The sequence below is a fragment of the Anolis sagrei genome, chromosome 3, assembly GCF_037176765.1.
Source record: "Anolis sagrei isolate rAnoSag1 chromosome 3, rAnoSag1.mat, whole genome shotgun sequence".
Taxonomy (NCBI): domain Eukaryota; kingdom Metazoa; phylum Chordata; class Lepidosauria; order Squamata; family Dactyloidae; genus Anolis; species Anolis sagrei.
The window spans coordinates 70,451,614-70,584,004 of NC_090023.1; the positions used below are offsets into that span (position 1 = coordinate 70,451,614).

General features: G+C 40.0%; 2 protein-coding genes across 3 annotated transcripts; both read right to left on the bottom strand.

Annotated features, from left to right (window-relative positions):
• Positions 1 to 19,225: 19,225 nt before the first annotated feature.
• Positions 19,226 to 27,764, bottom strand: KCNE1 (potassium voltage-gated channel subfamily E regulatory subunit 1). Its single transcript, XM_060766908.2, has 2 exons — positions 27,654 to 27,764; positions 19,226 to 21,663 (listed from the first exon to the last, which is right to left on the bottom strand). The coding sequence occupies exon 2, from the start codon at positions 21,597 to 21,599 to the stop codon at positions 21,216 to 21,218; it is 384 nt and encodes a 127-aa protein (XP_060622891.1). The 5' UTR covers positions 21,600 to 21,663; positions 27,654 to 27,764; the 3' UTR covers positions 19,226 to 21,215.
• A 44,825-nt stretch (positions 27,765 to 72,589) lies between these two features.
• Positions 72,590 to 113,802, bottom strand: RCAN1 (regulator of calcineurin 1). Of its 2 annotated transcripts, none has more exons than XM_060770370.2 (4): positions 113,271 to 113,802; positions 78,909 to 79,082; positions 76,020 to 76,179; positions 72,590 to 74,148 (listed from the first exon to the last, which is right to left on the bottom strand). In XM_060770370.2, exons 1-4 carry the CDS (start codon positions 113,514 to 113,516, stop codon positions 73,976 to 73,978), a joined length of 753 nt encoding a protein of 250 aa, XP_060626353.2. In that variant the 5' UTR covers positions 113,517 to 113,802; the 3' UTR covers positions 72,590 to 73,975. The 2 variants fall into 2 exon arrangements, with proteins under 2 accessions (XP_060626353.2, XP_060626354.2); XM_060770371.2 differs by lacking the exon at positions 113,271 to 113,802 and adding an exon at positions 81,632 to 82,079.
• Positions 113,803 to 132,391: the final 18,589 nt, after the last annotated feature.

Below are 132,391 nucleotides of genomic sequence, written 5' to 3' on the forward strand. Positions count from 1 at the left end.
TTTTAGGACCTCATTGCATTATCTTTGAGAAGTGTCCTAGAACGCTTCCAGGACGCTTCCTCGGCGGAACCCATCATATGATGCAAGACTACTTCCTATGGGACTCTGTAAAGGAAGTGCCCTGGCCTCATCTTAGGACACTGCCCAGAGAATCATTAGATAGAATGAGGGAAGCTGGGCGGCTACTCTTTCACCTATGTGATAATGATTTCCTCACACTGCGCCATAGATTTGCCATGCTCCCTGGTGAACCCTCCCACTGTTGCCTGGCTTTAGGACTTCAGTGTGATGAGTTCCAGTCCCCATAGTATTTTTTCAACTAAGTGCCTTTTCTGAAGCCAGCTTGCTGTGGGATCAGACATGGGTCTATTTTTTCCGTAATTCTATGCAAAATAAGTCTCTCCAGAACTTTGTAGAGGTGGCACAACAGGGAGATTGGTCTGTAGCTTTTTGGGTCATTACGGTCTTTGCCTGGCTTCAGGATGGCGATGACTCTTGCTTTCCTCCAGATTTTGGGGATCTGACAGGATGCAGTGCAGTTGTTCATCAGCTCCAGCAGCCAGCACCTTGCTTTTGGACCAAAGTTCTTGATCACCTCAGCAAGCAAGAGTCCAAAAGTGGCAGACTCAAACCCAGAACCTCAACCAGTGGCTGATACCAAATGAGAGACTCCCCCCTGGGCATACAGAGGACTGGGCGACTTGGAAGGCGCTGAACAGACTGTTCTCTCGCACCACAAGATGCAGAGCCAACCTTCAGAAATGGGGCTACAAAGTGGAAGTGGAATCCTCGACATGTGGAATCCTCGACATGCGAGTGTGGAGAGGAGCAAACCACTGAACACCTGCTGCAATGCAACCTGAGCCCTGCCACATGCACAATGGAGGACCTTCTTGCAGCAACACCAGAAGCACTCCAAGTGGCCAGATACTGGTCAAAGGACATTTAATCAACTACTAAACTTACAAATTTTGTATTTTGTCTGTTTGTTTGCTTTGTTCTGTTAGAAATGTAATATAATTGACTGGTTGCCCTGACACGACAAATAAATAAATAAATAAATAAATAACCAAGTGCCAAATTTGTATCATACTTCAGTATTCCGTCTTCCTCCTACAAGCTGTTCTGAGATCTCTAGAAAAGTTCTCACCATTCTTGTGTTTTTACACTGCCAAACCAAGGCATTTTTGTTCTGTTCTGACCTGTCAGACTGGGAGGTCTTTTTAATTGATTGAACCCTTGCTCCCAGGCAATGTCTAACTGCTACGCTGTGAATTATTACATTGTTAATTCTTTACTTTGTTTATAATTTGTTGGAAGCCTCCCAACAATGTGAGTACAATGTGAGGTTTAAGTGTCCTTAAATAAATAGATGGGGAAACCAGTACTATATTAAGCTGCTTTCTACATTCTGAACTAAATCAGCCACATGGAACCAGACAGGACCAGCCCAAATTATTTGGTGCCTGAGGAAAATGACAAAATGGTGCCCTGCTGCATTTCATATACCCCAGCCAACTGGGCTGGTAGTTGAATCCTATTCCAGCAGTGTGTGTAGCATCCTGAGCAGGCAGCACATTCAGTAGATCAGGACAAAGGGTATGGCACCACAGCATTGCTAAACAAATTGTTACTGGGTATGTGCTTTCTAATTCAAATGGTTCATAAGTAAAAGCTTTGGATAGAGCAAAAGTGATTTTATGAAACAGGAAGTAAAGAGGTACAGATACATTTACACACGTTAGTTTGAATCCTGTTGGTGTCTTCTGTATGTGTAAGCTCCCCTACAGAAGCAATTAGGCATTTTTGTCTGATGTGGAATTGCCATAATCAGTACAAGTTATAGAAATTGAATTATTTTGTGGGGGCATCATGAATGGATGCCTTTGCACATGTTCAAGCATTCTGCATGGCTGTGTGTTGTGTGAATATTTATGTGCATTACACAATGTGTTGTGCAATGTTGCAATTCATTAACAGGTCAGTGTTGTGCAATTGCCTCATAATTCTGTGAGCATTAATTCATAGTTTGTTGGATCTCAGTCATTGCAGCCTAGATTAGTCAGTGTAGTGTCTAATCAAAATCCGTGTTCTCGACACAGTGATGAATTTATATGTATCTATTTGTCTCCACTGTGTCTGTAGGATTTGGTGTCCATTTAGACGTACAACCGTTCATTAAAAAATACCTTATGTGGCACACGTACCTACAAGTAAAGGAAATGCATGAGGAAGGAGGCTCAAGTGGTTTTTGATTACTGCTCCTATTTCCCCAGAATCTGCTACCTGAGGCCTAATGTTGAGGCCAACCCTAAGCCTAGATGTCAAGTCTTCTTTCCATTCTATCCACTCAGCCTGTAACAAGAGACTGCTGATAATACTCATACCAGAACCCTGCAACAATGATGGAACACTACTGACAACAGAAGGTCATCTGAAGGTACTGCTTGATTTTGTTACCCAAAATGTTTGCAAAATTTGCAGAAGATGCCTTAATTATCTTGACTTAGTCCAATCAAAAGAAGAAGAAAAATTATATGCTCTAAAATCTAGACATTCAGCAGAATTCAGACATTTGGGATAGATATTGAAGAACATGTGCATAGGGAAACATTTGTGGCATAGGAAGAGTGCCAAAGATTTCTTGGGAGAAATCAGAACTTGGAAAGTCAGCTCTAGTTAGAATTTGGATGGCAGAACATCAACAAGACACCACCTATATTTCAAAGGAAGGAACTCGTAAAATCATCTCTGAATATTCTTTGCCTAAGAAAACCCTATGAAATTCATGGGGAGATAGCAGGTTAATAAACTACTTGAAAGCACATACACACTCTGAAAATTCCAGAGGAGAAAACTTTTTCTCAATTCCCAGATGTTAGAGTTCTGCCATGTGACTCTCTAAGATAAAATAAGCCAGCCAGATGTTGTGGTCCTTTAGATGCCTACCCCTTCTCTTTCTAAACCTGCTGGGCAGGGAGGAAAAACAAGAAGATGCTTTGCCAAGTGCCTGCTTGAGTTTAGCCTATGTTTGGCTTGAAGGGTTACAAGTCACCCAGGTCTCTCCAGAGATCCCTCATTTTGATCATCTCAAGCTTTAAAAAAACAAATGGAACATGAGATGGAAGGATACTCTGACCATGTTATCACAAAACACCAGTCCAAGATTGAGTGTGACATCAACAGGCCTTGCAGACCTAAGAGACATATAATACATCTCTTGGCACCTGGTAGTTCGCTTTTCAAACAAGACCATTAGCCATGCTGGTTGGAGCTTCTGGGAGCTAACACCCCAAAACAACTGCAAAGTTAAATGTTACCATTCTATGGTAACATAGCAGAAGAATAGAAGTCTTGTTTCCTAAAAAATTAAAGGAGTCCATTGGTTGGTTAGAAGCAGCAACAGTTAACATGGGAAGGACATAGTTTGTCAGCTTGCACAAAGTTTGGATATATCTGACATTCTACATCAGTGGTTCTCAACCTGTGGGTCCCCAGGTTTTTTGGCTTAGAACTCCCAGAAACCCCAGCCAGTTTACCATCTGTGAGGATTTCTGGGAGCTGAAGGCCAAAACATCTGGCAGCACACAGGTTGAGAACCAGCATTCTACATGTTCAGCCAAAATATTCTACAGGACTGAAGTCTGGATGGAAATTATATGCCTCCCCCAGATATTTCATTACAAGGCTCAGTGGCCTAACCACCACAACCAAAGCTGAGAAATGCTGGGAGTTGCAATCCAACATCTGGTGGGCTACAGGATTCCCACCACTGATTGATGGGGTAACATGTGGTTTCCATTAGAAACATCTGGGTCTCCTTTGAGAAGCTGACTAGAAAGTTAATAAATGACAAAGGAACATATAAAAGGGGAAGGAAAAAAGAAGTGTTATGGTACTTTAAGACTAAAAATAATAACTTTATTTTTGTATCCCGCCACCATCTCCTCAAAGGGACTCGAGGTGGCTTACACATAGCACAAAGTACCTAAAAACAGAACATAAAATGAAAAAAAATTAAAATACAATTTAAAACACATGGACATATAAACAACAACTAACATTCAATTTAAAATAGTGTTCATCTTTCAAAGATTAACCAGTTTACTTCAGCAAAAAGTTTTGTGAACTGCAATCCACTTCTTCAGATATACTGAACACAGTGTATCTGAAGGATACAGATACACTGTTCTCCCTCATAGACAAACATATATATTGTCTATGAGAGAGAATAAAATACAAAAGAAATGAAAAAAGTTCTAGCATAGTGATCCGGTGACAAGTACAGCTCTTAACAAAGATCATTAAAGGTTGTTAAAAAGAAATTGGTGGACTATAAAGAACCAAACATATATTTCTCCTTCAGTAGACTAGGCTTTTACAGGTGGTAGAACTGCTGAGTAAGAAATCATTGTTTTGCTGAGTAATTTAAACAGGTCTTGGTAATTGTTGTTTATGAGCTCATTGGTCACTCCATTAATTATTAGGTTCTTCTGTATGTGATAATGAGGTATGTCAGATAACAATAATTGATCAGCTTAAACCTGTCATGCTTATCTTCATACCTCATATTTTATATTCTGGCATAAGACCAACTTTTTAAAATATGCCCAGGGGCACTTGGAATAATGAAGCTATAATTGAAATGGAGGTAAGTTTGCTCTTTCAACTGGCTGCTTCCTTGTGTCCCATATTAGATAGCATTGCACACTAAAGTTCTAATGCTCTGTCAAATAAAATTGCAGTCCAGATAATGATATATTCATTTATTTTAAAATTCTTCCATTGTTTCATAGAGGTTAAGAGAGTACATATGAAATCGAGTGCCTAACCACATGTGAGGCCAAGTAAGGCCAACAACTGTGGTTCTGTATTTGAACTATGGATGTGTTATTGACAGCCAGTTTAACTAACATGAAACTGAAGTTTCTTTTCAAAGAGTAGAGGCTCTTTGCATCACAAGTTTTAAAATGCGCAGTGTTAGCTTTGCAATCAAAACTATCATTTTTGTGTGTTGGAGACTAAAGGGATATATCAGAAGGATATTCAACTGATTATGTGTTCAGAGGTGAAAAACTTCACATATTGCAAAACATGGAATGTGATAAATATGAATCGGTGGAAATCAAAGCACTGTAAAACAAGAAATAGTCCCTCCGAGCTGCCTCAAGTCCTTCTGGGAGAGGGGGCGGGGTATAAATAAAACATATTATTTTTATAACTGTGGCAATACTTGAGGTGAGTAAGCAAAAGCGGACAGGAATGGGACTTTTTCAGTCAGATGATTACACAGGTTTTTGCTCAGGAAATGAAAATGTAAGGACAATTGGGGAGGGGGGAAATGTTGCAAAAGCAGTCAATAATAATAATAATAATAATAATAATAATAATAATAATAATAATAATTTATTTTAGACTTCTCACTCTCAGGGGAAGTCTAAAAGGACTCAGGGTGGTTTACACATAAAAAGGCAAACATTCAATGCCTCAAAATAGGTCAGACACATCAAAATAATGGAAATAACAACAGAAAGTTTACAACAAAGGAACCAAGTATCAAAATAAAATAAAAACAAGAACAATCCATTAAGACATAAAAACTAAAACATAAGTAAACATTACAATGTAAACCCTAAAACAAATGATAAGACATTGCATTAAAATGACTGACAATGGTGCTTCAGTTAAGATGTATCATAACAGCCATCTAATACATGTAGGTTAGCCAGCAGTCCTAGTCCTCCTCTTCTCCATACTCTAAAGTGCATAGGGTATGTTTTTAGAAATTTCTTAAAGGAGAGGAGGGTGGGAGCTCTTTTTATTTCTTTAGAGAGGGAGTTCTAGAGATGGGGAGCAATTACAGAGAAGGCCCCCTCTCTTGTTCTCATCTGAGCTTGTGACGGGGGTGGGACTGAGAGGAGGGCCTCCTTTGTAGATTGCCGTGCACGGGATGGTCTATACAGGGAGTTGTGATCAGACAAATAGCCTGGATTCTAATTGTTTGGGGCTTTATGCAACCAGCACTTTGTATTTAACCTGGAAGCGGACTGGCAATGAGTGGAGCTGTTGCAGCAGTCATCCTTTCACGATACAGTGCTCCAGTTAGCAATCTAGCAATCTAGCTGCAATAATTGCAGCTTCATGCAGAGAGCGTTGCAGTAATCCAATCAGATGTGACTAAGGCGTGGACTACCATGGCCAGATCTGGCGTCTTGAGGTATGGGTTCAGCTGGCTCACAAGTTTTAGCTGTCCAAAGCTGCTCCTGGCCACCGCCGATACCTGGGATTCCAGGGTCAACGATGAGTCCAGGATCACCCCCAGACTACAGAACTGTGTTTTCAGGGGGGATGCGATTCCATTCAACACAGGCTGTAATTCCATGGCCTGATCCGCCTTCTGACTGATAGGGAGGACCTATCTTGTCTGGATTTAATTAAAACTTGTTAGCCCTCATCCAGGCACCGGTTTAGAGGCAGGACAGCATCCTTGGCATTCGGTGGAAAGGAGTAATAGACTAGGTGTCCACTGCATAAATTTGACACTGAACTCTAAAACTTCGGATGATCTCTCCCAGCAGTTTCATGTAAATGTTAAACAGCATGGGGGACAGAATTGAACCCTGAGGGGGCCCACAGGCCACTGGCTAGGGAGTCGAACAGCAATCCCCCAGCTCTACCTTCTGGGTCTGACCCTCCAGAAAGGACTGGAGCCACTGTAAAACAGTGCTCCCAAACCCCAGCCCACTGAAATGGCCCAGGAGGATATCATGGTTGATGGTATTGAAAGCCGCTGAGAGGTCCAGGAGAACCATCAGGGACACACTCCCCCCTGTCTAGCTCTCTTCGTAGATCATCCACCAAGGCAACCAGTGCTGTCTCTGTCCCATAGCCAGGCCTGAAACCAGATTATGATGGATCCAGATAAACAGTTTCATCCAAGAATCTTTGGAGTTATGAGGCCACCACATTCTCCAGAACCTTGCCCATAAAGGGGAGAATTGAAACTGGTCTATAGTTGTTGAGTGGGATCCAGTGCCTTGAAAGTACTTGGTTTTGTGCCTTGAGACAAAGAGGCATTCACCAGCACCTTCACCCACTCTGCCAACCCCTGGCTAATTTTATAAACCAGGATGGGCTAGGGTCTAGAGCAGTGGTTTCCAACCTTTTTTTTTTTTTACCAGGGACTACTTGACCAGAGACCCCTTTGACCAGGGACCACTCTCCAAAAAGGTTACAAATCAGTTTTTGGTCAACTTTAAATTCATTCTCATTATTTAGGGTGCTGATTCAAAAAATTGCATTGGATAGACCACATCAACTCTAGTTTCTGATATAGAACATATGTCATCAAGTAGTTGCCATCAACTCATCCACAGTAAGCCATATTTAATAATCTAGAGCTGATGTGGTCTACCCAAGGGATTGGGACCAGTCAGTGACAGAGAAATAGTGGCAGGCGGCATGAAAGGAGCGGAAAGTAAATGAATAAAAGTAAAACTAATAAAGAGGAATGAGGGTCACAGACCAGATTTTTATTCTTGGGGCCCACTGGTGATTCACGGCCCACAAGTTAAGAACCACTGGTCTAGGGAGCAGATATGGGGAGAAAACCTCAAGGCAGATAAAAAAATGTTGTACAGCCCCAAATGTCAAAATACGTGTATGTTTTAAAGCTAACTAGAAAATGATACATGTACCACTTATCAGACTACTATTGAAATTTATCTCTGTTGTACCTTCATTTGCACAAAAGCCATTAGTTAGCATCCTCTTATTCTAGATAGGGTCAGCTCTTCCAGCATGTCACTGAGATAAGCAAGGAATAACTTGGTTATCTGAAGATGAAGCAACAAAAATAGCTGGTGGTATAGCAGAACTAATTATGATTATATATTTCAAAATACCTACAATGATTATGGAGGAGGAGGAAGATGGGGAGAAGGAGAAGAATAGAAGAAGCAGGAGGAGTGGAGGTGAAAAGGAGGAAGAACCAACCATAACAGATGGAAAAACAGTCAGTATTTTTCAACTCTTCAGCTCAATGGTGTGCAATTTTGGGATTTGTAGATTGGTGAGGCACCAGCATTCTTTGGCAGAGAAGGCTTAAAATTTTGTAAAACTATATGATTTTATACCTTTGAGCCAGGATAGTTAAAGTGGATTCATTCTATAGCATAGATAAACCCCCAAGTTTTATTTTCCATTTCTGAAAGTTTTGGTGTTCTAACACTTTTGTTTTTAAAGAAGGAATTTTAAGCAGACAGCAACTGTAATGTGCACCTTTTTTGGCCAAATTACAAATAATGCACTTTTTTGTTGCTGCACATTTGGCAACAAAACCTTTTTTTATTTCAGAGTTTTGAAAATTGAAGTGCGCATTATATTTGATGGCGCATTAGACCCAAGTATCTGCTGTCACATGCTGGTATGACATGTGGGATAGCATACTAGAACAATATATGAGGACAGATTGATTGACAATTAATATGGCAAGAAATCCAATGACATTGCTTGCCAGTTCCTGGTTTCCTCCCAGTATTATAATGAATTACAGATTAATACATGGAAAGATGGGAATAGACATGCTCACACTTTCAATTCAAGATTAAGGTCACTATATGAATGAAACTAACACAGTTTGCACTGTAGATTTTCCACCTAGAAAGCCTACTTCAGTGATTCTTAAGCTATCTGATCAGAAAATCCAGCAGTTCTCTCGTCTCTTCCCTCCCCACCCCCCAACGTGCCGGGCACCAGCACAATATTTGTCCCATTAACTAAAACTCTTTCTTTGCCTCCTGGATGTTCATCACAGAGAAACAAGTCAACAGCTGGCACACTGACACTGTTCAACAGACCACAGCTTTGAATAGCACATCCCCAGGTGAAGCTTGCTCTATCCCTGAATAGTCACCCAGGAAGGACATCCTATTCTTCCTGTTTCTTTGGTTCAAACTAGGAAGTGTCAGGTATTTGGGAAGTCATCATACATGTCTGGTGGACTTTTTCAGGTTAGTTTGATTCTATGCACACAGAGCTTAACTGAGCCTTAATACCCCAATATAACCATATTTTCTTAGATATAGGCCCTATGATTCATTACTTTTAAATATGTAGATTAATCAGGTTTGTCACCTTGGCACATCAGTACTTCCATACTTCCTCATGGAAATTTACCTGTTTATTCGGCGTACTTCTTTGTGTAAAACCATAGCATTTTTTACTTATTGAAAAAAGGGGAATATGATAATTGCTATGTGCAATGTGAAAAACCTAACATTATTACTAAAGTTACTATGTATTATCAAAAGGCTTTCATGGCTGGAATCACTGGATTGTTGTAGATTTTTCAAGCTATATGGCCATGTTCTAGAAGCATTCTCTCCTGACGTTTCACCTGTATCTATGGCAAACATCCTCAGAGGTTGTGAGGTCTGTTGGAAACTAGGAAAATTGGATTTATATATCTGTGGAATGTCCAGGGTGGGAGAAAGAACTCTTGTCTGTTGGAGCTAGGTGTGAATGTTTCAATTGGCTACCTTGATTATTTATTTATTTATTTATTTATTTATTTACCACATTTGTATACCGCCTTTCTCAGCCCAGAGGTGACTCAGCATTTGATGGCCTGACAGTCTGGAGTTCCCCTGTTCTTTATTTGCTGTTATAATTTTAGAGTTTTTAATACTGGTAGCCAGATTTTGTTCATTTTTGTCATTTCTCCCTTTTTGTTGTAGTTGTCCACATGCTTGTGGATTTCAATGCCTTCTCTGTGTAGCCAGACATGGTAGTTGTAAGAGTGGTCCAATATTTCTGTGTTCTCAAATAATATGCTGTGTCCAGGTTGGTTCATCAGGTGCTCTGCTATGGCTGACTTTTCTAACTGAAGTAGCCTGCAGTGCCTTTTATGTTCTTTGATTCGTGTTTGGGCATTGCGGCATTTAGTGGTCCCTCTGTAGACTTGTCCACAGCTGCATGGTATACGGTAGACTCCTGCAAAGGTGAGAGGATGGAATCAAGCAAGTAAATGAAGAGACTTATTATAGTAGTGAATAACTAAAATACTAACTGGACGTTTCAGACATAGAAGTAAGCCACTGTATGCATGATCTTCTGTGAGATCAAGATTTCTTTCACCAGACTGAAATTAGCAGTGTGCTAACTCCCAAAACATGGTCCTTTACCATTTCCTAAATCTAATAAATAAATAAGTAAACTTTATTTTAACCTACTCAGGACAGCTTCCAAAAAACAAAGATGGCAAACAATCAATGCTGTACGCTATGATGAAGATAGCAATAAAACAAAAACAAGCAAACAGTTAAAACAAACAGTTAAAAAAAAGATAAATTAAGCTATATAATACAAATGGGGGTTGATGTCCCTCTCCCACACAATTCTAGGAAAGCTGTCTGTGGTTTCCCAGCTGCCAGCTTCCTCTTAAGATGTTAATGTAGTTAATACATCTAAGATTTAGCTACAAATATTTTAAATGGCCCAGTAAGATATTAACGTGTCAAGGCTGCTGTTATATAGAAGTTTGTATGTTGAACCTTTTGCACATGCCACCCACTACTAAACTATATTGTATATTGAGCAGATATCTCCATTCTTATATAGGGGTTTCTTTGAATAAATTGCCCAGAGGGGCTTGATTGAGCTTGGGACACTAGCATATCTCTTTTTCCCTATCCAGATGAGTTTCACCTGAATTAGGGCAGAGAGGATTGGCCTGAAATTTGCACTGCAAAGCCTTTACCACTGAAATGGGAGCTTTTTGCAATGCAGTTTGCAGGTGAGAAGAGGTGAGATTGATACTGATCAAGTCTTGAAGAAGAGACAAAGGAGTTACTACTACCCTCCAAGGCTTGACCCATAGGTCAAATGTTTATCAAATAAAGCTATAACTCTGTATTTAAAGGGTTGAGGCAATTATTTTATACTACAAATGGTTTTTCAGATGCTTTTGGGATACATTGTTTTTGTTACTGTGTAGATGTAGAAGATCGGAATGTGTTTTAAAAATACAAATTTCAAAGGTTTAACTGTCCACTGGTTTTGAAAATATATATATATTCTAGCATTTTTGTATCCTGTAAAGAGATACTTTCTGTTTGATATGCATTTTAGTACTCCAAACATCATTTTTACTATAGTGTAGTTGATGTTTTATCATGGCTTTGCAAACTTCTGCCTGCTGGAAGGACTGGAGCTATTGCAAATCAAATCCCCAATTCCCAAAATACACAGACTCTCCAAAGGAGTCTTCGGAGTTTTGGGTCCAACGTATTTTAGAGACTGCATCTCCATCTATGAACTGCCGTGGGCTCTGAGATCGGCCAGGGAGGCCCTTCTCTCGGTCCCACCACCGTCCCAAGTACAGTTGGTGGGTACAAGAGAGAGAGGGGTCCTTCTCGGTGGAATGTCCTCCCTAGAGAGATTAGGTTAGACCCCACTATCCAAGCTTTTCAGTCTAGTCTAAAAACATGGGTTTTTAAATGGGTCTTTGACCTTCAGTAGATTTTAATAGTTAGGCTTGAGGACTTAGTAATTGCTTCACTCTGGCACCTTGACTCGTTAATTGAAGACAGCCAGTTTTACCCACAGGCACTACTGCGTTTTATGAATTTTAAATTTTTATTATGTGATGTTTTATGCATTTTTGCCATTGCAATCTTATATTGTTATTGTTTTTATGCTTATGTATTGTTTATTTTATGTGCAGTACTCCCGAGTGCTTTTGTGAGCCGCCCTGAGTCCCTTTGAGGAGATGGTATAAATAAAGTTTATGATTAAAGTTTATTATTAAAAGAATAACATGGTTAATTATGTCAAAAGTGACTAATGTGAGAGACACCAGGAAAAATGAGCAGAACCAGAGTCACATTCTTTTGGCTTTTCTGACACAAATCAACCACTAGGACAAGAAAAAATTTATCTTGCAAAAAAGAGAGGCCTATCTATATTAAAATGGTCCAAGACAACCTGATAAACAGCACAGCTGTTAAATTGTGCTTCCTGAAGAAGCGCTTCATGTGGCCCTTGCATGCAAAAGGGAAGGTGCGCTTGGCAGCTCGTGTGTCCTCCCTTCTTCCCCCTTCATACCCTGGGAACGAGACCCTGTCCCCATCAGATGGGAGAAAGGGCAGCAACGTGCGGCAATGCGCGTTGCCCCACCACCCTTTCCTCCATCATACAGGTAGTCTCCCCTCTTTGGAGGGATGATGCCTCCACTCCAGTTGTGGGCAGGCCTTCCACCAGAAGTCCAGTGGCATCACTGGACTGGCAGGGATGTGTCTTTTGACATTTCCCAAGCCCCATGTGTTTAGATCATTTAGCACATCTAAATCCATCTGCAACCATTTCCCTATTGAATCTCACACCTAGTGGATAAGCACCAATCTCTGTTTGTCAACAGTAAATAAATCCCATTGGTATAAATCAACTGCAATACCTGACAAGAATGATGAATCATTGTGACTCCACCTATCCTACCTCCCTTCCCTGCTGCATCACCATGTACCCATGCAGGGAAAGTGTTACCACAGAAGGACCGACTGGGTCATCCACCCAGGTTGCATGCCATAAACCAGGCTGCCGTCTTCTTTCTTAAAATTAGGCTTTATTGTAAACATGCTTCACCCCACCATCTCTTCCCATATTTTGTGTGACATCATGCATATGTTTCTTATTTGGGTCATGGATCTAGGATCAGGCAACCAGTCTCTCTCAGGCATTGGTAATACATATATGGAGTACTCAAGAGGTGTAGTGCTGAGTAGCACTACATGGGGTGCAAGTTTCCTCACCCCTGATGGCTGAGCAACACTGGGAAGAGGTAAGGCTGGTCCCTCATGTGCATTGTCAAGGACTCTGTCTGCGATATGGAGATTCAGAGTCATCAATCACAACAAGTTGGTTGAGGCCTGGATTCAGACCCATTTGCCCACCAACCCTATCTACAGTTGTAACCAAATAAAGTTGTGCCATAGTTCTATCCAGTAAAATGTCTGAGTATGATTGGTGTTCTCTGAGCAGAGTGTACTTCACCACTGTACACATAATCTTCCAGCCAGCATGGTTATTGGTTGGGGACCAAGCTAAACTATTTTCTGCCTTCAGAGCTGAAGATGGACCTGTAATCTATCTAGTGCAACATTTATTTTTTATTTATTAACTTTATTTCCATCCTACCTTTTTCCTGAAACAGGGATTCCAGCAGGCTAACAACAAATATGACACAATACATATTTAAGCTAATAATAATTATGACACAACCTTTGTTAACTTCAGGTTGAAGATCCTTAACTAAACATTTGCCTTCATATTTACTCAGCTGGAAAATGGATTCAAGCATGCAATTTGATTGACAAATGGTTTCCTGGTTTGGAGTAAAGTTAAGTCTGGGCTTGCTTAGTCAAATCTGTCGATTTGCATATTTAGCATCAGGTAAAAACAAGGATTAAAATAGATATTGATGTCATTTTAAATGTCGCTTAATTATATCTTGCCACTGTTCAATAATTGGAACTCTTGGGTGGTAGATGTAGCCGAGGTAAAACTAAACCATCATTTCATCTACACACTAGGTCAAAATGTATGCAGCCTTCCTTGATGAAGACGCCACAGGGAAATAGAGTTGGGTGTTATCAGCATCCTATTGGTGAGCGAATGGTGGGGTGGGGGTGAGTGGAGGGGTGACAAGTGGGGGGTGGCAAGCAAGGGGTAGGCAAACAAGTAAGTGGGGTCGGTGAGTGGGGGTGGCAAGCAAGAGAGGGGTCAGTTAATAGCTCATGTGCCAAGAGAGAGGGAGCTGTGCTCCTTCTGAAATTCTTGCCATAGAAAGCAAACTGTAGTAATTTGAGCTTTGGAGACCAGAGTTTGAATTCTTCTTCAGCCATGGAAACCCACTGGATGACCTTGAGCAAACTGCATTATTTCTGCCTCAGGGGAAGGGAAAAGAAAATATCATCTGAATAAATCTTGCTGGGAAACTCTGTGATAGGTTTACCTTCAGTCAGAAATGACTGAAGGTAGACAACAATAGTAACACTACAAAGAAAATATAGGTGTAATTATTTGGAGGTTATATCAATATGTATCAACGGATGATGCGTTTTCAAGGAGTTTCTGGGAAGGTACTTTGCAAACATGTAATGCTTAAGACAGCCATCTTATCTCTTGTTTATGGGTGATTCAAGGATGTTGAAAAGCCTTACTCATAAGCAAGATAATGATTTCATCTGTGGCAAAGAAACAGCCATTGAGATGTTCTGGCCTGTCAATGTCATAATTGGTTAATTATATCCATCTCATGTGTGGCTAGTCTCATCTATAAAACTGAATATAGTTTTTGCTTGTTTGTTTATAAAGTTGGAAATACGTTTCTGAAGTAGTTTTTCTTTGTGCAACTTTCATTTTTGTATGCTTTCTCTAACACAGGTGGCCAAGCAAGTGCTCAAGGTGGCAAAAGTTATCAATGTGGAAGGAAATACAAGCTAAAACACAACACCCTTGCTACTCCAGCTCCACTGGCTGCCTATTAGCTTCCGAGCACAATTCAAAGTGCTGGCATTGGCCTAAAACCGCTAATGGTTTTGGCCCAGTTTACCTGTTCGAACGTATCTCCTGCTACAAACCACCTAGGATCTTAAGATCATCCAGGGAGGCCCTGCTTGCTGTCGCCCTGCCATCGCAATCGCGGTTGTTGGGGACAAGAGACAGAGCCTTCTCTGTGGTGGCCCCTCCCAAGTGAAGTCAGATCTGCTCCTTCCCTCCTGACCTTCTGGAAAAGGGTGAAATCCTGGCTGTGGGATTAGGCCTTTGCGGACTACACTGACGTGATGGTACAGCTATGGTTTAATGGACTCAGATGGACTGTGTGTAGGGTGATGATTTAATTCTGGTGATTGTTCTAATGTTTTACTGTTTTTCTAATGTTTTATACTATTTTTTACCTAAGATGTATATTTATGCTTTTGTTGTCAGCCGCCTTGAGTCCCTCTGCGGAAATCGAGATAGGACGGGATATAAATGTCTGAAATAAATAAATAAATAAATAAAACAAGCTGCAGGAGATAACTTTTACCTGAGTCTAGTGGGAAGGTCAAGAATCTGCCTACTCCTTCCCTGTGAAACACATGTAGTTCCCATCCCATTCCTTTAGACTGCAGAAATCAATAATTCCTTGCTGTTTTACAGCTAATCTGTTTGAATGTCTCTTTCAGCACTTTCTGATTTTCTGTGTTTCCAAACAGGCAGAGCTAACATCAACACTCCACAATCTTTTAAGTGCAAGAATGAACAAACTCTGTGTTAGGCTGTTTATTACACAGTCATAAATATGCAAACATACTCACTCCCCTTAGGGACTTTTCAATTGTCTAGGCACATTACTTTCATTACCTTATTTTGCATGTAAAACATCATACATTCATTACATTACACTGCAAGTACATAAGTACGCAAGAACTACCGTTTTATATCTTCTGCATTTTCTTAGCTGGTGAAACTACCTTTATGCCTAGAGGAACAAAGCATACAATCATCATAATTATAATCCTACTTTTTTCTCATAAATAATATTGAGGTGTCCGAATCTGTTTATGGAGGAACATGCAGTCATGCAAGGGAGATACTATCCTTGGGCACTAGTATACCTAGCAGCATCCATTAGAAGTAGAATGGGATATAAGTCTTTAGCATATCTAACTGGCTTGAGAGCAAAGATTCTCTCTTACTACCATGGGTTGTTTTTCTAGCATGGCCTTTATCAGCCAAAAACAGAGTTATTGGTATTAAGACTGCCATGGACAGCTGACTTCATTTGTGCATTTTATCTAATCGGATTGTACATGTTCGCTATTCCTCATTTTCATCAACATTGCTCTCTTCCAACCAAGATGATGTTATAATTTTGTCTGCCATCTGATTGTCTTTGGTTCATTATATGTGGTTAACTCATGGTTTCTATCTTCCCATTATAGGTTACTTCTTTTCTTCCCATCATCTTATCATTATTTAAAGTTAGGTTAATATTTATGCCAATAACTAGCTAATGCTTATACTCTCAGTAATCCGCACATACTCCACAATACACAAAGTTCTTAAATTGCACAGATTATGTCCCCAAACCTGTATCACCTTCCTCTGTGTTGAGTAAATTGCTTTTGCACTTTGAATTTAAGTGTAAAAGTAGATTTTTTGCAGTAACTGAAGCAAGTTGATGACAAAGGGAGAATGTGGGAGGAGAGAGGAACTGGGACATTTTAAAATCAGATGAAAAATGAGATGATTAGTTTGACCTTCCTAAACTGGACTGGTTGGATATTATTTTATTTTATACTCTTAAATTGTCTATTTATTGCTCTATTATGGAATTAGAAATGCTAATTAACTTTTCATAGAATCATAGAGTTGGAAGAGACCTCATTGGCCATCAGTCCAACCCCCTGCCAAGAAGCAGGAAAGTTGCATTCAACACACCCCTGACAGATGGCCATCCAGTCTCTGTTTAAAAGCCTCCAAAGAAGGAGCCTCCACCACAGAGTTCCACTGCTGAGTGGCTCTCACAGTCAGGAAGTTCTTCCTAATGTTCAGATGGAATCTCCTTTCTTGTAGTTGAAAGCCATGGTTCTGTGTCCTAGTCTCCAGGGCAGCAGAAAACAAGCTTGTTCCCTCCTCCCTATGACTTCCTCTCACGTATTTATATATGGCTACCATGTCTCCTCTCAGCCTTCTCTTCTTCAAGCTAAACATGCCCAGCTCTTTAAGCTGCTCCTCAAAGGGCTTGTTCTCCAGACCCTTGATCATTTTAGTCGCCCTCCTCTGGACACATTCCAGCTTGTCAATATCTCTCTTCAATTGTGGTGCCCAGAATTGGACACAATATTCCAGGTGTGGTCTAACCAAGGCAGAATAGAGGGGTAGCATGACTTACCTGGATCTAGACACTAGATCCAACTGTCCTATGTGACATATTAAATTATGCCTTACTTATCCATTTTCTCACATAACATTATGAATAATATAGTGTTCGGTAAATACACACACAGCTGCATATTAATGTAGTATTAGTAGTATTATCATAGTTATCCAAGTATTACTTGTAACAACCAAAAGATCTACAACTGATTGAATGACTCATTGCAAATTTCACCTTCTGATCATATGTGTAATTCTAGAGGTTAGCATTAATTGGCAAGTTTTAACTCTAAACTCAATGCTTAGCTGTAGTGTTAACCCTTTGCAGAAATATTGGACTCTTTTACCCTGCTACAATAACACATTCTACAAGGCCAATGCACACTTGACCAGTAATGAATACTCTCATAATGTAAGTATGTAAAGTTCACTATGTCTTTAAGGTTTCCGTTTCAAAAAGCAATGTCATCCACATCCTATGCTTCACTTCCTGTTACCAGAGATGATACATAAGGAACTTTTGTTGTTGATCAAGAGGACTTGCTCTTAGTTCTTCATGCGACCGCTAGATGGTGCCCGTGCAAAACTAAACTCCACAACAGGGAGAAATTTGTGTTTGTATATCTCACATGTACACAATATTTTACATTTTCAGAGGGAGGATATTCATTCATTTTACTTTGAATATATCACTCATGCAAATATGTATTATGTATTAGCTGACATTTCATATGTATTCCTTATTTAAATTATTTTTGTTGTCATTCACAAAAACTGCGAGAAGATACAATGGCTAAAGGTAAAGGTAAAGGTAATCCCCTGACATTAAGTCCAGTGATGTCTGACTCTAGGGTGTGGTGCTCATCTCCATTTCTAAGCCGAAGAGCCAGCGTTGTCCATAGACACCTCCAAGGTCATGTGGTCGGCATGACTGCATGGAGCGCCGTTACCTTCCCGCCGGAGCGGTACCTATTGATCTACTCACATTTGCATGTTTTCGAACTGCTAGGTTGGCAGAAGCTAGGGCTACTGCGCCACCAGGGGCTACAGTTGCACTTTTTCTAGGATTGGACTGTCCATTTTCTCATTACCCCCAATCCTCATTTTCACCATAAAGAGGCAAACACAGAGTCCTGGGCAGAATAACAAGTTATCAGGATAATAAGGAGGGTTGCCAATTATTGGAATTACGGTGGGAGGATAGAAATGAACAACACAATAGGTTCCTTCTGCTTCTTTGATAATTGCCAGAATTGATTTCTTTTAATGAACCTATGCTACACTATTGTAACAGTTCAGTCCTAGTTTAACGGTCATGGTTCTGTTCAGAGGAATCTGAGACTTATAATTTGGTTAAGTATTTAGAATTCTTTGCAAATCAAAATCTTTTGCTATTTTCAAATTTGCAGGATTCCATAGATATAAATTCTGTTCTTTTGCAAATAACATGCCTTATAACATTGCCATTTTTGTGAGTAACAACTAGCATTTACAACTAATATTATAGAGAGTTAAAATATTTCCATGGGACATTATTCAAATGTTTAGGCTATGGTCTCATTTATTTGAAATAAAAGTACTAAGTGTTGTATCAGGGAGCAAACACACAAAAATATGTAATCAGCAACAAGTCACAAGGGGTTGGGTGTGTGTTATGTTTGTGTGGATTACTAAGAATTATACATTGGATAGAGCCCTCAGTGGCACAATGAGTTAAATCCTTGTGCTGGCAGGACTGCTGACATCAAGGTCAGCGGTTCGAATCCGGGGAATGGGGTGAGCTTCTGTCTGTCAGCTCCAGCATCCCATGTGGGGGCATGAGAGAAGCCTCCCACTGGATAGTAAAACATCCAGGCATCCCCTGGGCAACATCCTTGCAATTCTCTCACACCAGAAGCGACTTGCAGTTTCTCACGTTGCACCTAACAAGGAAAAAAGCTGTCAAATAATTTTCCAAGCTCTAGCGTCTCTTACATATCATGACATTGGTATGTACACTAGAAGCACATCTCAAATGCCCATTGTAAGAGGGAGTCATATACTGAAATCCATGGAAGGGGAAGTTTTTTTTAATATGGAGAAGACACCATCTAACTGTCAAAGTGCTGTAAGTGTTGAAGAAGGAATCAGGAAATTTAAAAAAGCATTTCGGAAATATGTCTAAAGGTTTGTTCTCTTGGCAATCTGGCTTTCTTACTGAATAAAGTCAAATGAGGAATTAAGAGACAATAGCCAAGATAGCATTGTTGGGATGGAGAATTATATAGATAGAGCAAAGACACCACACTTCTGTGATCAACGTTTTATTTTTTTTTATTTTAAAAAATTCACACACCATTAAGGAAGAACTATATTCAGAAGGCATACAACCTGGACTTATGGTTTATGTAGGAGTGTTTAACCAGCTACGCTCCACAATTTAATATGCAGTTTGGAAGAATATCATAAAAAACATTTACCTGCTGATTTGTGCTGTTAAAGAGACAAACAATGATTTAACCACCTTTTTTCTGGTTAATTTATAATCTTTTGATATATTCCCTTCTCACTTCCTTAAAAATGAGCTGGTTGCATACTTCTCAATAGAGGATACTTTACAAGTGATGGATTTCCATTATTTTTCTTAAAAAATTATAGACACATTTTATTGCAACTAGAAATTATAGACACCTAAAATTGAAATAATTCATACTGAAGGGAAACTCCACTATTTCAAAAGAGGAACTGTGAATGAATAATAAGAATTGTGTGTGATGTCTGAAAAGTAACTGGAAAGATTTGTTTTAAAGTGCTTTTTGGTGCAATTTACATTCTATGGATTTCATAGAAAATTTGCAATTGATTGTAATGGGTGTGGACCACATGATTTCTTTAGCAGATTTAACATTGCCATATATATCCTTTCATTTCAAATACAATGCCTTTTGAAGATCACAACCATAAGCTAATAAATAGGATACCATACAACTGGGATGCAAAACTTAGATATTTGCATGAGATAGTTATGATTGTTGTATACTCCATTGACATCATTAGATCAAAGGGAGTGTCACTGAATAGCAACAGTGCTTTGTTATTGTATTGTGCCTTCAAGTCATTTCCAACTACGGTGCTTTGTTGTTGTATTGTGCCTTCAAGTCATTTCCAATGTATGGTGACCCCAAGGCAATCACTTTTGTGACCCTCCCCACCACGATTCTGGCCATAAGCTTGAAGATATGTTAAGTTGTATGACAAAGACTTTTCTGAAACAGTAGGAACAAAGCATTAAAGCATAAATAACGAGAAAGAAATACAGTATTCTCAAACATATTTTAACACATACTTTCACTTGTTCTACAGTGTATTTATTATGATCCTTCATAATAATATTATGCCCCTTCACAGTATTCACATATGCCTGTGTTTTCCACCTTTGCATTCCATGAAACCTGCTTTGAAGCTGCATAGCCATTCATGATTCCTTCCCTACTAATCTCAACCAAACCATCAATTTGAAGTGGTTAAAGTCTAGCAAATTTAGATGACTTCTTGTATACAAGGAAAATATGTGACCAACATTGCAGTAAGCTGACTTGGTCTTCCTTTATCCTTGTTTACAGTTGGTTAGATGAAGATACCTAAACTATGTGAGATCAAAACAAACATCTCTGGTCTGTTACGTTCACTGGAGCAATTGACTGCTATCACAGTGATTCCTCAATGTTATTAAGGATCAGTCTGTGAACTGAGGTTTGGTTTATATTTTCCCCAAATTTATCTGGAAGAAACCATGGCAGATTTTATCTTACAGATGTCTATGGCAGTAGATGCTAGTTGATCCTTTAGCTAGAAACAATAGCAATGTTGCAGAACAATTGTTCACAATACATTGGAGGCAAGCCTTCATTATGCCAGTAAGTGTATTTCCTTCATTAAACTAGGGCACCTCCCCAGTTGGTGCCCTCAAGACGTCTTGGACTATAACTCTTATCATCTCCAACATAAATGGATGATCATGCATTCAGGGAGTACATAATGACTACTAGTGTTCTGTCATTTTTCTTTTGATGATGATAGTCGAAGATCTTCTCTCTTTCTCTTTTGGAGCTTTCTGAAGATTCGGCATGACGCCCACAAAATTAATTCTTCTATACCTGGGACGTTGTCCTCTTCCACCGAGTGCGTAGCTTCGGGAGGGATGCATATGGACTGGTAAGGGAGGAAAGGGACACCCGCCTAGCCAGCCAGATCAGCCAGATCAGCCAGATCAACCCTGGCTATCAATGTCGCAGCCAAAATTAATTGCTGATTTACGGTGAAGACGTTGCTTCTGGAAGGTGACTGCTTGGTTGCTCCACTGCATGCTGGTTTTTCAATACACAACATGACTTATAGTTTTCTACCACTTTGGCTTGAAGGTTAGCTTGATCTTTCTTGCCCCAACTGTCTGTGGCAATGTACACATTGTATGGATCATGCGAATGTTCAAGCTTTTTGGAACGGATATAGCTTAGCATGACTCCAAATGTGAAGAATCCAAAGAAGCAGAACAACAAGAGTATGAACACTACTTCCAGGTGGTCACTGGTTGCTGTGACTGGTGCAGGCGTGGGGTGGTTTGTTTTAGCTACAAAGTCTTCCAGCAGTTTTGAAAGGAGCAAGTTCAGTGCTGTATTGTTGGACGGCACTGCCATTGTTCTGTCAGGAATACTACAGCGTCTTTTAATTCTGATGTATCGAGTGGTATGAGAGAAAGAGCTGAAAAAACAAAACATAAAACAGTTATATTTAAATCATAATCACATTGATTTCTATTCCAGAATTAGATGTTTTGAATTGATGGATATATGTGTATATGTATATAAATAACCTATTAATTTTAATGATGGAATTTGTAAAAACTGAAATACTATGCATATATACTAATGGCTAAACCTGTATCTTATAGCACTGCTTGTAAGGTTATCTGATATGAGCCACCAGTAATTATTTTTATCCCTAGGTATCAGGAACAACACCTGTTTGTCTTCAAGTTGACTCTGTTATTGGGTTTTCTTGGTATGATTTATTCAGAGGAGGTTTTCCATTACCATCCTATTTAACTGAGTGTGAGTTGATCATGGTCAGTGGATGGTCTCATGAACTCTTATTCAATTGAACCAGTATACCCTCTGTTCTCTTGCTCACTTGTGTTTTTTTTTTTTGAGGGATAGGTGTGTCATGTCAGTAAATAGCATTCACCCAGTAGCCTCTGAAAGATAGAGGTTCCTTCACACAATACAATGGTAGTTCTATCGCTCTACTCTAACTCCCATGGTTCTGTCCTATAGAAGCCATGGACTTGCAGTTTAAGGCGAAGCATTGAGAGTCCTCAGCCAGCATGTTCCAATGCCTCACCAGACTACAAACCCTATGGGATGGAACCATGGCAGGGCAGTTGAAGTGGAACCATAGTACTATAATTGCGTAGTGTAAAAGCACCCTAAGAATATAGCCTCTAGCCCAGCGCTTCACAAACTATCTGATGTGAAGAACTAGTAATTATTGTGTACAAACAGCAGTATCATAATTGTGCTCATAGGCTACAATTGCTTCTTTCTTTTCTGGACACCTACCTGGGACAGGCAGCCAATGGCCCAGAGACTGGTGCTGTTGCAGGTAGCATTGTCTTATAACATACCCTTGTTAGCTAAATTCTGTTTGGGTTGTTGTAGATTTTCAGGCTATATGGCTATGTTGGAGAAGCATTCTCTCTTGATGTTTTGCCTGCATCTATGACAGGCATCCTAAGAGGTTGAGAGACCTCATAACCTCTGAGGATACCTGTCATAGATGCATGCGAAACATCAGGAGAGAATGCTTCTAGAACATGGCCATATAGCCCGAAAAACCTACAACAACCCAGTGATTCCGGCCATGAAAGCCTTCGACAATACATTAAATTCTGATTTTTTTAAACTTGTGTATGCACATGAAGTTGCCATGTATGGAGTAAAGATTATTGGCAGATTTGAGCAGAGCAGACTCAAGGCATTTTGCTGATGGGTGGAAAATAAAAAATAGTTTTGCTACCCTACCAAATCAAGGTGTATACTCCCAAACTAGACAAGTTATTTTGGCACAAGAGGCAAGCATTCTCTCCATTTCAAGCAGTAAAATACATTCATATCTTATTTGTTTATGACACCATCAATCTAGTGTCTTCTTCTGATAGTAGCAGTAGCTGTGCATCTTGTTCTAGATATCAATTCTGATCCAAGGACTAGCCTTTATATCTGATTTTTTTAATGCAAAAAAGGGAATGTAATCAATAGACATAGCAAATGGATTTGTACTTTTTCCAGAGGTGCTTCTGACAATCTCTTGGCACCATATAGGGATGGAATAGGTACTGATTCAGAAACACAAGCCTTCTCTTAATTGCCTCCTTTCCTTCTCTTTGATTTTTGTCATTATTTTGACTGATAAACAGAGAGGGAAGAAGGTATTTTGAAGGCATTCGAGGGATATGCCTATAACATAATGAAGTTTTTGCCCGCACAGAACTGCTCTCCTGTGTACTATGGCTATCATAATTTATTGTATGACTGGAAAGTATGTTATTCCACCCTTGAGCACAATGTAGACCTAGATGTTTCTCAAATATAATGCCATTTGTTGTCATTAAATGGCACCATTGGATACTGACCAGTCTTAGCAGTTCCATTGAGCACATTTCAACTTTTCTTGTGATCTGGTCTAAAGTCTGAGGACCTCAGAATTCATTTAGGAATGGATATCTTTTGGAAAATCACATTGGGAAGATTAGAAGTCACCTTGTTCTTGCTAGATTTTCTTTGCTGGATTTTTCTGTGCAAAAAATCCCCACTGTTTAATCTACCAAAATATGCTCACAGGTAATACCATACAAGGATTTTTTTTATACAGGGTTCTTAGGAAGTTGCCTATTTAGCCAGTATTGCACCACCTGACATCTGACAGGAAGTAGCAACCAATAGTGAAAGGACCAAGGCAGTGACATCTCTGGCCCATCCCCTGTTCGGATATCAGCCAGCATGCCAATGACTTAAATCAAGAAATAGTTTTCTAAGATCTACAGAGACACTTGCTGGAACACCTCAGCAAGCGAGACTCCAAAAGTGGTAGGCTAAAACCCAGAACCTCAACCAATGGCTGATACCAAATAAGAGACTCTCTCCTGGACACAAACATTAGGAATGCACTGAACAGACTGCGCTCTGACACCATGAGATGCAGAGCCAACCTTCAGAAATGGGGCTGCTACATGCACAATGGAGGACCTTCTTATAACAACACCAGAGGCACTCCAAGTGGCCAGCTACTGGTCAAGGAACATTTAATAGAATGCCAAGTTTGCAAACTTTGTGGGGTTTAAAAACATAATACAATACAACTGTTTGGTTCGCTCCTGATATGATAAATAAATAGGAAGTTGCCAGGGGCATGACTTTCCTTTTAAAATGCAGCATGTTGACTTCATAAATCTTGTTTCCATGTGAGAGTGTTTCTCCTACAGCAATTATGGCACAAATGCACACTGAAAGTGGCTATGGGACTGCATGTGGCCCACAGGTCATGTGTTGGCAACCTCTGTTTTAAAGCATCAGATGATTAATAGTGTGAAGCATCTCTGGATGAGTGCATGCCTTGCAACTATTTGAACCAAATATTTACAAGCCTTCAAGATATATTTATGGGCCATTTGGAAACTCTATGAATTGAAATTTGCCATGATAAACATTCTGCATGCCTTCTACCTCTGAAAATTAGGATGGAAAGGGAATCAAACATATGAGGCACTGCAACACACAGCCGACTGACACCATGCACCAAGGTAAGCTTTCCAAGAAATTGAGAGGGGTTTTATTTTGATTTACCCTGGGACCTTTCAAATGCTCCCAAGAGATCTTGCGTATTCTTATTATGTGTCCATTATTGCTTCCTCATGCATCTATTATTTTGTCTTTAAGCTGTGATGTCACTAGAGGAGTGCAGTGAGTGTGTGCCAAGTGACACTATCAGAAGGAGTGACACTAACATAACATTTTGTGCAGTGTTTCGGCAGAATTTTTTTTTTATAAAAACCACCACTGTAGTAAGATATAAATGCAAAAACATTTTTGTAAACAGCTTACGTATACTGTATCAACATACCCACATCACTAAAACTTTATGCTAATTTACTTTTTTGGACCTTCTAATATGCTTGCACTCTGTTCAAAGGTGTTATTATTACCCAATTGCAATGACATGGTTTCACCTGCATGTGCAACAAACACATGCTGTTGTTTTAATTGCTGATGTATTTTTAATTTTGTCAAACTTGCTGGGTTTTTAGCTATGATACTGTGGTATGGGGTGGAATGGGGAAAGATTCATGTGGATGACACCAATCCTAGAAATTTCACTGAATCTAGGGAACTCTTCACATGTGCAGCTGGAATTGCCATAGATTGTGGCGATTCCAGTGGTGCATGTCTGGGGGCATGGGGAAGTTGCAGTGTATTGTGTAATGGGAGCTGGCAGGCTCTGTCATAAAGGGAAAAGTGAATTAGCTCTTGCCAATGATTTCGCCCTCATCTAATGAGGTCGTAAGTATTCTGATCTTGCAAAAACACCTCCCACATGGGACTAAATTAACAAAATTAAACAGAACTGTGGAACTTTTGCAGAAATGTTTGAGAATGATGCAAGACGGAATGATGCATTGAAGGATTTTAATGTTTGTATTCTGTTTGTAAGCTGCCTTGTGTTGCGGAGAAAGGCGGGACAGAAAGATCTTAAATAAATAAATGAGAAACATTTGCAATCAAGCTCAGTATTGCCTCTTCTGAAGGGTCCTATCTATCTCTGCACTGTGAGTTTTTCAGTTTCAGGAACTTTTGGAACCTTTTCACACCGTTCTATATCCCAGAATATCAAGGCAGAAAATCCCACAATATCTGCTTTGAACTGGAATATATGGCAGCGTGGACTCAGATAACCCAGTTCAAAGCAGATACTGTGGGATTTTCTGCCTTGATATTCTGGGATATAGGGCTGTGTGGAAGGTCCCTTATTCAGCCTTAGATTGTTCAAAAGTGTGAGACTGTTGAAGGAGTCAAATTTCCAGAAATCTGACCAGCTGTGAGGACCAGACCTTTTATCCTCAGGGGGAGAGGGAGTAACTATGTTCCTGGTCATTTAAAACAGAGGTAGGGAATGCTCAGCTCTTTAGGTGTTGCTTGGCTGCAACTCCCATCAGTTAGAATGCCATTGGAGGGACTGATGGCAGCTGCAGTCCCACTGTCTGTGGGGATATGTTTCTCATTGTTGGTTGAAAATTATGTCAACTCTAGCCTCTATTATCCTAAATCTAAAGATGGAAAAGGATGCATATTTCAGTTAGGGTGAAAAGTGTAATAATGGAGAGCTTTGTTTGGCTAATATATAGTGTGAAAAATGGCTTTTAGTCAATATTTTTTCTGGGCTGAGGAAATATGGTTGAATAATTGGGTTAAGTTCCAGAACATTGCAAAATATGTTCCCTATGCACACTAAAGTGCCTTTCAGTTCAGGATTCAGAGTCACATCATATACTCCAATGGTTCTCAACCTGTGGGTCCTCAGATGTTTTAGCCTTCAAATCCCAGAAACCCTAACAGCTGGCAAACTAGTTGGGATTTCTGGTAGCCTTTGCACTGTTTTTAAAAAAATTAAATCATAGATTATATTGGAGAAAATGCAGCATTTTACTTGATCAGAAGTTTTATTATAGTTATATCAAATTATGAATATGTTCTTTTCAAGGGTAGAATGTGGAGACAACATGAAGAAATGTGCAGATCAAATGTTCATTTTATTCTGTTTCAAGGACACTATTGGCATCGGTTTCGAATGTGTAGCATTTATACTAGCAGCTAACCAAAGAGCAATCCTGCTTCTACATCTAACTAGCTGCTCTATCATTGCTCCTTCTTAATAAAGTCTGATAATTGTAACACCACATTCTACTCTTATTTCAAAGTTGCATACACTTGTGAAAGTAATACACCTTCATAGAAATTAACTGCAAGGACCAGCTTTCCAAGCAATCTGAAGTCGTGACAGTGGATTTTGGTGTGATATTCCCTCCTCATATCTTAGGTATGGCAAATGAAAAGTATCTTTGTCTTGAGTGATATATAGATGCATATGCCTATCACTAAAACTGGAAAAAAGATTATTAATGTTAATTTCCTTTTTAATTTCTTCTTTTAAGACATTGTTTATTTCCAGACAGATCTAGAGTACCTTTGAGAGGGATTATTTCACTGATTGAAATTACTCTTAAGAAATGTTTGCCTGTGTCATTCTAATTCCTATGTAAATGTTTATAGCGGCAGAAGTTCTTCTCGCAAGGTTACTTTCATACCAAGAAAACATGGAAATGGTGATCATTATCTGCACTGTCACTGTTGTGAAAACTGTATGTAACTTTGAATTGTGCTCACATTTTAAAACTTTCTATCCACTTGTTACAAGTACTGCAATTCTTTGAAACAAGCATCCTTCCTACTCTTTCCACTTCAGATTAAAAAAGATAAACTTCAGAGAAAGAGAGAGATGAAGGTGCCAGATCAGATGCCGGGCGAATGCACCTGATCCACTCCCAGGTATAATGGAACAGAAGGGTACGCAGTGGCAGGAGCTCACCTCCTCTAACAAAAAAGGCAGACAAGCAAACAGGAATAAACATGCAAACTCACCCAGCAATGTGAAGGAGGGAGCCTGTAACCTAGATGCAGTGAATCAGGCTCGCACTCTGAGCTTGGCTGGGAAGAAACCTGAAGTCTGGGCGTTAGGGAGCAGCATCACACTGTGGCTCCTGGGTTGGGAGGGACTTCTCCTGTGTGCATGAGTAGCCAGCCTTATGCTGTGAGCACACAGGGGAGGGAACCTATGAGCTGCCGGGAAGGAAGGTTTACATAGAGGAAGGTGGCACAGATTTCCAGGCTATCAGGCAATGAAGACTAATAAAGACATGTTCCCCACACAATGGGAAATGCATGACTTTATATGCAATGCTGAACAGTTCTGAGATTAAGACTGGAACGTACTTAGTCCTAATCTTTTTTTTATTCTGGTTTTAAACCACTTCATTGGATGTGTTGCAATAGCAGATTCCCAGATTAGTTTAGTATTTACACCTTATTTTATTTTTTCTGGTTATTTAATATTTAATGTTTATTTTACTTAAGTGATATTTGTCTCTACTGTTCTAATGTAGCACAAATCCTATGTAAAATCATACTATGTATTTTTGACATTAATATTGAAATCTGAAATATATACAGAAAGTCTTCACTTTCAAGTGCTAAAATACAATAAACATTTCACATTCATAGTGGTCAGGGTCACAGGGCACCCATGAAAGTGAAGAACATGGATTTAGAGACTGTTGTTTTTTAAAACTGAGAGAACCCCTCTCTAGGAATATCTAGATCCCCAGCATGGCTCCAGTGGAAGTTGACCATAACTTGCACTGGAGAACCCATTGATTCCTAGAGATAACGTTTTAATAAAATCTGCAAACAATCAAATCGGCAAAGATGAAACCCACAAATGTGGAGGGCTGTACCTGTGGGCTAGTACATAGAAAGGACTATTAGACAAAGTAGATTTGTAAGCTGCCTTGAGTCCCCTCTGGGGTTGAGAAAGTCGGGGTAGAAATGAAGCAAGTAAATAAATAAATAATAAAATTAATCACCTAAGGTTCTTGTGGGTTTTTTCGGGCTATAGGGCCATGTTCTAGAGGCATTTCTCCTGATGTTTCGCTTCTAGAACATGGCCCTATAGCCCGAAAAAACCCACAAGAACCTAGTGATTCCAGCCATGAAAGCCTTCGACAATACATTAATCACCTAATTTGGTCACATAGGTTTAAGTATGAAGTGTCTATTTTCTTCTCTGCAGAAAATAATAAGAGCCAATGTGAGTTAACAGGCCATTTGTTAGGGAGTTGAACCAAATAAATTCTGGCAGTTCTTACCCTTCTGCCCATAGCTTACCATGAGTCAAGGGTCCATTTACACTACAGAGTTATAGCACTATTATTCCACTGCCATGGTTCCATCCTATGATACCTTGGCTCTCGTAATCTGCTAAGGGATTAAAGCACTTCTAAATGCTCCTCTCTAATCTTCAAATTTCAAGATTCCATTGGGTGGTATTAAGACAATTTAAGTGAAAATATAGTGCTATAATTCTACAGCGTGAATTAGTCCCAAAGGCAATGTATCTGCACTACAGTTATAGCAATTTAAAAACAATTTGACTGTTGTGGCTTCAATCTATGGAACACTGGAATTTGTGGTTGGGTTTGGGAATTACAATTTTCAGTCAGAGACTTATAGTGGTGTAGTTCTGGGAAATGTATAGTAGACCTCTCTTTAGAGAATGATTTCTCTATGGCAAATAATTTTGAGCATTCTGGGCTATAAATCCCAGGATTCCCAGAGTATGGAGCCATGAGAGTTAATGAGATAACACTGCTGTAATGGCAATGTGGAATCAAGTAGAAAAAGGATTAAACATAACCTTCTACTGCTGCTTCTTTTTTGTTTAAAAATATATGCTGAGACAAACATTTGTGTGTAACTTTTATTAGTGTCTTAAGCTCTTTGCCCTTGACATCATATATTTTGCTGCCTTCCAAGAAATGAAATGGTATCTATTCTGGCGGGGGGGGGGGGGGGGGGGGGGGGGGGAGGACTGCTCTTGGATTTCACAAGAGAAAGGGCAGATAATCACAGTTTGTTCCCTTTTATTTCTGATTTTATACTGAGGCTGCATCCAAACTTATTAAAAAGTTTTCAAAAATATAATTGTGTTCCTGTTCCATCTGATTTTGTTCTGGAGATCCAAACACATTTTGTTTATCCCAGAATATCTTCTGTTGGTTCCTGGTACAATCAGAGATTGTTTACACCAAGCATCCGGATCAGTGTATTTTAAGTAATTATGGAGGATTTCCAAAAAGATAGGGAATTCTTGCTCCTATTTACATTTTTTTAAGAACTGGGTTTTCAATATATGCTGATGACATCATTAGGGATGGATCTAGAAGACCTTTGTCCCAAATATTCTGTGTCCTGGATCTCTTGAGATGACATCATCTACCTGAACCCAAACCTTCTCTTCCCTCTGAGTTTTAAGTGGAAGACCTTAAAACTTTCTTTCTTAACAGACTGGTAAGGACTGTAGCAATCTTATAAGGAAATATTTTGTGATATATATTAATCTCTTAGATGTAGAGTTTGTTGCAGATTTACACAGGTGTAGATTCACGCAGTCCTTCTAAGTCATTGTTACATGTACAGAACAATATCCCTAAATTTCAGCCACTTCCTGTTTACTTTTTGCTTTACATAAACAAAAAATGCATGTCACCATAGCTCTACTAAATTTTGTTATTAGGGTGCCTTCCCAATCAATGTAACATATTAGCAGTGGCATGTATTTTTGTGGGAAAAGAACCACAGAAAAATACAGCACACGGCAATTTTTCACCCCACATCTCTGGTACCTGCACAGAAAAGTATGATATACTGGATTTCATTGGTGTTCTATAATATTAGCACTGTGTTTAATGTTTTGTTTTTTTGAAATTTGCCTTTAATAACAAAAAAAAACGCACTTCCTGTAACAGTGTGTTTTCTGACTGTGGATGTCTAGCTGTTTTAAATACAGTATACTGTTCAGCAAATGCAAACTCTTCAGTTTTGGGATATTTTAATGTCCCACAATTTGCTGCCTAGTTTGTAACTGGGCAACAACATTCTCAATGATATGAATAGTGCAACTTTATTAATGTCATGGTGTGAGTAAGCATATTATGAGAGACCTTGCGTATTGGATATATTGTGTGTTGTCAAAGGCTATTCAGTGCTAATCAAGGTGGCCAATTGCAACATTCATACTTGCCTCAAAGAGTCAAGAGTTCTTTCTACCACCTTGGACATTCAACAGATATTTAAACTTCACTTACCTAGTTTCCAACAGACCTCACAACCTCTGAGAATGCCTGCCATAGATGTGGGCAAAACCTCAGGAGAGAATGTTTCTGGAACATGGCCATACAGCCTGGAAAACTCACAGCAACTGGATATAGTTTGTTGCATTGTTCTTGTTTCAAAATAAGACCAGGAATTTAGGATTTATAAAAATTTGAAATATATCTTTTAAAAAATGAATATAATGCAATTGGTCAAGGTAGACACTGGCTTGACAAAGGTTTTGTGATAGAAAGTTCAAAATATAGATGTAAGAGGAAGGATATATAGGCAGATATGCAGAAAACGTATGGCTAAAACTAAGGCAAAGCAAATATAGCTAATGAAGGTCAGGAAGCAAGGAAACCATTAGGTTTTGTCAGGTTGTATACATTGTTGAATTTTGCAATTCAGGCAATTCATGCCTCAGCAGGTGGGCAGTGTTCTAGTTCCAAATGTGATATACTTTAAAGATCTCTGGGATACAGGAATTATAAGCAAAACATATGTGTGAGAGACTAGGGAAATGGAATTTTATGAGGTAGGAAGGACCAGAAGGAACAGGTCCTAACTAATGATCAATGATTTTTGAAATAACCAAACTTAGTTCAATATTTGGGTTATGAGTGGGAGAGTGTATGGATCTCTCTTGTAACAAGTGCCTGAAGAAAGAGAAACATGTGTAACACTAATATTTTGCTCAGAGTGAATTTAATACAAATCCCCTTACGTTGCATTAGTCTGATATCACTTTAACTGTCACGATGAGGGGGTTTTTTGGTGTCATTTATTTCTTGTGTGCGAGAATTGGCTATCTGCAAAGACATTGCCCAGAGAATGCCTGGATGTTTTATTATCTTGTGGGAGGCATCTCTCATATCCCGCATAAGAAGCTGGAGCTGACAGGTGGGAGTTCACCCCGTTCCCCTGACTTTTCACTTAGCGGTCATGCCAGCACAAGGGTCTAACCAATTGTGCCACCAAGGGCTCCTAACTGTCATGGTGTAGCCTAAGGTTTTGTATTTTAACTACTTACTTGGGATTCTTTTCTAGAGAGCTCTAGTTCATTTTTATGAAATATTTTCTCCAAAATATTCTGATTATCCTAAATCTGTCTTCTTGGGGTGCCATGGGAACTTGTCTTCTTAGGGTATCATAGGGTTGTGGGTAAAAGTTTATGAGAGCTGTCTAGCAGAGAATTCAAAGTACTTTATTAAATTCCAGCATTCTTTAGGCTTGAGCTATGACAAGTCAAGGGATATTGAACTGCCATGGTTGTATAATTGGATACACCTATACTATCTTGCTTTAGAATCTTAGAATCAGAGGTGGAAGGGACCAGAAGAGACATCGAGTCCAATTCCCTGTCTTGCTGGAATACACAATCAGAGCAGTCTTGACAGATTACTATCCAGCCTCAGTTTAACAACCTCCAAAGAAGACTCAGGCCTCTTCTGCACAGCTGTATAAAATCTACACTGAACTGCATTATATGGCAGTGTGGACTCAGGTAATCCAATTCAAAGCAGATATTGTGGATTATGTGCCTTTAAATTCTGGGTTATATGGCTGTGTGGAGGGCTCTCAGCCACACTCCAAGCCAGCATATTCCATTCTTGAACAGTTCTTATCACCAGGAGATTCTTCCTAATATTTAGGTGGAATCTCTTTTCCTGTAATTTGAATCTATTAACCTGTGTCCTTGTTCTTGGAACAGCAGAAAACAAGCTTGTTGCCTCCCCAGTGTGACATCATTTCAAATATTTAACTAGCATGTCCCTTAGCATTCTCTTCTGCAGGCTAAACATACCCCGCTCCCTAAGTCACTCATCATAGGGCATGGTTTCCAGACATTTTACCATTTTGGCCGCTCTCCTCTAAACACATGTCAAAATCCTTTACTTCCCCCCAATGCAGCTTTGGTTTCCACAGAAGCTCACTGGCTTTAGTGGCACAGAGGAGTTGTCTTCCATATATTTGGAGAACAACAGGAGAGGAAGGTTGGAACTATCTGAGGTCATGTTCCAGGAAGTACTGTATGAGTGTATCTGCAAGCATGAGTGAGCTTTTGACACAATGTTACAGGTTCAAAACAAAACAAATCATCAAGCATTTCAAACCCCTTCTACACTGCCATATAAAATCCAGATGATCTGCTTTGAATTGGATGATATCACAGTGTAGACTCAGACTCTTTCTACACTACCATAAAATCCAGATTATCAAAGCAGATAATCCGCATTATCTGCTTTGAACTGGGTTATATGAGTTTACACTGCCATATAACCCAAAATTTCAAGTGAGATAAACTGGATTATCTGATTTAATAATCTGGATTATATGGCAGAGTAGAAGGGGCCACAGTTCATAACATAAACGATGATGTGTACAATCCTTCTGCTTTCAATCACCCAAAAAATTCCTTTGAAATTCTATCTCAACTGAAAGCAGGCATATACTTGGATGATTCCACCTCTCTTCTCCATTTTCCACCCCAACCCTTCCTTTCCTCTTCTTGGACCCTTCCACACAGCCCCATATCCCAGAATATATGCTTTGAATTGAGTTATCTGAGTCCACACTCACATAATGTGGGATTTTCTGCCTTGATATTCTGGGATATAGGACTGTGTGGAAAGGCCCCTTTTCGTCTCTGTTTTGGCTTTAACCACACTACAGAATGGATCCACTTTAAATCCAGTTGCTGCCTCCTGTAGAATTCTGGGGTTTGTAGTTTAGGGAGGAGCCTTTAACAGCCTCATTAAACTACAAACCCCAGAATTTTGCAGGAGGCAGGAAACCAAATTCAAAGTGGATTCATTCTCTAATGTGACGAGGTTGAATTCTTTATTTCTCTGGGAGTGTGATGCAAATTCACAAGTTATCTTCAACAGAGCTCTTCCAAACATGTATTTTTAAATGGGCGTGTGATTTCCAGATGTAAAGGGCATTTTTCCCACTCTGATTTTTTTTTAAAGAAATTTGTCTAAGAGTCATGATTCAAAAGTGCCATTTCACTGTCATATTATAGAACTATTTATTGTTGTTATTAAGTACTGTCAAGATGACTTCAACTTATAGTGATCCTATGAATTAGACCGACCCCCCCCCCCATCCCTGTCATCAACACCCCCCCCCCCCCCCTAAGATCTTGCAAACTCAGGGCCATGGTTTCCTTGATTGAATCTATCCACTTGGAATGCAGACTTCCTATTTTCTTACTGCATTCTACCTTACTGCACATTATTATCTTGTTTTAGTGTGCCATCTCTTCTCATGAAAGAATCTTAGATTAATCATCTTGGCTTCTGGGGGGAATCCAGGCTTGATTTGCTCTAGGACCCATTCTGTTTGTCTTTCCAGCAATCTAGGGCAAAGCTTTCCAAACATTTCATGTTGGTGACACACTTTATGGACACGCATCATTTTGCGACACAGTAATTCAGTTTTATAGCAAACCGGAGGTTAAACCAACCCCTTATAAGCGATACGGACACATACATAAATTGCAATAATGAAATGTATGGGAACATATCTTATGAAATCCTTTCATTCATATGTTAAATATATCTGATTTATTGCTTCTTTCACATAGGTTCAGAGGTTTCTCGTTTACATTTGCATGACACACCTACACACTGCAGCCAACACATTAATGTGTTGTGACACACCGTTTGGAAAGCTCTGATCTTGGGTATTCACAGAACTCACTACCAGCATCACATTTCAAATGAATGGATTATCTTTTGATCAGTTTTCTTCACTTTCTATCTTTTACATGCACATGTAAAAATTAAATGCCATGACAATTCTGATAACCAAAATTTACAGTTAATGCCTAGAATAGCCAGGGAATCAACTGAGATAACAAAATATCATCTGGGTATTTAACCCTCTCACCTTTCCCTAAGAACTATAGCAACAAATGCAGCAAACAGCCCCTAACACATTTCCCCACTGAGATGTATTCTTAGTCACTTTTTGCAAGAGGTAGTATTGAGATATGAGCATAATAATGCAGACAAAGACCCCATCTACACTCACATATAATCAAGTTTCTTAATGCAGATTCACCACATTGGACTGGATTATATGGCAATGTAGACTCATATGATCCTTTATCTTGTTGATGGGAAGCTTCCCACCGTAGTGGAAATTCTATCGGACAGGTGGCAAGCTATTTAACCTCAGCAGACTGTAAGCCAAAACCAAGGTCACAACAACATCTGTTATAGAATTCTAATATGCCAATGATAATGAAGTCTGTGCGTATTCAGAAGAAGACCTACAAGCCACTCTAAACACCTTTGCAGACGCATATAATAAGCTCAGCCTCTCATTGAATATCGAGAAAACCAAAGTGCTCTTCCAGCAGTCACCAGCCCGTCCCTTTGCAATGCCAGAAATACAGCTTAATGGTGTAATATTAGAAAATGTTGACCATTTTCACTACCTTGGCAGCCACCTCTCCACAAAAGTCAACATTGACACTGAAGTACAACACCGCCAGAGCACTGTAAGTGCAGCAGTTTTCCGAATGAAGCAGAGAGGACATCTGTACAGATACTAAGGTGCTTGTTTATAAAGCTATTGTACTCCCAACCCTGTTATACACCTATGAAACATGGACTGCCTACAGACATCGCACTCAACTCCTGGAACAATTCCATCAGCGTTGCCTCTGAAAAATCCTGCAAATCTCTTGGGAAGACAGGCAGACAAATGTCGGCATGCTGGAAGAAGTAAAGATCACCAGCATTGAAGTGATTCTCTTACACCATCAACTCCACTGGACTGGCCACGTTGTCCGAATACCTGATCACCATCTCTCAAAGCAGTTACTATACTCCCAACTCAAGAATGGAAAATTGAATGTTGGTGGACAGGAAAAGAGATTTAAAGATAGGCTTAAAGCTAACCTTTAAAACTGTGGCATAGACATGGAGAACTGGGAAGCCCTGGCCCTTGAGCACACTAACTGGAGGTCAGCTGTGACCAGCAGTGCTGTGAAATTTGAAGCAGCATGAATGGTGGGCAAAGAGAGAAATGTGCCAAGAGAAAGGCACACCAAGCCAACCCTGACCAGGACCGCCTTCCACCTGGAAACTGAGGCCCTCACTTTGGAAGAACATGCAGGTCAAGAATAGGGCTCCAATGTGTCCACAGTCACTTATGTATCCACCAACAAGACACTTGGAAGGCCATCATATTTGTACAATGAGGGATCGCCTAAGTAAGTAATATGGCAGTGTAGACCCAGCCTTAGTCAGCAGCTCTTTGTGACTCCACTACCTTGGTGAGGCTTTGACTGTTTTCCCACTTTTTGTGTGGATTTTGGCTTGAAATCAATTTGTCAGAGTAAATATCACTTTTCTGAAGAGAGGCTTAACATATGTTATCTGCAGTTATTCAGTAGTGAGGGTGGGAGGTAGGTGTACATATTCAGTACTAGCAAATATCAGTACTAGTAGAGATATTTTCCCCTGAGTATTGAACTTTGCTCTAGTATTGAAAAAGGTTCTTTATAATAATGCTCCTGATTTCTTTTCATAAATTATGGAGAGGAGAAGATAACGAGAACATGATGGCAACACGGAGCTTGCAAAACTCAGAAAAATAGCTAGAAGAACAAATGTGAAGAAATTGTATAGAAAGGGAAAGAATGGATGTGTGGCCTGATTGTACGTATCCTTTTTGAAAACAAAAACATTATGCAGAAAATTTAATGAACAGAATTTTTATATACATTTTGGTGACAAGCCTTTTTTTTAGATTTATTTAACTACATAGCAATTTCACTGATATTAGTTTTGTGCTACGTGCTACGTGGAATTTGATCATTGGACAATGCAATCTTCTGAATATTTTCACAGAACTATGTCAAATAAGTATGTACAGCAGGAAGTGGGCAACTGCAGCCTACAGGTATTACTGGACTGCCATTCCCATTAGTCAACATAGCAAATAGTGAGGCATGCTGGGAGTTGCAGTTCAGCATAATCTAGAGGTTACACAATTGGCCTTTCCTATTTTGTAGTACAAATAAGTAAAGGTTTCCCCTGACATTAAGTCTACTCATGTCTGACTCTGGGGGGTGGTGCTCATCTCCATTTCTAAGCCAAAGAGCTGTTGTTGTCCATAGACACCTCCAAGGTCATGTGGCCAGCATGACTGCATGGAGCGCTGTTACCTTCTCACCAAGATGGTACCTATTGATCTACTCACATTTACATTTTTTTAACTACTTGGTTGGCAGAAGCTGGACCTAACAATGGGAGCTCAGCCCATTCCCTAGATTCGAACCGCCAACCTTTTGGTCAGCAAGTTCAGCAGCTCAGTGGTTTAACCCGCTGTGCCATCAAGGGGCCCTGGTACAAATATTGCAACCAAAATTAACTTTCTAATTTTTTCAAATATATTCACTTTTTTATATGGTCTGGTATAGTAACTAGAATATAAGTCTGAAGGATGAGAAATTTAGTCCCTATTGAAGCCATAACTTCTTTGGATTATTTTGTGCCTGTCACTGTGTCTGAACCTACATATCTCAAGGAGATGAAGTGAGGAGGAGAGATCTACATAACCATCTACTCAGGGTGGAGAAGAGGTGAGATACACATTCCATTACTAAATGAACAATGTTGTGTGCCTTCAAGCCATTTCTAACTTATGATGATCCCAAGATGACCCTATCATGGGGTTTTCTTGGGAAATTTGTTTTTGTGTTCCTCTGAGGCTGAGAGAGTGAGACTTGTCCAAGGTCAGCCATGGTTTTCATGGTTCAGCAGAGATTCAGATAATCATATTTTAAAGATGATGGAACCTCTTTCTATGAATAATGTATTTTGGTATTTTCTTATTGTGATCAAGGAATGATTCCTAGTTAGAGCATACTCCTGCATCCAAACATGTGCATGGTAGATGGATACTATTAATAGCCTTTTATTTATTCCCCTGTCCCCACCTCATGCTTGCCATCCATGACTGGAGTGTGTCTGCTCCTCCTTCACATTTCTAAAGGGATTGTTTGGATTGAAGACTTGTATTATTGGGGGATTGCAAGATGGTGATTCATTGCACATGGAAATACACTTATAAAGATTTCATGACTCCTGAAATCACGTGGGATATTCATAGCTGTATATTAGTACATAGGCAAATGACTCAGTCCCAGAATAGCTTTGGGCATATGGAAGAAGATACACACAGAGCAAACCAGTTTTTCAAAGTTGGGCATGCAAAGACAAATTCGTACATGTGCTTCAAGAATTGACATTAAGCCAATTCCTTCCACAGCCACACATGTCTGATGTATCTCTTGTAATTAGAGATTGAAGACAGAATTTGAACTTGTAATTTCACTAAAATTTCCTAGTTATGACTATTGAGAATGCACTTGGTCTTGATTTGGAAAAAATAAAAAAATAAAAAGCTTCCTGGGTCAATTTCAGGAGCTGTAGTCCCAAAAAGGTAATTGTTCCATGCTCTGTTTTGGTGCTGAAAAATCTTACCGCATGGCATAACTTCCAATCACAACTTATCTCCTTCTAATTAATTTTTCTGTAAATACATGAAAATGTGTTGACTAAATCATCCATATCATATATCTGTACAAAATTGGCTCCACCACAATCCTGTGCTCTGCAGATTTCCTAATGCAGAGAGCAGCTGCCAAGAACAAATAGAGATATTACAGAAGAGTGTTCATGAGCATGAGGAAAGTCACATTAACAGGGTAAATAGGACACACTAAAAGACTGTGGTGATGGTAAGGAAGTGGGGAATTAGTGAAGCAGTATTAACAAGAAATGAAGATCTGTGTAAGTGTTTGTAATTGGTGGATGATGGTTGTGGTAGGGAGAGCAAAATTGCTGGCTATTCTTAGAGCTCCGCACTTTCTCTCAAGTTCAGGCTATAACCTACATAAATTTAATTTGTACAGCTCTCTGTCTAGACCAGGGGTTTTCTAACTTGTTCAGCTGCTGAGCCCTTCTTGAAGCAAAAGTTTCTTGTTGAGACCGCAAGAAATGTTTATATATTATATATAATGTATATATATCAAGCATAGGTAAGCATTGGAGAGTGTTTGTGTGAACTAATTGGGAAAAAAATACGAACAAGTTCCTATGCACACTGCACATATCTCATTTGTAGTGCAAAACAGGAAAAAAGAATAAAACAATACTAAAAAAGAAGAGTAATTTTGGCCAACATGAACTTAACAGAATTTCAGTGGAAGATCCCAGGGGCCATCCAGTCCAACCTCCAACAGATGGCCATTCAGCCTTTGTAATAATAATAATAATAATAATTATTATTATTATTATTATTATTTAATAATAGCAGAAACCCTAGGGGTTATCAGTTCAGATGTCTTCTTCCATGTAGGAAAAGCACAAAGTACCTCCTGAGTGGTGGAAGAGAAATAGGGTTTTGGAAGCAAGCAAGGTGAGGGGAAAAGGATCTGGGTGGCAAGGAAGGCAAGGGGAAAAGGCTGTGGGTGGTGAGGGGTCAAGGGGCAGAAGGAAAATAGTTTTTGGGGTGAGGGAGGCAGGGGAAAGGCTTCTGGGGTGAGGGAGACAGGGAAAAAGGCTCTGTACACCATAGTAGGCAGGGGAGGGGGAGGAGCAGGAAAGAGGAGGAGGGTGAGGAGAAGGAGGAGGAAAGTGCAGAGCCCCTCAGTATGTTTCACGGAGCCCCAAGGGGTCTGTGGAGCACACTTTGAGAACCACTGGTCTAATCCATACATGTGGATATATAGGTCCAGATTTCTTGGATTATAACACATTGAAACTCAAATCAATCAGCAGTTCAATTGAAAATCGTTCTGCCATAACATCATGAGAGAAAGAAAACATGTTTATGGAGAGAGGCATAGGAATGACCATAAGATATTGATGGCAACTCAATCATTGCAAGTCAAACTGGATAGCCAACAACAGAAATGGGTATAGCTGACAATGAGATGGGCAAATGAGGGCTCGCACTGGCCTGGGGCAAGATACATGACTAGAGGCAAAGTTAGCAAAGGCATGTGAACACAGTAAATGTTTTGTAATGAGTATGAATTAGCTTCATCTTACTGTCTGCAGAATTTAGGGGCCTGAAGGAAAATTCATGGAGGGATTCTTAATTGGGAATGAGGACACTGTCTTATCATCTCCCTCCATTCTTACACCTGGAAAATAGGGAATACATGCTTATCATCCTTGCTGGAAGAATGAATTTAGACATTCAATTACTAAGCAGTCATCCTCTTGTCCAATGTCAATTTAATGCACACCACTGACTATCAGTGCTGAGAATATCCATAATAGAAAACTCCATGGAAAAATTGTCCGAATATCCCAAATTCTTGTTTATTGAAATGTGCCTTGATATTAAGAAGATATACCTAGATATATGAAAGATACTCATTATTATAACTAAATTCAGAAACACACCATAATAACTACCCAAATGTGAGGGTTTTGTTGTTAATTGTGATCAAGTTAACTTCAACTTATGGTGACCTGTTGGATGAGAGATTCTGGTAAGCCATGCATGATACATTTACCAGAAAGGCTTAAAAGACACTCCCTGCAAATAGTATTACTTGAACTGACCCAACACAAAACAATATTTACCGAGGGTAAGGTCTTTAAATACATTTCTTTGGGTGTAAGATGAACAGAATTAAAGTGGGTGGTTTGGACAAATATAACAGTGGGATAATCCAATTGAACTATGCAATGCTTGGTCCTTGACTCTGTTTCGGGTGCATTTCAGTCTGAAATACAGTTTAAGTCCAGAAACTAGATTGAGGTCTTTCTGACTTGGTGCCTTCATATTAAGAAATGTTGAAAGTAGAGTGGGGGCATTCTTTGTATTGAGCTTCACACACAACCCCAGAGCTCTTTGGATTAAACAGATTCCTGGAGTCCATTTCAATCTGTTTATGGGACTGAAAAAGGCTTAGTCACCTTGGTGGGTGCTGAGAAATAGATGTAGGAATGTGTCCTGGGTGGTTCTGCTGGACTTCTTAGCAGTATCTGATGGTGTCATTTATGGTATACTTCTGAGTTATTTTACTGATATGAGACTTAGGGACACTACTTTGCAGTACTCTTTTTTCCCTGCTGAAGGAAGCTGTTGTTAAGCCTCTTGGACATTATCATATGCTGTCTAACAAGGCTGTTTTGCTTTAGATGCTGGGGAAGGTCATCTAGATTTGGGGCTGCTGATACCTGGCTCTTTTATAATGAAGCCAAACAGACTGTGGAAGTCCTGAACTGGGTGCAATGAAGGATTTGACGTGGATGAATAAACTGAGAGAGAAGAAAGCTTTAGCAGTTTGATCTATAGAAGTATAGTGCAGCTGCATGTTTTTTGTTGGTTGTCATCTTCTTTTCTTCCATTCTTTTGAAGGGCTGTTCGTAGCACTTTTTTCCCCTCGGGTCTCTGTATATTAAGATTCTTCAATGGTTTGATGAGGTGGTTCTGTGGCTTGAAATTTTATTCTGTTTGAATATGAATGAATATATAGAGAGAGAGTGGGGGGGGAGGGGGAGAGAGAGAAAGAGAGATGCATTTTACTGATGCATTTTAGCACTATACCTCTGAAAGCTTTTTTAAAAGGAGGAGATGAGAAGGGAACATAGTATTCCAACATGTCTCAGAATTAAGAAGAAACCCACTTGCAGGTAGGAATAAAATATTGAAGTTGGTGCTGGGGTTTGTTAGAAAATAGTCTGGAACAACAGAAACAAATCCCAAAACTAAGCAAGACATCACACTGACTCATTTGGCCTGCCTGAAAGAGGCCCTACAATCAGTGGTTCCCAGCCTTTTTTACCACTTGAGCAGGGACCACTCTCTAACATTAGTATCAAAAGGGTTATTAATCAGTTTTTGGTCAACTTTAGATTTGGTTTGGTTATTTGGGGTGCTGATTCAGAAAATTGCATTGGATAGACCACATCAGCTCTAGTTTCTGATACAGACATATGTCATCCAGTAGTCACCATCTGCTTGCCCACAGAAAACCATATTTAATAATCTAGAGATGATGCGGTCTATCCAACCCAATTTTCTGAATCAGCAGCCCAAATAACCCCAGGAACAGCCCCAAAAATGAAGTCACCAAGGCCCCCCCTCTTCCAGGCACCATATGGAACAGCTCTGCTCAGGGGAGGGAGAAGACGAAGCAGCAGTCAGGAGGTTTCTTGTTGTGCCTTTCATGGGTAGTCACCCTCTCCCCTCCTAACATCCCCATAGAGAATTTTGTGAGACTAGTCACTCTCGTTGCAACAGTGTCGTAACGGTCAGCCTACGGACCATATTTTAGTTCTTGGGAACCACTGGTGGTCCATGAACCATAGTTTGGGAACCACTATCCTGAATACTCTTGCTTGATTTCTTGGATTCTGCATTCAATAATATAAGATGAACCCCACTGGATCAAACAAAAGGCCTTCCTACATTCTATCCACACAGTGATCAAGCAGTGTTTTTTAGGAACTCCACCAGCAGGACATTAATGCAACTGCTACTTCTACTGCACATTTCCCTGTAAGATATACAGAGTAACACTAGCCATTAATATTCCTAATCTCTTTTGATTATCTAGCCCCCTTTTAAAGCTATTGAAGTTACCTATATACTCAGGTATAAATCTGAACATTTTAGTTTAAAAAATCAACCCAAAAACCTGGGTCAACTTATCTGTAAGTCAATATGAGTATTGTAACTTACTCTTGTCAAAAAAGGAACTATCCCCTTCTCTGATTGCTAGTATATATAGTAGCAATCATCACTGCATCTTGTGCCTGTGATTCCCTACTTGGTTGTTTTGGCACCAGATAATTTTGGGGAAATATATACCATACTATATGTGAGTGGAGGCTTAAAATCCCTCCCCTAGTAGTACAGCAATTGTTTTGAATTTGCTTCCACTTTCCTGTCAATGTAAGAAACACAAAAAGGACATTTGGTCAAGGATTCCCCCATATTTTGTCTATATTGATCCTAACCAACACAAAATTGAGACAAGTTGATGTCATGGCTCATGCAACAACAACAAATGCGAATGGAAACTAAAATCTGTACAATGACTTTTATAATTATGGCTGCAATTCAACCCTGTTATCTCACATCAGGAGTAATAATTAAATCCAGCCTTGGCAGCATACAATATAAAATCAGATATTGTGTAGAACAATGAACAAAAACAGCAAGAGCTTTTGTGATGGAATAAGCTAGTCCTTTGTGTCACATGAAAATTCTTCCTGTAGACTCACATATTTTTAAAATTACAGTGCTTCGGTGGACTAGCAAAATGGTGATATTACGCAAAATGGGATGGAGTGCATGTACCCACGTCATCTTATCTCACTTCAGTTTGACTCATTCACACAAATCTATAATCCATCCCATCTGGAGAACTGCAGACTGGGGAGATCTGTGGAAATTATAACTCAGGAGTAGGGAAATGTTGATCCTCTATTTGTTTGGGATGTGGTTGTTGACTATATGGGTTTGACAAGTTGATATCTAAAATATCTGGAGAACCAAAGGTCCGCCAGGACCCTAAGATCTTCTGGGGAGGCCCTGCTCTCTATCCCGCCTGCTTCACAGGTGCGGCTGGCAGGGACGAGAGACAGGGCCTTTTCTGTGGTGGCCCCCCAGCTGTGGAACGCCCTTCCTATGGAGGTAAGATCAGCCCCCTCGCTAATGGTGTTCCGAAGAAGATTAAAAACTTGGGTGTTTGAACGGGCATTCGGTTAAACAATGCAATGAATGTGATGATTACAGGAATGGAAATTTGGACGACGGATTGGATCACGACTCTAGTTATGAGATGCATTGTGTTGTCTATTGTTGTGTCAATATTGTATATTATGCTTTTATGGTTTTAAATTGTATATCGTTGATTGATTCTTATCCTTGTTGTAAACCGCGTTGAGTCGCCTGTTGGGCTGAGAAACTGCGGTATACAAGTAAATTAATTAAATAAATAAATAATAAATATAACTCCGCCATAGGTTATGGATCAGAGATGTTGAGAACAAATATTGTCCAGCATCTTGTTCATGGAATAGTAAAGGTAAAGTTACCCCCTGACATTAAGTCTAGTTGTGTCCGACGCTGGGGGGGTGGTGCTCATTTCCATTTCTAAGCTGAAGAGCTATTGTATTATGGACACAATATTAACTGGGGGTCCTGCAAAGGTCACTAATGCTGGTGAAGTGGAAGGCAGTAGGAAAAGAGGGTACTACATTACAGATGGATTGCCTCCGTAAAGCAAGCAATAGCCTTGAGTTTGCCAAACCTGAGCAAGGCTGTTGATAGCCTGGACTTTTAGGGCTCTCGCATTTATAACCCTATTCATTGTAACTCTGTAAGCCACAGGCATAATAAGGGTAAAGGTTTCCCCTGACATTAAGTCTAGTCCTGTCCGACTCTGGGGTGTGTGTGCCTTTGTGCTCATCTCCATTTCTAAGCCAAAGTCCATAGACTTCTCCATAATTGTATGGAGCACCGTTGGGCCCCCCTTCACCTCCTGAAGCGCCACAGCCATTCAATTGGACGGCAGTGAGCAGAGGGAGTAGAACTGAAGAAGTGTCTGGCAAGGTCTCTGTAGCCAGACACAGAATTATTTCAACATATACTTAGACATCCAGAGGATCTAACACAGTGGTTTTCAACCTGCAGGTCCCCAGATGTTTGGCCTTCAACTCCCAGAAATCCTAACAGCTGGTAAATTGGCTGGGATTTCTGGGAGTTGTAGGCCAAAACACCTGGGGACCCACAGCTTGAGAACCACTGATCTAACAGATCCCAGTGGACGATGCAGTCATTCTATGAGGACACAGCCAGAGGCTTCTTCAATCTCACTCCTTCACAATCTCCATCAAATCATCCAGGCGTCCCCTGGGCAACGTCCTTGCAGACGGCCAATTCTCTCACACCAGGAGTCACTCCTGACACGACCAAAAAAAAAAAAAGCCATGGAATGTTTAAGGAAGAGAATATAGCAGTAGCTGAGTGTTGAGTCCAGGAGGTGTTAAATGGGGAGCTGTAAAACAAAACAAAACATGCAGTACAAGAATGCTACACAATATCATATAGAATCTCATCTATAGTCTCACCCAGCTGAAGTGTCAGTTACTGTATAGGGTAACAGAGGCCAGAGGCAAAATCACCAGGACCTAGACATCTGAACAGACCAAGTCTCTGAGAGCATGATCCATAAAAATAATTATGAAATACATTTGGAGGTTTCAATAGGCCAGAGTGGTCTCTGCTTAAATGAGGGATGGGGTCCTCATTGTGTGCCTCACCCCAGGCTTAGTGCCAAATCTCAGTGACTCTGACCGCACAAGCTGCTTTTCACATGAGTCTTATTGGCACACATGTAACTGTTGATGCAGGTCTTATTGACCTTGGCTAGTCTATCACAAAGAGTGAGGATATAGTGTCCTTTTAGCTGCCTTGCTACACAATTATACAATTGTGCCTTTCTTTAGCCGCAACCATGCATATTGTACCATTTAAAATACTTTTTCCCACTGAGCAAATAAGACAGTATGAACAGCTTTCAGATGTTTGTTCACTCCAGTGCACATTGTAAGCAGTTCAACAAAAGTTGCCACCCTTACATTTTTAAATATATAGATAATCACTGAACCAGAACAAAATAGAATGTTTTTTGAAGTCTGGGCATATTTTTCGCTGATATTTTTGGTTCGCCTGATAAAGCTGTTATTTTACTGTGGATCTTATCAGATGACAGCTACTTTTGCTTTTATTTGTTTCAGAATGTGTACTTTTTAAATCTCTTTAAGTGGATATTTGGTATTCAATAACCCCTGTAAGATTTCAGGATCAGATAGGATCTGGTGTCTTTAGATTTAATATATTTAATATATTTATTTATTTAACATTCATTTATTTATTTTCTATATTTGAACCCCATTCTTCTTACCCCAAAGGGGACTCAAGGCAGCTGTACACATAGGCAACAATATAGTACCTTAAAGCTATTCACCCAGAAGAGCATTAGATTCAGTGCCAGGCAAACTGTCATGAGTGGCCTAAATACTTAAAGGCACCAGATCCGGTCTGATCTTAGAAGCTAAGCAGGGTTACTTTGGTTAGATGAGAGACCACCAACACATACCAAGTGTTGCAGGGTATTTTACATAGGAAAGTTATGGAAAACCCTTCATAAGTATTTCTTGCCTACGAAAACCCAATAAATTCATGGCATTACCATAAGTCAACAAGCAATTTGAAGGTAAACACACACACACACACACACTGGCTACAGTTTATAGGTCTGCTGTGAGTTTTCATATATCATCATCATCATCATCATCATTATCTTTAATTACTTATTAATCGCCCTCCATCCAAGATGCTCTAGGAGATTTACAAGCTAAATTGTAAAAGATAAAAATGCATACATACAAAAATTAATAATTAACATAGATAACATAGTGAAAAGCCAGGTCTTAAGTGCTAGAGTAAAAGGCCCTAAATCACGCATGGCTCTCAAGTAGGGCGACAACGAATTCCATAAGGCAGGCGCAGAAATAGAAAAAGCCCTGCGTCTAAATGTATAGATCTTCTTATGGAGCCGCCGGTGGCACAGTGGCTTAAAGTGCTGAGCTGCTGAATTTGTTGACCGAAAGGTTGCAGGTTTGAATCCAGGGAGCGGCATGAGCTCCTGCTGTTAGGCCCAGCTTCTGCCAACCTAGCACTTTGAAAACATGCAAATGTGAGTAGGTCAATAGGTGGGAAGATAATGGCGCTCCATGCAGTCATGCTGGCCACATGATCTTGGAGGTGTCTACGGTGAAATTTAAGACATTTCAAACCAATCATAGCATAAATTATGCCAGTGTAGTTGTGCTGGAGTTCCATGGGATTACAACATTATGCCAAAATGATTCATTCTTGCTGGGATCTGTGGAGTGCTAGAATGCATTTCTGCATTGGGGATTGCCCTTGCACAATACTTAAACAAACATAATATGGCTTGCCAACTTTGTTCAGGGTGCCACTCTTGTACAATGGCTTACAGAACACAACCATTTCCATCTATAGGACAAAAGCCATTACCCTTCAGTTTTATTGTTGGTACAAAGTCATTTATGAAACCCCTTTTACTATATTATTTGCTACATTTGACACGTGACCCTGGTTGAACCCCAGATCTATCAGATGCAGCCATCAAACAAATTCAGTGTGGAAGATAAGATTCATAACACATTATGCTTCCATGTTTTTGTATCTGAGTGCCCTTCTACGCAGCCATATAACCCAGAATTTCAAGGCAGAGAATCCCACAATATTTGCTTTGAACTGGGTTATCTGAGTCCACACTGCCATATATTCCAGTTCAAAGCAGAAAATGTGGGATTTTATTCAGCTGTGTGGAAGGGGCCTGAGTTATCTATTTATCGTCACTGTGGTGTAATGTTGGACTAGGATTCTGGAAGCCATCATTCAAATTTCTGCTTGGCCTTGGATTGGAAACCCACTGTGTGACCTTGAGCAAATCACACTCTCTCCACCTCAAGGAAGGCAATGACATTTAGCAACAGAAATTGTAATGTTAGTTCATTGTCCTGTTATATGACAATACTCTCATCCTATGAAATTTTCCTTTAGTTCTCACATTTCTGGCATTGCAGACACTGAACATGATTCACATATAGAACTCTTATATTTGCTGTGTTCACATACCCTTGCAAACTTTGCCAACCAAACTTTGCCAACACAAAGTTACCTGAAAAATAAACAAAGGAAGCAACTACAAAGAGTTGTGATATGGAACATAGTGAAGGTATGAACCTCCTTTTATGTGAGAGAGGCCTCTTTGGTATAGACAAAACAAATATATTTGTTCAGAAGATTACATATCATGTTCTGGATTAAGTTATCTTTCTGAACATGCTTCCTGTAGTATTAGTCTCGCTTGTTGAATCAAAAACAAAACTCTCACGCATATAAATGACTAGCGTTGAGGTGAAATTGAAAGGCTTCCAGAACATATAGTTCACCTAAGTTTATATTCACATGGTTTAGAGCAGTGGTTCCCAAGCTTTTTTTTTTTACCAGGGACCACTTGACTAGGGACCACTTTGACCAGGGACCACTTTCCAACGTTAGTACCAACATCAGCTTTTGGTCAACTTTAGATCTGGTTTGGTTATTTGGTGTGCTGATTCAGAAAATTGCATTGGATGGACCAAATCAGCTCTACTTTCTGATACAGAACATATGCCATCCAGTAGTTGCCATCTGCTTGCCCACAGAAAACCATATTGAATAAGCCTCGGCACTATAAGAGAGTTTTGGGAGACCAGTTGTTCTCGTTGCAACTGTGTAGTAATGGTGCGTCTGCGGACCATATTTTCATTCTTGTGGGCCACTGGATGGATCACAGGTTGGGAACCACTAGTTTAGAGTTACAGCAGCAAAAATTTAGAGGTGACAATTGAGTAATGGGCCATTGTCTACTCATAACCATTGAGTTTGCCAGGCTTTTTGTTTTTTTGTGATATGCTCTGTGTTTACATCTGTTTGTCTACCTATACATATATGCACACATAGATCACTTTTTATCTGCTCCTTCACAATTTACACATATTGGATGGGCCACTGCAATGAGGGAGCAATATTCACCCTGAGTGCCATAGGTGAATACAGGAGGGGGTGCCTGGTGATGTTGGGTTGGGTGATGGTAAACATGATACATTAAGCATCAACCACATTTTCCTACAGTTTGTAATTTAAGGTGTGTGTGTGTGTGTGTTTTAAATGAAATTGAAAATGGAGGCCATGCCAACACTTTTCAAGGCAGTACCTTCACCTAAGATTTCTCTTCTTGACCTGAGAACTGGAGATTCTGGGTCAGTCCATGACATTTGGCAGGCTAAGCGAAAAATCTTGTAGCTACCTGCTCTAAACTCTTCAGTCCAGCTCTCCTTAATCTTTGGCATTTAACAAGCAGGTACAAGGATACATGTAATCTCCAGAATCAATGATGTGGGGTTCCCCTGGAGGTCAAGATGTCATCAGTGGGATTACTTCCCAAGCAAGCCCATGTATTCTTGCTGCTGTCACCAGTGTCTCTTTCATTACTTTCTCCCAGAAGGAGAGAGAGCTGCCCAGAAGGAGAGAGAAAGGCAAGGTATATAGATGATGCTCATCTTTCTTGCTATTCCTTTTGCTGTTGACTTGAATAGAAGAGAGAAGTGAACAACAGCAACATAAAGGATGAGGAAGAACAGGGTCAATTGGTTCAATGTGTCAGAAAGGCCCTTTGTTGAGGTGTGGACCTTGGCAAGTGCCCAAAGCAGCTGTCTAGTGATGACAGTGATCTTGTGTTGAGAGATGATGATTCCACCCTGAGGAAGAACAATGGAAGAAGGAACTAAAATGGCAAAGTCTCAGAGTGCTTAGTGGTACTTAATAGAACCCAGCCAAGGTTGACCTCTGGCCAGGCAAGTAGGGGTGAGAACATCCATCATAAAAGAGAATGTTGTTTATTCTTTCAGTCGCTTCTGACTCTTCATGACCTCATGGACCAACCCATGCCAGAGCTTCCTGTCAGCCATTGCCATCTACAGCTCCTTTAAGGTCAACTCAGTCACTTCAAGGATAAAATCCACCCATCTTGCCCTTGGTCGGCCTCTCTTCCTTTTTCCTTCTTTTCCCCCAGCATCATTATCTTCTCCAAGGTCTCCTGTCTTTTCATTATAGGGGCAAACTACTTCATCTTTGCCTTTAATAACATCATCCCTGGCCTTGTCTTACTCAACTGCTGAGTATGTCTGCCCCATCTGGCATACAGTAAATCTGCCCACGTGAAGCAGGTGAATATAGCACTAAACGAGACATGTAGAATAATCACAGGATGTCTTAAAACTAGACCTGTTGATAGACTGTATAAGCTAGCTGACATTGCCCCCCCCCCCCGCCCCCCGATGTGCGACGGGAAGTTGCTGCCAATTGTGAGAGAAATAAAGTTGAACACTGTGAAAGCCACCCACTATATGGCTATCAGTCTCCTCCCAGTGGACTTAAATCAAGGAAAAGTTTCATGAGAACCACCACTCCCCTAAATGTTCATCCAGCAAAAGAATATCACTGTGGCCAGCAAAATCGGGCAATTCCAACTGGATGGCCCCCCACAAGGGTCTTCCTCTGGGCAAACCAAGAATGGTCAACTTGAAAGTCCCTGAACAGACTCAGAAGTGGAGTTGGCAGATCAAAAGACAACCTGGCAAAATGGCACTGCCTAGAAGAATCCTCCACCTTGTGCAACAACTCAGCATCTGTATGCTTGCCCACAATGTCCTGCCTCATGCACAGAGGAAGAATTGTTTAAAGCTGTTGCCCGTTTTTATTCTAAAACTATCTAGCAGCTTGTGATCCCTTTATTTTATCAGTTTTAGATAAACTATTTTGTCTGTTTTAGATAAACTATTTTATGCAATGCTTTTGACACAAAATAAATAAATCCTCCCTCCAGTGAGCAGACGGACTTTATTTGCTCGAGTATTGACTGGTTTGATCTTCTTGTGGTCCAAGGCATTCCCAGAATTTTCCTCCAACATCACAGTTCAAAAGCATCTATCTTCCTTTGCTCAGTCTTCCTTAAGGTCTAGCTCTCTTATCCATGGGTTACTATTGGGAATACCATTACTTTAACTATGCCTTCATTGCCAGTGTGATGTCTCTACTCTTAACTATTTTATTGGGACTAGTTATTGCTCTCCTTCCAAGAAGTAAATGTCTTCTGATCTCCTGGTTGCAGTCTGTGTCTGCAGTGATCTTTGCATTGTATCATCATATCTACGATTAACATTTCTTCCAGCAATTTTAACTACAGTGTTGGATTCATTAAGCCCCGCACATTGCATGATGTGTTTTGCATACAAGTTGAATAGATAGGGTGAGAGTATTCAACCCTGCCATACTCCTTTCCTAATCTTGAACCAGTCTGTTGTTGCATGGTGTGTTCTTACCGTTGCTACTTGGCCATTATACAGATTCCTCAGGAGACAGACAAGGTGACTTGGTATCCCCATGCCACCAAGAACTCGCCAAAATTTGTTGTGATCCACACAGTCAAAGGCTTTAGAATAGATAATAAATCTGAAATAGATATTTTTCTGAAACTCCCTGCCTTCCTCCATTATCCAGCGGATATTGACAATTTAGTCTCTCGTTTCTCCGGTGAATATGAGGTTTAATAAGATACCAGGAAGCAAGTGGATTATTGTATATGGGCCATTCTGGATGTTATTTCAGAGACATTTGTTTCCTTAACTGATGGGGAAAAGGTAGATTACAACTCAAAATTGATAATGATGATCATAAATATCTAAGCAGAAATCAAACCTGAAGACTCCTTTCCCATTCTAATATCAAACAGTTCTCTACCAGAGTGATTTCAACAACTGTATGTGACTCACTTCCTTTAGGGTGATGAAAAATGTTTTGTGATGGCCATGAGGACTCTATGAATCTGGCACATAAAGTTGCCATTAAATTAGACTAGCACACATCACAGCTGCTGCATGGTGCTTTGCAGTGCAAATATGCTTTTTGTGGCCTTTACATTTGCAATTAGATGCATCAGTTTCAGAAATTAAAATACTCAAGAACATCTGTCATAGTTATCCAGCCAAGAAAAATCAGGAAATCAGCCTTTAAGAATGGCATTTATTTATTTATTTACTTTGCTTATATACCGCTGTTCTCAGCCCGGGGGCGACTCATCTTTGCATTGTATCATCTGCATATCTACGATTTTATTATTATATTTATTTATTATATGTGTTAGGACAGGCAAATTTTAGTCCACTGATGTTTTAGACTACGATATACCATTTCCACTGGTCATATTAGGAAGAACTGGTTGGAATTGTACTCTACATCATATGAAAAGCCAAAGTTTACATTTTGAATGCCAAGATCCCTTTTTAGTCTAAGAGCAAGGTCTTTTTCATGCTAAACACATTTATCATTTTGATGTTACTTTAAGTGCCATAGTTCCATGCTATTGAATCTTGGGATTTGCAGTTTAGGGAGTCCTCTGTGAGTCAACACCAGTGCTCCCCTCAAACAGAAAAATCCAGGAATTCCATCAGATTGAGTCATAGTTGTTGAGTGGTATCAAAGTGCTGTAAAAGGACAGTGTGAAAGGGAACCACCTTTCAAGACAATGAGAGTGAAGAAGGTGGACATTGGTTTAAGAAACACCTTTAATTATATGGCATAGTTGATTCTGAAGTCAATGAAATCCTTTCTTTTAAAACAACAGAACAGGTTGGAGTAGTTTTAGAAATGTAATAGGCACGCAGCAAAATATGTGTTATAATTTGTAATTTTAATCCTTGTCTGTTATTTACAATATAATGCCACAATTGATTCTGAATTCTGCACTTGTGCAAACAAATGCACAGATCAGCACTATGTAATACTGAGGAATGTGGCTGAAGCTGGTGGACTGCCATTCCACTGCTGTAATTCCCACTTTACATGCACTTCAAAAGTGGAAAATAAAGCACCATATAGTCTTGGATAATAGTCACCATATACTCCATCCTGACATTCACTGTGTGTCCCTTGTCAAGCACTCTCTGTGCAGTGTGTTTTGCAGGGCTGCTGGAAAGTTTTAAATGTATGTATGGGTACAGAAACATCTATGATATTGTGAGCTTCATTGAGAATAAAAGCACAATAAAAGTGAAGTATATGCAAAGTGGAAAGTGTGTGTGGGGGGATATGACTACATTGATTCAATTGTATACTCTAAACATGACTAATTTATGGGTTTTTGTCATTTACATTTTTCATATAATTTAACAACTTCCTTGGGAAAACCAATAAAGGATGTTGACAGGAATGACCCAGTTGAAAGTCAATATTAGATCCATATCTTTAAAAGTATCAGAAGAGCATAAAGAACAATGCTGGATTGATCTCAAGTCCATATGATTGACCCCAATGTACAGCCAGATCAAAGGGTGGAAATCTGGTTGTCCCATGGACCACCCACCTGAAATGATTCCCAACCTGCCCATGGAGAAACTGGGCATTCATCACTCCCAGTGAAAGAAAATGCTGCAGTGCATTGCAGTGGTTGCAGCTACATGTGCACTATTTAAAATTTTGAAGACGGCATAGTCAGTGAGAGCACCTGAAAGGTTAGGGGCAGATAATGTCAAATGTCAAATTAGTAATGTGATTTATGTCACAATGTGCTCTTTTTCTGGCATCAAGTATCATTGTAAGGTAGTACATAATGTACTTGAAAACCCTGCCTCTTGGTTACAAGCTTGATAGGCTACACTGGTAAAGCATTATTCTCTGCTAAGCCCAAGTAAGATTGTAGAATCTGATGGAAAAGTTTGTAACCTTAGGGAAAGTTGCATACATAAATATTACAGAGATGTTATTTAATATGCATCATTTTGAATACTGACTGATCCTTTAATGACCTGTGCACAAAGGCCCTATGTATGCTTACTTAGAGATAAGCCATGTCTACTTCAGCAATCCTTACTCCCAAGTTGGTATGGAGAGGTTGCAGCCACAATTGACTGTGAATATTTTTAAAGTTCACATCCAAGTTTTTACTAGACTGCTTCCTTTATAAAGTACCCAACTTTTAGGGATAATGCAGAAATCCATTTGGTTTGCATTGTGATTTTTTTCACTTTCAGTACAATATAATTGCTGTTTAATGTTTTAATGTTTTACTGTAATATGAATTATGATGTTTTATTGATTGTATGTGATATTATGGTTGGAAACCAGTCTGAGTCCCTCAAGAGAGGTGAGAAGGCCGGTATATAAAACTTTTAAATAAATAAATAAATAAATAAATAAATATAACAGTTGAAAATCCATTAGTCTGTGAAATTAATACCTCTCTATTAAAATATGTAGAAAATGTGTATATTACAAAACAGTACATAAACAAATATTGTTGTGAAAATATAATATATTATTATTATTATTATTATTATTATTATTATTATCTCCTGTTTTATTTATCTAAAAAGAGACCCAAATCACCTAACATTATAAAACATACAGTATACAATTTAAAACTTAAAAACCACACAAACACTAAAATTAAACATCAAAACTATTAAAAATAAAAAGTGAAAACCTTCAAAACCTATTAACATAAGTCTATTTTATTTATTTATTTATTTATTTATTTATTTATTTATTTACAATATTTCTATCCCGCTTTTCTCAGCCCGTAGGCGACTCAAGGTGGCTTACAAATTGGCAGTGATCCGATGCCACAGTATTCATAAAATACAATTTAAAACATTTAGAACAACAGTTTAAAAATACATTTAAAAACCATTAAAATATATAATCACCAATGTCTTCCTGCTAATCTCATTTTCCAGTAGCATTATCTAAGCCATTCCATGTTTCACTCTTTCATATTTCCATGTTTATCTATTACGCTGCATTTCCAAAGGCTATTTGCTATTACATTAGCAAAACACTTGGAAAAGTTGTGTACAAAATATGTGTATTAGGAGAAATGTGCAGAAAAATGGGTGCAATGTTTTATTCAAGCTTATTTGTTTGAAGTTCAGTTTGAGCCAAAGTTAAGACTAGAAAAATGAGAAATGGGGAGAAAACAAAATGAATCCGTTCCTACAGATACTTCACAGCTAGATCACTTTTAACTCTCTTGGACTGATGTACATAAAATGCCATTCTCAAAGGACTTGCCCTTTGATAAACATGCAACAGTCCTGGCCAGTTAAGTCACATTTTCCTGGAGCAGCTGGTTAGAGTTGATCAAACGGCTGTTTCCTGTTTATCAAGCTATACAATACAAAGTGATCAAGAATAGATCTATGTTAGTCATTGAGCAAATAAAATGGCTCCTGCCCTAGGGCAAAGGATTGCACTAGGACGCCTTAGAAGACTTCATTGCCTTTGATTGGGTGGAGTGAGACAGTGCTGTTGGTTTCCTGCCATAATACAAGAAAATTCATGAGCTGGCATGTTTGGAAAGCACATGTGCACCTGTTGGAGGACTATTACATTTGCATACTAAGAGCATCTTTTAATTTGAGTGACTCTTCTTCCTCTGCTAAATGCTCCCATGTGCAGCCTCCACATCTGCCAAGATCCTGAACAACACCAAGTGGTTCAGGTGAGTAAGAAACCGAGAAGCATCTGGCACGTTTCTTTCCCACATTAGCATAACCAGAATATTCTTAGAGGTGTAACCTAAGGCCATGGATTGGCAAACTAATGCATTGTGGACGGTGACAATTTACAGGAAAATCATTCTTTGAAAAAACAATAACATAAAATTAGGTCAAATGCGATTAGAGCAGTGGTTCTCAACCTGTGGGTCCCCAGGTGTTTTGGCCTACAACTCCCAGAAATCCCAGCCAGTTTACCACTTTTATTTATTTATTTATTTATTTAAACAGTTTTAAACAGAGTAGACTGATTGAATCAATTGAGTGTTTGGCCATGTTGATTTACCATTCTGCAGTTGAATTGGTGGGTGTTCCTCATCTGGGATTAGTAATGAGTTTAGTCTGAGGTGATTTACTGAACAATGTCTTCAACATCTAAGTTTTACTGAAAGCCCATTAAGTGCCATATAGGTAAGTTCTTGCTTTGACCTTTTCTTCTTTAGATTGATAGGTGGATGTGTAATACTATAATGCAATCTGATTGAAGGATGCATCACATCAGCTATATCAGGACATTTAAATCTATCCCGGAGAAGATACAAATTAAGATTAAACTTCATTAAATGAAGCAGACATATCAGTCATTCTGCAGAGGTTGGTGCATGCAGCAATATGAGACCACAGAACCGTGAGGAAAGATTACTTACTGACCTACATACTGCTACTGTATTATTGCTATTGTAATCTATAATTAAAGTTGCATCACTGTTTCCATATGCAAAGTATTCCTACTACAGCAATGTAGAAAGATTCTGGACTGGCTTGTGGTAGCAGAAGGTTGTATCGCTGGGTGGACTTCTCAGCAGTTGGGTTTGGGACACTTGTATACATTCAGTGTGCATATCAGTAGTAAAACTGCAGCAAATGAGATGTGAGCTTAGGCCTCAGCATCCTTTGACCACATTAGGAAGAGCTAAGCATATGGAAATTCCCCTTTCCCTCTTGAAACAAGAAGAAAAAGGAAAGGAGAGGAAGAGGGGATGCTTACGATTCTCACACTAGAGAATGAATCCACTTTAAAACCAGTTGCTGCCCTCTGCAGAATTCTGGGGTTTGTAGTTTAGGGAGGAGCCTTTAACAGCCTCACTAAACTACAAACCGCAGAATTCTGCCAGAGACAGCAACCAGATTTAAAGTGGATTCATTCTCTAGTGTGATGATGTCTTTGAGACCTCATCACACTAGAGAATGAATCCACTTTAAAATGAAATGGGAGCTAAGCAACTGTTCTACATTTTTATGTCTTCGGGATGGGAAGGGGGAAATGCTATTCTGTTACAGCAGTGGGGGGAGGAAATGATATTGAAATGACTTTGGGAAATACTCATACAATGATAAATTACAAGGAAATTGCCACAGATCAAGGATCATGTCTAATTCAGTGCTAATGCTTAAAAAGATAGTGGTATTCAGAAATGTAGCTATGACAAGAGAAGTAATAAAAGGGTATTGCCTGTCTCAATAAGAATTCTATCCCTGAAATAGTTTACTGAGGCAACAGCAACACTGGCAGAGAAGGCCAATAACCTTATAAAACTACAACTCCTATGATGGAATAGCATTGGACAACAACAGTGCGGTGACGCTAGCCAATTGTAAAGGTTGTACACTAATTGTACAGGGCTGCCACCAATTTGCGAAGTCTGCATGCACCAGTTGTACAATTGTGCCAATTGCGAAGGTGCTGCAATTCCAACAACAGACAGGGTATAGGGTTTTTAACTTCAAAGAACCCACCCGCCGCCACTAATTGTACTGTCTGCTCTTAAATTCTGCCACCAGTTATACAGGTGTGGATGATTTTAAATGTAATTCAGGTAACTGCCACCAACGTGAGGTATTGCCGATGAGAACTGGCTCCCCAGACGCAGATAAATTGAGATGACACGGTCTTCAAACAAAAGTTAATAAGTTTATTTTGTACAAAGCATATGGTTGCAGGCTGTTGGTTAACTTGGAATAACTTAGAGAACTTTGAATGTAACTTGGTTTGCAATACAGCTCACACTTCTGGATGATACAACTTGTAATTGACTTTTACTGTGATGAAGCACTTTCATACACAATGGTTCCTGAGGTGAATAGCCTTCTTATTTGATCCTCTCCTGATCAAATCCTAAATCCCTAGTTCTTTCCTAACTAGTGATCTAAACAAGCTTCCCTTAGTCCTCTCTGACTAATGAAACTAATTAGGTTTCCCCCTTCAGCCTTCCTAGACTGAAGAAACCTCTGGCTATTCACACACTGCTTCTCCCCTCTCCTCTCTCAACTGCTCACTCCGACTCCAAACCCCCAACTGAACTGCTTCATTTCAAAACGCAGAAAACATTCTCTTGCTAGGCTCCACCCACTTCTCCTTCTCCTGCCTGGTCTCCTTGGCAACCTCCTGTGGATACAACCAGTTAGCTCTAGCTTTCAGCTACTGTTACCAAAACAAATATATTCTAACAGTTAAATATATTCACAGTATCAATAACTTCTGTACAAACAGTTAATATGGTATTAATATGGTATTAAACTGCATTAATTCTACAATGCAGATGCACCACTGGTAAACTTGTGATAAATGTTGCTATTTTACCAGGCTAAAAAAAACACAGATGCATTACTTGTTGGATTTGTCACTTATCTCTCTTTGGAGACAGACAAAATTATTCTCTAAGGCTTTGGAGTGTGAGGATACCACATCTGCTAAGACTGAAATACAAATATTTATCGGCAGCTGCATTTTGAACTCCAGGTAAGTTGATTAATTTTATTGGTTCATTTGCTTTTACTGGTTCTTACCTTCAGTTGCCATGAGTTGTGTTTTAAATGCTGCACAATGCTTTCTGAAATGTTGTTAAAGTGGTATACAAACATCACAATGTGCTAAAAAGCTGCCAACAATAGCTGTATCTACTGAGGTTCCAAAAAAAAAAATGCTATTGTGGTTCCCAAAGAATGTATGCCAGCTTTATTGTGCAATTTCATTCATATCAATAGTGCAAAAAAGGGTGCCCGTTTGGCATTTGAGTAAGAGCAATTCTGGGTCAGTCAACAACATAATTCTACAACTTGCAAATCATAGACTTTTGCCACAAGAAGGATTGAGTCATCATACAAAGAAGATGTGTATCTCAAGGAGTCATTGTATCTGGTCATCAATGTGGTTAAATACGGTATGGTGAACCTAAAATCTTGTTTTGGATAAGTGACAGGGCTCCTGGAATAAGGACAACATTTTCAGCTAGAAATTGGGGCTATTAAAGACACAAGTGTCAAAGGGAAAGAAAGAAAATTCTGTAAAATTATAATTAAAATTCTGATAAAGAAAATAGTCTTGTTGCTAAGAATGTTATGCTAATTCTTTGGAAATCTATTGGTAATCAGAATAAAAATTCATATAGACAAAAGACATGTTGAAAGACCAACCACTACAGATACATTTTTAATTGTACGTTTTTAATTTCTGATACCAAAGTATGGGATGTGAGTCTTTTTAGTTTATCGTGGTTAGAGATTCTTTTAATAATTGCTTGGTTCAGAAAAAAACAGGGGTGGTCCATGTTTGTACAAGCAGAGACGAAAGTCAATATTGAGGCAATAAAAGGGGTCCTTTCTATGAGTTAGTCACACACGGTGTTATTTCACTCAGAAATAACAAAGTGTGTAAACACTAGGTTCTTGTGGGTTTTTTCGGGCTATAGAGCCATGTTCTAGAGGCATTTCTCCTGACGTTTCGCCTGCATCTATGGCAAGCATCCTCAGAGGTAGTGAGGTCTGTTGGAATTAGGACAATGGGTTTATATATCTGTGGAATGGCTGGGGTGGGGCAAGGAGCTCTTCCCTGCTGCAGTTAGGTGTGAATGTTTAGCTGATCACCTTCATTAGCATTTGAAGGCCTGCCTGAGCCTGGGAAAATCTGTTGCTGGGAGGTGTTAATCTGTGCCTGGTTATTTCCTCTCTGTTGTTTTGCTGTTATAATTTTAGAGTTTTTTAATACTGGTAGCCAGATTTTGTTCATTTTCATGGTCTCTTCCTTTCTGTTGAAATTGTCCACATGCTTGTGGATTTCAATGGCTTCTCTGTGTAGTCTGACATGGTGGTTGTTGGTGTGGTCCAGCATTTCTGTGTTCTCAAATAATATGCTGTGTCCAGGCTGGTTCATCAGGTTCTCTGCTATGGCTGACTTCTCTGGTTGAAGTAGTCTGCAGTGCCTTTCATGTTCCTTGATGCGTGTCTGGGCGCTGCGTTTGGTGGTCCCTATGTAGACTTGTCCACAGCTGCATGGTATACGGTAGACTTCTGCAGAGGTGAGAGGATCCCTCTTGTCCTTTGCTGAACGTAGCATTTGTTGGATTTTTTTTGTGGGTTTGTAGATTGTTTGTATGTTGTGTTTCCTCATCAGCTTCCCTATGCGATCAGTGGTTCCCTTGATGTATGGCAGGAACACTTTTCCTCTGTGTAAACACTGCCATAGCCAGTTCCTCTAAGGGGCCCTTTACATTGTAGACAAAATCACAACAGTGGGCACGTGAGGAGGGCTGGATGAAGCACAGCTAGACTCCCAAATTAGTCAGCCAGCACATGTATGGTTTGGGTGGATGATTATCACTGCAATATGTAACTTCTGATCATGAACATCCTAAGGCCAATAATTTAATACCTTAAAATGAAGCCAGATAACCTTTGCTCACTAAATGTTTTGGACTACAGTGCTCATAATTCTGCGCCACCAGCCATGCTTATTACAGCTTCCAGGAGCTAATGTCTAAAACAGGAGCAGTAAATGTTTCTCAATCCTGACCTATAACCTTACCGCCTGGAGTGGATTAAAGAGGTCCTGCTGGCTCAGCATAAGCCTAATCCTCCTTCCTTGGTTGTGCTCATTCGTGTCCATTTCATAACCTGTGTCAGGCATTGAATGGTTTTCAGCTTTTCACTTAAGATTTCTTTCATTCTGTAAATTTTGTTTCAAAATCTATGCTTTAGGATAGTCTACTTAAGTAATGTTTTTATTTTCCAGAGCCTTTTAATTATCTCCATGTCTTTCTGTAGCAATCACAAGGCAGACCAAAGTGTGGAGCTAACTAATGAATTTGTCCTCATTGTGGCTTATCAATTGCATCCAGGTATTGAAGATATATCAGAACTCCGTGAATCAACATGGAAAAGATACTTTACCACTTATTCTTTCTCCTTTCTTCTGCTTGAATTTTGCCACTTTCTGACATCCTTTTAACCGTAGTCTACATTTGGCTAGCATAGCATTATTCTGTGCAGAATTCCCATATGAGTGATTTCCACAGAAAACATTTTGCTGGATTTTTTAATACACAGAAAATTCTGTTTTCTGTGTACACACAAAAAAATCACTGTGGATTCTGCACAGAATAATCCCTGAATTATGAAGATTTTTGTCAGCCCTGGATTCTTATCATCAAGCTTTATTAACATGCTTCTCAATAGTTGTTTTTGAAAAAAAAACCTTTCCATCATTAATCTTAAAGCTGCCACAAATATGGAACAAATATGGTTAACCCCTCAGAAATGTTTGGTGTTACAGATTATTACAATTCAGTAACATGTTGTTGTTCATTCGTTCAGTCGTCTCCGACTCTTCGTGACCTCATGGACCAGCCCACGCCAGAGCTCCCTGTCGGCCGTTACCACCCCCAGTTCCCTCAAGGTCAGTCCAGTCACTTCAAGGATGCCATCCATCCATCTTGCCCTTGGTCGGCCCCTCTTCCTTTTGCCTTCCACTTTCCCCAGCATAATTGTCTTCTCTAGGCTTTCCCGTCTCCTCATGATGTGGCCAAAGTACTTCAACTTTGTCTCTAGTATCCTTCCCTCCAGTGAGCAGTCGGGCTTTATTTCCTGGAGGATGGACTGGTTGGATCTTCTCGCGGTCCAAGGCACTCTCAGCACTTTCCTCCAGCACCACAGCTCAAAAGCATCGATCTTCCTTCGCTCAGCCCTCCCTAAGGTCCAGCTCTCACATCCGTAGGTTACTACAGGGAATACCATGGCTTTGACTATGCGGATCTTTGTTGCCAGTCTGATGTCTCTACTCTTGACTATTTTATCGAGACTGGACATTGCTCTCCTCCCAAGAAGTAAGCGTCTTCTGATTTCCTGGCCACAGTCTGCATCTGCAGTCATCTTTGCACCTAGAAATACAAAGTCTGTCACGGCCTCCACGGTTTCTCCCTCTATTTTCCAGTTGTCAATCATTCTTGTTGCCATAATCTTGGTTTTTTTGACGTTTAGCTGCAACCCGGCTTTTGCGCTTTCTTCTTTCACCTTGATTAGAAGGCTCCTCAGCTCCTCCTCGCTTTCGGCCATCAGAGTGGTGTCATCTGCATATCTGAGGTTGTTAATGTTTCTTCCAGCAATTTTCACCCCAGCTTTGCATTCGTCCAGCCCCGCACATCGCATGATGTGTTCTGCATACAAGTTGAATAGGTTGGGTGAGAGTATGCAGCCTTGCCGGACGCCTTTCCCAATCTTGAACCAGTCTGTTGTTCCGTGGTCAGTTCTGACTGTTGCGACTTGGTCCTTGTACAGATTCCTCAGGAGAGAGACAAGGTGGCTTGGTATGCCCATCCCACTAAGAACTTGCCACAATTTATTATGATCCACACAGTCAAAGGCTTTAGAATAGTCAATGAAGCAGAAGTAGATGTTTTTCTGAAACTCCCTGCCTTTCTCCATTATCCAGTGGATATTGGCAATCTGGTCTCTCGTTCCTCTGCCTTTTCTAAACCCAGCTTGAACATCTGGCAACTCTCGCTCCATGTATTGCTGGAGTCTTCCTTGCAGGATCTTGAGCATTACCTTACTGGCATGAGAAATAAGGGCCACTGTACGGAAGTTTGAGCAGTCTTTCGCATTTCCCTTTTTTGGTATGGGGATATAAGTTGATTTTTTCCAGTCTGATGGCCATTCTTGTGTTTTCCATATTTGCTGGCAAATGGCATGCATCACCTTGACAGCATCATCTTTTAAGATTTTAAACAGTTCAGCTGGGATCCCGTCGTCTCCTGCTGCCTTGTTGTTAGCAATGCTTCTTAAGGCCCATTCAACCTCACTCCTCAGGATGTCTGGTTCTAATTCATTCACCACACCGTCAAAACTATCCTCCATATTATTATCCTTCCTATACAGATCTTCTGTATAGTCTCTCCACCTTCTCTTGATCTCTTCAGCTTCTGTTAGGTCCCTGCCATCTTTGTTTCTTATCATACCAATTTTTGCCTGGAATTTACCTCCAATGTTTCTAATTTTCTGGAAGAGGTCTCTTGTCCTTCCTATTCTGTTGTCTTCTTCCACTTCCATGCATTGCTTATTTAAAAATAGTTCCTTATCTCTTCTGGCTAACCTCTGGAATTGCGCATTTAACTGGGCATATCTCCCCTTATCTCTGTTTCCTTTTGCTTTCCTCCTTTCTTGGGCTACTTCCAGTGTCTCAGCAGACAACCATTTTGCCTTCTTGGTTTTCTTTTTCTTTGGAACGTACTTTGTTGCCGTCTCCTGAACAATGTCGCGGACTTCTGTCCATAGTTCTTCTGGGACTCTGTTTACTAAATCTAGTCCTTCAAATCTGTTCTTCACTTCCACTGTATATTCGTTAGGAATGTTAGTGAGATCATATCTAACTGGTCTGTGTATTTTCCCTGATCTCTTTAGTTTTATTCTAAATTGGGCAATAAGAAGTTCGTGATCTGAGCTACAGTCAGCCCCAGGTCTTGTTTTCACCGACTGGATGGATGTCCGCCACCTTTGGCTGCAAAGGATGTAGTCAATCTGATTTCGGTGTTGACCATCTGGTGAGGTCCATGTGTAAAGCCATCTTTTAGGTTGTTGGAAGAGAGTATTCGTTATACACAGCGAGTTTTCCTGGCAAAATTCTATCAGCCTGCGTCCCGCTTCATTTTGTTCTCCCAGACCATGCTTGCCTGTGATCCCAGTTGTCACTTGACTTCCCACCTTGGCATTCCAGTCTCCTGTAATGAAAATAATGTCTCTTTTTGGTGTATTATCCAGTAGGTCCTGCAGATCCTCATAGAACTGATCTACTTCTGCTTCTTCAGCAGCTGTGGTTGGGGCGTATATTTGGATCACTGTAATGTTGAAAGGCTTTCCTTGCACTCGAATTGAGATCATTCTGTCATTTTTTGGGTTGTATCCAAGCACCGCTTTAGCGAATTTCTTATTAATTATGAAGGCTACTCCATTTCTGCGATGTTCCTCTTGTCCGCAGTAGTAGATCTGGTGGTCATCTGATGTGAAGTGGCCCATTCCAGTCCATTTCAGTTCGCTGACCCCCAGAATGTCTATCTTTAGTCTTGACATCTCACCAATAACAACATCCAATTTGTCCTGGCTCATAGATCTTACATTCCAGGTTCCTATGGTGTGTTGATCTTTAGAGCATCGGATTCGTCGTTCACCTCCAGTACCGTCAGCCGCTAGCCTTCCTTTCGGCTTTGAGCTAGCTGCGTCATCACATCTGGGGCCAGTTGAACTTATCCTCTGCTCCTCCCCAGTAGCATTTTGGCCATCTTCCGACCTGGGAGTCCCATCTTCAAATGGCATACCGACATATCTCTGGTTGTACTGGTCCATTTAGTTTTCTTGGCAAGGATACTGGAGTGGTTTGCCATTGCCTTCCCCAGGGATCACGCTTGGTCTGACCTCTCTGCCACAACCGTCCCGTCTTGGGTGGCCCTTCACGGTTTCGCTCATGACATCATTGAGGTGCTCAAGCTCCAGCGCCCCGACAAGGCGGTGCTGTGCTATCTTCACATTGAAGATGAAAGGAAGGAGCATAAGCACAAAGTTGTCTATACTGATAATCAATCAGTAAGTTAATGGTTAAGGTGGTCATTGACCACATTTTATGGCCAACTACTTTCAGCTATCACACACACATGTTCTTATAGGTATAGTACATTCCTTCCCTAACCTGATACCTTCCAGACAGTTTTGACAATAATGTTAGCACAGCGAACATTTGGTAATGATTAAAAGTCTAGTGCTAAACTTCTGGAGGTTATGGATATTATGGATAGGTAGTATAAGGCAGAGTAGTTATGTGTCAAAAAGGCTGTTGAGCCACAAACCTGAGCTATCTTTCTACACAGAATTTTAGATATGTGGAAATGATTGAACATCAATGTCAGAAGTAATATATGTTTTATAGTTTTCAGTAGGGAAAGTTCAAGGTATTCTATTTTTTTTTTTGAAGTTGCTTCCTTTGGCTAGGTCCATATGCAGTGATGTGGATTACCCATGTAGCCACAATACTTTTGTTGCATATGAGCACTTGAGGTGAAAACTGGGGCCATAATTCTCTGTCATACTCTGTCCTGTGTAATTTACACATACTTAGGTAAATACTAGAAGTCCTTCGGAACCGTTAGTATATTGCAAAGATAGGTTAATGGAACACAGAGAAGTCCTCCTGCACATTGGTCCTGTTATAATATATCCAACACTTGTTTAGAAGAGGTGCTCCCTCAAGTGGTGAAAGACACCTCTTCATCATAGCATAGATTGTCCTCACTTAAGTATGTTGCATTTTACACACATGGCTTTGTGATTGGTCATTGAAAAATAAACAGGCTTAATTTGGAAGTCTTATTACTGAAACATCTATCTCTAAGGAAATCCTGTTCTTTGAGGAAATATGTTCTTTTCAGAGAGAATACATATTTTATTTAATGTCTAGCTTCACCCTAATAGTTGTGGGGAGTTCAGACAAGTCTTAAAATATGTTCTTCAATAAGAAAAATTGTCACCTTTCAGCGGAGTTGACAGAATAGTAAACTGCACTGTGGTTTTGGTCAGTGGTTGACACTTATGTAGTAGTAAAAAATTAACATGTATTTTAATTTATTATGATTATGATTATTATGTGAGATATCCTTAGAAGCTGACAAGAAAAGAAAACCAGTGTGTCCTGCTTTTAACTCTATGCAGAATTTTTTAACTAAGCAATTACATTGTCATTTCAAAACAAGATACTTTGTGCTAAATGGGAGATAGGTTTAACAGATAACACACACGTGGTCTTAAATTCAGGAATATTTTTATTAGCAAAAGCAAATGTGTGTCTTCTGGATTTTTTTTCTTTCTTTCCAAATGGAATGTTCCAGTGTTACACCTGAGAAACAATACAGACTTCTGCAACATTGACATGAAACAAGTTCTCAAACGTACAATAAATTATTTCAAATAAGATTCTTCATCCAATTACAAAATACACCGAGTTGCAGCATTCCCCCCCACACTCCTACCACCCAACCCAGCTTTGTTTTGTTTTTTTTAATCAGCATCCCCATCAAATAACTTTTATGCACAAGGGCCTTATGGCTACACTATTCATACATTTTATGTACAAAAATACATTCCACAGCTCTTTATCCCCAGTGAAAGAGATTGTGTGTGGATCAGCTCTGTTCAGTGTCTGTTGAGACAGCTTGTGTCTCTACTAGTATCAGGGCATGTCCTAGTGACAATTCCCATTCAAACTGGAATACGCGCTTAGTAGTTTCAGATTTACTTCCTTTTACACTTGTTGGTCTCAAGAATATGTCTTGCACTATACACAGGGTTGAATACTGCCAAGTTGAATTGTTTTTCAATTATAGGTAGGTTCAGAAAATGATTAGACCATGTGAAGTTTCTCTATCTGCTCAGGAAGTACAAATGGCCAAAAGTGTGAACTTTTGGGTCAATAACCAAAGTAGTATTTTTTTCATTAGCATCTTGTATCTCTGATTGCCTATGTACAGATGTTACATGTCATGTAATAAGCAGACACATGCACCCTTTCTGGGTTCACCCACATTTGAAAACAATGTGTGATTCTATATGAGACTTGAAATGTATAGTTCTTCTCACTCAGAAGAAGGGAGAGGGAAGCCATAAGAAGAAATACACAACAGACATTCACTATCCTCTTTTATAGGCTGCAAACTATTTTCACAGCTTTAATGGCAGAATATTTTCACTGCAATGTTCTCAGTAGACGTCCTGTAGTTCTTTGTTGGGGTTAGACCAGTGGTTCCTAACCTTTAGTCCTCCAGTTGTTTTGGCCTTCAACTCCCAGAAATCCCAACCTGCTGACCAGGTGTTAGGAATTGTGGGAGCTGAAGTCCAAAACACCTGGAGGACTAAAGGATGGAAACCACTGGGTTAGGCAACGCAGAGCTTAGACATGAATTTCCAGTTTCTTCGATAATAGGGACAGTAAAAGGACACATGCATGCTATTATTCTTGAAAGTATGAAGTTGCACTGCAGTGAATCAGACCAGAGATCCATCTAAATCAGTGGTTCTCAACCTGTGGGTTTCCAGGTATTTTGGCCTACAATCCCCAGAAATCCCAGTTTACCAGCTGTTAGGATTTCTTGGAGTTGAAGGCCAAAACAAGGGGGACCCACAGGTTGAGAACCACTGATCTAAATCCAGTATGGATTAACAGAGGTCCCAGGGAAAGGTCTTTCCCAGCACTGGGCTCATTTAAATGGGAAACCAAAGCAGTAAAGCTACTAGAATAAAAGAATCATTGAGCTGAAAGAGACCACAAGGGCCATCCCGACCAATCCTCTGTCATACAGGGACACACAAAGAACTCCTGAGAGTTCTTTGTGTGCTTAAAAACCTCCAGAGGAAACTTTACCACATCTGAAGCAGTTGAACAGCTCTTACAATCAGGAAGTTCTTTCTAACATTTAGGTGGAATCTCTTTTTCTGCAGCTTCAATCCATTGCTCCATGCCCTTGAGGCATCCTTCTTAAACCATCGAGTTTTTCAGGACAGAATTTATCTTTATACTCAGACTTATTCTTGGTAAGGTTTCCAATTGACCTTACTCCCAGAAAAGTATGTACAACATTACAGCCTTGGTCATTCTCACACCCCACATGACATAACCTAAACATAGTATTTTGAACATAATAATTTGAAACCAGTCTCACTTCTGATATCAGGCAAAGTTCCAACCATAATTCCTATTTGAAACTGAGGCACACACGTAGTGTTTTCAGCTGAGTTTATTTTGGAGCAAATCTGGTGATAATAAGAGTTAAAAATGTAAGTACTTGAACCTATAGTACCTTTTCTGATTTGAGAGTTGTCCCATGACCTATATTCTATAAATTAGGTTTCATTTCAGTGCATATCAGGTCCCTGCTCAAGAATATTTCACATGTGTGAAACAATCTTGTTTTAAGCCTGATTAAGCCCATAGCAAGATGGGCATGTTCGTATCTCAGGACAAAGCACTAGTTCACTGCTTGTCCTCTTTTCCCTCAGCTTGTATAATCTTGAGCATAGTCCAAAAAGAGCTTTTACACTGATCTGCAACTGGATTTGCAGATGTTTTGCAAGCACAATCAATTTGCTGAATTGGAATTTTTAATAATTTATGGATAAACCTAGGATTTTATATCATGCATACATTCAAAAGTCATTTTCTAGATGCAGCATTAAGGGATTGTTTTTAAAAGGCAAGACAGACTCAAGAGCTAGAAACACCAGTGCTATTGCATGCAGAAATACTAATTTCTTATTGTAAACTCTATGCAAACATGCTAAAACCTTATCCTAAATTACAACAAAGGTTCCCACTGCTAAACAGAAATCAAGTTTACAACTGCTTGATGAATAAGGAGCACTACATGCCACACACACATACAAGAAAATAGGGATTTGTATTCATACTTTAACGTTTCACAGTTGTGCCCTGGATTTTAATGTACTTCAAGTAATTAGGAATAGGAAGGGGAAATGTGGTAATGGATATTTCAGTGAAACCCGAGGACCACACAAAATTTAAAGAAAACATCATCCTTTGATTTTTGCACAAGATAATGCAATCAGTTTTTTTAAATGTCAGAACTGGAATATTTCAACCAATGATAAGTGTCTATGAGAGTTTTCTTCCAAAAAATATGGAGGGTAAAAGGTTCCTCAAATGCTTTAAAGAAGCATATCAATAGAAATGCCAACGTTATTAGTTTTAAAAGGCACATATGGTAATCATTTTTCTGGGTCTTGTAGTTAAGTCAATGAGATTCACTTTGCTCACTTGATTACCAGACCTTAGAACAGCAATTAGTAGGCAAAACATTTAACCAGAAATCCCTTTCCTGCCTTTACTCCAATACATCTTAATATTCACACCCTGTCATGACATAAAAGGCTGGGCCAAAGTTCAATAACTCACAGTAATAGACACCTCTGGCCACTATAACTTCATCATTTTAGGCTGCTATAGTCCTTGGGAAGGTGTCCCAGGAACCATAGGAGTTTCAGACCTTCCCTAAGTAAATAGGGAAAAAAAGGTCTGTTGCAATACCTTTTTCAGCCATTGTAGAAACATGTCACTTTTCTGGTACTAGCTGGTGGAAAGCTGGTTTGGTTTTGCAGGATTCCTGGGTCTTTCCATATTGTGGTGATAGAATCGGGGAAAGGTATGCTACCTTTGCAACTGTCATGCCTAGTTCCTTCCCCTACTATAACCAGTAGGAGAGAATTTATAAGTTATGTAAATCCCTAGACAGGGAGTTGTAGTGAGGATGCAGCTTTACTCTGGCAAGGATTTTGATAAGAAACTTCCACAGCCTTTGGGTTTCATCACAATGACTGCTCCACCTACCATTCAATTTGAATAGGAAATGCTGTAACATGGAATGATTGCCCCACAAATAAGGGATTTATTTTAACAATAATCCCTACCCTACCACTACCTATCCTCCGAGAGTCAGCAAGAATGAATGAATTTATTTATCCAGGCTGGGAACAGAGTACAGATATAGGAAGACAATAAAAGATAGACTAGTCTCTAATTATCTTTTGCTGACAAAGGTAAATAAGCATGAAAATAAAATAAGGAAAATTCAAGACCCGTACGCTATAAGGCTGTACTATAGAGGACTATTAATTGGTTGTTTCTTTTTAAGAACAGATGCTTCTCTAATACACCCACAGATACACACTAAGGAAAGGGATTGGGTTGCTGCCAGAATACAGTTCTGAAGAAGAACTCTTGTCTAATGGCTGTGGTTCTTTTATGGGTATTAACATAACTGGGTATTGCAATGCAGTTTCTTTATACAGCCAAAGACAATTAGATGGCCTGGAACCTTGAAGAGATAAATACAATGAAACTTTACATATAGTTTTTAAAGGACAAAATGTTGCACAGGGAAACTTTCTGAAATATTCAAGGAGTAATGCAGTATTTTGGGAGCTGGATGGTTGCGTTTTGAGTTCCCTCTGCAGGACAAAACAAGTACTTCTGGTAATTCTTTTCAATAGCTGTTGCAGCATAATAAGAAAAGATGGGAAGGAAAAACATATGGCAATACCATAAAGACTAAAGACTTCATCTGACTGAACAGATCAAGTGTTTGAAAGAGTAGCTTTACCATACAACTCAGGCATACTCTGTTTTGAAATTAAATTGATGATTTTCTTACCTCCATCACACACTAGCAAACTATCTGTTTTATTCAGGAGTTTTCAGTTGATTTGCCATCACATTGTAGAGAGTTGTTACCGCCCACTGTCCCCCTCCCATTTTCTTTGTGAAAAGAAACACCCCCTTCTCCTGGACTATGGGTTTTGTTCCTCAGTTATAAATGTCATTTTCTAATTGGTTCTATCATAAACACACAGGGAAGGTTTATTAAACTACAAAAACTTTGTCTCTGCAGGAGGGACATCCTGCTACATAGAGCACATTTTGCTCTAGTTTCTCAATGACTGAATATCTTGTAGAGTATCCACCAATTTAACATAGTTTGTGGAGCACAACTACTACTTTTAAGGTAAGGACTACACAATTAAAAAGTAATTAACACTTGCAGGTAATGGTGGGAGCTTTTTATTAAAGGGGCTCTTTGGCTCCTCCCACAAATTGTCTAAATGTATCATTTTAAAGTTGAGAATGACAAATACCATCACATAACAGAATTGGCCATTTAGACCATCTCTATCCGGATAATTTGCAAAAAATAATTTGTCAACCAGCTTAGAAAGCATCCAAAAAGATAACCCTTTGCACCCCCCTTTTAACACCAAGATACCTCTACCCTACACTCATGAGATGAACACAGTAGGTTGCCATTTCTTAAGTAGGTGGTTCAGTAGTATTTAATGAATGTGATGAAGTGGTAAGTGGATATCAACCCATTTCTTCAGATATAGTACACCTCTGTACAGCATCTCAAGAAGTGGATTTATAGCCATGAAAGCTCAGGCTAAATTTTTTAAAAAGTCTAAAAGGTGCTGCCACATTTTTTTCTCCCCTCCTTTCTACCTTTTTATTCTGCAAGAGATTAACACAGTTACTTCATCAGAAAAACCAAACATATTATTTGATTATACAAGCTATCAGATGATAGCACTACTCTGTCATTCTTAACGGAAGAAACTGTATACTGAGGTCTCATATCTTTTAAAAACCGCTTATAGGAAATCTGACAAACGTAACAGGAAAACACAAGTTCCTTGTGAATCCATTAAGTACAGGTAATTATTTCAAAATTTAGATGACCAGAAGTTGACGTTACTTCTGGTGCTGGAAAATCTAATATACTCCGAAAGTCATGACCAATTTTATCTCTTTTGCCTTTATTAATTTGGATACAAACTATGCAATCGGTTTAACATGCAATTTTAAGGCATTCAGAATGGAAAACATAATTGTTTGAACCTTTGGTGCAAACTGGACTTCTTAGGTTTACTCAGGCCAAATGTATTATATTTTACAAATTTGTGTGACTTGCACAACATTTCAACCTACTGTAAGACCCCAATATCTGCACTTCTCATACCTGTGGTTTCATTTATCTATACCTGGGGAAAAACAGGTGTTGAGGAATTTTCTAGGTGATTCTATGTTATACTTCACCTCAGAAGTTACCATAGTGTTTTGCTGGAAACCATAGCAGATTCTCTAGGAAGTCTGCGGTTCTCAACCTGTGGGTCCCCAGGTGTTTTGGCCTATAACTCCCAGAAATCCCAGCTAGTTTACCAGCTGTTAGGATTTCTGGGAGTTGAAGGCCCAAACATCTGGAGACCAACAGGTTGAGAACCACTGCTCCAAGTCCTTGAATGTAACTCTGTGACATGCTGGGATCAAAAGTGAGATAATTTAATAGTGTTTGGTCGTATCTCCAATTTCAAGCAAAGAATATTATTCCTCACAAGTATGGGGAGCTTATTGCATTTAAGAAACTATGCCTTTGTGTATCCATGTAACTCATGCAGCAGCTTAGATGGTTTCCCCCTGAAAGACAATGAGGAACGGACTCCTATTGGCATGCAGTTGAACATGCTTTTAAAGTAAGTAATGGATATTTATAGAATCCTAGTTAATAGCTCTCCTTCTATACACTAAAGCCAGAAAATGTCTCCCTACCTGATTCCTTTAACACTTGCATCTTTATCAGAAAGTGCTATGTGCAGTGGAGGATTACCCCAAATCAGCTCAACTGTGAGCTCACTTCACTCCATGTAGAATGGGGCTATTGAGAATGAGCAAACATATAGCAGACTACACAACCTTGTCTTCTTGAACAGTAAGCCCTATGTGACATAGTGGATCCTTGGCTAAACTACTTGTGTGGTTGCCAATATTCAGAATGTCATCTTGTTATCTGTTAATAATGCAGCCCTTTAAAAGGATATTAAACAGTATTTTTTCTCATTTTAGAAGTACTGGGTTATGCTTGCTTGTATTCTGTACTTAATACAAAATGACTGAGTGGTAAATTGTGAGTGTGGGCAAAATCTGTAAAGCTGTCTATCAGAAATAAATTTTAGCTGATTTAGCCCCATTTGAGTTCAGTGGGACTATGGTTGCAATTCTATGCACAGTTAGGCAGCTTAAAGCCTTGACATCAACAGAATGTCAGACTGAAGTAGCCTAGTTTGCAGGATTGCAACTAAGCATTGTTATTAGTGCATTAATTCTCAGTGACCTCAGTGACATTTAATTTGCAAGTGTGAGATGTTGCAAATACTCTCTAGTTTAAATAGTTTGTGGATTTTTATAACAATGAAAACAGTGTTGTTGCTTACATAATATAAGAGAAAATATAAACAGAATTCAGAGAATGATATCCTGCAAGCATGTTTTTAAAGAGAACACAGAAACAAGTGGAAAATCACAGAGAACATTCTGTACTACCGACTTTATATAGCTGCACTGGCTAAATCTGTTCCAAGGAGGACAGTTAACTTCTCCTTAAATGAGGAAAACCTCTCCTTAAACGTCTCTCTTTCTAATTAAAAGAATAGGTTCTCCTAAAACAAAACCACTACTGATATTTGTAAGGAGATGTCCAGGTTTATTCCAAAATCCTTGATCATTAAAAGAAAGGAAAGAAAACACCTTAGTTTATTTACCACAAGTTTGTGAAATAAGTTTATTTAAAAAAAGAAACAAGTTTAATCAAGAATATCTTCTAAAATAAAATTCCTATGAATATGGTATGTGGAACATTACCAGACTGTTTTGTTTTGTTTTTAAGTATGGGATAAATAGTTGGAACCAGTTACTGTTCAGCAGCAAACAAAATGCAGCTCTTATAGCAAAGCACTGAAACAAGTAAATTGTGGCTTTGCATCAAACACAAGGAATTCTACCTTGGTTGATAATGCTTCGGAAGGCAATTCCATAAAATATTTACTGTCACTTTTTTAAAAAATTAAATAGTCTTCAGTTAGTGCAACAATTCCTCTCCCCTACTCCATGTTCATGAGAAAAAAGGCACTCCATTCTCTGCAAACATGCTTCACATTAGTTTACATACAAGTTGGTCTAAGCACCACTACCAACAATTACCATATTCACAGATACATTTGGGTTAGGAAATATAGCTTATATTCTCTCACGTTGTGACATATGGTAGTATTTCATTGCAGATTTCCTATACTTCTGATCAATAAAGCAGTTAAGATGGTTGGAACCAATATAAATACTTTAATTTAGAATAATTTAAAATCACCCAGCCTTTTAAAATGTGCACAAGTATTTTATAGGTTTCCTTGATAAACCATATTGGCAGTTTACGTTAAAAAGGGCTATTGCACAAAATGTAGTGTTTACTAAAATATGTTCCCATAAAAAAAAAAAAGAATGCCGATACAAACGTAATTCAGAAAGACAGCTGAGAAATCAATGAGATTTTTCTCAATATAAAATGAGTACATCTAAAGTTAAAGAAATTCTCAAGTTCTACATGCAGACTCAAAATCTAGAATGAAAAATGACTAACAAATTCTCACTTCATTTTAAAGCTACTATATGCCATATACAAGCCACAACCCCAAACACACTTTACATGTTTGCTCATTGCTTCCAATGGTATGTAACCAGCAGTGAGTGTATTTTAGGGCGGTGGCCACACTGTCTACCCCCTCCCCCTATGAAATGTAAATTTATCATAGGACAAAGACAAAAGCAGGGAAGTCTTCCTTCGTAACAGAAATCCAGAAAATCTGAAAATGTCCCTAAACACAAGCAGAATATAATTTCACCTCTATGCCACCATGACTGGCTATTCTCCAAGATAACCATTCAAGAAGTTCATGCAGGGATCAGTCTTATGAACCCGTGTGCAGCATTAACACACGCACATAAATGAAGACATTTCTTTTCTGAAATTATCTTTACATTAGAATTTCTGCTTCCACCACAAATGTCATTGTATTTGTGACCTGTCACTTTCACAATGTTTCCTTGGAACATGCTAGTTTACAGCGAGCAAAGTCTGATGTACTTCAACTTTGGTGAGGAGGAGTATAATCTGGCCTCCTAGTTTGAATAATTTTTGGTTTTGGTTTCTTGGATGAGTCGTTCTCTTCTTCCTCCTCAATTTCATCATCACTTTCACACACATGGACCACAACACTGGGGGTAGTTTCAGTTGCAGCATGAAGTTCATACTGGTCACCTAAAATATTTTTTAAATAGTAAGTATCACAAGGCAATAATAACACAAACAGCAACAGCTAGTAGAGGAAAAAAAAAACAGTGAGCAGGGAGGAATGAAATGAATTAATGTCCCTCCCTCAGTTCCACGTCCCATTTCTTCAAAGTAACTGAATGTAGTTACTTGGGAGTAATGTGAAATTTCTTTGTTCTTTGGAAATCAGGTCTCCACCCCACAATTTCTAGTGGTGAAGTTATAAATCAACAGCAACAACTCTTTTTCTGGAGAACCAAGCTTTGTTCCTTCTGCATATGCAAGTTAAAAAGCAAATATAATGGGGGAATCAAACATTATATTATTGGCAAAACATGGAAGCTTCTGATGAGTTTGATAGTCACTAACAATCATTTTATTAGCAATCTTCAAGTATTAGAACAGATTCTTCTGTAGCCAGAACAGCACACTCAACCCCCACCACAGGTGGAGCTACAGGATAATACTAAGGTTTCAGGAAGTATAACAAATATTAGGCTAACAAAAACTGTAAAGGAGCAAAAACAATAAATCCAAGGAGTCACAGGCCCATTGACTGCTAAAACCTGGCCTGAGAAACACAATGGAATCTCATTTAGTGGGTGATTGCTGACTGGCTAGCAGACATCCTGAACAGCTGCATTTCTTAGAATACTTCCATATACATAATGACTTTGGTTCAATTTTGGATATTGGACCCAAATCTATGCATTCAATTCATATATATACTTCATATATGCACCTTGTGCACACAGCCCAAAGGTAATTTTATGCATAATATTTTAAATAGTTTTGTGCATAAGTTTGAGTACACTGAATTTTCAGAACCAAAGGCGTTGATGATATCTCAGCCATCCATGTAGACAGTTTTGGAATTCCAGGTAAAGGGATGCTCAACCTACTATTTTATTACAAACTCTACATAATTTGTAAATATTTTAATTATAGTTGTATATTAAATTGCATCTAGTGTAAATTGCATCTGTACTCTCATGCAGTTGTGGTCTATTTTGGGTTTTTTTTTTGTTTGATCTGGCTTTATGTGTATTTCTGTGCATAAAAACAAATATTTGGAAACAAAATATGTATTATGACATAAGCTTTTGTGAGTGAAGTCTACTTCATTAATGCATGACCAGTTATCCAAAAGCATGTATGTATACATACATGAGTGTAAAGGGAAAAACGGCAGAGACCAAATGTAAATAAAATACAGAACAGAGTGTTCCCTACACTAAAAATGTAAAATGTGTAACCATTCATAAATCAATATTCATAATAATATAAACATGCTAGTATCATCAAGGTAGGTAACATTTGTAGTGGAGAAAAGTTTTTAATTTAGGCCATGGGTTTGTAAATATACATGGCATATTCAGGCAAACAAAAAGCAAATGAATTTTTAAAACCAAGTGAACTTGAATTCAGGCTGTCCCCTCTTCAGCCAGGATGAGACGTGTCCATTGTGTCTCACTCAACATCAGGTGGGGACCTCTCCCCCTAACTCTAACTGCCACGCTGTGGCCAAAGAGTGAAGAGGGGGAAGACACAGCTCCATCATATCTTGTCCATCAGTAGGTTGGGCTTGAGCCCCGGAACTGATGGAAGGACAAGCAGCTATAGGGTCACAAAGGCTAGCAACCCAAACGGCACTGCTGCAAAATTTAATTGCTAAAATACCAGTCAAAATATTATCCAAATTTAAGCTATTTGGCCAGAAATGGAAAGAATAACACAGGATCATATATTTTGACAAATGGGAAATTTGCGTGAAGCCCAAAGGAGTGGATCGACAACAAATAGGATAAAGGAATAAAGGAACTTGAATTGTGAAGAGCAAAGGCACAGAACCCCCTTACCTGGTCCTAGCTTGGAGATGGCATATAAAAGGTCATAATTAATGGCAGGTGTGGCGTCATCTGATTGTGTCCAGCCAATGGGAGGAGACGATGGAGGGGAAATCAGGAATTGCTTTTCTGGATCTGGTGGTGCTAAGTGTGGTCTTCCAATATGCAAAGACTGGAGGGATTTAAAAAACATCATTATTGCATTGATTTTTACATCTGTGTATAGTACATGGAATTTGAAGGAGCACAAATGTAGTACTGAACTAACACTCATGGGGGCAGCATAGAACAGTATTCAAGAGAGGACAAATGACAACACCAACAAAATTTTAAGAATTCCTTGCTTCTCTCCACCATTTAGACAAAATGGACAAAATCCAACACTGCAGAAGGCAGGCTGTGCCAAAGATCCTTTCTCCTCTTTCTGTTCCCCTGATATTTCAATGTTCGGATGAATCCACAGAACAATGTGAAATTTATTTTCCAGGACTGCTTAGAATGGAAACCCCAATTTCAGCAGAGGAATTATGTAGGGTACACACAAAGTTCCCAACATAGCCATCTCTTGCATGTTATTATGATGATATATCAAATCTGATAATAAATTAATAAGTACAATAACAAACCACATTTTTTTAGCCTTCTACAGACCACTTGGGAAAAAAGTACCTAAGGATATTTTTCTTTCACAAGCTTCCATTAAAAAGATACATTTGGTGATCAAATACATTTGGTGATCAAATGTGCATGCATTTTAACATGTAAAGGGAAAGCTGATGCAATCAACTAAGGTCCGCAGTAGGACCTTTTCATGAAGCTGGAAGTGCCCACGTGATTCAATAAATCCATCTTGGAGATGTGTTTTATGGGTCTAATACATAAAGGAATTCTCTCTAATTCTGTAGGCTCACATAGAAATCTTCATTTTATAACAGTAGTTCCCAACCTGTGGTCCATGGACCACCAGTGGTCTGCAAGAACTAAAATATGGTCCACCTCACAGTTACTAGAAGAGTGACTGGTCTTGTGAAACCCTCTTATTAAGTATGGTTTTCTGTGTGCGAGAAGATGGCAACTACTGGATGGCATATGTTCTGTATCAGAAACTAGAGACAATGTGGTCTATCCAATGCAATTTTCTGAACTGCCACTCCAAATAACCAAACCAAATCTAATGTTGACCAAAAACATTCGCAACTCTTTTGGTACTAATGTTGAAAAGTGGTCCCTGATCAAAGTGGTCACTAGTGAAAAAAAAAGTTGGGAACAACTGTTCTGTAAGATTCCTTCTATCAGTGGAACTCTCTGCCCCAGAGTGTGGTGGAAGCTCCTTCTTTGGAAGCTTTTAATCAGAGGCTGGATAGCCCTCTGTCAGGGGTGCTTTGAATGCAATTGGGTTGCCCAATCACACTATAGAATCTGAGATTTTCTATAACAAAATTATGTGTCTGTCCCCTACAGTTATACAACAAGACATGTTCCTTAAATCTAGCCCTCTTTTGAACTACTTGCTTGGTTGTCATAGACAAAGTTTACATATGCAAGGAATTCCACCCAGGCAAGCAAACAGGCTGGTGGAGAAAAAACACTTCTCCTTGAGCTCCTTTGCCAACCTGCTGGATTTCCATGTTGGCTGCAGATGAATGTGCTGCAGATGAATGTGATTCTCATATTTAGTATATTGAAGTTTGATGTAAAATTCACTGTGATGTTAAATTGATTTTCTCTTTGTGGGCATAACTTTTAAAAATACTGATATATACTTTGTTTCTGTATTTTATTACAGGCTGCACATCTTTTATCTAGAATTCTGAAATCAAATATTATCCATAATCCAAAACTGTTCACATAGGTGGCTGAGATGGTGACACCTTTTCTATCTGATAGTTTAATGCACAAAATTGGTTTTCATACACAAAATTATTTTTAAAAATCCAAAAAATCCTTGTGGTCTTAAACATTTTGGAGACAGGATTTTCAGCTCAAATACTTTGAGCTTTCCAGAGTACAAGCTACAGGGAACTCTTTATTTACTATAAATACATAAAGAAAATAAATGCTTTATGTGTGCCCCTTTCATTTTAACAGTGGAAGGAGAAGAACTGGTTATTTACATCAAGGGAAGTTTAACTGTCACAAGACTGGCAAAATCAACAACATACTGCAGATCACACTGAAACCATGATTTTCAATACAATTCTCACACAGGGGTTACACTGAGATTTTCATAAAATTTTTTGATGGAAACTACTATGTCTGCTTACATTTCCCCTATGTACACTGTACCTGCCCTTGCCAGCTACCCATGGTCAAAACAGTGAATTATGTTCTGCTATATTGCCTATATTACAATGACATTAGTTCTCAATTGATAGATACAACTTTGACGTAGTTCCCAGACAGACCTGACTATTTTTACATCTCACTTCTTCTTTCAGATTCTTCTTCCAAAGAATGCATCCAAAGAATGCATTCTGTAAAATACTAAGCAGTGCCAAATAGCCACACAACTTAGTGCAGAAGTGATGAATAGGAAATTCCATTTATGCTATTCCTGATGCATATCTCCAGAGGTTTTATACTTAATTTTTGTAGGAATTTAGACCATGAAAAACTTCTGAGGTGGTTCCTTGTGGCTCCTTAAACAGTCACCTGAAGTGGGAGGTCTCACAATTCTTCCCTTCATATGACTGCATAGGAAATCTGTGAAAGACTTGTGTTGTAATTATGGGTTTGGACACTGGAAATCCAGGTTCAAGTTGCTACTCAGCTCATGTGGCAAAGTGCCATCACTTAACCTGTTTTTATAAGGTGTTGCACTGGGTTCACACAAGGAAGGGTGGGGCACAAAATAGACAATAAAGCAATTAAAGCACTATAAAATAAGGTTTTCTGTCTCACCTGAGCAAAAAATAGTTTTAGCTCTTTTCCAAGAAATTCTGTCTTGTGTAACCGAATTTTAACATCTGCTGCTGACAAAGGGTTGCTGAAGTTTATCCGTATTCTTTTGAAACTCTTAAAATACTGAAAGGTGACATCTTTGTCATGTGTTCTAAAGAGCGCTTCAAACCTTGCCTGAAAGATAAAAAAAACCAAGCAGTGCAATAAATTAGAAACATCCATGATTTCACAGGCCTAGAGTCCAAAGTATAGCAATGAACAAATATTCGTATGGGTTTTATCTCTCTCCTTGTAACACAAAACCCTCTCAAAGAAACAAAAACAAAACAAAAAACAAATCTGTATTAACAAAAGCAAGGCCAAAATAGAAATACATATTTTGAACTATTCGATTCTGGAAAAAATCTTTCACGTTTCCCTTCTAGCCACAACTTCACTGTGCACAAGTGCAATTCAATTTTGCTAGTTCTCCTCCCATTCTTTAGTGCTTTAAAAACATTTTAACAGGCCAATAAACACCAGAAGATAGCACTTCATCTTAAGGGGCTACCAAATTAGTCAGGTAGTGTATTTAGGAGGTGCTATAACTTTAACAAAAGGAATAATTTATGGAACAACCTGCAATTAAAGTAAAAAAAAATGTATTAAAACATTTGTTGGGAAGCTAATTGAAAAACTAATGCTCAGAGTACTAATTTATATGTACTAACAGATTTTTCTCCCTGACACAAGCTTTGTCTTAACAATGGTATCATAGAAAAATGCTCAAAATGTTAACACATTCTTTCTAAAAAAAAATCTGTACCAGCACAGTTCTGTCATCCAGTTATTAAGGGCAAATATCCTGCCTCAGAAAATAAACTGGTTATACTATTTAGTAAGTATGAACAACATATAAATGCTGTTGAGCAGAACACATTTCCAAGAAGACATGTACAAGGCCAAGATGTTAAACATGTTTGTTTCAATGCCAATACAGGGACCTTGCATTAAAAAGTAGTAAAATGTCACTTTCTGCCTTCAAATAAAAAACAAAAGGGCATTACTGCAAAAGAGTATGATTCAGGCATAGGAAGTCTATCAATGGTTGACAACTTCATAATAAAGACCTAATGTTTCATGTAAGTGCTACTGGAACATCTAGGCAACTATCCAACTCAAAAGATATATTTACATTATTGATATAAGGAGATGCGTTTTTAAATTCACAAGGGGGAGACTAGCAGTAGAAATTTATGAATGAAGAAGTGCTCTTAATCCATTAAGATGACCTTTTCCTATTTTGTATTTTTTACAACATTTAACTAAGTACACTGATTAATGTGTATGCAGATCAATATAAACTATTTGTTCGATATGTAATCTATATCATTTAAATACTGAATTCAAAACTGACAAAACTGTAGCAATATTATTTGGATAAGTATACAATTCATAGAAATCTACATTTGCCCAATACTTTTGATACACTTTTAAAAAGCGATGTAGTTTTAAATATATCAGATATAGGGATTTCTGAACAAGTTACAATAAGGACAGTTCCTGCCATGTATCCTAATACTTTATAAGGCCCCTTCCACAGTGCCCCTATGTTCTTACACCAGATTACCTGGCAGTGGAGACTCATATAATCCAGTTTAAATCAGATAATCTGGGATCAGATTCTGGGATATAGGGGCAGTGTGGAAGGGGCCTTAGTCAAAGGGACACAAAAATACATACAAGGAATAATTGCTATTCAAAGCTGCAACCTTAGTTCCCTCCCCTTGTTAGCTTCCTCCCACTGCATACTTTCTCACCAATGAGAAAGCTAAAGTCACTAAGAAAAAAAACAAACAAACCAGGCATCTTGAATATTTTGAGTAGAGTGGGCCGTCAGTATTTGCTGTGGTTTGGTTCAAGGACCCCGATGGATTCCAAAATCCATGGATGCTCAGTTCTATTATATACAATGCCATAGTTAAATTGTGTTCCTGGTATAAAATAGCTAAATAGTACTTTGTTTTTTTTATTGGGGGGGGGGAGAGAAAATACTTTCAAGCCATGAATAATGGAATCTGTGGACATGGAGGGTCAACTGCACTTCCTACTTTAAGTGAAGGAGATTATTATTGTTATGCAGCTAGATACTGAGGTAGCCTCAACAGAATTAGGAAGGTTACCATTGCTTTGAAACTGCTTGGGGACTTTGCACACACATGGGAATAACTCCTATTGAACTCAATGGAGCTTACTTCAGAGTAGACATGCAAATAACTGCCCTAGTATGCTTCTGGAACATGGCCATACAGTGCGGAAAACTCACAGCAACCCAGCGATTCCGGCCATGAAAGCCTTTGATAACTGCCCTAGTAGTTTTACATTCCCTACACAAAACTGCTAAGAAGACACTATGCTTCAATCTGTAGCTCTACTTAGCTATAAATAGTACACATTAGATTCTATGTTGCTTAACTAAATATTTTGGTTTCATACATAAGTATCAAAACCATGTTAAGAGAAACATAATTAATTGATGATCCTACATTTTTATAAAAAGTCTAATAATTGATAAAGAACACAAACACAAAAACACATCAATCTCTGCCTCTGGAATTATTTCAGAGGATGCAGTCTTCTTTAAGATCTAACCTATTCTGCCTTGGAATACCCCAACACTTCCCAGTATTTAAAATACAATTTTAATTTTTTAAAAAAGTAAGAATAAACCTCCAAAACCTTACCCTAATTTCAGGTTGGTTGAAAATCTTGTTGTCGGCAACACAAGCAATTAAGGAGCCAAAAGTGTAATCAAAGTTCCTAAAATGCATCGTGTGCTTTTTAAAAAAACTTTTAAGAGTTGAGAATTCGATGAAGACAACACTTTTTTGAAGAAGCAGTTTTGTCCTGTAGAGAGAGTTTATAAAAAGGGACCAAGTCCAGCCCCCTCAAGAACACAGTCACCCCACCCAAAAAAAAAAAAGTTTTCAGAGTGTCCAGTGTGCGACAGCAAATTCCTGAACAAAGTCCTGCAACATGCTTTCAGGCAGTCAGGGACAAAATGTAAGCTTCGACTGGAAAGAGGTGACGTCAGCACATTAGTCAGTTTCCCTATGCTAATTAAGTTTGCTCTGGAGGATGGAAAAAACAGCTGAGGTTTGCACAGGCAGCTGCTTTATCAACTCCTCTTGCAGCATAGTTTCCATTGGTAGTAATTCCATTTAGCACTCAGACAACAGGCTCTTCACTGGAATGGGACAACCCACTTTAAGATGGAAAAAGTTACTGTTTGAGGACCAAGGTTGACTGCAATAAACAGTAATTAGCTGCCAGAAACATTTCAAGACTTTGGAATAATAAGAACAAACCTTAGTCCCCAGGGAGCCCAAACCCCACCAGATTTACTCAGAAGTACTGTGTGTCTTGGCTCACTGCTCTTAATGGGACTTACTCCCAAAACGGCACACAACTGCAGCCTTGCAACTTTCGCAATGTGAAGGGATGTTTTCAATACAGGTTAAAGAGTCTTTGAAGTGTCCATCTTTTACCTTTGTTCATTTTCTGTTTCTCTCTACACACTCAAAATCTACATGCCATTTCAATGAGCCTTACTTATAAATCACATTCTGCCTTGTGTAAATTTCATGCAATTTACACTGTTCAAATCAACACAGCTTAATTTGTAAACATTTTTAATTATATTATTTTCATGGGATTTGATTTTTTTCCCAGTCTATTCTGGAATACAGCAAGAATTGTATATTTGCTTTTTGTTTCCTGTGTGCATTCAAGTCATTTCTGACTAATAGTGACCCTAAAGTGAATTTATCACAGGGATTTCTTGGCAAGATTTGTTTAGCGTGGGGTGTTGTCTTTGCCTAAGTATTTAGGATAGGAATTGCAGTTCTACAAGTCAACAGAAGCTACATTTTAAACTACAATTTCCAGTCCCTTCATTGTTTAAGAAAACAATACTTTTAACCTGCTTCCTAATCATAAGGTACGGATGTGTATAAATATGAACACTACATTGCTATGGCAGTATATCACTGTCAGAGAATTCAAAGAGTTTCTCCTGACCAGGCATGTATCTGGGGCTTCAGCCCCCCCCCCCCAATTTCTCAGGGTGGTCCACGAGAAGGCTTTACTGGTACATTATTGAAACTGTTATGTTTATTCATATCATGATCTGATCACCATGCTCAATATATCCCATATGAATGGGGGTATTGGGATAACGATACGAAAGGTTTACTAGGGTAGATCCTCAGCCCCCCCCCAATCAAACTCAGCCCCCCCCCCCCCATCAAAATCCTGGCTACGGGCCTGCTCCTGACCATTAACAGTAAGTACAAAAAGGGTTATTTGTAAGGTTTAAGTTCTGGATATTCGGGGGGGGGGGAGTGAATAATTAGGGGGTATTAAAAATAAAACATAATATATGTGGCCATTATTAAAAATTAAGTTAGTTGCAGTCCTGTAGTAGTACATAGTATGTAGTTATGTTGTTCTCAGTATGTATGTCTCTCTCTGTGTGTGTTTATATATGTGTGTATGTATACATACACCTCCATTTTCCCTCTATTTAAATGTGTATGAAACTGGTCATAAAAAGTGAATCTTCAGCATTTTTAGTATAATTTTTCCTAGGCTTTACTGTCGCAGTATTACAGTATGTACAACGTTTCAAACTCAAGGGCCAAGGGCCCAAATTCAACCCACCATGCCATTTTATTAGGTCCTCCAGATGGAGCCCCCGGTGGTGCAGTGGGTTAAACCCCTGTGCCGGCAGGACTGAAGACCAACAGGTCGCAGGTTCGAATCCGGGGAGAGGCGGATGAGCTCCCTCTATCAGCTCCAGCTCCTCATGCGGGGACATGAGAGAAGCCTCCCACAAGGATGATAAAAACATCAGAAATCATCCAGGCATCCCCTGGGCAACGTCCTTGCAGACGACCAATTCTCTCACACCAGAAGCGACTTGCAGTTTCTCAAGTCACTCCTGACACGACCAAAAGGCCCTCCAGATGCTGGATCACAACTCTTGTATTCCTTATCATTAGACATCATGACTAGAGATGGGAATTGTGATACAGGAACACCTGGAAGGCTGCTGTTTGTTCTGTTTAGTCAGGATAGTGGGGTTTGGATTTAGATACCATTCTTGAGGTTAATGTCTAACTTTAAAATATTATTTAACCTTTTCCCAATCTCAGAGCAACAAGTTTTATATATTATTTTCTGTTGTAAGCTGCCCTGAGTCCCCATGGGGGCATGGGACAGGATACAAATAAAGTCTGATTGATTGATTGACAAGTGCTGTTGAGTTGCAATTCCTGTGATCCCCAGACCACACAGAGGATAATCAAAAGTGATAGTTGTCGTACAGTAACATCCGGGGATCCAAACTGAGTAAAAACTAAAGAGCACCAATCACTATGTTAAAAAATTACAGTTGGCCCTCTGTATCCATGGATTCTCTGTCAATGGATTCAATGGTCCTTTGAAAGCAACAACAAAGCTGATGTGCCCCCCCCCCCCCATGAAAATGAGTTTGATACATATGAAATGAAGCAACCAGGTCAGGGTCAGGTAAGCTTTGCATAAGTATGCAAAACATTTTGTCAGGAAAAAGTATAAATACAGCTGGAGGAAGAAAATAGTCACTAAAATACTATTTAGAAGCTGGCATATTACTTAGAGCTATATTCCACAAAACCTGAAGAGCAGGGTGTGTGACTTTTAGATTTAAAGCTGGAGGTATACTTTACTTTTCCATTTTAAAGGTACGTTTTATGTAACATCAGATTCAAATCTCTATTTTGACCCTGAAGGTTAACTAGCCAACAGCACATATTTCTATACACAGCTTCAGACTGATTGCTTTTGTGTCTCCTATGTATTCCCAGAAAGGGGGAAAACTGTTTGGTATGCAGTGACATATGAACATTATCTTTTCAACAAGATGTTGAGAGAAGAGATGAAATTTTACAAGTAGCACTCCCGATTCAAACTATCAAGACAGACTCTGAAATAATACAGGGCAATTAGGACGGCCTTGTATATTATATTCTGCCCTTATGATGCAAATTTAATTTAAATGAGAAAGGAATTAACAAGTTGCTTATTTGCAACTGGTTCATTGGCCATCTGTGAACTCACACTAATGGGTAATCTTCACCTATGCAGTGGATCATTTTGAGTTTTCTACAACTATAGAATAAGCATTTTGGTAGTAGTACCTCCTCCACACAGAATATGTGACCTGCACCATTCTTGCTGAATCCTTAATTTCCCTGGACACCAAATCAGCAGTCCAGGAGAAGGACAACAGGGAGCAATGAGGATAGAAAGGGCAGAGTTGTGTGAATTGTGTCAAGTCTCCTAAACATGGCTTCTGTGTTGAACCTCACAGGAAGTCTGTAATGTGTGATGAAGGTTAAAGGCTGGGACTAGGCAGCAACCCTGCAAATGTAACAGGACACCTGGCTCTGTACTTGAGCAGGGTTTCTCATGAGCAAGACTGTAACTAAGTTGGATAGTGATAGCAACCCACTTGGAAAACACTGTGCAGAGAGACTGACAGGCTTTTCTTGCTGGTTGAGCTGTCTCTGGGACAACTGAAACGAAGTTATATGGTCCACATAAAGGTCAAAGCTCTAAGAAGTGGAGAATACTAATAATAAGACTAAGGATTCTGAAACAGGGCAGGTAACACAATGTCTTGGTTGAGGTGGAAGGCAGAAAGAGGAATGATATGTTGGGCCTGAGGATCATCTTGTTTCTGTGGAAGAAGAGATAAGGGGGCAGATCAACCCCGAGACTACATTTTCCCGCCTTTCTGACTGAAGTTATGATTATAAAAAAGGGCTGTCTTCCAAATCAACCAAGACATTGTGTTACCTGCCCTGTAGCAGAATTCCAAGTTTCAGGTCACACTATGACAGACATTCAAAGGGCTTCTGTGACAAGTTAGAGAATTAGTTTTATAGTCCTGAGAGCTGTAGGGCTAATAGGAGGGCGGAGATACTTATATCTCCTTAATAATTGTTTAACTTAGGATATGGGAAGAATGAGAGCTGCCTAATGTTCTTACAATTCTTACTCCAGGTCAAGGTCTTATTTTCTTAGTTCTCCAGTCCATGGCAATCTCCATCTCTAGTACTGATCATATCTACTTTTATCAAGGGAGTCTTGGGAGAACTCACGACAGAATGACACAGAGCAAAGCCTACTAAGATGGCAGAACCTGCCATCATCATGATCATATGCTCTTACTACTATAACATGTCACCATTTAGAGATTATCCCTACCGCTCTGATTATACAAATATTGAGATGGCTTCGTTCCCCTATGTCTCTGTCACAGTCAACATCAACACTCTTCCATCATCTTCAGTCCAGCTCCATCATGATTGCTGCAGCTCAGTCTAGGTCTTCCCAGCAACAGCTCTCCACTCCAGCGGACAGAATGAGTTAGAGGTTGAATGCAGTGTTCTGTAAATTCTATGACTGGTCCCATGCCGCTGCTGCCTTTCTACCAGATGACAGGAACTTCGTTCTTTGGAAGGCTGCTGTTCAGTACCTTCACAATCAAAGAATGTGTGCCAGAGATATTCAAGTTGTTTTAGGCCTTAGCTCCTAACAACAGTGGTGCTCAACCTGTGGGTCCCCAGATGTTTTGGCTTCAACTCCCAGAAATCTTAACAGCTGATAAACTGGCTGGGATTTCTGGGAGTTGTAGGCCAAAACACCTGGGGACTGACAGTTTGAGAACCACTATCCTACAACATGTTGTCGAAGGCTTTCATAGCTGGAATCAATGGGTTGCTGTGAGTATTCCGGGCTATATGGCCATGTGCCTGTTGCACTTTAAGAACTTGGTAACGCTATTGATAGTGCTTAACATCTATCTACCACACTTTAAGAACTGTGAGGTTGATACAACTACCTGCTGCACTTTAAGAACTTTGGTAGCTTTGTTGATTGTGTCTACCACCCACCCACCATTCATGCTGTTCCCGAGTCCCTGGTACTTGCTAACCCTTCTGTTAATTAATTGTGGGGGAGGTAAGGAGGGGAGTGAATCGGAGATTTCTGGAAATAGCAGAGTCCGGGTAAGAAATGAATGGAAGGGAAAACTAGAACGAATTGTATCGGTAACAAATCAGATAACCAGCAGCGAAGCATGGGGTGAAATTATGGTTGTGAATTGCGTCATGGAGGAGGGAGGGTGTTCCGTTGGTCGGGGAGCCCCCATAGAAGTGATGGTGGGGAGGGGGAGAAAAGGAGACCCCGAATTCGGCCTAGGGACCGTACAACAACTTTAGTAATTCCAAATCTGTCTCCCGATCCGGTAAATTGGTGTAACCAGGATGGCGGTCCCTCCGGGTTGAAGGTGGTGCTGTTGAACGCCAGATCTGTCAATGGCAAAACAGCCTTCATCCAGGATTTAATCCTGGATGAATGGGCAGATCTGGCGTGCATCACAGAGACCTGGCTGGACGAAGCTGGAGGTGTGAATCTCACCCAGCTTTGCCCGCCAGGTTTCTCTGTGCAGCACCAGCCAAGATCCGGAGGGCGGGGAGGCGGGGTTGCAGTGGTCTATAGAGATTCCATTCTTCTGACCAGGGCCCCCATCCCGCAGTCAACAAATTTTGAATGCGTCCACCTGAGGGTGGGTGACCGGGACAGATTAGGGATTCTGTTAGTGTACCATCCACCTCGCTGCACTACAGACTCCCTGACTGAGCTAGCGGGGTTGGTCTCGGACCTGGCATTGGAGTCCCAGCGGCTGCTTGTGCTGGGGGACTTCAATGTCCACGCCGAGACCGCCTTATCGGGAGCGGCTCAGGACTTCATGTCTACCATGGCAACCATGGGGCTGTCCCAACAGGTATCTGACCCCACCCACAGTGCTGGACACACATTGGACTTGGTTTTCTGCCAGGGATGGGAGGAAGGTGGCGGTGTTGAGGAGTTATCCATCTCTCCGTTGCCATGGACCGACCACCACCTGGTCAGCTTTAGACAACTGCACCCCCTAACCTCTGCAGAGGTGGAGGACCCATTAAGTTGGTCCGCCCCAGGAGGCTTATGGATCCGGATGGATTCCTGACGGCTCTTGGGGAATTTCCCGCCGCCTCAGTTGGTGATCCTGTCGATGCCCTGGTCGCTCTCTGGAATGGGGAGATGGCTAGAGCAATAGACACGATCGCTCCAGAACGTCCCCTCTCAAGTAGCCGAGCTAAACCAGCTCCTTGGTTCACTGAGGAGCTGGCAGCGTTGAAGCGAAAGAAGAGGGAACTAGAGAGCGTGTGGCGTTCGAATCCGAGCGAGCCAAATCGAACACGGTTTGTGTCCTTTTTAAGGGCATATGCCGCGGCAATAAAAGCCGCAAAGAAGACTTTCTTTGAGGCTACTATTGCGTCTGCAAAGAAACATCCGGCTGAACTGTTCCGAGTTGTCAGAGGCCTTTTAAAACCCACCATCCAGGATGGGTGCCCTGATGACTCGGCAGTTCGCTGTGAAGCCTTTGCTCAGTTCTTTGCAGACAAAGTCGCTTTGATCCGCTCTGGTCTGGACACCATATTAATGGCAGTCTCTGAGGATGTAACACGAGCATCTGCTTGTCCGGTTTTGATCTGCTTGTCCGGTTTCAATTGGTTCAATCCGAGGATGTGGACAAGGTGCTTGGAGGAATGAGAGCTACCACATGCATCCTAGACCCCTGCCCATCCTGGCTTCTGAAGGAGGCCAGAGGGGGATTGGCCGAGTGGGTGAAGGTGGTGGTTAATGCCTCCCTCTGGGAAGGCAAAATTCCAGCCAGCTTAAAGCAAGCTGTAATAAAACCGCTGTTGAAAAAACCATCACTGGACTCCACTCAATTCGTCAACTTTCGGCCTGTTTCCAATCTCCCCTTTTTGGGCAAAGTCTTGGAACGTGTGGTGGCCTCACAACTCCAGGCATTCTTGGTAGACACGGATTATCTGGATCCGGCACAGTCTGGCTTTAGGCCGGGGCATGGTACCGAGACAGCCTTGGTCACCTTAGTGGATGATCTGCGCCGGGAGCTCGACAGGGGGAGTGTGTCCCTGTTGGTGCTGCTGGACCTCTCAGCGGCCTTCGATACCATCGACCACGGTATCCTTCTGGGACGCCTCGCGGGAATGCGTCTTGGAGGGACTGTTTTACAGTGGCTCCGCTCATTCCTCGAGGGCCGGTCTCAGAAGGTGTTACTGGGAGACTCCTGTTCAACCCCACAACCTTTGTCTTGTGGGGTTCCTCAGGGTTCAATACTGTCTCCCATGTTGTTTAACATCTACATGAAGCCGCTGGGTGAGATCATCCGGAGTTTCGGGAGTGCGATGTCATCTGTACGCGGATGATGTCCAACTCTGTCACTCCTTTCCACCTGCTACTAAGGAGGCTGTCGAAGTCCTGAACCGGTGCTTGGCCGCTGTGACGGTCTGGATGGGGGCGAACAAATTGAAATTGAATCCAGACAAGACAGAGGTACTCCTGGTCAGTCGCAAGGCCGACCAGGGTATAGGGTTACAGCCTGTGTTGGATGGGGTCGCACTCCCCCTGAAGACACAGATTCGCAGTTTGGGTGTGATCCTGGACTCATCATTGAGCCTGGAACCCCAGGTTTCAGCGGTGACCAGGGGAGCATTCGCACAGTTAAAACTTGTGTGCCAACTGTGCCCGTACCTTGGGAAGTCTGACTTGGCCACGGTAGTCCACGCTCTGGTTACATCCCGCTCTCTACGTGGGGCTGCCTTTGAAGACGGCCCGGAAGCTCCAATTAGTCCAACGCTCGGCAGCCATGATACTAACTGGAGCGGAGCGCAGGGAGCATACAACTCCTCTGCTGCACCAGCTCCACTGGCTGCCGATCTGCTACCAGGGTCAATTCAAAGTGCTGGCGCTGGCCTTTAAAGCCCTAAACGGTTCTGGCCCAACTTACCTATCCGAACGTATCTCGGCCTATCAGCCCACCAGGACCCTAAGATCTTCTGGGGGGGCCCTGCTCTCTATCCCGCCTGCTTCACAGGTGCGGCTGGCGGGGACGAGAGACAGGGCCTTTTCTGTGGTGGCCCCGCGGCTATGGAACGCCCTCCCCATGGAGGTAAGATCAGCCCCCTCATTGATGGTTTTCCGGAAAAGACTGAAAACCTGGATGTTCGAGCAGGCGTTCGGTTAACTCAGTGCAATAAGTGTAATGATTGAAGGACTGGCAATTTGGACGACGAAACTGGATCGCGATTTTAGTCAAGAGATGAATTGGATTGTTTATTGATATATGTATTGTGGATCGTGTTTTTATGCTTTTAAACTGTATACTGTTGTTTGTTATAAGTTGTTCTAAACCGCGTTGAGTCGCCAGCTAGGCTGAGAAACGGCGGTATACAAGTATAGCAAATAAATAAATAAAATAAATAAATGTGCCAGAAGCATTCTCTCCTGATGTTTCACTCACATCTGTGTCAGGAATCCTGAGAGGTTCTACAACATTTATCACATTCTTTGCAAGATTCGGGATTAAGTTTCTGCAAGCCTGGTTCCTGTTACATTTCAGTCCTTTCCTGATGAATGATCATGATCCCAAGGAGCATTCATTGTTCTCTATAGTGGTGGATCAACTTGTGAAATTTACAGAGCAGTTTGCTTTTCCTTTCCCCCAGGCTACAGAAACAGTCACTATAGATCTTCATTGGAAGGATATTTTCCAAGCCCAATTTAAGGTGCAGGTGCTTACCTACAAAGCCCTAAACGGTTTGGGACCTGCCTACCTGCGTGACCGCATCTCCGTTTATGAACCCACACGTTCACTTTGTTCATCCGGAGAGGCCCTGCTCGTGATTCCGCCTGCGTTGCAGGCGTGCTTGGTGGGGACACGAGACAGGGCCTTCTCTGTGGTGCCCCCCCCCCGACTCTGGAATGCCCTCCCAAAAGATCTCAGACGGGCCCCTACATTGGCAGTCTTTAGAAAGAATTTGAAGACCTGGCTGTTCTGATGCGCCTTTCCAGAATAGGAATCTCCAATAACAAGTCCCAGAAGCATTTTAGAACTAAGATTGCTGCACACTGCACACTGCACACGCCCTACAATTCTCACACACCACCTATCACATCAGCACTTTTAATCCTGTTCCCCTTACTCTGGCCTGGCCCAGTTTACATAGTGTCTTGATGTATTGTTTATTGCATGTCGTTAATATTGTTTTAACTGTTTTTAATTTTGCTTTAGGTATTGTATTGTTGTGTTGTGTTTTGAGGCCTTGGCCTTTGTAAGCCGCATCGAGTCCTTCGGGAGATACTAGCGGGGTACAAATAAAGTTTAATAATAATATTAATAATAATAATAAAAGGATAGGGTGTCCACTCAGCTGGACTCTCAGTGACAGGTCTCAGTGACAGGACACTGAAGCACACTGCATTTCAACAGTCTTGACTTCTTAGCAGTGATAAATGTCTTCTGGGCTTTCAAGCCTTGCCTCTGGGGCAATCACGAGTCTAGTGGGCTCCAATAATATGCTAGTTTCTATTTGGACAAAGAAGGCAGAACGAGGTCAGATATTACATTCCTCCTATGGATCTGTTCTATTTGTCAAGGGATCTCCATGAGAACACTATAGCAGACTTACTAAGAAAGATCTCCAAGTCCTACCATGGATGGAAGCTGCATCCCAACACTCTCGAGAAGATCTTCAGATGGTGATTACCTACTCTAGATCTTTTTGCCTCATCCTCAAATGCAGTTTTATCCCATCTGCTTCAGATTTGCTGTGGGAGAGGTTTGCTCGGTATTGCATTCCTCTTCCACTGGAGAGGTACAGTTGTGTATACTTTTCTTCTCATTCCTCAAATGCTGTTCCAGTGATTTCATGGAACATGCAGAACCTGTAACTTACTATTACACCATCATCAATAATGTGGAGATCATGGAATTGAGACAAGAGGCCATTTTTGTGACCGTAATGGAACTGGAGGTTAGTTTCAAGGTGCTGATAGCAGGCCCCATTGAATACAGTCTGGAGAAGAAAGATGATCCAGAACATGTGAAGGCAAATCAAGAATCTTCTCATTTGATGCTGTGCCCACCAGGAAAGGATGCAGAGATTGCTCCTGTACAGAAACACAGACACTATCCTCTAGTTGAACAGAGTGTTATCAAGAATAAACTGAGATGGAAATTAAAGGTTCCCTCTTCCGAATGCACTGATGACGAGAGTCTACTTGGCTGAAAGGATGGGATCAATTTCCTCAACGCTGGTATGGAGTGGTAGCTGAAGCTGGTTCAGAAACTAAAGGTAACATAAAATGTAGCAGCAATATTGCTGCACAGAGTATCATATGCATATCAGTTCACTTCTGGTCTGAATTCAACATGCTGGACCTCTAAAGCCCTAAATGGCCTGGCAACTCAATATTTAAAAGAATCCTCCTCCCTACCTGCCTAAGAACTGAGGTCTGCAGGAGAGGACCTCCTGTGTGTCACCTTCCCAATGTAGAATATTCTCCTCTTGAAAGTCTGATGTCAATGTTGGTGTATTTGCAATGCCAAGTCAAGGTATGGCTTTTTATCAAAGCCATTGAGTTTTAGTTCACTTTTACATGTAAACATGTGCTTTTTAATTGTTGTAGCTTCTTAATCTTACTGAAATTGCCTTGCTTGATGTGCTTTTATCCCGTTTAAGCTATTTTATTGTTTTAATATGGAAGTATTTCAAACTGGTTTTTTTAACTGTATCTTAACCTAAAACCCCATGATAAGGGATGGCATATAAATATTTTTATAAATGAAATAAACTACAAGATGATTAAATAACCTACAGGGAACGGTATTTGCCTCTTGCTGAACAAATGTGACATAAAAGACATTAAGAAAGTAAAGGCCAGTACTGCAAGTAACTCACTCTATTGTCTTCTTTTGTATGTTTTTCTGTTCCACTGCCAGGAGGAAAATTATCTGAAGAGAACATAAAACATCAGAAGGTTGAAGTGTGCATATATTAGGAAAAATCCAGGATAATGCCCTTTTTAGTACCAACTAAAATGTCACCAATAATGAGCCAGCTTTTCAGTTACGTAAACACCTCCGTGGGGTATTTTAAAATAGGGAAAGATAGAAAACGGCAAACATGATAGAAAATTTCCAAAGCCCTGCCTTGATTAAAGTGTTGAAGTATTATGAAGACTTCATTAACTTATAGTGTACTAGATATAAAACAGATTTGAATACTGCATCCTAGGGATACAGGGCAGGGTAGAGACCATTTTGGTTTGAAAAGAACTCAACAGTTAAATGGATCTATGGCTAGTCCTATTCTAAACGCATGGATTCCATAAAAAGACAAGTCATATAAGCACACAGAACTCATTGACGTTTGAGATAAATTTTACTCCTTGTGTCTTTTCCCTACCTTAAGGATCTTCCTTAAATGCCTCCATCAAAAAGAAAGGATAGTTCTGGCCCAGCCTACCTATCCGAACGCATCTCTTCCTACGAACCCTCCAGGAAGTTAAGATCATCTGAGGAGGCCCTGCTCTCGATCCCGTCTGCTTCGCAAGCACGCTTGGCGGGGACGAGAAACAGGGCCTTCTCTGTGGTGGCCCCTCGGCTGTGGAACTCCTTGCCTAGGGATATTAGATCAGCCCCCTCCCTCCTGACCTTTCGTAAGAGAGTGAAAACCTGGCTCTTCGAGCAGGCATTCGGAACCCCGGAATAGATAGTCAAGCTTGAGATGGAGAATGACCCAGGAACGGCCAAGACGATGAAATGGACGAGGATTGGAATGAGAGGATATAGCTCTTTTCAAATTGTCATTGCACTGTCTTTTTTGTATAATTGCACTTAACTGTTTTTGCTTTTGTATTGTATTGATGGCATCGAATTGTGCCGATATGTAGACCGCCCTGAGTCGCCTGCGGGCTGATATGGGCGGGATAGAAGTGATGTAAATAAATAAATAAATAAATAAATAGTTCTATGGAAAACTTGCTTTTTAGCAGTGGCTTCATGACCATAGAATGTGCTCTCCAGACGTTTATCTAGTGACTAGTTTCAAGTATTTTTGATGCTAAGCCAAAACTGTCCCATTTTATCAGGATTTTAAATGCTCTGGATTTAGCAACAGAGTGCTAATAATTAGCCAAAATGAGTGCTAATAATTTGCAGAGAAGGCTCACAGCGCCAGTAGACAAACTTTTTCTTTATCCAGTATAAGAAGATTTCTAAATTCGGTCATCTCTGAAAAGGTTATCTACAATTTGCATGTGTGTTAGGGAAACATTAACTAGGCCAACTAGGCTAGTGACTAGATGTTTGGTGATAACATTTTTAAAATTAGACCGTTTCAACAGAGCTGTTCTTTTTTTGGCTGGAAGATAAAAGAGCACAAGGGCAAGCCTGCTGTTCAATCACTGAGGAAAACAGAAGAGGCTACTCAAGTTCCTATCTAACTGCTCTTTCTTTTTCTCAGAAGTCCACCTTTGGTTTGGAAAGAATTTCAGAAATTCTACTGCTGGAGAGGTTCAGATTTGGGGAAAGATTACAGTGGAGGGAGCACACAAAACTTTTGTTATGTGGTAAAAGAGTCGGCTAGAATGGGACAGAGGAATTTAGGACTGATTTGGAGTAGGATCTCTCTTTTTGACTATATATTATATTTTTTAAAAATGATTTAAAATTCCAAATAAATTCAGGGGTTTAGACCTCTGGCAAAGTCATATTATGCCCTATAGCTAAGGCGTGAGAAGAAAATACTGCACTTTTGTTTACATGTAGTGGGTCCAAGTCTGGATACTGATAGAGATTCCAAACTTAAATCCAGATGACAGAACTACATGGGGCAAGCTCTCTGAGTATGGTATTTCCCACTTCGCCATCTGTTGTATTAAAGTGAAAGTGAGAAAAGAGCGCAAATATGCAGCAAATTTTCTTCTTTCTCTCTGTTACAAGGTACTCCTAACAGATACTTCACTATGTTCTACTGAAATAAAACAGCCAGTTAATTGTACAAGGGACTTAAGAAAACTCCTTTTGGGGGGAATAACACCCTGAAGAACCTTGCTACTTTAATACAACTGATTGCGAAGTGGGAAATACTGTACTCGGACTTTGCCCCATGTAGTTCTGTCTAAAACCCTGAATTTATTTGGGATTTAAAGTATTTTTTAAAAATATAATGTATAGTCAAAAAGGGAGGTCCTGCTCTAAAGCAGTCCTAAATTATATATGTAAGCAGCCTTGAGACCCCTTTGGGGTTGAGAAAGACAGGGTATAAATAGGGTAAATAGAGTTCTGGCAGTATCTTTTACCAAACAACAAAAAGTGCCCTAGGAAAGACATGTGGCTTAAAGAAAGGAGGCCTTTAACATTATTTTGAGCAGGGATCTCTTAAATATTTCCAAAGGGACAAAGAAGCATTTAAGCTTTTTCCGTTCTATACAAAATAGCTAAGTACGTGTATAGCTTGGATGATTAATGTTATCATAGTATTGCATTACAAGAAAAACACAAGACATCCTCCCCACTGATTACAGAAGGAAAGGAAAAATAAAACCATTGACCTTTTCCAGTGCTTTAAGCTGAAAATTCTGTTTTGAAAAATGTGTAGGGAACATTATTAATAATATTTTCCCTGGAAACAGCACAAATCAATCTTTAAAATCCAGGCTAAATCTAGGCAATTAATGCTTATTTGGGCTATAGAAAGTACATGTTCAAAGGGACTGAAGGTTAAAAATAACCTTACAAATATAACATCAAATACTATTCTGGAGCTGTTACAAGCATGCCTATCTAAGGGTTAACATCTCTCCTGTACATGCACAATGTGATCCTCCAAACTACTGTTTACTAAAACAAACAAAGCCACACAAATACTAAGTGTGCTCTCATTCCAGTTTGGTTCTTGGTCATTTATAGCACATAGAGCCTCTTCTTGTATTTAAAAAGTCACTGGTTTTTCTTTGCCAAGAGAAATGCTACTCAGAGTTGTAATCCCTGGACTGATGTTAATTCATGAGCCACTGGCTGTCAGCCCCTGATGAATTTCAAGGAAAGAAACAAACATTTGGATCACTGGAACGGTCCCTGGTACAATGGAAAAATAAATGCTGGTCCCAATCCATAGCACTGCTCTAAAATATGTATTTCTACACTACTGGTAACTACTATTTGGTAAGCCCTACACACCACAAAAAAGATGGGTAGAGATCAGAGGACAACCAGTGAGATATAGTGGACTGAGTGCTGGACTAATAAAAAGAAAATATGCATTTTAAATACAAGTGTCAATGAAATGATTATAGTGGATAAGCCAGCATCTTTGGAGACTTTAGATAACTGTCCTTTTTATAACTCCAGTGGAGACATATGATATTAATAATAATTCTTTATTTCTTGATGGTCCTTTCTCCCCAAAGGAACTCAGGGCAGTTCACACACAAAAAAGGCAAGCATTCAATGCCTCAGGTGAGTACAAACATATCCAAATAATACATAATAAAGCATGGTAATAACTATGAGCTTAAAACAAAAAATTAAGCATTGTGGTGCAAAATAAAATAAAGCATTCCAATAATACAATCCAATTAGGACAAATGTAAGATGAGAAACAGGAAAATAGAGAAAGGAAGGAAAGGAAGTTTTAAAATACCCCCAAAACCACAATGAGGCACTTTGGGCATCTGCTCATTCAAAATTAAGCCAGGTAGGTAAAATTCATTGGAGATTTTGCTGCCTAAGGCAGTTGGATGAAGTTGATAGAGGCTGGTGGTAAGTGTGTATCTAAGGTTGTTCCAGAGTATGTGATAGCATGGTCCTCCAAATCCAAGTTGGGGGGGGGGGGGCTACTTGTAGAAACCATGCCCACAATATTTAGTAATTGCTCCTAACAATTATACTGATCACAACTAAAGTTGAAATGGTGAACACTGTGCTTTGCCAATAGGACAAATACAGAAATATTTAAACTTCATATCACAAATTCCATTATGTGCGAAATGTATCTGAATAGGAAATTTTATTTATATGCTTTTTTTCACAAATAGGACCCCAGGCAGCTTCTAACATGTTTTACAGACCGCTCTATCAAAAACCTTGAAGTTTTGATCATTAGGACTTCTCACAAATAGAATTTTTCCATTAATCTGTGAACTGAGGTCATCCCTCCCCTCCTTTCGTAAGAGCTTGAAGACCTGGTGGTTTCAACAAGCCTTTTAGAATGACCAGTTCTAGTCCAGCCCAAACATTGTTGAGTATGGCCTTGCACTTCTTACCTACTACCCCGGTTATCCCTCTAATAGTCCCTGGAAATGAGCAGCCACAGACCTGTACCTGCTATTGCCGTTAGCCTGTCATAGCACTGTACTTAATTACTGGCCCCCTCATATTTTGAGTTTGCAGTAGTCTTGGCCCAGTTTTTTAATTGCTCTGAATAGGCAGGATTATTTTTAATATACATGTGTTATTGTGATAATTTTATGCTTATGTTGTTTTGTTAATTTTATGTTATGTTGTTTACTTTGTATGTTTCGGTGATGTTACTTGGAAACTGCCCTGAGTACCCCTCAGGGAGATAGAGCGGCATATAAATAAAGTATTATTATTATTATTATTATTATTATTATTATTGGAAAAGGGAGTTAATGATGAATGGGAGTTTCTTAAAGGTGATATATTGACATCACAATTGCAAACTGTGCCAAGCAAAGATAAAAAAATAGAAGTGTAAAACAACCATAATAGATGTCCAAAGAACTTTTAACTGAGCTAAGATTTAAAATAGATTCTATGATTCTATGTCATGCTAAGCAAGTATACTAATAAAATCCCACAAAACAAAAAAATAGCTATCGTAAAGGAGCATGTTTGTATCTCTATAGAGCAAGGAGGTAGCAAATACTGGTAAGAGGAGTTCAAAAACTTTGGAACCCTCACTGTAAAAGCCTTCAGTCACTGTCTGACATAGGCCAAGGGTTCAGATGGTAACAGGTCATCTTTTTTGGTAATTTCTAGGCCATGCAAGGCTTTAAAGGTTAAAACAAATGCGTAAACCAATTCTAGAAGTGGTGGGATCCATGAATGCAGAATCCGTGGATATGAAGCATCAACTGTAGTCTGAGAGGTTGCTATTGCCTATTCCAGCATCTCTCAACCTGGGGTTCGGACCCCTGGGCGGGGGGTGCAAGGGGATGTCAGAGGGGGGTCACCTAAGACCATCAGAAAACAAAATATTTTCTGTTGGTCATGGGGGTTCTGTGTGAGAAGTTTGGCCCAATTCTGTTATCGGTGGGGTTCAGAATGCTCTTTGATTGTAGGTGAACTATAAATCCCAGCAACTATAAATCCCCTCCCAAAAGTCAAGGTCTGTTTTCCCCAAACTCCACCAGTGCTCACATTTGGGCATATTGAGTATTCATGCCAAGTTTGGTCCAGATCCATTGTTGTTTGAGTCCACAGTGCTCTCTGGATGTAGGTGAACTAGAACTCCAAAACTAACGATCAATGCCTACCAAGCCCTCTCAAGATTTTTTGTTGGTCATGGGAATTTTGTGTACCAAGTTTGGTTCAATTCCATCATTGGTGGAGTTCAGAATGCTCCTCGATTGTAGGTTAACTATAAATCCCAATAACTGCAACTCCCAAATGACAAAATCACCCCCCAAACCCCACCAGTATTGACATTTGGGTGTATTGGGTATTTGTGCCAAACTTGGTCCAGTGAATGAAAATACATCCTGCATATCACATATTTACATAACGATTAACAACTGTAGCAACATTACAGTTATGAAGTACCAAAAAATAATTTTATGATTGGGGGTTACCACAACATGAGGAACTGTATTAAGGGGTCGTGGCATTAGGAAGGTTGAGAAACACTGGCCTACTCTAACATGGTAGAAAGGTAGATTTATAATTTTTAGATGTTTACAGAAGCCACTCCCCCAACACACCATCTTAAAAACAGGTTTTCCTAGATTAAAACACTGCAAAGGCTTTACTGGAAAATTATAAAGAAATCTAAAGTGCCAGCCAATTACTGCCTTACTTTGTTGCATGAATTACATCATAAACCCATGGAAAATCACACATTTTCCTGATAACAGAAAAAGCTATGTAGCCTTTTCCATCAGTGATTCACACAATTATATTCCAGTTTCCAAACAACCTGGAAAACTTTTCACAGACCTTGCTCCCTTCCATCTCATGGGAGAAAAACAAGAAAGCTTTCTTTTAAGAGTTACTGATGAGAAAACAAGCTACATATCTTCCGGCCTTTGGCTCTTTCATGCTACACAATTCTAGCAGTACAATTCCCATTAACTGTATCAGTTCTGTCTTGCAGAATCTTGGGATTTAAACTCCAGCACCTCACCAAACCACAAACCACAGAATTCCACAGAGTGACGACAGGGCTATTAAAGTGGAAGCATAGTACTACAATTGTGTAGCATGAAATTGCTCCAGTGAACCTGGAGTCTATATAACAGTTATTCTTTATAGTCGGCTATCTATCCCAGCAAATTACAGTAGATGATAATGTGCATCCATTACTTTATCCTGGTACCTAGTGATTACAACATTGCACTGTTCATTCAAGCAGACCTTATACATAAATGTTTTCTAGAAGCATGCTTGTCTTAGCCACCCAGTTTTGCCTACTTGCATGCATAGCTAACATGAAGAAAAGAAAGCATTTCGTTTATTCATTATTTTATAGCTATTTAAAGAGTGTACAGTTCAACTGACAACTAAAAAGCAAGATGGCACAAGTATTCATTTAAGAGATCTATATTTTCAATTCAGTACTAGCAACATGTCTGGAAAAACAGAGGAAAAGCAACTCCATCTTTTCTATCCTTCCATCTTAAATAGTTGCAACCCCTATATAAACTGAACCTGTATCTCAATGCAAGACATGTGAGAGTTTAGGTCATTTCACAAATACTTTTTCAATAATCTGTTTTATTGTTCTATGTGTTTTATTTGCTCATCTGTTTTATAGTTAGATGGGGTATATTTTTATAGTTATATTAATATGCAGCCTTGAATTTTGCTGGTGTCTGGAAGGCACACTGAGTCCTCTGTGGGGTGAGAAAGGAAAGGAATAAAGCAAGTAAATAATCAAACAAACAGCTCTAAGAACTAATTCCACAAGAGACAGTCTGTTTGGTTCCCATTGGTGTTGCATGAAGGGTAGAGTGGAAAAAGAGAACATCATCACTCTTTCACCAAATGTATTTATTTCATCCTGATATGTAACCAACCACTTATCTGGAATCCCACGCAGGCTGCTCATCATTCCATAAGGGTGAATACGTGGGGTGCAGAATACGAACAGTCCCCAAGTTACAAACATCTGACTTAGAAATGACTAATAGTTAAGAAAGGGGCTGAGACAACAGGAAGTGAGAGGAATTTACCCCTTGGAAGGGACATTCACTCCTGGAAAAGTTATTATAGGGGAAAGGTGTTTCAACCGAGGCTTCCTCACCAATCCTTGTTTCCAAAATAAGTCAAATTGTTCAGAATCCACTTATCATAGGGACAGAAAGTGATGTGAAATCTTCTGACCAGGGGCACAGACAGCCAAACGAACACCACAGGGGTTTTAACTTTTCCCTATGCTATCCAGAGCTTATTTATATCTATAGTTAAAGCTATACTTTTAAAACTCCTTGTTCCGACTTACAAATTCAACTTCATATTTATAAAGAAACCAAAGGCTCCCATCTACAATCAGGCAGGGGTCCCTTCTACACTGCCATGTAATCCAGATTATCAAAGCAAATAATCACCATTATATGCTTTGAACTGAATTATATGAGTCTACACTGCCATATAATCAAATTCAAAACAGATAATATGGATTTTATATGGCAGTGTAAATAGTGCCTCATGTAATCCAGTTCAAAGCAGATAGTGGATTATCCAGTTTGATTCTGTTTTAATGGCCATTGCTCAATGTCAGGGAATAACAGAAGGTGTAGTTTTACAAGGTATAGCTTTCTACAAACCTTGTAGAGAGGCGGGCAGGAGAGGCACTCCTCTCAATCCCCCCCCCCCTTCGCAACTGAGGCTGGTGGGGATGAGAGAGAGGTCCTTCTCAGTAGTGGCCCCCTGACTCTGGAATGCTCTTCTGAGGTAGATGAGACAAGCACCCACCTTACAACATTTAGGAGGCATTTGAAGACATGGCTATTTAAGCAGGCTTTTGACAATTAGTCAGTACTTTATTTTAGACAAGGCCTCTGTATTATATGGACATGGATATGCATTGTATCGGATAGTTTTTTTAAAAAAAAATGTTCATTGTTTTTATGATTTTAAAAGTACTGTAATGTTTCTTTTTTGCTTTTTATCAATGTATGTATTTTATATATGGCATCGAATTGTGCTGACTCTGTACGCCGCCCCGAGTCATCTTCGGGCTGATATGGGCGGGATAGAAATAGCGTAAATAAATAAATAAATAAAATAGTAGGCCCCTTTAACTCACAGGAATGACAGTATTTTAAACCAATGCTTTATAATGTATTTTTATTATGAATTGTTTGTTCACTTGTTTTTATGGTTTATCTTGTTTAATATTGATTGATGTATTATTTATTTTATTTTTATGTATTGTGTTATATGTATTCATGTTGTGAACCGCCCCAAGTCCCTTGGGGAGATGATGCAGGGTACAAATAAAGTTTATTTATTATTTATTATGAAACTTACCCTGGCAAATTAAAAAGCTGACCTTCTTTCACCAGTCTTCATAGAATAATGACACCACTACACCAATTTAATCTGTGAAGTCTAGTAGCTTGTGCTATTGTACTGACTTAAAGTTTCAGTGGTGGTCAGGTGTTCATCTGAACAATTAAAACTATTGTTCCAGTGACACTTGTTCCTTAAGGAGTCAGATTTGACCAAGGGTAACAGGTACCTAGATGACATTCCATTTGGATTACTGTTAATGCACTCTACATGGGGCTGCTTTTGGCAACTGTTTGGAAGCTTCAGCAGGTCCAGAATGCCGTGGCTATATGGCTTGTGGGGACCAGTGATAAGGATCATATAACTCCCTTGCTGAAGCTACCCAGTCTAATTCCAGGCAGAATTTAAAGTGCTGGCTATGACCTTTAATATTCTATATGAATGAGGTCCAAGCTGTTTGAAAGTTCCTATCTCCCTATATACGCCTGCCTGAGTTTTTAAATCTTCAGGGAAAGGTTTTCTCCATACAAAAACCTCCACAGATATGGCTGGTGAGGACCTCAGAGACAGCTCCCGGCTCTCCATCTGCTGGCAGATCAGGACATTCCTATTTAAACAGGACTTCAGTTTTCACTTTGGTCAGAGTAGTGCAATAGGTAGGTCTTAATATGCTTTTAACTGTTTAAAATGTAATGCTTTTTAAAACATGTGTATCCCAATGTATTTTTAACTTTATTTTTTCAACATATTGTGCAAGCAAATTTTGGACCTGTGAGAGAAGAGCAAGATATATATTAATTTTAAAAATGCTGTAGCTGGGACTAACCAAAAGGAGTTAGCTTTAGGATGGTCCCTAGAGAATTCTGACTGACACAGTGTTACATTTTCTAGTGTTTTCATTTCTGGTTTTAACTAATCACAGTTTATTATTACATGCTAACTCAGACAAAGTATGGCTTGTCTTAGTACAGTTAGACTTAGTACAGTTAGACTAGACATAACACTAACAGGTCATCTGTATTTATATATAATTAGAAACTGCATTTTACTGAATACTGACGTAAAACCATCCAGATTGCTTCCTAGAATTGTGCCAAGAGAGAAGATATAAACTTGAGGTAAGGTCATGTGTTTTTTCCCCAAATAATAATGGATTACAAACAATAGTCTTAGAATGGAAAATTTTTGATGGTAAAACACAGTAGTGGGAAGTTTCCTATGTTTTTCTCAACACATTTGGAAAACGTCTCAAATAATTAATGGCACTTCAAAATCCATTCCACCACCTACTTTTCAACATGAAGATCCACAAGACATAGATGATTTCCCATCATTCTTTCTCTACATAAATAGTTGTAAATTAGAACAGGAGGAGTGTACACCTGTAGAATCCATCTATCTAGCTATGGTACCCTCTCTGTGGATATACCCAGTACTTGCCAATCAGGCTTTTAAAGACATTGGCTGGCATTCTGTTTTTCAGCTGTGGATTTTTAACCTAGCTTTATATATACACAGCTGCTTCATATTCACTAATATTATGTAGTTATAACAGTGGCACGATTGCCAGGATCGTAAATAGGTTCTTAAACCTACTTGAACAGGCACACTGAGAAGCTGCTGACAGTCAGGGAGAGGGGAAAGATGTTTCCACCACCTTCCACCAATAAGCGATATTGTGACAACCAGATGATTCCAATTGCAATTCCTTGTTGTAGAATCGCTCTATATGAAACAGGTCAGAAACATGATCATCTTTTGCTCTGATCACTACCAGAATAGGCCTCCATGATGTCTACCTCATAAAGTAATGGGGGGAGGGGGGTGGAGAAGTCAGGCCAAGAGACATTACTTAGTTACACATAAGTAGGTGATGCAGAAAAGGGAGTGATCCTCCACTGGAAAGGTTAACCCTTTCCTAAATGTATAATGCTCTAAAAAGTGGTTCTCCACCCCAGTGAGCAAATCTGGGATGCAATACTTTTTGCTCTGTCCCCTTTGTAGGAGTGAATAGCCCTTCACAGTGAAGAATCCTTAGGTCTCTTTGAACGGCTGCTTTAATAGTCCAGCTCTTGTGTACACAAATTCATGGTCAATTCTTCCCCAGCTTGACTGGAAGAAGATTAAAGTCTAATGGACCAAAGCAATTCTAAACCAGAGGAGATAAGAGATCAATAATCAACAAATCTTTCTATTTATACTCGTATGCCACTAGGAAGAATTCTTAAGCCATGTAGAACAAGACTGTAATTAGCTTTAACTGCTGTTCATTGTGCAATCACACTTAATGGCAAGAATGATTCGCAGTGTTTGGAAACTTAAGATAACTTAGCATTCTATGGGTGTTATGACTCCTCTTCTACCTAGCAGCATTGGAATTACCAACTATATGAGACTGGCTTCCATTCCTCCTAATTATTCAGAAGACCTTATTCTTATAATAACTTAAGATATATTTGTCAAATATTTGTCTCTTTACCCTAAAATTGAATTTGCAATGTTGACAAAATACAATGCTTAACACCAAGAGACGTTCAGCATACTCAAAATGTGGAAGAGTATGCTAGGGAGGTTGTTAAAATATAAACTACTGTATGTCTTACCAGTTTACCTTTGTTTTTCTTCCTCCAATATTCAATCACATTTTCAAAAGAACTATTATTTTCTAATCTCCTTTAGAAAATCCTCTGCATTTAAAATGTAAAAATAGAGTGTAATTGATTACATACATTGCTATGCGGCTTAAATATGTTATTTTTATGCTCTCCAGATAAGATGTCCATTCCAAACTGCATGTCCTGTTTAAGTAATTTTTCCATTTACTTTCCTAACTGAAAATTTGCTTCACATTTGTAAGAATGTTAATATACTTGTTGTTTTTCTGAAAACTCAGAAAAAAACGCTGTAATTTTTATGCTATTAGCCTAAATTAAATATGAGTAGAAAACTAGTAAAATAAATTCATACTAAAAATCTGCTATTTTTTATTAATCATTTCTACATAATTCTTTAGCAAATGAATATTTGAGCCAATATGAAGTTTAAAATATGAATGTAAAAGTTTAAATGGTTTTCCTGCAAACATTTCTTACTGAAATCTGCAAAACACAACTGAAAAGTATGTCCTAAAGAGATATGCAATGAAGAAAACCATGATTGTTTATTTCTATCGAACAGATGATCAACTGTGTAAATGAACATGTTTACACCTGATTCAAGGAGTGGTAACTGAATCATTTTTAACTGAATCATTATTAAATGTGTCATTATTAAACAGACTGACTATGTAATACATGAGTTTTGGAAATTCCAACTTTCCTTTTAGATAGATAAGTGAACAACTGAGATAAAGGCAAAGCACCAGGTTTACCATTACAAAATTAATGTCAAATTTTGACATTGTCATCATTCACCAGAAGCTATTGTCCAAAATACTTGTGAAAGTGGCTATCTTTCAAGAGCACTGTTCCCAGATTGTTAAGTCTTCTTCTGTCTCCATCATGTCTCTTAATGTTGATTATAGGTTATATTTCAATTTACGCCTAAAATAAATATTGAAGGATACTACAGAATGATGTCTTGGCTGAAACACTTACTTCCTAAAGGAGGCAAACAATAGGAAACACTGAAATCTTTCCTGTGAATAAAAATAATTCCTGCTTAATTCTCTATTCTACTGATAGAGGTTTGTATTCAAGTTTCACTAATTATATCAAAAGACACCAGGGTAACTCGCATGAAACACTAAATTATGGTTTAATGTTAGGAGCAAGAATAAGTCTGTTCAAAGTACTGTGCTCACCCTCTTCCTCATACTTTTCTCACTAAACCAAGAATAGAAACAAACCAGACTTTATTTTACATTACAGGATTGTGCAGAAGAGCAAACAAAGATTAAGATAAATTCTAGTTTGCTATTCTAATCACAGAAGTTGGTTTGTTTACCTACTAACTAAAAGCTTTAAAAGAAAAAGAAAAACACACAGAACAAGAACCCAGGAATCATCTTTGCCACTCTTTCTTTCCTATCATATACCAGATCATATTTGAGAATGAATCCACTTTAAATCCGGTTTCTGCCTCCTGTGGAATTCTGGGGTTTGTAGTTTAGTGAGGCTGTTAAAGGCTCCACCCTAAACTACAAACCCCGGAATTTTGCAGGATTCAGCAACCGGATTTAAAGTGGATTCATTTTCTAGTGTGATGAGGTCCAAACATTGACAGTATGATTGGATTAAAGTGTGTGGGTTTTAATATAACTGAAAGAATTGTGTTTACTCCATGGAATATTTCCTGCCCCAAGAAGGTCACAATCAAACAACCCAGAAAGCAAAAAATTGGGGAAAATCTAAAAGAATATGGAGACCAACAGAAAAAGGATAGGGAAAGGTTGAAAGAATGGCAATAAAGTATCACTTCACATATTTTCAGGCTCAGTTACGGAGTTCACAGTACTATAGAGAAACTATAGGGCTTTGCCAAAACCTTCGTGGAAAAGATGGGTACAAAGCAAAGATTTGAAGGAAGTGAGAAAGGGCATCCACGTAGGTTTCCTTCCTGAAATAAAGGCATGTAATGCAAAAAGTACTTGAAAATAATTCAAACTGTTAAAGAAGAAATTCACTGTGAAAATACAAGTTATCACATATAATCAAACACAACAACTTCTCAGTTAATTGTTTGTTTTCCAGGTCTTTTAAGGTCCCTTCTAGTGGCCTGTGATTTTCTTGCCCTATTTGACAATTCAAACTGGAAAAACCGGTTGTAGTTTAATAGTGTAATGCACTACACTGTCAACTTTTCTTAATTTAACAGATACTGAAAGTGCCATGAAATAAGTATCTACGGCAAAGTCAGAGCCACCCAAAACACAATGACCTTTAACATAACTTGTCATATGATACATAGGGGAAGAGCTGCTACAAACTAGCTGGCTAAGTACACAGCAACAAAGGATTAAGTGGAATAATCTTCTTAAAGTATCAAGTGGAAACTCAGAATCATGCAAAATGCAAAGCTATAAATAATTGGTTTCCTTAAGCAAAGAAAAAAATCACGGCATGTTAATGATTCATGGGTCAGTTTCCTCAGATCTCCCGTCATTTCTCCCTTTCCTTATCATGTGACTTTGTGGTACTTCACAAAAAAGAGCTGAGGCTTATGGAAATAACTTGATAGATTTTCCTCTAGTTCCTGGCAGGCAGATTAGAGGGAGACATGGTGTTTACCAAACATCTGATTTAAAATTGCCATCTTTGCTGCCTCCTTCTTGTTACCTCTCTACAGCACTCCCAACTCTTGATGTTATTTTTCAAAACAAAGACATCCCCCTATAAGAGGTAGCAGCCATTCCTTCCAATAACTTTGACTGGAAGAGGGACAAACTGATTTGTTAAACATACATTCAAAAATCTATCTTAATTACCTGTAAATATATAGAAAAGAACTAAATGTAACTATGCTCTGAAAAACAAGCATATGAACTCTAAAAGAAATGGGGAAACCCTGGATTAGTACAGCTTTCAAATAGAGCCATATTACTACTTCCAATGTACAAACCATTTAGTAGGAATCTGAATGAGGGTCACGGTTTAGATACAGACCCAAATATTATTAGATTGTAGTAGCCAGGAAATGATGATCCATTTTTATACTGTACTGTCAGAATGCCAGCTCTGACCATCAGTTCCCATCCTGTTCTGAAGAATACTAAAACTCTGGAGAAAATGGGGAGGGAAGAGATTACAAGATGGAAGGGGATCCATTAAAATTACCTCCCTTCCTGTGCTATTAAAAGAGCCTATCATGGATTCAAAGAGCCTTTCATCAGCTGCCCTTTAAATAATGACACATGAATTAGTTTAACACTTTCCAAAAATGCTCCATGGCAGAGTTGTTCTTGTGTGCTTTCAAGTCCTTTCTGACTTCTGGCAACTTTAAGGTTATTACAGATTTTTTAATAGCAAGATTTGCTCAAGGGGGTTGCCTTGACCTTTCTCTGAGGCTGAGAAAGTGTAACTTGTCCAAGGTCGCTCATAGGTTCCCATGGCCGTGTAAGGATTCAAACCTTGATTTCCAGATTCATAGTCCAATGCGCAAACCATTAAACTATATTGGCTCTCTTTATGGGATAATTTTAACCAACTTGATCCGTTCTATATGAAGATGCAATTACTATGTCCTGATGGCAGATGTGACCAAAGTTTTAAAGAAACCACTCGAGGAACCAATTTAAATTGAACATTTCAAGAAGCAAACCAGCAAATGAATATTTGGAGCTGTAAGTTTGTATGTATGTAAGTTGGTCAAATAAACTCGTAAAAGAAACAACAACTCTGATGGCTAGAGATGCAACTATTTTAAAATAGCATTAATTACAGGAAGAGCAGGGATGAGAAGACATAAAGAGGCATATAAAACCTTATAATGTCCAGTGAATAAACTGACACGTTTTGAAAACTGAGGAGAATTAGCCTTTTCCAATTTCTTTCAAGGAAAAGCATTACATATGACTAATATAGCCATCTGCCTAGCAATTTTATTAAGGGATTCAACCTTTGCAGAGTGATTTGTTAGGAAAGGCTAGTGAACTGTTCAATTCATTCCATCTACAGATTGCATACGTTTAGAAAAATAAAAGTTTTAAAATCAAATTATTTTTGTTTTTTAAAAACACACACAGGAAGAATTAAGTGGTTGGTGCAACTTCACCCTCTTGTGGCTGACTCAGGCAAGTTTTCGTTTCCTGAATTTTAAATATAAAGGTAGACATCCTGAAGTAGTATAGCAGTGGCAAAAAAGATGTAGCCTTGATAAATTTGGTTTTAAATGTATTCCTGGAAAAGAGTTTCAGTAGCTTATTGGGAACACTCAATCTGTAATAGTACTTTAAAAGATTGAGGGCATTTAAAAATGTGAAGGAGTCGTATTATTAATCAAGAGGAACATCAGTACAAGGCAAAAATACTATGTCCATGTTACCATGGCATAACCACAACCACAAATGCTGCCCAAAGCTACCCAAGAAGCTACACAAAACATTTGGGACAGGAACTCATGACATCATGATTTTCTGGCAGTAAAGAGATGGATGTATGATATTCCCAGCACTCAACTTGGTAGAACCCTCTGATTCCTTGGTTGCAGCTGTCTGACTTCTTAGGTGGGTTTGAGAGGGCTGAATTGGGAGACACTGGTCATTTGTATGTCACTGCAGCTACATTTCCCATGCCAGTGTTTGCACCTGGATAATTTTAACCAACTTGATCCGTTCTATATGAAGATGCAATTACTATGTCCTGATGGCAGATGTGACCAAAGTTTTAAAGAAACCACTCGAGGAACCAATTTAAATTGAACATTTCAAGAAGCAAACCAGCAAATGAATATTTGGAGCTGTAAGTTTGTATGTATGTAAGTTGGTCAAATAAACTCGTAAAAGAAACAACAACTCTGATGGCTAGAGATGCAACTATTTTAAAATAGCATTAATTACAGGAAGAGCAGGGATGAGAAGACATAAAGAGGCAGCTTCCCATTTCAAATTTACTGTAGCTGAAGAGAAGCCAAAGTTACTTTGAACATCATGATATAGGGAACCAGTACACAGAAAGCATTTATGCTTTCCCATTGTGACCTCCTTTTCATATTTATTTATTTATTTACTTTGCTTATATACCGCTGTATCTCTAGGATTGGCCATATCTTGGACATCATAAATATAGTGTAATATACATTGGATCCCACAGTTGTGCTGCTGATTGGATCTCACCGTTGCACAATGGGCACTAGGGCCCTGAACACATTCATTGTGCAATGATCAATTAACTCCCATCTATTAAGTTAAAAGTAAGAGGAGTTTAGGGGGTGCATTTATGAAACCTCTGTAAAAGCACACCTCTTTTGTGCAACTAGTTTTATACTAGCATAGTAGCCCAACAAAATATAAGCTCAAATTGGGACTATACAATCAGTACTCAATCCTGTACATGCCTACTTTAGAGTAATACCCAATGGAATTAAGATACCTAACTTCTAAGAAGCCACACTTAAGCAATAAGACACAATAACCATTTAACAATTACCTGACAAAATGGCAATGAAGACACTGAGTATGGTTTTTATATAAGAACGTTTAACTTTAAAAGTGCGTGGCTCCATGCCAATAAATATCAGTAAAAGAAATTCATGTATAAAAACTGGGTTTCCAAAAATAGATTAAGCCCCAAAATACGTAGACCAAGGATTATATATGGATGCTTCTCACATGTTGCTATAGCAGTCCGGGCACATAATTCTTCCTGGCTGTTGTTCCTAAATACAGGTGTTTCTTGTAAAAAGGACTCTTGCTGTTAGAACCCTAACTACAGTGCTCCTGAATGCGCCCAGCCTAAATCTAGAACAGAAACCATGTAGCACCAGCACAATACAGTAATCATGCTTGGAGTTGTTACTAAAAATAGCTGAGCTACAGCATGCAAAGGGGCGGGTCTGTTCAAGGGTCTGTTCAGGGCTTGCTAATTAGCCCCTTAAGGGATCTTTATAGTACTATATGTTTAAATTGATACCCTACATTTTGCTGCAGGTCCCTGCATCTTAAAATTAAATCCATCATTATCCATAATGATACTCTTGTACTGAATAGCCTTGATGAAAATAGATGCTCAATCCTACTCCATATAGTTCCTGGCAAAATTTGCTGTTTTGCGGTGGATTAATCTTATGGCTGCAACACTAGAAGCATAGCACAGCTTTGCCAAAGAACACTGAATCATGACAGTTAAAGAGGTGTATAAAACTGCATTAATTCTACAGTGTAGATCAGTATCTTCTGGTCCCCTTAAGCATGATTTGTTGCTATGGGGTGTTATGTACATCAGTGTTTCTCAAACTCTGCTTCTCCAGGTGATTTGGATTCAGCTCCCACAATTTCTAACAGCTGGTAAGCTTTCTGAGAGCTGAAGTCCACAACACCTGGAGGAGCAGAGGTTGAGAAACACTGGTGTAGATACACCCCATAGCAACAGATCATGCTTAAGGGGGCCAGAATAACTATTGTAGCCCAACAAATTTGCACAGTAGAAACATGCAGGGATGCTTTTTTCAGCCAATCCTGGATCAGAACTAAGGGAGCATGCATGCAAAATTTTACCCTTACATCTTTCCTCAGATAACACAGATGTCTCTCAGGAAGGAGTCTAATTTTCCACAGAACATTTCTTCTATTCCTTCACTGCACATTATGCCTACCAGCCATGCGGTAAAATAACATGTGCCATGTGGCACCCATAAGAACATATACACCATACCATGAGCTATAATAAATTTATGCAAACTGTTATGCATTTATTATATAAGGAGAATTGTCAGTATAATACCCTGCAGGTGTGTTATATCATGAGGCCACATGCTGGGTAGGACACATTCTGCGCCCTTTCTCACCTTTCAAAATAGCATACCCAAAGAAAAGAAGCTGGTATCTTGAAAACTTGCATAATTTTTGATGGGATTGGCTTAAAAGGGTTTCAGTGCTACATAGACTAGCCAGAACACGTATTTAAAAGGACAGAATATGAGTAGCCATGAAACATATCACAACACATACTAGGACACAGAGCAATAGTCTCAAACTGCAGGAAAGGAGATTCCACCTAAACATTAGGGGAGGGAGGGTGGGTGGGGTTTGGGAGAGGAGATAAGAGTTCTAAAGGCCATTTTAATGTATTAGCTGTATTTTCATTCTGTCTTTACCACACTATTATTTAATTGTTTTTTATTTTTTGTATTTCTCTTTTTTAACTCTTTAGTGTGGATAGATCAGGCCTGGGCAAACTTGGGCCCTCCAGGTGTTTTGGACTTAACTCTCACAATTCCTACTGGCTGTTAGGAATTGTGGGAGCTGAAGTCCAAAATACCCAGAGGGCCCAAGTTTGCCCATCCCTGGGATAGATGTTAGCTGCCTCGAGTCCCTATGGGGAGAAAGGCAGGAAATATAAATCAAAATAAGTAGTAGTAGTAGAACTTCCTGATGGTAAGAGTTGGTCATCAGTGGAATAGGTTGCCATGGAGTATCGTGGGACCGCCTTCTCTGGAGACTTTTAAGCAGAGCCTGGATAGCTGGGAGTGCTCTGCCTGGGTCTCCCTGCATGGTTGAGGATTGGACTAGATGGCCTTTGGGGTCTCTTCCAACTCTAGGGTTCTGTTGGTCCCAAGTATTGGTAGTAGGTGACTGAATGACCACAACAGTGAGCATAAAATGGCTGGCTAAAGGAGCAAGGGGGCTGCAGTGGTGATTTTAATGTTTAGCTGTGGTTAGTGTCCAGTAGCACAATGAAAGGAATAGTTACTGTGATGTGACTTGAAGATAAAGGCATGGTCTTGCAAATTTGGGCCTTCTAGGTGGTTTGGACTTCAGCTCCCACAATTCTTACCAGCTGTTAGGAATTGTGGGAGTTGGAGTCCAAAACACCCGGAGGGCCCAAGTTTGCCCATGCCAGGGATAGATGTTAGCTGCCTCAAGTCCCCAAGGGGAGAAAGGTGGGAAATATAAATAAAGGTAATAATAATAATAGGAAGAAGCCACTGATGGTAAGAGCCGTTCGTCAGTGGAATAAGCTGCCTTGGAACATGGTAGGACCTCCTTCTCTAGTGACTTTTAAGCAGAGGCTGGATACCATCTGCCGGAGGTGCTTTAACTGGGACTCCCTGCATGGCTGTTTATTTGTTTGTTTTTTTGGTCGTGTCAGGAGCAACATGAGAAACTGCAAGTCGCTTCTGGTGTGAGAAAATTGGCCGTCTGCAAAGATGTTGCCCAGAGGATGCCTGGATGTTTTGATGTTTTTACCATCCTTGTGGGAGGCTTCTCTCGTGTCCCTGTATGTGGAGCTGGAGCTGATAGAGGGAGCTCATCTGCACTCTCCCCGGATTCAAACCTGTGACCTATCAGTCTTCAGTCCTGCCAGCACAAGGGTTTAACCCACTGCGCCACCGGGGGCTCCTGCATGGCTGATAATTGGACTAGATGGCCCTTAGGGTCTCTTCCAACTCTAGAGTTCTATTGGTCCCAAGTATTTGTGGCAGTTGACTAAATGACCACAACAGTGCGCATAAAATGACTGGCTAAAAGAGTGAGGGATCTGCAGTGGTGATTATCACAGAATCATAGTGTTGGAAGAGACCTGGTGGGCCATTCAGCCCAACCCCCTACCAAGAAGCAGGAAGAATTAAACAGAGGCCCTCCAGCCTCTTTTTAAAAGCCTCCAGGGGAGGGGCCCCCACCACACTCTGGGGCAGAGAGTTCCACTACTGAACAGCTCATTTGAATGTTTTGTTAGCTGTGTCCTGGAAATCCTGCAGACCAGTACCACAGTGAAAGGCATAGTCACTGTGATGTGCCTTGAGGGTAATGGCATGCTCTTGCTCAGGCAAACTTGGGCCCTCCAGGTGGGTTGGGCTTCAACTCCCACCATTCCTAACCGCCTCAGGCCCCTTCCTTTTCCCCCTCAGCCGCTTAAGCGGCTGAGGGGGGAAAGGAAAGGGCCTGAGGCGGTTAGGAATGGTGGGAGTTGAAGCCCAACCCACCTGGAGGGCCCAAGTTTGCCAGAGAAGCGCCTCTGCAGCATGAATGCCAAGGTGGGGCAGGCGGGCCTTGGGGGTCTCACCCTGCTGGGTCCGTCGGGGAAGAAGACCGCCAGCGGTAGGTTGCAGGCGATGAGGGCGGCGGGCAGGTCCTGCAGCGACATCGCCGTCTCCATGTCGACGAAGGTCCAGTCCAGAGGCTCCTCCGCGGCCTTGGCCTCTCCCGCCGCCGCCGCCGCCGCCTCCTGGCCTCCTCCTCCTCCTCCTCCTCCTCCTCCTGACGCCGCTCCTTCTTCCTCCCTCTCGCGCCGCCTCTCGAGCCCCTCCATGCCGGGCTGAAGGGGAGGAGCCGGGGGTGGTACCTCAAAGAGAGACACACACAGAGAGAGCGAGGCCTCGCCGCCCCCAGGGCTTCGGCTTTTTAACCCTATCCCATCGACGCCGAGGCGGGAAGGGAGGCCGCAGGCTCTTGGGGCGAGCCAATCACGCCGCTCGACGGGCCCTTCAACAGGTGACCCAACTCGAAGGGGCCCGGCTCCGCCTCCGCCTCCTCCTCCTCCTCTCCTGCCGCCATCTTGGATGAGGGCACCGTGCGTTCGCCCCGCACTGACGCCTACTCCGCCAATCAGAGTGCTCCGTTTCGCCTTCAACCGGTGTCCTGCCTAGAAGTGTCCCGACTCCACCTCCGCCATCTTGGGTGAGGGCACCTCCAGCTTGTGTTGCCTTACTGAGGTCTCCACCGCCGGCCGTTTTCCCCCCTTCTTGGCCCTTTGAAGAGACGCTTTCGGGAGATGTACCTTCAAGGTTGCTTTAATACTGGCCCCATCTACATTGCTTTATGAGGCAGTTTATTACTGGGCTGTTGTGAGTTTGTATGGCCATGTCCCAGAAGCATTCTCTCCTGAGATTTCACCTACATCTATAGCAAGCATCCTCAGAGGTTATTACTGGGTTGCTGTGAGTTTTCCAGGCTGTATGGCCATGTTCCAGAAGCATTCTCTCCTGAGATTTCACCTACATCTATAGCAAGCATCCTCAGAGGTTGTGAGGTCTGTTGGAAACTAGGCAAGTAAGGTTCATATATCTGTGGAATGCCCAGGGTGGGAGAAAGAACTCTTGTTTGTTTGAGGCAAGTGTGAATATTGCAATTGGTCACCTTGGTTAGCATTTAGTAGCCTTTTAGCTTCAAAGCCTGGCTGGTTGCTGCCTGGGGGATCCTTTGTGGGGAGGCATTAGCTGGCCCTGATTGATTCTTGATTGGAATTCCCCTGTTTTTTTACACTTCCATTTACACTTGCCTCAAACAGACAAGAGTTCTTTCTCCCACCCTGGACATTATTCCACAGATATATAAACCTCACTTGCTTAGTTTCCAGCAGATCTCACAACCTCTGAGGATTACTGTCATAGATGTGGGCAAAACATCAGGAGAGAATGCTTCTGGAGCATGGCCATATAGCCTGGACTATGATGCTATAAACCCTGGAATAGATTAGAATATTTAAAAAAACTGTTCTAAAAGAAAAACATATTTTAAATAGGTGATCAAACACCGCCACCGAGTGGTTACTAAGGAAATACACACATGGAAATAATTTCTCCCAAGATTTTGTTCCCTATCAACTAATGGAAGTACTTTCAAAGTAGGCATCCATTAGGGAAAAAAATGTTCCTCAAGTAGATTCTACTTCCTACACCAGGATAAATACTTGCAGAAACACCTCAGCAAGCAAGAGTCCAAAAGTGGCTGATACCACTGGTACAATGGGTTAAACCTCAGTGCTGACCAATAGGACAGCAGTTTGAATACGGGGAGAACGGGTTGAGTTCCCTCTGTCAGCTCCAGCTCCCCATGCTGGGACATGAGAAAAGCCTTCCACAGGATGGTAAAACATCTAGGCGTCCCCTGGGCAACGTCCTTGCAAACGGCCGATTCTCTCGAACCAGAAGTGACTTGCAGTTCCTCAAGTCGCTCCTGACATGAAAAAAAAATTCAGATGAGAGACCCTCCTGGACACACAGAAGACTGGGTGACTTGGAAGTTACAGAGCAGACAGAGCTCTGGCACCACGAGATGCAGAGCCAACCTTAAGAAATGGGGTTACAAAGTGGAGTCCACGACATGTGATTGTGGCAAAGATCAAACCACAATGCAGCCTGAGCCCTGCTACATGCACAATGAAAGACCTTTTTATAGCAACACCAGAGGCACTCCAAGTGGCCAGCTACTGGTCAAAGGGTATTTAATAGAATGCCAAGTTTGTAACTTTGTTTGTGGTTTTTCTACACATTATAACTGTATTATCAATTTTCTTTTGACACAATAAATAAATAACCAAGATAAATATGTGAGCAATGCATATAGCACTCTTTTCAGTTGGGATGCCTTTACGCCAGTGGTTCCCAACCTTTGGTCCTCCAGTTATTTTGGACTTAAGCTCCTAGAAATCTCAGCCAGTTTACCAGCTGTTAGGAATTTGTGGGAGCTGAAGTCCAAAACAACTGGAGGATCAAAGGTTGGGAACCACTGCTTTACACAGTACAACAGATACCAGGGCCTATAATACTATAGAAGTAAAGTAAGTGATGACAGGCCCTTTTTCTTTGTATCTGATTTCCTACATCAAATACTCTGAAGAACTTAAGAACGGAAAAACTGATGCTATTGTCTAGATGGCCCATTATGTGTATTGTGTTATATGGAGGAAATGGCATCTAAATAGCTGTCTGGTAAGCAGAAGAGTGTGAAAGAGTCCTCGCCCATTTCCATTCTTCTTTATCTGATCTCCTTATTTATGCTGTGTCCTGCTGAACTTTCCACCTTTCTTTCTAATATTTGAACCAAGATGCAATCAACCCTTGTAACTTCTGCTTCCCCCTTCCTTTCTTCTCTACATCCTATTTATCTTGTGGAAAGAAAGGGTCCTTTTCTCTACCATTTACCTTGCTAATCTGACACCGAATTGGGAATTAATGAGTTACAAGCAAAGTAGTTACTTCTGCTTACTCTGTGAGTAACAATGATGCATTGAAGTTATATTCAAAAGTACTACACCTGGGAATCACATTACCTTTATTGGTGTAGCGGTTAATGTTTTATAGTCATGATTTAAGATTATTTCTCAAAAGGATTTTTCTAGGCATTTTACTGGAATTACCTTTTCTTTTACACCATTCTTTCCCTTCCAGTAAGGAAAACTAAGAAACAGAAAAAGAGGTTTATTTTTAAAATTATGTTTTGTGCTGGTCAGTTTTGTATTGTATTATATAAAGATGAGTTCTGGCAAGATATTACTTTTGGAATACTAAACAAAAAACAACACAACAAGCAATGCCAATAAGCTGTTTTTAAAACATTACTTTCCATATTCTCTTCTGATACAAGGAAGCTGTTCTAGCTTACTACTTCATCACATTAGAGAAAAAATCCACTTAAAATCCAGTTTCTGCCTCTTGCAGAATTTTGGGGCTTGTAATTTTGGGAGGAGTCTTTAACAGCTTTACTAAACTACAAACCCCAGAATTCTACAGGAGGCAGAAACTGGATTTTAAATGGATTTTTTCTCTAGTGTGACAATTAGTCTAGGGGCCCTTCCGCACAGCCCTACATCCCAGTATATCAAGGCAGAAAATCCCACAATAACTGCTTTGAACTGTGTTATCTGAGTCCATACTTGGATAATGTGGGATTTTCTGCCTTGATATTCTGGGATATAGGACTGTGTGGAAGGACCCTAGGTACACAAAAGATGATGGGGAAATTGGGGGATCTCAGAATCAGAATTCCAAGTCCAAGAACAATTTTTCTTGGACTTGGAATAGGAACAATAATAGTTCCTATTATTATTGTGGTTTTGTGCCCTCGATTTTTTTTGTACCCATAGAAACCCTAAAGTGAAATTCTCACTGGGCTTTCTTGGAAGGAATTGTTCAGAAGAAGCATACCATTGCCTTCCCCTTAGGTTGAGAGAATGTGACTTCTATGAAGTCACACACTCGGCACTACCTTTGCTTATTAAGCCTTTGAATGAGACAGTGTATGGTTTATTCTTTTTGCTTTGTTTTTCAGTATTTTTATGTAGCATTGTGTTATTGTTGTTACCCCACTCCAGCGGCATTTGCTGGACAGTCAAAATAGAACTGTAACAAATCTATTAGGTGAAACCTGGTGGATGGGTCTCATGATTAGAATGTGATCATAGAGGGATATAATCTATTTTGGGAAAAAAGAGCAAACAGGAAAGGAGGAGGCATAGCATTCTTTTGGTCAAAGATTTTCACACCTGTGAAGAGCCTCATGACCTAATTCCTGGAAGTCAAGTTGAGAGGATCTGGGTAGAAATTAAAGGAGAAAGAAACAACAGGGATGTAATTGTGAGGAGGTCTACTATAATATAAATAAAGTTTTACTCCTACTACTATTACTATACAGACCTCCAAGTCAAACTGAGAACTTGAATAGTCTGGAGAAGGAAAGATTCAAAGGTGACATGATAGACATATTTAAATATTTGCAGAATGTCATATTGCAAATGGATCCAGCTTGTTTTCACCTTCTCTAGAGACCAGAATAGAGAGTAATGGTTTCAAATATAAGAAAAGAGATCCTACCTAAACATAAAAAGAATGTTGGTAGTAAGAGCTGTTTGACAGTGGAATTATGCTGCTTTGGAGCATGGTGGAGTCTCCATCTCTGAGGTTTTTAAAAAGAGGCTGTGTGGCCATCTGTCATGAGTCCTATGATTGATCCTATGTTTTATGAAATAACTTGATTATGCTGCAGCTTAACTGGGAGTTTTGAGATCCCGTCACCAGCAAAAAAGAAAAAAAAGCATTTTCTCTTCAGGTATGCAAATACAAAACCTCTTGAAATCCTTGTCAGTAATTGTAAAGCCATTTAAATCACCATGTTAAGAGCCTAGAATAATCAGTGTGCTTAAAATGTTTTGGTGGTGCTTGCTAATTTTTCTTCATGCTGCTCCTTCAGGCCACCTCCACTTTCTGCTCATGCAAATACTTTTCTTTCATTTCATGAAGCAAACTCATTCTCAGCAGGAGAATTTAAGCAGCTGGGAAGGGAGCTGATTGCCCCTAATCAGCTTACTGCGGGGGAGCTGAGAACATTGTACACAGATGGCATCCTTTCCCCCCCATTTTAAATTTTTCCCTTGCTACATACTTTTTTGTAAAAGAGATTCCAACCTCAATCATTGGGCCAAATGAGGCACAAACTAACCATACCATAATGAAATGCACCACTGAAACAGTCTAAATTTATAAGGTTTGTACACAGGGCTTGATCTAGAACTAATTCATAAAAGGATCCTAAGGCATGATAACTCAGAATTCAGATATCTCTTCTCTTACATGGCCACAGAAGGTCTTTACCAACTTGTCATTTTAGCTCACTCAAGGCATTGATTCACCAAGCTTGTGATCCACAAGTGAGTAAAAAGTTGGAGATATCCCATTCCACATCTCAGGGCTTGTCTGCAAGAGCTTAATAGCCCACTCTCATTGTATAGTCACTCTTGGCTATCTTTATAATGGCAGAAAATGACAGATAATGACAGAAAAGTCAGGGATGTTTCCGAGTTTGGCTGAAACTCTGGAGCAGCCCCATGGCTTTGACTTAGTGTGGACAGTAGGGCTGGGCGGTTTCGTTTCGTAATTTCGTAATTTGTTAAAAATTCGTTATTTTTTTTATAACGAAGCGATAACGAACCATTCAGGAGCAACTTAAAAATGAAACGAATTTTTAAATTCGTTTCGTAATTGTTTCGTTATCGTTTTGTATTCTTTCGTTATCGTTTTGAAATCGTTTCGTTATTATTTCCGCATGTCTGGGGCAAGTTTTATAGTTGTTGTTTGTTTAATCAGTGAAAAAAAATTATAAATATCACACCAACAGTCAACAACAGAGGGAGAGAGAAGCTTCAGAAGTTCCCCCTGTCCCATTTGGCGTATTGCGCGGTCGTGTCCGCCATTAACGAATCGATTCGTAATTGTTTCATAATTGTTTCGTATTGTTTTGTAATTTTACGAAATTTCGTAAATATCGAACTTTTTAAAAGAAAAATTTCGGAATTCTTTTAAAAATCGAAACGCAAAAACCCCCAAAAACGAATCGATTTTAGAAACAAATTTTTCTGTTGTTACCCAGGCCTAGTGGACAGCAGGGCCTGCTCCAACAAGGATCAGTCTTCTGTCCATATGGTGCACTGACTCCCTCTCCTTTTCTCTGCAGTCATTAGTGCATAAAAAAGGTATGGATTGGGCCCATGTCACTGCTACCACCACTGCCAGACAGTCACAGAACTCCATGTGAGTTTCTGCTATCACTGTGCCCTGTGCTGACATAAAAAGGCACCTGTGTGACCAGACTAAAAGAGAGGGATCACTCTCCCCTCTTCTTCTTTGTCACGCAGACACCTCTGCTGACATCAGCACAAGGCGTCTGTGATGACCAGGTAGGTGCCCCTGCGATATTCTGTGCAGTGGCAACATGGATGTGAAGATTCAGCAAGGCTAAAGTGATTTTGATTTGGGTGGACTATTTGGACTTCATCCTGCCACCTGGATTACATGGCTTGTTTAGATGCATTCTAGTCTCAATGTACTTTGTTATGCTTTGTGGAGGTTAATTTCTGTCTGGCATATCGCTGTCTGTGAACTCAAATTCAAAGCAAATGTTAAAAACAGTTGTTATTTCAATGGTATATAGTTTTTTATGCCATGGACTGACTTCCATGTTGAAGTATTAAATGCAAGATGTACTGTCTGTATTTGTGTCCAAAGACAAGCTAAACTACATTAGATAGATAGGTACCCTTGATCACTCATGAAGGAAAGGTATCTGAACATAAAAAATGTTCTTAAGTGTCTTATGATAATTTAATAGATATTTCTTCTCCCTATGCTGGACAGAAAGACTGAAAAAACTGAATTGGGTTTTTTTAAAAACCCTGTGGCAAACAAGGAAACATTTGAAGGCTTGTAAGAAAACATTCCAGTCCCCTGGAAGTCCTTGGTAGTCAATAAAAGGACTTCAAAGGAATTCTTCAATTTGAGACAATTCGACTGGAGTTTATCAGCAGGTTTGTTTGCTTTTGTTTAGGACTCTGTCAGCAACAGGGATTTTATCCCACTTCAGGTGCTCCATTAGCATAGCAAAGCTAAGAAGAGAGTATTACCATTGGTTACCACTGTTGAGAATGGTTGTGAGGCAGCTTATCTTCTAGTCTTTTGACTTTATATAGAAATACTGCAAGCCATTCTTGCATTTCACAGAGTTCTCAGTAGACTCCACCAATGGCAATTAGTGAATTCCAGTTCCACTGCAGATCTGATTTAATGGCTTTATTTAGTTGTTAGTAACAATCAAAATTGAGCCCCTGTTGGCACAGTGGGTTAAACTGCTGAACTTGCTGACTGAAAGGTTAGCGGTTTGAATATGAGGAGCGGGGTGAGCTCCCTCTGTTAGCCCCAGCTTCTGCCAACCTAGCAGTTCAAAAACATGAAAATGTGAGTAGATCAATAGGTACTGCTTCTGCGGGAAGGTAACGGTGCTCCATGCAGTCATGCCAGCCACATGACCTTCGAGGCTTTTATGGACAATGCCGGGCGGGCCTGTAGCGAGGGGGGAGGGGTTAGGGGTTCAACCCCCCCCCGAAATGTTTCAGATTTTTTTAAAAACCCGGTTTACTCATGAATTTTAACTCGTTAACCCAATCCCCATGCTAAGTCTATGAGATGCAAAAAATTAAGAGTCCCTCCAGAACTGCAAGCACTGTCTCAGGCAAATATTAACAATTTATTCACACTGTCATTACTTGCAGCAATAGCCGATGTAGTGAAGCAACCAAGTTGGGGGTGTGTGTGTTGAATGTTCTCATTAAGGAGGCCAGACTTGATGGAGGTGGCTGACAGGGGCGGAGCTGCAGGCTATGGAAGGCTGCTCTGCCCTCTGCTGTGCTCTTTGCTTCAGCGTGAGCTAGGAAAAAACCTACAACAACCCAGTGATTCTGGCCATGAAAGCCTTCAACAATTTTCTCTACCCTAGGAGAAATATTGATGTTGAGGGATTGCTACAATAAATTCCTGTCTTAAGTATTTAGTAACCTAAATGATAAGAGTAATGGGTAATGAGATATCCAGTAGGACTTCTGAACTCAATTTTGGTAGGCTTTTAAAGAAGGCCTTTAGGATGTCTTGGCCCAAAGCCATTTGAATGATTGGTTGGTTATTGATAATGTTGTTAGCTGCTTTGTGTCTCAAAGTGCCAAACAACAATCCACAAAAATATATTTTTCTATTTTCAGTCAGCTATATGCTGGAAGGGAAGAGAATGAATTGAGCCAGCATGGTGTAGTGATTTGGTGGTTGGACTAGGACTCCAGGAGACCAGGATTTGTATCCCCATTCAATCATGGAAACACACTAGATGACCTTGGATCATACTTTCTTAACCTTTGAGGATGAAAATTGGAAACCTCTTCTGAGTAAACCTAGCTAACAAAACCTCACTGCCTTAGAGTCTCCATAGGTCTAGAACAACTGACCTATGGAGCCTCCAGTGGTGCAACCCTTGGCGCAAACCCTTGTGCCAGCAGGACTGAAGACCAACGGGTCACAGGCTTGAATCCATGGAGAGTACAGATGAGCTCCCTCTATCAGCTCCAGCTCCCGATGTGGGGACATCCCCAGAGCAACATCCTTGCATATGTCCAATTCTCTCCCAGCAGAAGCGACTTGTAGTTTCTCAAGTCACTCCTGACATGAAACAACTTGAAGGCACACAACAAGAAAACTGATAAATATGGCTCCATTTTATTTACAACACTGTCACAAGTTTCACTTGTACACAAAAGGGCCTTACATTATTAATCCTCCTCCCTTGAAGATGTTTATGACAAGTTCTTGACATGGCACACATCTCTTTTGGTTTAGGCCAAGTCTGACATAAAGCTTTTATAGGGTCAAGGGAACCTTCTGATAGGGATGTGACCTACTTTAGCCTTGTTGCTGTCCTGTGGCATCAAATTGGCTGTGACCTATGATAATCCTATAAATGAGAAACCTTCAATATATTCAGTATTGATCATGTCTCACTATAGTTTCCCTTACTTAATCAAATGGCAATGAAACATTTCTCTTTTACTAGTACCTTCATTTTTTACCATGTCTAATGTTCAAACTACACTTTACCAGAAAGATGTTTGATCAAATGGTGGTTGATTTCAGCCTTGATTTTGGTTGCCCATGATATCCCAGAACTCTCTCTAAAACCACATTTTGAATTAGTAGATTTCCTTCCTGCAAGCATTATTCCCTATCGAGCTTTTATAGCTGAACACAGAAAACGAACATTCCATTATGCTGACTTTGCAACTTAATGATTTGTCCTTACAGTTAAGGATCTTGTATTGCTTCTTCATTAGCTAGCTACCCTTCTGAGTCTTTGTCCTCTGCTGATTTCTTGACTACAGTCTCCATTTCAACTGATAACCAAGTCTAAGTATAGAAAATTTGTAAAGAATTTTAACAATCCAAAGCCATATATCAGGGAACCAATTATACATTGTACTTTACATTAAATTACATACAAAACCAGAACAGCAATCATGATGATAGAATGATAGAATTAGGGTCTCTGTATTTTATGATGTTTTTATTTATTTTTTATTAATCTATTTATTTATTTTCATTATTTTGTTTATTAAGTTAGTTAGGTTGTTTATATTGTCTAATGTGTCTTGTCCTGACGTAAACTATTTGTTTGGTTTTCTTTTGGCATTGAATGGTTGCCATATTGTTGGAAACTCCCTGAGTCCTGTCGGGGAGATAGGGCAGTATATAAATAAAGATTATCATCATCGTCATTATTATTTACTTAGGTGAACCCTCATTGTCCAAGTATGATGGTCTTCCAAGTTCTTAGAAGATGCCTGTGCGTGAGTTTTTTAAATGTGTGGAGGTCGGTGCACAGCCAATCAGCACAGTCTTCATAGAGTGAGAGTCCCAACCAATCACATGGTTAACATGACGATGACAGTGGCTTCTCAATCTGTTGCAGCCTTCTTCTGCCTTCACAGCTGTTGTAACATGTACCATGTTATCTTCTGCCTGCTCTGCTGTTGAGGTCTTCACGTTGTGCTCAGTCTCGAACCTCCCCTGCAAGCCCCTCACCATGACAAAGTGGCAATCCATTGAGGGGGAGATCTTAGATTATTATTATTATTATTATGAATGAGTGTGGGAATTGTGAAAGCTATAGAATGGAACAAGGACTCCTATGTGGCCCTCCCTTTCTAAGACCCCTCACATGAAAAAATAGCCACCTCCCTGTCACAATTCTCTGCGCCTTTGGAGGAATGGTTTTACATTTAAATTTTGCCACCCCTGACCCCACCAACAAAAATTAACCAGAATAGTGATTGGAAATTACCAGAACATCTTTCCAGATTAAAAAAACCCAGCCATGTAGCCCTCAGAGATTTGGGGTGGCCCCAGCATTGCAGTCCTTTAATACATGGCCAACAAAGGAATACTTGTATTTGCTGCATATTTTGACATACTGCTATCTGAGTAATGAGCAAAAGTTAATCTGGAAGGAAGTCATGTTACGTACCACTTAAAAGAATCCTTTCCAAAAGTGAAATGATGTCTATACAAGCTCTTAGATCCAGAATCCAAATGGACATTAGTTTTTTTGCTTGGCTCATTTAGCAAAGATTAAGCACTTCAAATGCTCATTTCCATAGGAGATAACTGAATGCAGATCCTTAATTCTTGTTCAAATAAGTGTGAATTATACATGTTGAAAGTTGACCGCATTGTACTCTGTTAATATATTGTGAAACTAAAGAAGAAAAATCCTTTGAAATGTTATGTATTGACTTCTCTATTAAACAAATCCCTGTATTGATGTCCTACATTCTTCTCCTTGACGCAAAGGTAATTTTTAAACTAATTTCAAATATCAGTTTGCCTGACTCTAACAAGTAATTGTAAAACTAATCTATTGTTTCATGGAACTCTCCTGAACCTGTGTGAGCAAATACTGTTAATCTCTACTTGTGTTTGTCCTTGAAATTCTTTCTTTCCTTTTGTTCCCACTTCTATGTTAGTTTCAATCTTCATACTATAGTTTTTATTTTCATTACTGTATTCAAGTATAAGCCGACTCAAATATAAGTTGAGGCACCTAGTTTTACCACAAAAACCTGGGAAAACTTATTTCCTCGAGTATAAGTCGAGGGTGGGAAATGCAGCAGCTAAATTTCAAAATAAAAATAGATATGAAAAAATTACATTAGTTGAGGTATGCAGATTCTCCTCTCCTCTCAGCTGGGATTCTGTGCCAAGAGGAGAGGCTGTGCACCTTCCTCTTCTCCTCTCTTGGCACAGAGATCCAGCTGGGTTGCTGTGCCAAAAGGGGAGGAGGCATGGACCTGGTAGAAGCCCTTCTTTCAGCCCTATGCCTTCCTGCCAAAACTCTCACTCAAGAATAAGCTGAGGGGGGGCTTTTCAGCATTAAAAATGTGCTGAAAAGGTAGGCTTATAGTCGAGTATATACAGTATTTCTTTAAGGTAAAGTCTCTCTAATGTAGTGAACAACAGAAACAGATACAAAAAGATGCAGTAGGAGGAGGATTTTTTTGTCAGATTTTGATCATATTTATTTATCAGTCACATTTGTATCTTGTCTTTCAACCAATGACTTCAAGGAAACATATATGGATTTCTTCCTCTACATTTATTATCACAACAACCCTGTGAAATAGGCCAGGCTGAGAAAAAGTAACTCGTCAAATATCATCAAGTGACTGGGTTGCTGTGAGTTTTCCAGGCTGTGCGGCCATGTTCCAGAGGAATTATCTCCTGATGTTTCACTCCCATCTATGACAGAAATCCTCAGAGGTTGTGAGGTATATTGGAAACTAAGCAAGGGAGGTTTATATATCTGTGTAAGGTGCAGGGTGAGAGAAAGAACTCTTGTCTGTTGAAGGCAAGTGTGAATGTTGCATTATAGTAGTCACGGGCAATTTCAACTATCCCAATATTTGCTGGAAAACAAACTCAGCCAAGAGTACAAAGTCCAACAAATTCCTCACTTGCCTTGCAGACAATTTCATGGTCCAGAAGGTAAAAGAGGCAACAAGGGGGTCAGCCTCTCTCGATCTCAACCTAACAAATGCAGAGGACCTGATTGATGCGGTTGAAGGGGCCGGATCCTTAGGGGCAAATGACCATGTGCTCCTGAAATTTGAGGTACAAGGCTGAAACGAAGACAAGTCAAACCCGCATTTTGGACTGTAGGAGAGCTGACTTCCAATAAATGAAGCAAATACTGAGCAGCATTCCGCGGACACAGATACCAAAAGACAAGGGAGTTATGGATGGATGGGAGTTTTTCAAGAGTGAAATACTCAAAGTGCAATTGCAAACCGTGCCAACAAAGAGAAAAAATAGGACATGTGCAAAGAAGCCAGAATGGATGTCCAAAGAACTTCTAACTGTGCTAAGACTCAAAAGAGATATGCACAAGAAGTGGAAAAAGGGAGAAATCACCAAAGAAGAATTCAAACAAATAGCCAACTCCTGTAGGGAAAAGGTTCGCAAGGGTAAAGCACAAAACGAGCTCAGGCTTGCCAGGGACATTAAAAACAATAAAAGGGCTTCTTTTCTTATGTAAGTAGAAAAAGGAAGAACAAGGAGACGATAGGGCCTCTTCGAAGAGAAGATGGGGCAATGCTGACAGGGGATAGGGGAAAGGCAGAACTACTTAATTCCTTCAGAACTACTTAATTCCTCAGTCTTCTCACAAAAAGAAAGTCTTCTTCAACCTCAACAAGATGGAGAGGATGAGGGATTCGAGGTTATCCAACCCCAAGTTGGGAAACAAGTTGTCCAGGAATACCTGGCTGCTCTAAATGAGTTCCAAGTCCCGGGGCCAGATCAATTACACCCAAGAGTATTAAAAGAACTAGTGGAAATCATCTCGGAACCATTGGCAATCATCTTTAAGAGTTATTGGAGAACGGGAGAAGTCCCAGCAGATTGGAGGAGGGCTGATGTGGTCCCAGTCTTCAAGAAGGGACAAAAAGGATGACCCAAACAATTACCGTCTGGTCAGCCTCACGTCGATACCAGGCAAGATTCTGGAAAAGATTTTTAAGGAAGTGGTCTGCAAACACTTAGAAACAAATGTGGTAATTGCTAATAGTCAACACGGATTTATCAAAAACAAGGCATGCCAAACTAATCTAATCTCTTTTTCAATAGAGTTACAAACTGGGTAAATGCAGGGAATGCCATGGATGTAGCATACCTGGATTTCAGTAAGGCCTTCGACAAGGTCTCCCCATGACCTTCTGGCAAACAAACTAGTCCAATGTGGGCTAGGCAAAACTACGGTGAGGTGGATCTGTAATTGGTTAAATGGACGAACCCAGAGGGTGCTCACCAATGGTTCATCTTCATCCTGGAAAGAAGTGATGAGTGGAGTGCCGCAGAGTTCCATCCTGGGCCCAGTCCTGTTCAACATCTTTATTAATTAATTACTTAGACAAAGGGTTAGAAGGCATGATCATCAAGTTTGCAGACAACACCAAATTGGGAGAGATAACCAATACTCCAGAGGACAGGAGCAGAATTCAAAACAATCTTGACAAATTAGAGAGATGGGCCAAAACTAACAAAATGAAATTCAACACAGACAAATGCAAGATACTCCACTTAGGCAGAAAAAACAAAATGCAAAGATACAGAATGGGGGACGTGTGGCTCAAGAGCAGTACGTGTGAAAAAGATCTTGGGGTCCTTGTGGACAACAAGTTAAACAGTCAACAATGTGATGCAGCAGCAAAAAAAGCCAATGGGATTTTGTCCTGCATAAATAGGAGTATAGGGAAGTCATGCTACCCTTCTATTCCACCTTGGTTAGACCACACCTGGAATATTGTGTCCAATTCAGGTCACCACAATTGAAGAGAGATACTGACAAGCTGGAAAGTGTCCAGAGGAGGGCGACTAAAATGATCAAGGGTCTGGAGAACAAGCCCTATGATGAGCAGCTTAAAGAGCTGGGCTTTAAACTGGCTGTCCTCCTTTCTTCACAACCGTGGACAGCGAGTGGAGAGGGGAGGCCTGGTCTCTGAGAGGTCCCCTCTATCTTGTGGGGTTCCTCAGGGGGCCATTCTCTCCCCTCTGTTGTTTAACATCTATATGTGACCACAGAGAGATATTGACAAGCTGGAATGTGTCCAGAGGAGGGCGACTAAAATGATCAAGGGTCTGGAGAACAAGCCCTATGAGGAGCGGCTTAGGGAACTGGGCATGTTTAGCCTGAAGAAGAGAAGGCTGAGAGGAGATATGATAGCCATGTATAAATATGTGAGAGGAAGCCACAGGGAGGAGGGAGCAAGCTTGTTTTCTGCTTCCTTGGAGACTAGGACGCGGAACAATGGCTTCAAACTACAAGAGAGGAGATTCCATCTGAACATTAGGAAGAACTTCCTGACTGTGAGAGCCGTTCAGCAGTGGAACTCTCTGCCCCGGAGCGTGGTGGAGGCTCCTTCTTTGGAAGCTTTTAAGCAGAGGCTGGATGGCCATTTGTCAGGGGTAATTTGAATGCAATATTCCTGCTTCTTGGAAGGGGGTTGGACTGGATGGCCCATGAGGTCTCTTCCAACTCTTTGATTCTATGATTCTATGACTTGCTCAGCTGGTTCGAGGTTTTGGGCTTAAGTGTTATCAGTATGCCAATGACACTCAGCTGGTGCTGAAGATGGAAGGCTGACCGGACTCTGTACCCGATTGTTTCCATCAGTGCCTCGAGGCCATTACTGGATGGCTGCGTGCCAGCAGGTTGAGGGTGAATCCAGCAAAGACAGAGATCCTATGGCTGGGTGGACCGGGCAGTGGGAACATCCATCTGCCCACCCTGGATGGCGAGGCGTTACGCCCGTCATCATTGGTAAAGAGTCTGGGAGTCCTTTTGGACCCTCTGCTGACAATGGAGGCCCAGGTCTCCGCCATGAGCAGAACCGCCTCCTTTCATCTGCGGCAGGCTAGACGGCTGGCCCCTACCTGTCCAGGGACGACCTAGCTACGGTGATCCAGGCTACGGTCATCTCAAGACTGGACTACTGCAACGCCCTCTACATTGGCCTCCCTCTGTCAGTATTCGGAAGCTGAAGTTGGTACAAAACGCAGCTGCTCGCCTTCGTGCGGGAATTCCAATGAGATGCCACATAACACCAATCATACTACAGCTGCATTGGTTACCACTTTCAAAGTGATGGTACTCACCTTTAAGGCCTTGCATGGTCTGGGGCCAATGTATCTGAGGAATCATCTCACCCCCTACCAACCCCAGAGATCCCTCCGTTCTGAGGACCAAGATCTATTGGAAGTCCCCAGTGTCAAGACCTTGCGTCTAACGGCAACCAGACGCAGAGCCTTCATAGCAGTGGCGCCATCAGTCTGGAATGCTCTGCCACCTGAAGTTTGTGCCCTGCGGGACTTACCAGCTTTCCACAGGGCATGTAAGACATACCTGTTTTGACAGGCTTTTAATGTTTGATACTGTTGTTTTTAAATTGTTTTAAATTGCTTTTAAACTTTGTTAGATTTTAGCTATTCTTGTAAGCCGCTCCGAGCCCCAGGGGAGTGGCGGCATATAAGTTTAATAAATAAAATAAAATAAAATAAAATAAATGTTTAGCCTGAAGAAGAGAAGGCTGAGAGGAGACATGATAGCCATGTATAAATATGTGAGAAGAAGTCATAGGGAGGAGGGAGGAGGGAGCAAGCTTCCTTTCTGCTGCCCTGGAGACTAGGATAAGGAACAGTAGCTTCAAACTACAGGAAAGAAGATTCCATCTGAACATTGGAAGAACTTCCTAACTGTGAGAGCCGTTCAGCAGTGGAACTCTCTGCTGTGTGGTGGAGGCTCCTCCTTTGGAAGCTTTTAAACAGAGGCTGGATGGCCATCTGTCAGGGGTACTTTGAATGCAATTTTCCTGCTTCTTGGCAGGGGTTGGACTGGATAGCCCATGAGGTCTCTTCCAACTCTATGATTCTAATCACCTTGATTAGCATAGCAAAGCTTTGCAGCTTCAAGGCCTGGCTGATTCCTGCCTGGGGGAATCCTTTGTTGGAACTTACATCAAGTGAGTTTCTTGGCTCAAGGATTACTGCACACATATCTTCTTTGTAGTGCAAAAATATATAAAAGAACAACACAATATCACAATATAAAGAACAACACAAATGAAGAACTATTTTAACCAACATAAACTTACCCATATTTCAATGGAAGTATGGGTCTGCTTTGGGCTGATAAGATAGTCTAGTTAATTAGAATTGTTGTGTGCCTTCATTTTGTTTCAGATGTAGGGTAATTCTATATCTAAGGTTTAAAGTGGTGGTGGAAGTAAATGATGCTGGAGGGTCTCATCCAGCTTGCAGGCCTTAGTTTGGGGGCCTCCTGTTTTAATGGTGGTGTGTTTTCCTGAGTAAAGGCTACATATTGGTACAATGAAATGTGGTATACTCATTTCTTTAAGAGCAATCTATAGTTTTTCATGAACTCTACACAATCATCTTTGATGTCATCTTTAAAGCAAAGAATGATATTTTCTAGAAATGTTTTTTGTGTACTCTATTATCCAACATATGCTTGCAATATGATCCATGGTCCCTCTTCCTTTTCTGAATCTAACTTGGACATCTGGCATACGTGGTAAATAAAACTGTAGTAAAGAAATGCTATTCATCTTTTTAAAATGCCAAGAAGCTGGAGATACCAGAGACTGCCCTTGCAATTTTCTGTATGCTAAGCATACATCTGACCTGTGTGGCTGTTGTTTCCTCTCAATAAAATGTGTAGCACTATAATGAAAGGCACCATCCAGGTGTTTGGGACCACACACTTGATTCTTCACAGCTGATGAAAGCTGGAGTACAAAATGCCTGGGAGACACTCCATTAAGGGGAATGCTGCTTCAAATGATTTACAAGCAATATTGACAGGCACTAGGCCCATGATATCATAAGCGGAATGTATTGCTGCTCTTTCTTTTTTGTTCAGCTTTGCGACCTTTCAGGTCAGGTCAGTTTTTAGCACTATGGACAGAAACTCAAGAATGTGAGCTGAATAGTCAGGACTGACTCAAGACTTCTTTTCTGCCTGAAGGAAGGCAGGAAATAATAACTATCCACTCCTCCAAATTAGGGGTATAGTATCCACAGCCAACCAAAGTGTTTTAGTACATGAAGCAGAAATCTGACAAACGCAACTCCTCCTCTCTAAAAGTAAAAATATAAGAAGCAGAACAACGTTTACCTGATGACAGGACTGGCCCTCAGTGAATCACGAAGTCCTAAATAATTACCAGTACCCAGTGGGTTAAATAGTAACAGAGGAATAGTTAAGATGAGATGCACTGGACACTAAGAGTGGATTGACATGAATATCCATGGATATTTTAATACATGTCAACACTGCACAAATCTACTGTACGTTGATCTCATGACCCAGTTTTCCAAGAAAATGCCTGTGTCTGCTCTAAGACAATAGCTTGAGTATAAATATTCAAAACTAGAAGAAGAGAAAGAAGAGTAACAATGCCTCTGAATGGGCGTGTGAAAAGATCACTCTGTATAGAAAGCTCTGGGATAAGTCTCTGCACCCCTAACTGCTCTGTCCCAGTTTCCCCATCTGCTCCCTTTTGTTCTTTAGCCTTTGCCACCTGTTCGCCTGTCTCTCCCATTTGGCCCCCTTTCCCCAGTCTGTATTATTTTTGAATTTCCCCACAGTTAACCCTCTTCACACGCACAGCACACTTTTCCTTTCTATTTTATACCATATTCTTGTTTTTGCACATGTGTTCTCCCCTGCCCCTTCTAGGGCCACGTGCCCCAAACTTCTGCCCTAACAGGACCATTACTTTGGGCTTCAGATTAAATCCAATAGTTCTCTAGCTAAGTTGGCCTACAGCTGCCACTTCAAATGACCCACCTAACATCCTTTTGTTTTGGTTTTGTTATTTGCCACCAGGCTTGCCAAAAATAAAAGTTACAGGAAATGAACACATTAAACTACTCTGGGACTTCGGAATTCAGACTGACAGAGTTTTGGAGCACAGTACTCCTGACCTCACAATTGTGTTAAAAAACCAAGTATAGATCATCAATGTTGCAATCGCAGGCGACAGCAGGATTGAAGAGAAACAACTGGAAAAGCTGACACAATATGAGTATTTAAAGACTGAACTGCAAAGACCCTGGCACAAGCCAGTAAAGGTGGTCCCAGTGGTGATCAACACACTGGGTTCAGTGCCTAAAGACCTTGGCCTGCATTTAAACCAGCTTCCTAATGCCATGATCCCTTAATACAGTTCCTCATGTAGTGGTGACCCATAACCATATAATTATTTTCGTTGCTACTTCATAGCTGTAATTTTGCTACTGTTATGAATTGTCATGTAAATATCCAATATGCAGGATGTATTTTCATTCACTTGACCAAATTTGGTACAAATACCTGAAACACCCAAATTTGAATACTGTTGGGGTTGGGAGGGGTTGATTTTGTCATTTGGGAATTGTAGTTGATGGGATTTATAGTTAGCCTACAATCAAAGAGCATTCTGAACTCCACCAATGATGGAATTGATCCAAACTTGGCACACAGAACTCCCATGACTAACAGAAAATAATGGTTTTGGTGGTCACTGACCTTTAGTTTGGGAATTGTAGTTCACCTACATCCAGAGAACACTGTGGGCTCAATCCATGATGGATCTGGACCAAACTTGGCACAAATACTCAGTATGCCCCAAATGTGAACACTGGTGGAGTTTGGGGGGAAAGGACCTTGGCATTTAGGAGTTATAGTTGCTGGGATTTATAGTTCACTTACAATTAAAGAGCATTCTGAACCCCACGGACAATAGAATTGGGCCAGACTTCCCACACAAAACCCCCCATTATCAACAGAAAATACTATGTTTTCTGATGGTCTTTGGTGACCCCTCTGACACCCCCTTGCGACCCCCAGGTTGAGAAACGCTGACTTAAACACAATCAGCACTTACAAAATTATAATCTGTTAGCAGCAAAAGGCCACCTTACTGGGATCTAGGATTGCCAATACATCACACAGTCCTAGACACTTGGGAAGTGTCTGATGTGT

Excerpts from the sequence above, each read along its gene's own strand:
- KCNE1 (XM_060766908.2), bottom strand. The coding sequence starts at position 21,599 with ATGGCAGTGCCGTCCAACAATACAGCACTGAACTTGCTCCTTTCAAAA.
- RCAN1 (XM_060770370.2), bottom strand. The coding sequence starts at position 113,516 with ATGGAGGGGCTCGAGAGGCGGCGCGAGAGGGAGGAAGAAGGAGCGGCG. Across the intron at positions 79,083-113,270 it reads TCCCCGACGGACCCAGCAGG|GCAAGGTTTGAAGCGCTCTT; the intron begins GTGAGACCCCCA and ends TTTATCTTTCAG. Across the intron at positions 74,149-76,019 it reads CATCTCCAAGCTAGGACCAG|GTGACCAGTATGAACTTCAT; the intron begins GTAAGGGGGTTC and ends AAAATATTTTAG.